Genomic DNA, 144,179 nt, shown 5'->3' with positions numbered 1-144,179 from the left:
CGTTTGGGGCCGTAAATATTTTAAGAATAATTTTGATAGATTAGTTTCTGTCAAGACAAAGATTGATCCAGAACATTTCTTCAAGCATGAACAAAGCATTCCTCCTCATTTTCATTGATAGAAGAAGAAACTTTAATCTCGTTCAATATTATGATGTATACTTAGTAATACATTTTATCTTAAAAGTTTTTGTTTAGAATAAACTTGTTCTTCATATTATGATGAATAATAAATTCTGTGTCTACTCCAACCTTTGCCAAAAGCATCTAAAAAAAATTTGTCTTGCCAAAAGCATCAACATGCCAAAATTGTATTCGAAAAATAAACTTGCGTTTTGAAACAGTTATTGCCAATGGATGTCAATGTCTTGGTACAAATTCCAACATCTTATGACTGTATTAGAATGAATTGTAATAAACTTGCATTTGAAACAAAATTTTAGTTATGGTGATTGGATGCCGACGTATTAGTATGAATGTCAGCCAACGTCTTAGTACTGCATTAGAATCAACACCGTTCATTTGCAAATATGAGTAAAGTTCTGTATCATTTTCGAATGAATACCTCATTTTTTAAAAATATTATTATTTTTCTCATTCATATAATATATTATTATATATAAATAACTTTAAATTGTAAGTCATTTATTATGAATTTCTTTAAGTGAAAAAACTCTAAAGATTAATTAAAGTAGTGAGATTTTTTTTTCTTCATTCAAACTAATCCGTTGTAAATACAACAAGAACATAATTCAAATGAACAATTGTTGGAATTTTTCACAGGATGAAAAACAAAACAAAGTTATCTGGATGAAATATAAAGCTCTTGTTGAAGCTAGAGGAACAAAGCAATAATCCCGGATGAAGTATGTGTTAAGTTTCAATCAAATTATCAATGAAACAAGCAAAGAAATTTTGTGTTTGAAAGCTCAAAAACAGAAGAAAAATCGATGAACAAATTGAGAGAACAAGTTGGAACCTCTCATTACTAGAAAAGTTCAAATTATATGTACATAAGTAGATGGATTACATTGGTAAAAAACAAAGCTTGCTTGTGCAAGTAAATAACATGTTAAATCAGCATAATGACTTCCTAAACAGCTACTAAAACAACTAATAAGTATCTAACTAAACCTTAGCAAATACAAAAGGTTACATTGAAACAACAAAAGTCAACTGTCACATGGACATGCCAATCGAATTACTCCTTGGACAACAACATGCTTCAGCTGTGATGCTCGGTCACTTGTATGCTCGTGCATGATTGCATGGTTGCATGCATGTTGCTGCTGTAGTTGCCACCTTTGAACAACAACTTACAAATACCACAATGAAACATTTCCTATAATTGAAAAACAAATACTCGACATTAAAGCTAAGATTCACCACCAAACTTTAAACATGTCGTGACGATTAATACTTGCTACCGCCAAAGTTGAAACCATTTTAATACCTTTTTGATCTGTCATCAAGAATACTACATTACCCACCTGCTCAATTTTCCTTTCAATATATAAAAATGTTGTTTGTAATAACCACGGTCTCATATCCTTGCTCAGACACCAATTGTACACCATTTTTGAACCAAATTCTACAATAAGATAGCCATTAATCTTCCATCCCATGGATAAGAACAAATCCAATGCTATAAACACCGCCCCTGCCTCTGTTGAAACCGTATCATTAACTGTAATAGGACCCGAAAATAAAGATCTTTCAACACCATTCATATCTCTTAGTACTCCACCACAACCTGCAACTTCCTCATTTGCTATCCCGCATACATTGAACTTCATACAGCCTTATGGAAGAGGGCGTCGTATCAATGAAGAGGATCTAGTTTTAATTATATCAAACATACGATTATTCCACAAATCCACGTCAAGAACTCTCCTGCATTATTAACTCCTAGAAAATTCCACATTTAGAATTATTTTCCAAATTATTTCTTTATTTTAAATCCACCTGGTCCCAACTATCTTCCTATACTTTTGTCACACAAAACCCAATAATATTAAGATAAGTGAACATTCAGAGCACGTATGCAAGTATTGTTCAAAGATTTAATTTTCCATCTGTATGTATAGATTTTTTAATTATAACAGCATTGAAAGTTCAAATAGTCAAACCAAATAACTGGGTTTTTTACTCAAACTTGTACTGCCCACGTTAGCTAAGAAACTTCAGTTCTGTTGTTGTTCACATGGCGGCTCAAAGCATTGCCTCTATAAATAAGTAATCTCTTGTGAAGTCTTCACAATTTCATCAGTTCCATAAAACATGAAGCTCCTTCACCGTTCTTTGCTATTGCTTTTCGTTGTTGTTTTCTTATTGTCATGCTTCAGCTAATAGCAATGATTATTTTCTTGATTGTCTTTCTTCATATCATCCTGTTGAAACCTACGATGAATTCTATTATTTAATTTCTGTTTTACACAATAAATACTTAATTCTTATTCTCAATTATGTGTGCTTATTTTTTATTTTAATATTTTCGGAATATTAACTCATATTTAATGTATTTAATTCAGTGGAAAAAATGTCCCCCTTTAAGAGTAGGTTTAGCATAATTGAGTGAAGTTGCATGCAGTCCTAGAAATAGGACGATATAAATCTACTGGATTAGAGTCAAATCTAATAAGGGATTCCATAGATCGAGTTAATGTGGCGATCGGGGTTTTAATTAGAAAGAGATTTCAATTAATCAACCTAGAATTAGTTGTTCTTACTCTCGAAGGAGATATTAGCATAATTTAAGGATTTCTACTGATCATGACACCAAATGAATAAATCGTTTAATTAGTAGTCATAATAATAGATGAAATCTAGGTGGATTCTTTCCTAGATATTGTCTCTCTCATTGGTTATTATTCAGTTATTTTCTTGATTTATTTTTTGTTGAGTTCTTAGTTAGATTAGTTTAGTAATTTTAGCTTAAAACTCATCACTCCAATTTTTCGGTTAAATAATAAGAAAATAATAATTACTAATACTTTTAATAATCGTGGATACGATATCTCTACTCACCATAGCTATACAAGGTGCAGATGCCTTTGTCGTATTTTTAATTAGTCACATGAGACACATCAGAATGGAAGTAACAAAGAACACCTAAGGAAATAGAGAACAGTTGTAAAGAAGCTGTTGAAGTTGGTCTCCATGCACCACATGCAGCCAAGGAGCAGCACATGCATTCGAGCCATGCATGCAGCAGCTGAAGCTCAATGTTGCTGTCCATTTTGATTTATTTTGTTACTTCAAATGATGTTTTGTAACTTAGTTGAGTTAGAACCAAGTTGCTAATGTACTTGATGTATTTGTTGACATTTGAGCTAATAAATCAGCTTTACTAAGTGTGCAAGTTTAGTCTTTCAAGTTTGAAGGTAATTAGTGGAGTTAGGTAATGTTTAGGTAATGAAAGCCTTACTTTGACCAGCAAAATGTATGGTATTTGTATTGACATTATGCCATTTTTTCAAGTTAATGAAATTCATTAGAATTATCCATTCAATATACTTTCTCAAATTCTTATTTTCATTCTTCTTCATCAAATCAAATTTCTGCTTGTTTGCTTGCCAAGTCTCGAGCCTTGTTGCTGAAGCCATTGTGTTTAAAGGCTGCTCATTGTTCATAACACCGGGGCGTAGCCAAGGGGCTGGCACGGGCCCCGACCCCCCTAAAATGGAAAATTTCATTTTAGGCCCTTGAAATTTTTTAAAAAATTTAAATTAGTAAAGGTAAAATTGCACTTTGGCCCCCCTAAAATTATAAAAATTCAATTTAATCCTTTACAAATTATAAAAAATATAAACTATAAAAAATTAAAATTTCATCCGGCCCTCCTAAAAAAATTTTCTGGCTTTGCCCCTGCATAACACCAACAGAAGCAGCAAAAATGCTTGAAAAATTATAACGCTGCAAAATAGCATGGATGTTGAAGACGAAACTATTCATATAACCCTCCCTAAAATGGTGTGTTCGATAACACAAACACTTCGACATTTCACAGCCAATACCACCTAGACACGTGTCTTTTGAAATGACTCATTCCATCAATTGTCTCGTTTCTCAATGAATAATTTTGATAGGCTTGTTTATTTCAAGACGAAGACTGATCCAAAGAATTTCTTTAAGCATGAACAAAGCATTCCTCCTCGTTTTCATTGATAGAAAAATGAAAACTATATTATGAATAAATTTAGTTCTTAATGATTCGTCATCACTGCTGTTTATGTACAATAAGTACTCTATACAATTTCATTACTTAATAATACATTGATTTTGTTTTCCAGTTTTGCATCAATTTAGACGATTTGATCAAGTAACTTTAATAAAATTGATCAATTCAATCTCCCTGAGATCTACTCTACTTTTTATATTGTAAATTTAATTTATTTTTGATATATTCAACACCCATCAATGGTCTATACATCCTTAAATGCCATCACTAAGAAGATTTGATTCTTTGACAATGGTTGTTCTCGACACATGATAGGTAATAAACATTATTTGAAATACTTACAAAGTTACAATGTAAAAAATGTCACATTGGGTGATGGCAGGAAAAGCAAAATATTTGGGAGAGACATTCTCAATATTTAGGAATCCCTAAGCTAAAAAGGTTCAATTGATGGAGAGACTTAAGGCTATTTTAATTACCATTAATAAATTATGTGACCAAGGATACTGTGTCAACTTCATCAAATATGGTTATGAGGTTATACATTAAAAAAAAGGTCCTTAATGAAAGGGACAAGGTCATTTCACAACTACTGTAGAGTGATCAGCCAAACTACATGCAACAAATATTTCATTAGTGACTTAGAATTGTGGCGTCACAGACTTGGACATATCAACTACAGATGTAACACCTCACATTGAATTTGATCACCGGATTTGAGTACAAGGTGTCACATTATGAATGTGGACCATCTCAATTTTTTCATTGACTTTAAGTGGAAAACATGGCATAATTTCATATTTTCTTACTATGCTAATGTTTCTCATTTAATCATGATCGATTGGGCCCACACGACCTGATGTAGTATGGGGTAAGCGTAGAGTCAAGATGCGAATCCAAACTCGATTTATCAAAATTCAATAGTGTGTCTCGAGACAATGAAGCCATGTCTCAAGACATGCTTATCCTATTTTCAACCTCTACTTTAAAAATTAGTTGTCTCGAGACAATGACCTTTGTGTCTCGAGACATGTCTCAAGATTAGCTCCCCTATTTTGGACCCTCAGCTTCGATGTTTCCTATTTTAAGACAATGGGCCTCATGCCTTAAAACCAGACAGTTTATACCTTGAGACATGTTCAATATATCTTGAGACAATTATCTAGAAAGGCATGAAATAGTCATTTTTGTTCTTGATGTCTCGAGAGATGCTCCTAATGTCTTGAGGCACTAATGCAGTTTCACCATTAATGCATAGACATTCAAATGATAACCAAAACTTGCCTAAATTATGCTAACATAATATCAATCCAATATACATAAATTAAACCATCATAAACACATTTAAAACATGCAAATCCATAGCTTCTAATGCATCATACCAACACATGAACATATAAAAAGTTATACACCTATTAACATATATAAATTCATCATAATCAAGATTCAAAACTCAACTTTAGGACCCTTATAGGTACAAAATATATCCAAGTCTACCAAAGTAGACAAAATAGCATATAAGCCCCATTATGACATTAACAACCTATAGACAAAATAGTACAATACATTAACAACCTATAAACAAAATTGTACAATCATTGTCTGAGCTGGGTTGCAAGGCTTAGGAAGTGTCTGAAGTCCCACAATGTAATAAAGTATCTGTTGATCAACGGTGCATGAAAACAAACGCATCCGCATGTTGAGCATTTCAAGCTTAGTGATACTAATATAATTTGATTCAAAGCATAATAATTTTAAGTAATGAAAACATAACTTAAACATATCATCAATTAAGTACCACACTCCACAATAACCCAATATTAATGGATCATTGTATCATGCCTCCCTCGGGGTATTCCGACTTACAACTTTCTCAAAGTTTACACATCGTGTACACACTAAGGAGAACAGACTTTTAGCGGCTTTTTTTTTGCCTTTAGTGGCGCTTTTAAGGGCCGCTAGAACTATTTGCGGCGTTTTCACAAGCGCCACAAAAAACGCCGCTATAGCCGACGCCGTAAATTTTTGCGGCTTTATTTTAAAAAACGCCGCTAAAGACCATGACTTTTAGCGGCGCTTTTTTCGCAAACACTGCTAAAGACCATGACCTTTAGCGGCGCTTTTCTCTTAAAGGCTGCTAAAGACCATGACCTTTAGCGGCGCTTTTTCCGCAAACGCCGCTAAAGACTATGACTTTTAGTGGGATTTTTTTCACAGACGCCGCTATAAAACAGACCTTTAGCGACGCTTTTCACATAAACGCCGCTAAAAAATATAACCTTTAAAAAATATATTCTAATTAAATAATATTTATTTTCTGTGACTAATATTATATTATGTTTTATTTTTGAAATTTAAACTTTAAACTATATACTTTTAAGGATAAATAAAAAATATTAATTAAATTAAATTTTCTATTAAAATTTTAACTTTATATAAAAATTAATGAATTTGAATATTATGTTTAAATAAATAGGCATTCTACCTCACAGCTCATCTAATCTATATTAACTCGGCCAATTATAAAAGAAGCTACAAAACTCATAATAATTAACCATCATGGTTAAAGAAGCTAGTACACAAACCCTGTTTCCATAACACAAAATTCAAGTTCCGACTAAGATGAATGACCAAGGAATGCAACATTAAATAACGTTCCACTTGAAGAAGTGCTAAGCCTTGGATTTTCCAGCTTGAAGGGATTGGATCCTCTGCCGCACCTTCAATATCTAAAGGATGCAAAGCCAAATGATCAGATTCATTGTCACTTTGGCAGATAAATCTAGTTACAATCTATTATCCACACCGAGGTGCCTGGATTCTAGACTCTAAAGTTTGATATTAAGAGGACACAAACATTTCCCGGTGGTTTTACAATATAATTCAACACAATTTGATTTCATATCTAGAGCACATTAATAGAAACTCATACTGATGGTTGTTATTCCAGTTTAAGAGAAACAAACTTCCATAAAACCCAAAAATCATATGGATTCATGTAAAAAGCATATGATAAATGCTAATAGTATTAGTTAAAATATTGCATGATGTCTGCTAATGAAAAAAAAGATATCTTTAACATCATTTTAAAGATCAGCCAGCATGCAATAGAACACATAATTAAAAAAATTTAACTGGCGGGGCAAATTTAAAGGTAAGCAGGGACTTGACTCTTCAAAAATGAAACCAAATTTGGTGTCTTCAAATTAAAAACTAAACATCGCATTCACGGTTTTGCAGTTTAACAAACATAGACAAAGACAACGAAATTAAAAAATTAACAAGCTGAAGTAAGTACTTAATTATCAACTAGTAATCTTACTTTAGCAATTTCAGCTTGTGTAAGAGCACCTTTTATGTCCTGTTTGTTTGCTAGTATCAACAAGGATGCTCCTGATAACCTCTGCGACACAAAGAAAGCATAAGACACAGTTTACATTGCACGGCATTAGCTTGCAAGGTTTCGTTTTCTAATATTTATTGCAGCAACCTCAAACTGTTATAGTAAGATGGATAGCTTCACCGTAATGAATATAAAACATGCATTTGATGGGGAAAAAACAAGTCAAATTAACATCTTACCTCTTCCTTTAGAAGATTATCCAGTTCCATTTTGCAATCATCTAATCTTCTAAGATCTGAGCTATCAACAACCCAAACCAAACCATCTGTTTGCTCAAAATAGTTCCTCCAATATGATCTTATAGTTCTTTGACCACCTACATCCCATATATTCAGAGTATATCTTCTGAAACCCAAAATCAAATCTAATTCAACATTACAAATCATAAATATAATGAAGAAAACTACAAAAAGAAACAACCCAAAAATTCTAACATCTAGTACTCCACAATATGGTTAATTTTAACGGCAAACCCGTTTGTTTCTATTGGGGTCATAAAGGCAGATATGCAAAAACCTATCCAACATCTAGTACTCCACAATTCTCAATTAGGAGATCAAAAAGTAATTAAGTAGCAAATATATATCTTATACATAAGTAGAGTTTAGAAACTCCACGAGAGTGCACGTGCATTTAAGTATACATGTTCACTGAATAATTTACCATTAACTTGTTTATTTATACTTAAACAAACACGTGATAATCAATTAAACCAACTTAAAAGAGCTTTTTTACTTACACAACAACCAAAAATAGAGAAACCTTAACCTATGTAGGTTGGCACTGTTTAAGGTGAGATAAATATAAAAACACATATATAGATATATGATGCTTAAGTTCTGCTTATGCAATCCCTGACATATTTTACAGATAGCATGCGTTTTCACCAACCAAAACCACATTCCACTGCCAGGAAATGGATCCACAGATCAATACTGGATCATCACCATATTCTAGTAACTATATTTATATTTTTACAAGCAGCATATCATAACTCAATATGATAGAAGATGCAAATAATGAGTGTTCAAGGACAAATGGAAGTACTATAATGGGATGAATGATGAATAAAAACAACTGCAGTCTGCAAGTAAAAAAGGGCTCATGCTCAAAAAGTATCATGCAATGCTTGTTCACAATAATACAAACATGTTATTTTTGGGCCAGTTAAATTCAATAGAGAGGCCAATTATTATTTATGTAGTACTGCTTCAAAGGATTTTAACATCACTTCAAAAACGACCTAGAAGGAAAAAAATTCCAGTCAATGAGGTGAGGAAATGTGAACACGGATATTAAGATAATAGCATCAACAGCTATAGGAATCTAATTACTTGTTCATAGATATGATCGAAAACCATATTTTGATTGCATATTCATTCAGCAAGATAAGCCCTAACCTATATAGTTAGGACTTATGCACATGTGTGTTTTTGTGTGTTTGTATTATAATATTTTAAGTTATCATCTACAACCTTGAGAGTTCATAAGCTAATACTACCCAACTACAGTTTCATCACCTTCAAATAAGTCATATTCATCTAAGTTTGTCAACTTAATAGCAAAATAGATATCACAATTTAAACTCACCTATTTCAGTAGTGAATCTGATAGCCATTTTCTCATAGAGTACACCTTAATTCTAGCACCAAAAGACATCTCAAGATGACATGAGACTAAAGACAGGACTAGCATCATAAGAAATAATCTCTTCCTCTAGATTGAAAGGGGAGATGAATTTCACCCAAGATGAAACAATACAAAAAGGAGGAAAAGGGTTACAGACATCGTTGATTCACAGACCAAAATCATGCAGCTCAGTTACAAACACTCCATAAAAAAAAGGTAATAAGGGATTGGAAAAAGGAAATGACCTTTAAACTGATCTTTACTAACAATGAATTTGTTCCTGGTGAAAAAGAAAGCCTTATCTGCAAAGGAAACACTTCTTGTGATTGACCCTCAGCAACACAATAGTACCTCTCATCTTCCTCTGATGTTTTGGAGTCATTGTGCCTATAAAAGACGAGCACATGAATACTCAAAAAGGATTGTAGAATCAACATCTCCTTAGAAAACAAAAGGTAAGTACTATAAGTTGTCACTAAACCATATTCTCCATTATAACACATTCAATAAAATGCTTTCCATGAAACAAAGGCAGCCATACCAAGACATTCATAGAAAATGGTAAAAACTATTTCAGCTAGATAATTTTAGTTTATTACAGTCTAGCAAATTTCCTAGCAGGAGCATTCCAATAAGTCTTACTAGACTAGATAATGAAACACTAAAAGCATTGTGAAACAAACTTGCCTCATCATTTAAGAGTACGCAGCCACAATGCTTCCTTAACCAAGGCATATTCATGGCTTGAAACCCCTTCGTCCATCTTAACCCTAGTCCCTGAACTCTCTTCCTTCCTCAAGTCCAGTACAATTTCAGAATCAGCATTGTCATAGTTGGATAACACATTGTACAAAATGCCTACTATTTCATCAGCAACGCTTCTTTGAGCCTCCTTGCCCAAAATTGGGCTTGTACAAAAATCACATTAAAAAGAATTAATTCACTTTTTCATATTTCATTTTTAGATTCTATTATTTTTCAATTTTGAAGAACTAGTTCTTGTGACGATGAATAAGCCAAATATCTTCTTATTTTCTTACCCTTCAATCTTATCTGTTGGAGCTAAGTGTAACAAATAGCAAGGTTCAACAAAAAGCTTGCCGAGCAAGAATCGAGACTTGCGGCAGAAACAAAGAAGAAAAATGAAATAAATTTTAAGCAAAGCTAAAATAAAGAGTATATGGATGAAATCTTGATTGAATTCATTCATTTTTTTAAAATGGCATAAAGCCTATTTATACAAGCTTACAACTTGACAACTTAGTTGGAATACAACTAAGTTTCATCATTACATCCACTTAAAATAAATCACCACCTACTACCACTAACAAACTTAGTTGGAATACAACTAAGTTACATCATTACATCCAAATAATAATAATAATAATAATAATAATAATAATAATAATAAAACATGTGATTGCTACATGCTAACCATTGCTTCAATACTCCTCCTTGGTTTGCATGGAGCAAACACCTAGCTTCCTTCTTAGACATTCGAACCTTGTGACATTAAAGGCTTTAGTCAAAATGTCTGCAAGTTGATCCTCAGAATTACAATAGATCGGCTTCACTTCCTGAGCTTGCTCCATTTCTCGAACAACATGCAACTTGATGCTGAAATGCTTTGTTCTTCCATGGAACACTGGATTTTTAGCAATTGCAACTGAAGATTGGTTGTCACAGAAGATCTCAGTAGCTTCCTTTTGATGCACTTTCAAATCAGCTAAGATTTTCCTTAGCCAAATGGCTTGGTTGACAGCACTTGCAGCTGCCACATATTCTGCTTCAGCAGTAGATTGAGCCACCAGACTTTGCTTCTTCGAGCTCCAGCAAAACATGGCTGAACCAAGGTTGAAAGCATACCCTGAGGTGCTTTTCATGTCATCTATCGAGCCAGCCCAGTCACTATCAGTGTAGCCAACCAGCTTCAGATTTCCTTCCTTGTTGTACCTTAAACCATAGCTCAAAGTGCCTTTGACATATCTAAGCACTCTCTTAGCAGCTTGTAAATGCTTTTTATTGCAACAATGCAAGAACCTTGAGAGCAATCCTACAGCATACATTATGTCTGGTCTAGTGGCAGTTAAATATAACAGACAACCAACTAGACTTCTGTAGGTTGTTTCACAAACCTTCTCAAAATCACCTTGGCTCGATAGTTTTTCTCCAACAGCAACAGGTGTTTTAGTTGCTTTACTGTTTTGCATGGAGAACTTGGTCAGAATCTTTGTGGCAAAGTTTCTCTGACTTAGAAATATCCCATTTTGTGCTTGAGTCACCTCCATTCCAAGGAAATAAGACATTTCCCCTAGATCAGACATTTCAAATACTTCTTGCATCTTGGTCTTGAAATCGACCAGCACTGCTCGATCTCCTCCTGTCACCAGCAGGTCATCAACATATAGGGATACAATGAGCTGTGTTTGTGTCCCTTGCTTCTTGACATACAGTGTTGGCTCACTCTTACTTCGATCGAATCCCAAATTAGTCAAGTAGCCATCGATTCTGCTGTATCAGGCCCTTGGAGCCTGTTTTAAGCCATATAGGGCCTTCTTCAGTTTGTAGACCATATGCTCTCTGCCATCTATCTCAAACCCTTGTGGTTGTTCAACATAGATCTCTTCATCTAAGAAACCATTCAGAAAGGCTGATTTCACATCGAGTTGATGGATCTTCCACTCGAGCTGTGCTGCTAAGGCAATCAGTAATCTGATGGTGTCTAGCCTGGCCACTGGTGCAAAGATCTCCAGGTAGTCCAGGCCATACCTCTGACTGAACCCCTTGACAACTAGCCTTGCTTTCAGTTTGTTCAAGGTACCATCAGCATTTTGCTTGGCTTTGTACACCCATTTCACCCTAATTATCTTCCTTTTGACTGGCCTTTCAACTAATTCCCAGGTCTGGTTCTTCTCAATCATGCTAATCTCCTCAGCCATTGCCTGCTTCCACTCTTGCTAAGCTTCAGCCTCTTCAAAATTGCTTGGTTCAGCTATGGCTACATGAGCTCTTTCATAAATCTCAGTCAATGGTCTTGTTCCTCTAACTGGTTCATCATCAATGTCCATTTCAGGAACATTTTGATCTGGCTCAGCTTGATCTGCTGCAAGTCCTTCTGAAACTTCCTCAGGTTCATGTTTTTCCCAGTTCCAACATGACTTTTCATCAAATACCACATCTCTACTGACTGACACTTTCTTTGTTGAAGGATCCAAGATCCTATAGCCCTTCTTAACAGTGCTGTAGCCCACCAAAATACCAGGCCGAGCCCTTTCAGACAATTTGTCCCTTTTGACAGCAGGTACATGAGCATAACAGATGCATCCAAAGACCTTCAGATGAGCCAGTGATGGCTTGAATCCAAACCAGGCTTCGAATGGAGTCTTCTGATCCAAGACCTTGGTTGGAAGCCTATTTTGAATGTAGTTTGCAGTGTTAACTGCCTCTGCCCATAGTGCTTTAGGCAGATTCTTCTGAATCATCAAGCACCTGGCCATATCCATCAAACTCCTATTCTTCCTTTCACTTACACCATTTTGCTGAGGTGTATATGTGTTGATAAGTTGATGTTTGATGCCTGCCTTATCACAGAAGGCTTGGAACTGAGCTGAGGTGTACTCAGTCCCATTATCAGACCTTATGGACTTCAGCTTGCAACCTGTTTCAGTCTCAGCAGCAGTCTTGAACTTCCAAACACTGAGGCCGCCTCTGATTTCTGTTTTAGGAAGTAAAGCCAGCAATATCTTGAAAAATCATCAATGAACAGTATGAAGTACCTGTTTCCACTTAATGACTCAGTCCTCATAGGGCCACACACATCAGTGTGCACCAGTTGCAGTTTTTCAGAGGCTCTCCAGGCTTGATTCGAGGGAAATGGGAGTCTGGCCTGCTTTCCTAGCTGACACACTTCACACACATCATCATGATCCACTGAGTTGATGAAGTTTTCAGCCAAGTCCTCTCTGACCATTCGAGCCATCGATCTAAAGTTGGCATGTCCCAGTCTTTGATGCCAAAGCTTGGATTCATCTGATGTGACTGTGTAGGCAATGTCTGACTCCCTAGTCCAGTCAACTACAAAGCTCTTATTAGCCATAGGAACTGCCATCAGCTTGGATCCACTTGGATCATTGATTTGGCATTGGTTGTCTTTGAACACAACAGAATAACCTTTCTCCAGCAACTGAGCTATGCTGAGCAGGTTTCTGTCAATTTCAGGCACCAAAAGCACATTTGAAATCACTTTGGCACCTGTGGGGGTGCATATCAGCACATCACCCTTGCCTTCAGCTTGAATAAAATGTCCATTTCCTATTTTGACTTTAGTTCTGCAGCTTCTGTCTAAAGACTTGAAGATTGTAGCATCAGGTGTCATGTGGTTGGTGCATCCACTGTCTAGAAGCCAACCAGATGAGAACCTTTCTTGAGCAACTGTGCATAACACAGCAAAGACTTACTCCTCTTGGTCACTGTCCTCCTTAGCTACTCGAGCCTCAGCTTTCTTCTGTTGAAACTGACTCTGCCTTGATTTGGCCTTGCTCTTGCAGACTCTCTCAACATGACCCTTCTTTTTACAATGCTGACATACAGCATCTGGATTGAACCAGCATTTTTCTTTTGGATGACCAGCCCTTTTGCAGTGCTTGCAAGTCTGACCCTCTTTTCTTGCAACATCAGTCCTTGGCTTGTCTCTCTAGGCCTTCTTGCCTTTGTAGGCAGTGTTTGTTCTTGCCTGAAAGGCACCTTCTTGATGCTCCTCCAGTCTGCTTGCTATTCTTTGCTCTTGAGCATATAAAGCATTGATCAACTCTATCAGGGAGATGGTGTACAGGTCCCTTGAGTCCTCGAGAGATGAGATTTTTTCCTCATACCTCTCGGGCAGAGTTGCAATAACCTTCTCCACTATCCTAGCTTCCTTGAGCTGCTCTCCAAGGAGCCTTATGCTGTTAACCACAGCCATAATCCTGTCAGAGTACTGCTTGATAGTTTCTTCTTCCTTCATCTTCAAATTCTCGAAATCTCTCCTTAAGTTCAGCAACTGTTGCTGCCTTGTCCTCTCTGTCCCTTGAAACTCCTCTTGCAACTTGTCCCAGGCTTGTTTTGGTGATTCACAGGCCATAATCCTTGTGAAAATCACATCTGACACTGAGTTCTGGATGCGAGACATGGCTTTGTGCCTCTTGGTCCTCTCATCAGCATGCTGCCTGATTTGAGCCACTGTTGGATTGCCTTTAAGTGGCTCTGGTTCAACATCTGAGTTGACTACCTCCCACAGATCGAAAGCTTGTAGGTAGGTCTTCATTTTAACCACCCATATGTGGTAGCCTTCTCCATCGAAGACTTGAGGTGCAGCTGGTGAAAAGCTTGATGAAGCCATGAATTTGTATAACAGATCCCTTAAGAAATAGGCTCTTGATACCAATTGTTGGAGCTAAGTGCAACAAATAGCAAGGTTCAACAAAAAGCTTGCCGAGCAAGAATCGAGACTTGCGGCAGAAACAAAGAAGAAAAATGAAATAAATTTTAAGCAAAGCTAAAATAGAGAGTATATGGATGAAATCTTGATTGAATTCATTCATTTTTTTAAAATGGCATAAAGCCTATTTATACAAGCTTACAACTTGACAACTTAGTTGGAATACAACTAAGTTTCATCATTACATCCACTTAAAATAAATCACCACCTACTACCACTAACAAACTTAGTTGGAATACAACTAAGTTTCATCATTACATCCACTTAAAATAAATCACCACCTACTACCACTAACAAACTTAGTTGGAATACAACTAAGTTACATCATTACATCCAAATAATAATAATAATAATAATAAAACATGTGATTGCTATATGCTAACCATTGCTTCAATATTATCACTAGTTTTCTTTTTTCGTTTGAATTTTCTATCGAAGTTCACCCATAAGATAACATAACAAAAAAAGAACTTTCAACTCATTTTAAATACACATTGTTCGAAGTTTCTTCCCATATTATCATTACACGAAACCCAATAGGACTACGACAAGTGAACATTCAGAGCACGTATGCTATAATGATTCAAAGATTTAATTTTCCATCAATATGTATAGCTTTTCCAAATATAACAGTCGATAGTTGACTTCAAATACATGCGTTTTCCGTGTCAAACTTACACATGTCACGCAAGCTAAGAAACTTCAGTTTTCTAATTCACATGGCGGCTCAAAGCATTGTCTCTATAAATAAGGAAATATCTAATTGAAATCTTCACAAAGTCATCAGTTTCATAAAACATGAAGTCCCTTTACCGTTCTTTGCCATTACTTTTCGTTGTTTGCTCATTGTCATGGGTGAATGTTTTAGCTAATAGCCATGATGATTTTCTTGATTGCCTTTCTTCATATCATCCCGATGAATCCTTTTCCATTTCTAAAGTTACTTACACTGAAACAAACTCGTCATATTCGGCAGTTTTGGAATCTTCCATCCATAATCACAGGTTCTCAACGCCAAATACCCGAAACCATCGGTTATTGTAACACCATTGAACATTTCCCATGTTCAAGCGACGATACATTGCTCCAAAAAGCATGGCCTCCAAATCAGAACTCGAAGTGGTGGTCATGACTACGAAGGTCTTTCCTATGTCTCCCATGTCCCATTTGTTGTTATCGATTTGGTTCGTTTTAAATCGGTCGAGGTTGATGTTGAAAACGAAGAGGTGTGGGTTCAATCAGGTGCAATCGTGGGTGAAGTATACTACAGAATCAATGAAAGAAGCACGAACCTTACCTTCCCAGGGGCTTTTGGCTATACTGTAGGAATCGGTGGGTTCATTAGCGGTGGAGGCGATGGTTTATTGTCCCGAAAATACGGTCTCGCGGCGGATAATGTAATCGATGTGCAATTTGTCGATGCTAGTGGGAGAGTTCTTGATAGAAGATCGATAGGGGAAGATCTGTTTTGGGCCATTCGAAGAGGCGGAGGGGGAAGCTTCGGGATCGTTCTTTCATAGAAAATAAAGCTGGTTCATGTTCCGTCAATTGTGACTATTTTCTCAGTAGGCAGGACCTTGGAACAAAATGCATCACAGCTTCTTCATCGTTGGCAATACGTTGCACCCAATCTTCCAAATGATGTATACTCACTCCTTACGATATCAAAGTGGAACGCCGGTGAAAATGAGACAAAGACGGTTCTAGTCACCTTTACATCACTATTCCAATGTGGTGCCAATGAGCTGATTCCATTGATGCAAGAACGATTCCCTGAGCTTGGGCTCGTTAAGGAAGATTTCATTGAGATGACTTGGATTGAATCTGTATTGTTCATAAACAGACTTTCAAATGAAACATCGGAGGTTTTGCTCGATAGGTATAGGCCCCTTCTTCCTCCTCCATTCAAATCGAAATCTGATTTCGTGAATGAACCGGTGCTTGAAATAGCATTACAAGGGCTATGGCCCCAACTTCTCGAGGTCGACGAAGCAATCTCAGTAGTTCAAACTTTTATAGCTTACGGTGCAATGATGGACGAAATATCAGAGACAGTATTGGATACCTACAATCTTTGACTTTTCAAAGATGAATAGTGGCAGAAAGTTGGCACCGAAAGGCACCGAAAGTAGAAAGTAAGATTAGTTGGCATGGGACAATTGCAATTTTGGTCCCTAATTGTATAGGGACATTGCAAGTTGATCCTTAAACCTCAACTATAATTAGGCCTAACCATTTCTTACTTTCTTCATCCCACACTTGCCATTCTCTACTTAAGGCAATTGTTCTCTCTCCCTATTTGTAAACTTTCACTTGTATTTTTGGAGTGAAATATATTTGGTAGTGCCCGAGGACGTAGGCAAAATTTGCTGAACCTCGTTAAAATTCTAGTGTTCTTTATTTTTTGTTCTGCATATTTTGCAAGTGTCATTGTAGTGATTTATTGTGCTATTAAATTACGATAGAGGGATATTCTGGCTAGGAAAGATCTGGTATGTAAGCGATCCTCGTGATCCACCTCTCTTTCCTGGGAATTGAACTTAGTGTGATTTTTCAGTACAATAATTTTACTCTTTCACACGCTTCCGCGCAACAATTGGTACCAAAGCCAGGTTCGTACTTGGGGAATACGACCGTTTACGGTACTATTTACGTATACGGCACTATTTACGTATATAGTACTATTCACATATACGGCACTATTCACGTATACGGTACTGTTCACGTATACAGTAGTTGGGATTGAGGAGAAAAATGGCAGCAACATCGTCATCAGCAAGGACTACTGTGACAAATGCAAAATTTGAAGTAGAGAAATTTGACGGTACCAATAATTTTGGTATGTGGCAGTGTGAGATCCTGGATGTCTTATGTCAGCAAGAGCTGGATATAGCCCTTGAAGAAAAACCTGACAAGATGGATCACAAGGAGTGGGCCAAGATCAATAGACAGGTGTGTGGTACAATCCGCCTATGTTTGGCCAAAGAGCAGAAGTACTCCGTCATGAGGGAGACATCAGCGAAGAAGCTGTGGGATACATTGGAAGAAAAGTTTCTAACGAAAAGTCTTGAAAATAGGCTTTATATGAAAAAGAAACTTTTTCGGTTCACGTATGCACCCGGTATGTCGATGAATGACCATGTGAACTCATTCAATAAAATTTTAGCAGACTTGCTAAATTTGGATGAGAAATTTGAAGATGAAGACAAGGCATTATTGTTGTTGAATTCCCTTCCTGATGAATATGATCATCTTACCACCACATTGCTTCATGGGAAAGATTCAATCACATTTGATGCAGTCTGTAGTGCGTTGTATAGATCTGAGACTCGAAAGAAAGATAAAAGAGATCACAGAGATACAACTATAGAAGTCTTAACAGTAAGAGGTCGTTCACACAGCAGCAAACCTGGTAGAAGGGGTAAGTCCAGAGGGAGACCCGCCAAAGATGAATGTGCCTTTTGTCGTGAGAAAGGGCATTGGAAAAAGAATTGTCCTAAGTTACAAAAGGGCAAGTCTATTTCTAATGCATGTGTAGCGGAGCATGATGAGGAGTCAGACTTTAGCTTGGTTGGCATGGCAATGGAATGTCAAACGGATGAGTGGATATTGGATTCGGGATGTACTTACCATATGTGTCCTAATAAGGACTGGTTTTCTAGTCTTGAAGAACTAGAAGGTGGAGTTGTTTTTATGGGCAATGATAGTGCCTGTAAGACAATGGGTGTAGGTACAATCAAATTGAAGAACCATGACGGCTCAATCCAAGTTCTGACAGATGTTCGCTATGTACCCAGCTTGAAGAAAAATCTCATCTCATTAGGGGCCCTAGAATCTAAAGGGCTCACAATCACTTTGAGAGATGAATTACTAAAGGTAGTAGCTGGGGTATTGACGGTGATGAAAGGCACTAGAAGAAATAACTTGTACTATTTAAATGGAAGTACAGTTATTGGATCAACATCAACAGCTTCTGCGAAAGATGCAGATTCAGAGGCTACCAGGTTATGGCATAGGCGATTGGGACATGCTGGTGAAAAAGCTTTGCAGACTTTGGCGAAGCAAGGCTTGTTGAAAGGTGCAAATTCTTGCAAATTGGAATTCTGTGAACATTGTGTTCTGGGCAAGCAGACGAGGGTAAAATTTGGTTCAGCAATTCACAATACGAAAGGAATTCTGGACTATGTTCACAGTGATGTGTGGGGACCTACCAAAGTGGCTTCTTTGGGAGGTATGCACTATTTTGTCACTTTTCTTGAAGATTATTCAAGAAAAGAATGGGTGTATCTAATGAAAAGAAAAAATGAAGTTTTGGATGCATTTCTGAAGTGGAAGAAGATGGTGGAGACTCAGACAGGTCGAAAGGTCAAACGACTTCGATCAGATAATGGTACTGAGTACAAAAATGATCCATTTCTACAAGTATGTCAAGATGAGGGCATTGTGCGACACGTCACTGTTCGAGATACACCACAGCAGAATGGGGTGGCAGAACGCATGAATCGGACTATACTGGAGAAAGTTCGATGTATGTTGTCCAATGCTGGATTGGGCAATGAATTTTGGGCTGAGGCAGTTACATATGCGTGCCATCTAATTAACCGATTGCCATCAGGTGCAATAAATGGAAAAACTCCTATGGAGATGTGGACTGGTAAACCTGCTACTGATTATGATTCTTTACATGTTTTTGGTTCCACTGCATATTATCATGTAAAAGAATCTAAGTTAGACCCAAGAGCAAAGAAAGCATTATTCATGGGTATAACTGGTGGTGTAAAAGGATACCGTCTCTGGTGTCCTGATACAAGGAAGATTGTTTTCAGTAGAGATGTAACTTTTGATGAATCAACCATGATGAAGAACGAGGATTCACAAAAGGATGACAAAACCAGTAGTACTTTGCAGCAGGTGGAGTTTGAAAAGGTTAATGATGATCCAGCTAATATTGAAAGAACAAATGATGAAGAAGTTTCGACCCAAGAACTTCTACAGCAACAAGATTCAATTGCATATAGGAGGCCAAGAAGAGAGATTCGTAAGCCTGCTCACTTTGATGATATGGTGGCCTATGCACTTCCAATTGCAGATGATGATGTTCCTTCCACTTACACAGAAGCAATAAGTAACTCTGATGGTGTAAAGTGGAAGCAAGCTATGAATGAAGAAATGCAGTCTCTTCATAAAAATAGGACTTGGGAGTTAGTGAGACTACCCAAGGGAAAGAAGGCAATTGGATGCCAATGGGTATATGCAAAGAAGGAAAGATTTCCTGGTAAAAATGAAATTCGATACAAGGCTAGATTGGTAGCAAAGGGTTACGCTCAGAAAGAAGGAATAGACTACAATGAAGTGTTTTCTCCAGTTGTGAAGCATTCGTCTATTCGGATTTTGCTAGCCTTGGTTGCGCAATATGATCTTGAACTAGTTTAGCTTGATGTGAAGACCGCGTTTTTACACGGTGATTTGGAAGAGGAAATCTATATGACTCAGCCAGATGGATTCAAGGTTGCTGGAAAAGAAAATTGGGTTTGCAAACTGACAAAGTCGCTTTATGGATTGAAGCAATCTCTGAGGCAGTGGTACAAGCGATTTGATCAGTTCATGAAAGGGCAAAGGTACACAAGAAGTAAATTTGATCATTGCGTGTATTTTCAGAAGCTACAAGAAGGAACTTTCATATACTTGCTCTTATATGTTGATGATATGCTAATAGCATCTAAGAGCAAAGTTAAGATTGAAAGATTGAAGACTCAACTCAATCTCGAGTTTGAGATGAAAGATCTAGGAGAAGCTAAAAAGATTCTCGGCATGGAAATATGTAGAGATAGAGCTCATGGCAGAGTTAGCTTGTCTCAGAAGCAGTATTTGAAGAAAGTACTACAGCAGTTTGGCATGAACGAGTAGACCAAACCTGTAAGTACCCCGTTGGCTTCTCATTTCAAGCTTTCTGCACAACTATCTCCTTCGATGAATACGGAACGAGAATACATGTTGCAAGTTCCGTATTCTAATGCAGTGGGTAGCTTGATGTATGCAATGGTGTGTACAAGACCCGACATTTCACAGGCAGTTAGTATAGTGAGCAGGTATATGCATAATCCTGGAAAAGGACATTGGCAAGCTGTGAAATGGATTCTACGGTATATTCAGAAGACCGTGGATGTTGGATTACTGTTTAAGCAGGATAATACACTTGGTAAAGGTGTTATTGGGTACGTTGATTCTGACTATGCCGGTGATTTGGACAAGCGAAGATCAACCACCGGTTATGTGTTTACACTTGCTGGAGGACCAATAAGTTGGAAGTCTACACTACAGTCTACAGTTGCATTGTCAACCACAGAAGCCGAATACATGGCTGTAACAGAGGCTGTAAAGGAGGCTATTTGGTTACAAGGTATGGCTAAAACCTTGGGGTTGGTTCAGGAGCATATTAACGTGTATTGTGATAGTCAAAGTGCTATTCATTTAGCAAAGAATCAAGTCTATCATGCACGTACAAAACATATCGACGTACGATTCCATTTTGTGCGGGAAATTATTGAAGAGGGGAAAATTTGTCTTTAGAAGATCAAGACTGCAGATAATCCCGCAGATATGATGACCAAGGTGGTAACAACAACCAAGTTCGAACATTGTTTGAACTTGATCAATATCCTGCAAGTTTAACAGTTGAAGAAGGCACTATCAAGTATTGTTGTCAAAGGTAGAAAGAATTGTGTGAAGATAAGATTATCCTAATCAAATCTTCAAGGTGGAGATTATTGGATACCTACAATCTTTGACTTTTCAAAGATGAATAGTGGCAGAAAGTTGGCACCGAAAGGCACCGAAAGTAGAAAGTAAGATTAGTTGGCATGGGACAATTGCAATTTTGGTCCCTAATTGTATAGGGACATTGCAAGTTGATCCTTAAACCTCAACTATAATTAGGCCTAACCATTTCTTACTTTCTTCATCCCACACTTGCCATTCTCTACTTAAGGCAATTGTTCTCTCTCCCTATTTGTAAACTTTCACTTGTATTTTTGGAGTGAAATATATTTGGTAGTGCCCGAGGACGTAGGCAAAATTTGCTGAACCTCGTTAAAATTCTAGTGTTCTTTATTTTTGTTCTGCATATTTTGCAAGTGTCATTGTAGTGATTTATTGTGCTATTAAATTACGATAGAGGGATATTCTGGCTAGGAAAGATCTGGTATGTAAGCGATCCTCGTGATCCACCTCTCTTTCCTGGGAATTGAACTTAGTGTGATTTTTCAGTACAATAGTTTTACTCTTTCACACGCTTCCGCGCAACAGACAGAAACTCCATTCCCCCATCGAAAAGGCACCTTATACAAGATACACTACAACATCGGTTGGCAAGAAGAGGAAAACATTAGATCTCAAAGGTATATAAGCTGGATGAGGAAACTTTATAGCTACATGGATCCTTTTGTTTCAAAATCTCCACGAACAGCGTATGTTAATTACAGAGATCTCTATATTGGAAGAAATAATGATGATGGCAAGGCAAGTTATAAGCAAGCAAGCGTTTGGGGCCGTAAATATTTTAAGAATAATTTTGATAGATTAGTTTCTGTCAAGACAAAGATTGATCCAGAAAATTTCTTCAAGCATGAACAAAGCATTCCTCCTCATTTTCATTGATAGAAGAAGAAACTTTAATCTCGTTCAATATTATGATGTATACTTAGTAATACATTTTATCTTAAAATTTTTTGTTTAGAATAAACTTGTTCTTCATATTATGATGAATAATAAATTCTGTGTCTACTCCAACCTTTGCCAAAAGCATCTAAAAAAAATTAGTCTTGCCAAAAGCATCAACAAAGCACACCTCTTAGTACGGATGCCAAAATTGTATTCGAAAAATAAACTTGCGTTTTGAAACAGTTATTGCCAATGGATGTCAATGTCTTTGTACAAATTCCAACATCTTATTATTGTATTAGAATGAATTGTAATAGACTTGCATTTGAAACAAAATTTTAGTTATGGTGATTGGATGCCGACGTATTAGTATGAATGTCAGCCAACGTCTTAGTACTGCATTAGAATCAATACCATTCATTTGCAAATGTGAGTAAAGTTCTGTATCATTTTCGAATGAATACCTCATTTTTTTAGAATATTATTATTTTTCTCAATTATATAATATATTTATTATGTATAAATAACTTTAAACTGTAAGTCATTTATCATGAATTTCTTTAAATGAAAAAACTCTAAAGACTAATTAAAGACTACAAAGACTTCCAATGCTAAACAAACCGCCCCCACCTCCGCAGCACTTGACTCTCTCGTTGCACACGGACCAGAAAACATTGCCCTAACCACCCCTTCCGAGTTTCTTAACACCCCACCACACCCAACTTTCCCCTCACTTTCCACACCACTCACATTAAATTTACCCTCTCCAAAGCACGGAGGACACCAAAAGCTACCACCTATCCTGGATTCTTACCACCACTCTAACTTCTAATAGGGCAAACTCACTAAATTTTCTCATTCACTTTCAATTCATCATACACCGCTCTAGACACCAAATTTTCCTTGCAAGCTACACCGACCAGCAGGCTGCAAACACCGAAATAAGCCATAAACTCTTGACAACTCCTTTATGCGAGACATTATTAAAAAAGAAAGAAAAAGCCCGAGAAATCAACAAAAGGTCTCCACTTCACCTCCCACCATTGCAAAATATTTCTCCAAAACCCTACAATGAAATTACAATTGAAGAAAAGATGTACCAAAGTCTCCATTTCTCTCTCGCATCACGGGCACCCGTTCCCCAATTGACCAATCTTCACCCCTCTTCTACCAAGAAACTCTTTTGTAGGGATAAGATCAATTGATACCAACCACAAGAAACTTTTCACTTTAGGAGGCACTTTTAAATTCCAAATCCTGTCAAAAGCAAACCTACAATTTGCCATTTCAACACTGATTAGCAACTCTGTTAATTTCCTCACCGAGAACTCCCCTTGCTTATCGTGAAAAACAAATACTTGACATTAAAGCTAATACTCACTACCAAGCTTTAAACATGTCATTACGATTAATACTTGCTACTGCCAAAGATGAAACCATTTCATTACTTTCTGATCTGTCATCGAGAATACTACACTACCCACTTGCTCAATTTTCCTCTCAATATCTGAAAATGTTATTCGTAACGACCACGATCTCATATCCTTACTCAGACATCAATTGTACACCATTTTTGAACCAATTTCTACAATAAGATAGCCATTAATCTTCCATCCCATGGATAAGAACAAATCCAATGCTATAAACACCGCCCCTGCCTCTGTTGAAACTGTATCATGCATTAACTATAATAGGACCCGAAAATAAAGCTCTTGCAACACCCTTCATATCTCTTAGTACTTCACCACAACCTGCAACTTCCTCATTTGCTATCCCGCATACGTTGAACTTCATACAGCCTTATGGAGGAGGGTGTCAAATCAATGAAGATGATCTAGTTTTAATTGTATCAAAACTACGTTTGTTCCACAAATCCACCAAAAACTCTCCTGCACTATTAACTCCTAGAAAATCCCACATTTAGAATTATTTTCCAAATTATTTCTTTATTTTAAACCCACCTGGTCCCAACTATCTTCCTATACTTTTTGTTAACATTAATGGGAGACAACATTAATGGCAAACAATACAAAAGTGGTGCAAGTTTAGCACCCTAAAGTTGACTTTGAAAAAGTGGCATGGGATAATTTTTTTTTGGTCCTTGAGATAATGGGCTATTTATTGTTTGGTCCTTGAACCTCAACTATAAATAGGCCTTCTCATTTCTCATTTCAATCATCCCAACCAATCTTTCTCTCTTAGTTTTCTCTCTTCTCCCATTTGAGAATTCTTAAGGAATTCTATTTGTTTGTAATATTTTGGAGATAGTAAAGTTATCATCTGGTGCTAGTGCCCGAGGACGTAGGTATAATTTACCGAACCTCATTAAAACTCTTGTGTTCTTTCTTGTCCTATTTTTCTTTCAATATTTGAGGGTATAATAGTAGTATTTAATTGTGCTATTAAATTACTATAGAAGGGATATTCTGTCTAAGGAAAGACTTGGTATTTAAGAGATCCATGTGATCCACCTCTCTTCCCTGGGAATTGAACTTTGTGTGATTTTTTAGTACAATAATTTACACGCTTCCGACCCTATTGGAACAACAAGTGGTATCAGAGCCGAAGGTTAATCGTAATATGCTCTGTGGTTGCAGTTTAAACTGATCTTCCACATCAGAAAAGATTTCCTTAGGTATATTGAAAGATTATGGAGAAAACGGTCGGTGTAGGAGCTTCAACATCGTCCATGTGGACAAGACCGACAATTGCAAATGCAAGATTGGCCGTGGAGATCTTTGATGGCACCGGCCATTTTGGTATGTGGCAAAGTGAGGTTCTAGATGCCCTTTTTCAGCAGGGTCTAGACATTGCCATTGATGAAGAGAAACCAGATGATGTACAGGAGAAAGATTGGAAGGCGATCAATCGGTTGGCATGTGGCACAATTCGATCATGCCTTTCTCGAGAGCAGAGGTATGCTTTTTCAAAGGAGACTTCTGCAAATAAGTTGTGGGTGGCACTTGAAGAAAAATTTTTGAAGAAAAACAGTCAAAATAAGCTCCACTTGAAGAAAAGACTGTTTCGCTTCACATACGTCCCAAGTACCACAATGAATGATCACATCACCAAATTTAATCAGTTAGTCACTGATTTGCTGAATATGGATGAGACATTCAAAGATGAAGATTTGGCTTTGATGCTGTTGGGGTCACTTCCTGAGGAGTTTGAGTTCCTAGAAACTACTCTACTTCATGGCAGGAGTGATATATCTCTGAGCGAAGTCTGTGCGGCCTTATACAGTTATGAACAGAGAAAGAAGGACAAACAGAAAAACTCAATCAGAGATACAGAAGCTTTAGTAGTCCGAGGTCGTTCATACACTCGGAAGAAAACTCAAAAGGGGAGATCAAAGTCAAAGTCTAGACTCGGGAAAGATGAATGTGCTTTTTGTCATGAGAAAGGCCACTGGAAAAAAAATTGTCCAAAGCTGAAGAATAAGGGAAAAGCTGCTATAGATGCTTGTGTTGCAAAGCATGATACTAGTGACTCTGAACTATCACTGGTTGCATCATCATCGTCGTTCCATTCAGATGAGTGGATATTGGATTCGGGTTGTACCTATCATATGTCCCCTAACCGGGAGTGGTTCTCTGATTTAGTAGAACTAAATGGAGGAGTTGTTTATATGGGCAATGACAATGCCTGTAAAACTGTTGGGATAGGTTCAATCCAATTAAAGAATCAAGATGGATCAACCAGAGTTCTGACTGATGTTCGGTACGTGCCCAGTTTAAAGAAAATCTCATCTCATTGGGAGCCTTGGAATCCAATGGTTCAGTTGTTACTATGAGAGATGGGATTTTGAAAGTGACATCTGGTGCACTTGTGATATTGAAAGGCATCAGGAAAAATAACTTGTATTACTACCAAGGTAGTACAGTTATTGGAGCAGTCGCTACAGCTTCCGGTAACAAAGAATTGGACTCAATGCAGTTGTGGCATATGAAGTTGGGACATGCCAGCGAAAAATCCTTGCAAATTCTGGCAAAGCAAGGATTGTTGAAAGGTGCAAAGGCTTGCAAATTAAAATTTTGCGAGCATTGTGTTCTGGGAAAGCAAAAGAGAGTGAAATTCGGTACTGCTATCCATAATACAAAAGGTATTTTGGAATATGTTCACTCAGATGTGTGGGGACCTTCCAAGACACCTTCATTGGGAGGAAAACACTACTTTGTTACTTTTGTTGATGACTTTTCCAGAAGAGTTTGGGTGTATACCATGAGAACTAAGGATGAAGTGCTTAGAGTTTTTCTTAAATAGAAAACTATGATCGAAAACCAGACTGGCAAGAAAATCAAGCGGCTTAGGACGGACAATGGAGGGGAATATAAAAGTGATCCGTTCTTCGATGTGTGCCAAGAGTATGGTATTGTTTGACACTTCACAGTTAGGGATACACCACAACAGAATGGATTGGCAGAGCGTATGAATCGAACATTGCTGGAGAAAGTTCGATGTATGTTGTCCAATGCTGGGTTGGGCAAGCAATTTTGGGCTGAGGTTGTGACATACGCTGGCCATCTTGTTAATCGTTTGCCATCATCTGCATTAGAAAGAAAAACTCCTATGGAGGTATGGTCTGGAAAACCGGCTACAGATTATGATTCCTTACATGTGTTTGGAACCACTGCATATTACAATATGAAGGAGTCAAAGTTAGATCCGAGGGCAAAGAAAGCTCTCTTTATGGGAATCACTTCTGGAGTGAAGGGATTTCGTCTTTGGTGCTTAAGCACAAAGAAAATGATCTGTAGCAGAGATGTTACCTTTGATGAATCTGCCACATTGAAAAAGGTAGCAGATAAAGATATTCAGACGAGCAATACTCCACAGCAGGTGGAGTGTACTCCAAAACAGGTGGAGTTTGAGCAGATGGGGATTTGCCCAGTTAATAAGTCTAATTCTCCAGCCACAATGGAGGAATTAGAGGTTGAAGAGGTTCTGACCCAAGAACCACTAAGTACACCAGAACCAGTTGCAGTTGCAAGGCCACGGAGAGAAATTCGTAAACCTGCTCGATTTACTGATATGGTGGCCTACGCCCTTCCCGTTGTTGATGATATTCCTATCACTTATCAAGAAGCAATGCAAAGCTTAGAAAGTGATAAATAGAAAGCACCATGGATGAAGAAATGCAGTCTCTCCGGAAGAACAATACTTGGGAGTTGGCGCAATTACCGAAAGGTAAAAGGGCAATCGGATGCAAGTGGGTATTCGCAAAGAAAGATGGATCTCCTAGCAAGAAGGATATTTGCTACAAGGCAAGATTGGTAGCTAAAGGTTACGCTCAGAAGGAGGGAATTTACTACAATGATGTATCTTCCCCTGTTGTGAAGCATTCCTCCATTAGAATTTTGTTGGCCTTGGTAGCACAGTTGAATTTGGAGCTAGCTCAACTTGATGTTAAGACAACTTTCTTGCATGGTGAGTTAGAAGAGGAGATCTATATGACTCAGCCAGAAGGATACACAGATGTTGGTGGTAGAAATTGGGTTTGTAAGCTGAACAAATCGCTATATGGATTGAAGCAATCCCCGAGGCAGTGGTACAAGCGATTTGATAGCTTTATGAGAAGGCAGAAGTACACAAGAAGCAAATATGACAATTGTGTATATTTGCAGAAGCTGCATGACGGATCTTTCATTTATCTACTCTTGTATGTTGATGATATGTTAATCGCTTCGAAGAGCCAAAATGAGATAGATAAGCTGAAGGCTCAGTTGAATCAAGAGTTCGAGATGAAAGATCTAGGTGAGGCCAAGAAGATTCTCGGCATGGAGATAAGTAGAGATAGACCGAGAGGCAAGCTCTGTTTAAATCAGAAGCAATATCTGAAAAAGGTATTACAATGTTTTGGTGTAAATGAAAACACAAAACATGTAAGTACCCCACTTGCTTCTCATTTGAAACTTAGTGCTCAATTATCTCCGAAGACTGAAGATGAAAGAGAATATATGGCGAAAGTCCCATATGCTAATGCAGTTGGGAGTTTGATGTATGCGATGGTGTGTACGAGGCCTGACATTTCACAAGCTGTTGGAGTTGTGAGCAGGTATATGCATGATCCTGGAAAAGGACATTGGCAAGCTGTGAAATGGATTCTACGGTATCTTCGAAAAACCGTAGATGTTGGTTTAATTTTTGAACAGGATAAAGCACTTGGTCAGTTTGTAGTTGGATATGTTGATTCCGACTTTGCTGGTGATTTAGATAAACGTCGTTCAACTACGGGGTATCTGTTTACTCTTGCGAAAGCCCCAGTGAGTTGAAAGTCTACCTTACAGTCTACAGTAGCTGTGTCTACTACAGAGGCAGAATATATGGCAGTTACAGAAGCTGTTAAGGAGGCTATTTGGCTTAATGGATTGTTGAAAGACTTAGGAGTTGTTCAAAGTCACATAAGTTTATATTGTGACAGTCAGAGCGCTATTCATTTGGCGAAAAATCAAGTCTATCATTCAAGAACCAAACATATCGACGTAAGATATCACTTTGTGCGGGAAGTCTTTGAAAAAGGAAAAATTCTACTTCAGAAGATTCCAACAGTAGATAATCCCGCAGATATGATGACCAAGGTGGTAACAACAATCAAGTTTAATCATTGTTTGAACTTGATTAACATCCTGAGAATTTGAGCACCTTCAGGTGTATGGCGCTCGAGAGTGCATTTGTAGGCACTACAAAAGATAACTTTATCGAATTTGGGGAGTTGAAGGAAGTGTGTGAAGATGTGATTATCCTAATCAAATCTTCAAGGTGGAGATTGTTAACATTAATGGGAGACAACATTAATGGCAAACAATACAAAGTGGTGCAAGTTTAGCACCCTAAAGTTGACTTTGAAAAAGTGGCATGGGATAATTTTTTTTTGGTCCTTGAGATAATGGGCTATTTATTGTTTGGTCCTTGAACCTCAACTATAAATAGGCCTTCTCATTTCTCATTTCAATCATCCCAACCAATCTTTCTCTCTTAGTTTTCTCTCTTCTCCCATTTGAGAATTCTTAAGGAATTCTATTTGTTTGTAATATTTTGGAGATAGTAAAGTTATCATCTGGTGCTAGTGCCCGAGGACGTAGGTATAATTTACCGAACCTCGTTAAAACTCTTGTGTTCTTTCTTGTCCTATTTTTCTTTCAATATTTGAGGGTATAATAGTAGTATTTAATTGTGCTATTAAATTACTATAGAAGGGATATTCTGTCTAAGGAAAGACTTGGTATTTAAGAGATCCATGTGATCCACCTCTCTTCCCTGGGAATTGAACTTTGTGTGATTTTTTAGTACAATAATTTACACGCTTCCGACCCTATTGGAACAACACTTTTGTCACACAAAACCCAATAATATTAAGATAAGTGAACATCCAGAGCACGTATGCAAGTATTGTTGAAAGATTTAATTTTCCATCTGTATGTATAGATTTTTTAATTATAACAGCATTGAAATTTCAAACAGTCAAACCAAATACCTGGGTTTTTTACTCAAACTTGTACCACCCAAGCTAGCTAAGAAACTTCAGCTCTGTTGTTGTTCACATGGCTGCTTAAAGCATTGACTCTATAAATAAGTAATCTCTTGTGAATTCTTCACAAATTCATCAGTTCCATAAAACATGAAGCTCCTTCACCGTTCTTTGCTATTGCTTTTCGTTGTTGTTTTCTCGTTGTCATGCTTCAGCTAATAGCCATGATTATTTTCTTGATTGTCTTTCTTCATATCATCCTGTTGAAACCTACGATGAATTCTATTATTTAATTTCTGTTTTACACAATAAATACTTAATTCTTATTCTCAATTATGTGTGCTTATTTCTTATTTTAATATTTCTGAAATATTAACTCATGTTTAACGTGTTTAATCAGTAGATAAAATGTACCTATTTAAGAGTAATTCTAGCATAATTGAGTGAAGTTGCATGCAATCCTAGAAATAGAACGACATAAATCTACCGGATTAGAGTCAAATCTAATAAGGGATTCCATAGATCAAGGCGATCGGGGTTTTAATTAGAAAGAGATTTCAATTAATCAACCTAGAGTTAGTTGTTCTTACTCTCGAAGAATATATTAGCATAATTTAAGGATTTCTACTGATCACGACACCAAATGAATAAATCGTTTAGTTAATATTCATACTAATAGATGAAATTTAGGTGGATTCTTTCTTGAGTATTGTCTCTCTCATTGGTTATTATCTGGTTATTTTCTTGATTTATTTTCTGTTGAGTTCTTAGTTAGATTAGTTTAGTAATTTTAGCTTAAAACTCATCACTCCAATTTGTCGATTAAATAATAAGAAAACAATAATTACTAATACTTTTAATAATCGTGGATACGATATCTTTACTCATCATAGCTATACTATTTATCGATAGGTGCACATGCCTTTGTCGTAGTTTTAATTAGTCACATGAGACACATCAGAATGGAAGCAACAAAGAACACCTAAGGAAATAGAGAACAGTTGTAAAGAAGCTGTTGAAGTTGGTCTCTATGCAGCACATGCGGCCAAGGAGCAACACATGCACTCGAGCCATGCATGCAGCAGCTGAAGCTCAATGTTGCTGTCCATTTTGATTTATTTTGTTACTTCAAATGATGTTTTGTAACTTAGTTGAGTTAGAACCAAGTTGCTAATGTACTTGATGTATTTTGTTGACAGTTGAGCTGACAAATCAGCTTTACTAACTGTGTAAGTTTAGTCTTTTAAGTTTCAAGGTAATTAGTAGAGTTAGGTAATGTTTAGGTAATGAAAGCCTTACGACCAGTAAAATGTCTAGTATTTGTATTGACATTATGCCATTTTTTCAAGTTAATGAAATTCATTAGAATTATCCATTCAATATACTCTTAAATTCTTATTTTCATTCTTCATCATCAAATCAAATTTCTGCTTGTTTGCTTGCCAAGTCTCGAGCTTTTTTGCTCAAGCCACTGTGTTTAAAGGCTGCTCATTGTTCATAACACCAACAGAAGCAGCAAAAATGCTTGAAAAATTACAACGCTGCAAAATAGCATGGATGTCGAAGACAAAACCTACTTATATAACCCTCCCTAAAATGGTGTGTTCTATAGCACAAACACTTCGACATTTCACAGCCAACACCAACTAGACACGTGTCTTGTGAAATGACTCATTCCATCAATTATCTCGTTTCTCAATGAATAGTTGAAAAATATTTTCATTTAATGCACCTGTTCTAAAAGCTTCAATACACCCCTTCTATCTTAAAACGTCTTCAGCACGCACAATAGTTAACTTTTGGTATTTCGACCGCTCCGTCCCTTTACGTGTTCAACATGCAACCCGTTGGGGAACCACCTAGATGGTCTTTATATAGGACAGTTTATAACTTACATCTCGAACAGGGAGCAATTGTTACACACCTACCCTAGCTTGGAATGTGGTAGCACAAGGAGTGGCTTGGAAAGCACCCATGAGTGGCCCCCAACCCTTGTACCCTTAATGGAGGCTATCAGGTTGGTCATTTATGACTACCCATTCATGTACTTCACACCATCCGTAGGGATTACACCCATTTTTAACCACCCGTTAGGCTCTCCATTAGGCTACTTACTTTTGGCAGCCCACTTTTATCCTCTAAGACTATTGAATCATAATAATCTCGTACTATATTAATAAAGAGAATGTTAGGGAAAATTCACACACAATACCACGATTGACGACAATTGACATGTAAATGAACCTTCCACTTGACTGATCACACAAGCGGGCCACTATCTCTATTGTTGATGACATGGCACTACCAAAAAAGGGGATCTTCCTCTATAAATACCCCAACGCACGATGGATGAGTGATCTCTTCCTTTTTTCTCCCTTAAGCCTTTTACTTGTTTATCTAGCACTCTACAACCTTCTTCTCTCCTTTCTCCCTTCTCCTCCTCTTCCCTCAGCTACTTGAACTCTCTGCCTGTTCTAGGTGAACCAGTTTCTTTGTCATGACCAACATCTCCTCCTTGCAATTGTCTCCTCCTTCTTGAACAGTTACATCAACAATGTGTAATTTGGTGATCATAACTCTGATATATATAACTTTTTTACGTTAATCTTAGTTTCTACTTAGCTCATAATTAGTTAAAAATTTTATACTCATCTTTGTGAAATTTCTAGTGAAGCTTTTTTGCTTTGGTAAAAGATTTTCTAATCTTAAACTTATTCACAAAGTTCTTCATTTCTTGCAAGAGAGTCTTCCATCAAGGTTACAACAATTGAGCAGGTTAAAGACATCACTACTCTTAGAAGTGATGAACTCATTGAACTCATTGGTTGACTTAGAACCTTTGAAATGAACTTGGAAGAATCTGAAAGGTAGAAGGTGAAGATTAAGATAGCATTGCCTTCAATATATTCAAACAACGGTTACAACATTTCATTTAACAACTACCTTTATTGAAGAACTTGGAGACAAACTTTCCTTGCTCGCAAAGTATTTTAAAATGGTTTTGAAAAATGTTTGAAGAAGAGGAATTAACTCAAATACCGAAGAGAATAACAACCAATAAAGTGAAAGTTTCTGTGAAGGAGGAATACTTTTAACCTAAGAAAATGGGCATTTAGTTTCATGAATGCAAAAGGAATGGTTAAATTCAATTTGAGTGTGCCAATACTCGCAAGAAGAAATAGAAGTCCCTTGTTGCGAGTGATGAAGGATCCAAAAGTGAATACAATGATTCAGATAAAGATCAAATGAGAAACTATGTAACATTTACATATGTTGCATCTCATATTGCAACAAGCTCTAAAACATATAAAGAAAGACCCTAACAATGATGATGGCGATGGATTCATTAATGAGCCTTTGAAAATGAGATGCATGACATGAGGCTGAGCATCCTTAAACAAGAAAAGGACGAGATCATTGCTGAAAAATATGCAAAGTTGGAGGCTACAGAGTAATAGTTGAACGTTTCCAAAGTTATCCTTAATAAGCTTGGTAGTCAAAGTAGGAACCTGGACAAGATTTTGACTAAGTTACTCTGGTAAGAATTATTTTCCAACCAACCAACCAAAATTCTACATTTAGAATTATTATCCAAATCATTTCTTAATTTTAAACCCACCTGGTCCCAACTATCTTCCTATATTTTTGTCACACAAAACCCAATAATATTAAGATAAGTGAAGATTCAGAGCACGTATGCAAGTATTATTCAAAGATTTAGTTTTCCATCCGTATGTATTGATTTTCAATTATAACAACACTGAAATTTCAAACAATTAAACCAAATACCAGGGCTTTTTTAATCAAACTTGTACCGTCCACGCTAGCTAAGAAACTTCAGTTTTCTTCACATAGCGGCTCAAAGCATTGCCTTTACAAATAAGGAAATCTCTTGTTGAACTCTTCACAAATTCATAAGTTTCATAAAACATGAAGTCCCTTCACGGTTGTTTGCTATTGCTTTTCGTTGTTGTTTTCTCATTGTCATGGGTGAATGCTTCAGCTAATAGCAATGATTACTTTCTTGATTGCCTTTCTTCATATCATCCCGATGAATCCACTTCCTTTTCTAAAGTTATTTACACTGAAACAAACTCTGCATATTCAGCAGTTTTGGAGTCCTCCATTCGGAATCCGAGGTTTTCTACGCCAAATACCCCAAAACCATTGGTTATGGTAACACCATTGAACATTTCCCATGTTCAAGCAACGATTCATTGCTCCAAAAGGCATGGTATCCAAATTAGAACTCGGAGTGGAGGTCATGATTTCGAAGGCCTTTCCTATGTCTCTCAAGTCCCGTTTGTCGTTATCGATTTGGTACATTTTCGATCCATCGATGTTGATGTCAAAAAAGAAGAAGCATGGATTCAATCAGGTGCGATCACCGGTGAAGTATACTACAGAATCAATGAAAGAACCACCAATCTTACCTTCCCAGGGGCTCTTTGCCACACTGTGGGAATTGGTGGGTTCATTAGTGGTGGAGGTTGCGACTTCTTGTTCAGAAAATATGGTCTTGCAGCGGATAACGTAATCGACGCACAGTTTGTCGATGCTAATGGGAGAGTTCTTGATAGAAGATTGATGGGGGAAGATCTGTTTTGGGCCATTCGAGGTGGTGGAGGAGGAAGCTTCGGGATCGTCCTGTCATGGAAGGTAAAGCTGGTTCATGTTCCGTCAACTGTGACTGTTTTCTCAGTGGGCAGGACCTTGGAACAAAATGCAACACAGCTTCTTCATCATTGGCAATACGTTGCACCCAGGGATTTAAATTGCGGTCGCGGTCGCGTTTTCAGTCGCATTGCGTTTATCACGGTTGCGGACATAACAGATGCTATTGCAGTCATTGCAGGTATCGCGGTCGTGAATTTTACATTACTTATTGTGTATTGCGGGTATAGCGGGTTTCGGCAGTAGCGGTTTCGGACGGTGCCGTTACCGCTATATAACGGCCGCTATTTCGGTAACGGACCGCTATTTAAATCCCTGGTTGCACCCAATCTTCCAAATGATGTATACTCAATCGTTTCGATATCATCGATAAACTCTACTGAAAATGGGGAAAGGACTGTTCTAGCAACCTTTACTTCAGTGTTCCAAGGTGTTGCCGATGAGCTGATTCCATTGATGCAAGAACGATTCCCTGAGCTTGGACTCCTTAAAGAAGATTACATTGAGATGACTTGGATTGAATCTATATTGTTCTGGAACCAACTTTCAAATGAAACATAGGAGATTTTACTCGATAGGAGCAATAGTAATTCCCTTATGCCTCTTTCATACAAATCAAAATCTGATTACGTAAGGAAACCAATGCCAGAAATAGCATTACAAGGGCTATGGTCCCGACTTCTCGAGGTCGACGAAACAAGCACAGCAGTTGTAAACATCATATCTTACGGAGGAAAAATGGACGAAATCCCAGAGACAGAAACTCCATTCCCTCATCGGAAAGGCACCTTATACAAGATAAACTACAACATCGTTTGGCAAGAAGAGGAAAACAGCAACCCTCAAAGGTATATAAGTTGGATGAGGACACTTTATAGCTACATGGGTCCATTTGTTTCAAAATCTCCACGAGCAGCTTACGTTAACTATAGAGATCTTGATATTGGATGGAATAATGATGATGGCAAGACAAGTTATAAACAAGGAAGCGTTTGGGGCTGTAAATATTTCAAGAATAATTTTGATAGATTGGTTTATGTCAAGACAAAAATTGATCCAGAGAATTTCTTCAAGCATGAACAAAGCATTCCTCCTCGTTTTCATTAATAGAAAAAGAAAGATTATGTTATGAGTTAAATTTATTACCTAACAATTCTACATCTCTAAGTAGCTTTTAGGTGTTTTTTAGAATAAACATGTCCTTCAAAATTCAAAGCTCGTCCGATATTACGTTCAGTAATAGATTTTGTCTTGAAGGTTTTGTTTAGAATAAGGGTCTATTTGATTGGCAGTAAAATGTTTTCCGTAAAATGATTTCTGGAAAATGTTTTACATTTCTGTAAAATGACTTACTGGAAAATGTTTTCTGGTGTTTGATTGAATCTGTGTAAAATATTTTCTGCTGTTTGACAGATTTCCCGAAAATATTTTCCGGAAAAGTTATTTTTTAATATATTAATATAAGGGAAATTATAAAAGTTAAATATTATTTCTTAAAATATATTACTTATAAAAGTAATAAGGGAAATTATAAACTCTAGATGGATCCCAATAAGCCCAATTTACTTGAGGTTGAAGATATGATTTTGGATTCAAGACATGGGATATGTGATGCCAAAAGATGATGTTGGATATAAGACATGATATTCTAGGGTGTGTATACAATGATTCGTTCTTGATTTTTTGGAACAAAAGAGAGCAATTGCTTTGACTCTTAACCAATTGTTTTGACTCTCATTCCCACTTCTATTTTCAGACTGCCCTCTTCTATTATCAGAGAACAAAAGAGAGCAATTATCAGACTGCCCTCTTCTATTTTCACCTTCTTCATCTCCTAACCAATTGCTTTGACTCTCATTCCCACTGCTTTCCAATATCTTCTCCTTATTCCCTTCGACTGCAACAGTAAAACTTCCTTCCGATTCACTCAAATTAGCCACACATTCAGCATCCTCTGTTGCTTCCCACTCTAAAATTTGATTGCTTTTATCTGAAGAATCGATAATACCTTGATTTTGGTCAATTACTTCCGCATTATTTTCAATCGCTGCTTTGGGTCAATTTGAAAAGCAAGCTCATCAGATTCTCGTTCACTTTCAATCTCTGCTTTGGGTCATTCCGAATCAATTCCACAGTCTCTGTCTTGGAAACACTACGCTCGATGTCATTCACTTGCTCCCTTCTGGATCTTGATTGCCGAGTCGGATCTGCCCCGCTCCGAACTGACGAAGTGGACGAGGATGGATACCATCTTGGGCTTAAGAGACTGAGGCTGCGACGCCTCGGGCATTACCAGAACCGGGATCCCTCTAAAGCTTCTCCCATAGCGGGGGCGAAACGACGCATCGAATGGATTTTGGGCAAAAGCAAAATGGAATCCAAACAAAGCTTCAAGGAGAGCTTTTTCCATCAGATTGACTGCCGAGGGCTACACTTTTCGAGAATCAGCAACTTCTCTCCGAAGGCCACTGCCATGGCTTGGAGGCGATTGTAGGCTTCGAAACGGGAAAGGGAAGGAGAAGGGGAAAGGGAAGGAGAAGGGGAAAGGGGAGAAGAATGGGTCATTTTTCGGAAAATGTCTTACCGAATTCAAAACGGTAAGACATTTTCCTCAAACAAGAATTCCTTTTCCCGTGTTTTGTAAAATATTTTACAATAGGAAATCATTTTCCTCCAATCAAACACCGGAAAATGGGGAAAACCAATTCCGGAAATAGTTTTCCCCCTATCAAACAGACCCTAAATTAACTTGCTGTTCTTACTATGAACTCCAGCTTTTGCCAAAACATAAAAAATGAATGGCTAAAAAATTATTATTCCTTGAACAAAATAAAAAATAACTTTCTATATTTTATGTCAGCGTAAGTTTAAGTAGACTTGACCATGGGTCGAGTTATCCAACCCGGCTTGAAGGCTTACTCAAAAAATAGGAGAGTTTAAGTAAAAATGTAGGCTCAAAAAATAAATTTTGACAAAAAAATTAGACTCATTTTTTAAATGGGTTGGACCTTATGAAAGAGTTATTGTCTTGGCCCAACCCAAATAAATTAACTATTTTTTAATAAAAAAATCATATTTTTTTTGTTGTCCCTAGTGTTTTGGTGTTGTTATTGATATTATTTTTACGGTTGTTTTTGTTGTTTGAATTTTTTTTGTGTATTTTTGTTATTGTTTTGCTGGTGTTTTTAATATTATTTGAAATTGTAAAACTTATGTTTTATTATTAATTTTGTTACTGTTTTATTTGTAATTTAGTATAAAGAATTTTTAATTTATTTTCAATTTATTTGTTGTTTTAATATTTGTTCTAATATTTTTAAGTATATTTGATATATTATAATTTTTTAAAATTTATTATATATAATAAAACAATCTAAAAAATTAATTCTAACTAACCAAATTCGAATTTAATTTCTATAATTCAAATTGAACTTAAACAAAACTTTAGAATAAGTCAAACCCAATCCAAACCTAAATTTTTATTGAGAATCCACCCTGCCCACAGTTAAGTTCAAAGTATCTTCCCATATTTTTGTTAGACAGAATCCAATAAATTATACGAAAAGTCAACATCCAAATCACAAATGCAGGAATTATTCAGAGATTTAACAGCAAAGAAAATGATTAATAAATGATTTATTCTCCGACGCCGTAATTGACAATTTGACATTTGCTAATAAAATACAAGTTCTTATATTATGTTTCTTCAATGATAATAATAAAAGTTGTTAAATTGTGTTGAAAAAAAAAAGGGAACTGTTTCATGAGTAGACAGGTAACGAGGAACAATGTAGAGAGAAAATTTTGACCAAAACTTTTGGTAAAAGAAAATAGAAACACTCAATTTTAATATTAAATAAATTAATTTATTTGAAAAGAAATTAAACTTTAAAGCGAATATCTAAAGATAATTAATCATAAAGTTAATATGTTTTCGTTAATTTTACATAATTTTTATTGGTATAAAAATAAATTCAACTCTTAAAATTTACATATTCTATTTATATATATATGCATTTGATAATTTTTATTAAATTTTCAGGAAATATTAAAAGTTTAATATGTTATTATATCAATTAAAATCATATACAAAATGGAAAACATGAATTGTCTTGTTCATTTTTAAAATTAAGAAGGGTTAAATTACTCTAAATTTTTTTAAAATAAATTAATTTATTCAATATCAAAATTGAGAGCGAGCCAAAAGATGTTTTTACCAAAACCTAGTAATGAAATCAAACCCTTAATACTTAAGGAAATGAATGACGTAGGAAAACTCTATGAATAAGGAAACCTCTTATTTCAAGTGTTCACAAAATTCATCAGTTTCAGAAAAGATGAAGTCCATTTACTGTTCTTTACCATTCCTTTTCGTTGTTGTTTGCTCATTGTCATGGGTGAATGCTTCGGCTAATAGCCATGAGAATTTTCTTGATTGCCTTTCTTCATATCATCCACAGGAATCCTCTTCCATTTCTAGAGTTATTTGCACTGAAACAAACTCCTCATATTCAGAAATTTTGGAGTCTTCGATTCAGAATTACAGGTTCTTTACGACAAATACCCCCAAACCATTGGTTATTGTAACACCATTAAACATCTCCCATGTTCAAGCAACGATTCATTGCTCCAAGAAACATGGTCTCCAAATTAGAATTCGAAGTGGTGGCCATGATTTCGAAGGTCTTTCCTATGTCTCCCAAGTCCCGTTTGTCGTGTTCGATTTGGTTCATTTTCGATCGATTGATGTTGATGTCGAAAATGAGGAAGCATGGATTCAATCAGGTGCAATCACCGGTGAGGTATACTACAGAATCAATGAAAGAAGCACAAACCTTACCTTTCCAGGCGCTGTTGGCCACACTGTTGGAATTGGTGGATTCATTAGTGGTGGAGGTTATGGTTTGTTGTTCCGAAAATACGGTCTCGCGGCGGATAATGTGATCGATGCGATGTTCGTTGATGCCAATGGGAGAATTCTTGATAGAAAATCAATGGGTGAAGATTTGTTTTGGGCTATTCGAGGTGGTGGAGGGGGAAGCTTTGGGATCGTTCTTTCATGGAAAGTAAAGCTGGTTCATGTTCCATCAACCGTGACAGTTGCCGCTGTACGAAGGACCTTGGAACAAAATGCAACACAGCTTCTTCATCGTTGGCAATACGTTGCACCCAATCTTCCAAATGATGTATACTCAGTGGTGTCGATTTCAACAACGAACTCTTCCGAAAATGGGGAAAGGACTGTTGTAGCAACCTTTGTTTCAGTGTTTCAAGGTGGTGCTAATGAGTTTATTCCATTGATGCAAGAACGATTCCCTGAGCTTGGTCTCGTTAGGGAAGATTACATCGAGATGACTTGGATTGAATCTATATTGCTCTTGACCGGACTTACAAATCAAACATCGGAGGTTTTACTTGACAGGAGCTATAAGAATTTCTTTCTTTCTCCTTCATTCAAAGGAAAATCTGATTACATGAGGAAACCAATGCCTGAAATTGTAATACAAGGACTATGGTCACGGCTTCTTGAGGACGAAGCAAGGATTTCAACTCTAAACATTATAGCTTATGGTGGGAAAATGGACGAAATCCCAGAGACTGAAATACCATTCCCGCATCGAAAGGGCACATTATACAAGATAAGCTACTACGTCGGCTGGCAAGAAGAGGATAACAGTAACCCTCAAAGGTATATAAGTTGGATTCGAAAAGTTTATAAGTATATGGGTCCATTTGTATCAAAATATCCACGAGAAGCATATCTCAATTACAGAGATCTTGATATAGGAAGGAATAATAATGAGGGCAAGGCAAGTTATAAACAAGCAAGCGTCTGGGGTCGTAAATATTTTAAGGAGAATTTTGATCGGTTGACTTATGTTAAGGCTAAGATCGATCCGGAGAATTTCTTCAGGCATGAACAAAGCATTCCTCCACGTTTTCATTGATAAGGAAAAGAAGAGTATATTATGTGTTCAACTTATAACCTAATAAATTTGATATATGTAAGTCGATGTCACTCTTACACAATTTCATTAATAGTAATACATTTTATCTTAACAATTCGTTTTCCTGTTTAGGCTTTCTTTATATTGTTTTTCAAATATATTTTATTTGCCCATCATGGAAATTTTATTACTAATAAAAAAACACAGCTGGGTCAACCTTGCCAGAAGAAGCAATGTCCAATATCCCACAAAAGACAATGAAAAACTCACGACTAAACTTCCTAGAAAATCACCTACAAACCCTGCATTAGAAAGAACTTCTCACCAAGCAAACCAACAGCTTATGTTTGTTCTTATAAACAACTCATACAAGATCTACAATGCATTAAATTCACAAAACACACACCAAAAATAAAAATACCCAAGGCAAAAACCAAAAGTATAGTCCAAAAAACATAAAAGATATTACCCCCAGGCCATAAACATCTGATCTCCATCCGCATTAGTCTGTGCCGAAACATGTGCAAAAGAATCAGTCTCACGGAGGACACGAACAAAACGCACCTCTCCAATCAGGCCAAGGGCAAAAATTGTGAGTTTTGTCGGTTCACCGACCTTGGAGACTTTGGGAGCTGATGGTTTCTTTAAGTTTGATCATATATGGTAAAGATTTTTTTTTATTAAATAAACAAAGAAAATTATAAAGAGGAAGTCATAAACAAGTTAACAGGAGTACTATCATTCTTTAGAATCCCTTTAATCTCTAACAGGGGTTCTTCAATAATGTTCAAAGATTTAGCACTTGACAGAGCCATTTTCGCCAAAGCATCAGCTACCCGATTAGTATCTCTGGGAGCATAATTCAAGGACCACTTCTCTTCAAATGCTAGAATTTGTTGAATTCTCCTTATCAAAGAGTTTTTTGAATCACCCATTCTACTATCATTGATGGATATCACATTCTCAAGACTATCTGATTGTATAATGACCTCATCATAGCCTTGTTTTTGAAGAATAAGTAATCCATCCAGTACGCCCCATAATTCAGCTGTCGCAATTGAGCATTCCCCCAAGAAACGATTATATGGTAAAGATTATTAATATAACTATATTAGAAACTTAAAAATTCGGAATAAGGTAGAAGCCTATAATATTTAAGTTACCTATGATAGAAATTTAACACAATATTTCATATAATGTCAAGTCTTAAACTTAATAAGACAAAGTACATAATTCTACATAATTAGAATGTAATTGTTAATATCATAAAATTATAAATATAATATATCATCTAGGATAAAAAATTTTAAGTGTTGTGATAAGGAGAATGATGGGTCATATACTCTTAACAGATTCATAATATAAATTTGTTAGAGTGCTATAATTACGGGAGAGCACTTAATGGGATCTACATATGTGAATATGAAGTGTGGTCACTTTGAAGAGCTCAAGAGTTTAACTCTAACAAGACTCATGAAAAAGGTTATAGATACATGGTTATAATAGTGTCCCTATTGATGTCCACGAAATCAACTAAAATTTTGACTAAAGCAAGTGCAACTATCAATTAATAGTATAGCTACGGTGAGTAAAGATATCGTTCCCACAAAGATTAAAAGTACTAGTAATTACCTTCTTTCTATTATTTAACCAACAAATTGGGGTGATTGATTAAAACTAAAATTAACTAAATTAATTAACTAAAGAATACAACAAATAGCAAATTAGGAAAATAAACGATTAACAACCAAGAAGCAAGGCAATACCCAAGAAAGAATCCTCCTAAATTTCATCTGTCATTATCAATCTGAATTAAATAATTTCTTCACTTAGTATCTTGATCCGTAGAAATCCCTAAATTATGCTAATATCTCTTTTGAGACTAAGAGCAACTAACTCTATATTAATTAATTGGAATTTTATTCTAATTAAAACCCCTTTATCACATTAATTCGATCTATGGATCCCTTATTAGATTTGACTCTAATCTAGTAGATTTATGTTGTCTTATTTCTAGGACTGCATGCAACTCCACTCAATTATGTGAAATCTACTCTTAAACAAGGTTCATCCCTCCTCTAATTTAAGCACATCAAACATGGATTAATAGTCTGGAAATATTAAACTAAGAATTAAGCATACATAATTGAGAACAAGATCCAAGTATTTATTGCGTAAAATAGAAATAAGAAATAGAATTCATCCTAAGGTTCATCCCCTTAAATATTTAGAAAATTAGCTCATAATCGCAAATAAAAAAATCTCAAAGACAGTATAACCATAAAAAATAAAGAAACTCATAATAAACTTCAAAGAAATAAAAAGGAGATCCTCAATCTTAATGGAAATTTGCTTCAAAGTCAGCTTCAATGGCGTTTTTTGAGTTGTTTTCTTGAGTATTCTCTGACGGCTTTCTCCCATCTTCTTATATTTAGTATATATAGGTCTTAAAATGTTTGAAAAACCTAAAAATTATATGTTTTCGCGTGTTTGGGGTGCGATTCGCACACAACAAATATATACAAAATCTGATATAAAAGAATATACATCCTAATTTTATTTGATTCTAATCAATTTGATTTAACTGCCCTTTAATGCAGATTTTGTCTCATTATACATAGATATTTCCAAAAAATTCTTCCATTTTGAATGCCTATAAAAGGCTAAGATTTCTTCTGAATTTTTTTCTCAATATCACTATATCACACCGAGATTATTTTCTCTCTAAAATCCTTCTCTTTTCCTCTCCATATTTTCCAACGTTTTGTGATAGCAAAATGCATCGTTTGTTCGTTGATTACTGCAGATGTGCTACTGCTTTGATTATTGTGTTGTTATATTCTGGGAGATAGTCGACCAACGTTTCTCCAAATGTTGTAGGAGCGGTCAAATTTATCTTAAGGAAACTATGTTAAACAAGCCTCAACATTTAGTAAATCTCTATTCTTCTTTTCGATTTTTAGTTTTAACTTTATTACGGTATTTATTGATTTTCGTATCTGACAATTTAAATATAAATTATTTAATATATTTTATTATATATATAAATATTTGTTTATTTATAATTATATATTTTTGGTCGCTAAATTGTTTTGTCCAACATGTGTATTTTGTCAATGGTTCACAACACCTCGATCAATAAGCTGGATTCTTAATAAGAAGACTATGATGCATAAGATCAAGTGGATGGTCGCGATGGAAAGGGTCATTAAGCTTCAAAGGTGCATCAGCACATATCTTGTGAAGGTAAAATCCACATTTTTCCGCACAGCTAAAACATGGAGCAGACACATTCTCCCCACACTTGGAGCAGTCAGCTACTCCACTTTGATTATCGATCAGCTGCTCTTCATTCAACAGAAGTAGCAGTGAATGTTGATGCCGATAATTCTCTGGCTCCACCATTTCTCCTTCCTCACAGTCACTTCCCCCAAACAATAGAACCTTAAAAGACCCAATATAAATAAAGGAAAAGTTGATTTTGGGAGCAAAGTTTCAATGAAAAAGTAAGATTACAAGTGCAGAAAGATAATGATTCAAGAACTGGGAGAGGCAGAGGCTCAGAGGTCAACTTAGTTAGCTAGTCAATGTTTTTTCTTATCTTTTTCGTAAAGCTCTGCCTGCTTCACTCATGCTATCATAAGAGAGTAGGTTAGGATATTGACGCCATATCCATAAAATTGATATTTAGAGCTAAACCATCCACAAAAATACATAATCCAACGCTATATAAAATTTAAATGTGAATCTAAGAATGAGAGAAAAATATGTAGGAACAATGGCAGCAGCAAAAATCAAACAAAGTTGCAAAACAGAATTTGCAAAACTGAAGCAAGAGGTATCGAAGCAAAAGAAAACAAAGCAAAGCAAAAGCAGTGAACAAAATTGAATACTCAGCAAATTGTAACTGAACATTATCAATTTTCATTCAAAATTTGAATATATAAAAGAGTTACAAATTTTGATTCATTTGACAGTTACCTAATGACATAACTGCTCCCACTTAAACTAAACTAATACAAGCTTAATTCAAATACAAAATAAGCTGACATATCAGCTTTTACATCATCAATCCAATCACAAACTTAATCCAACTAACTTTGGAAACTAGTTAGAGTTGAACTAAACTAAATTACATCAAAACAAAACAGCAATGTCAGTTGCTTCATTTGGTCCAAAAACCATTCGTGCGCGCCAAGCAAAATGAGCTGAGCTCGATAGCTGCTGGTCTCGACAGTAGCATGCTTCTGGCTCCATGTTGCATTGTAGTCCAGCTTTCAACAAAATAATCTCAGGAAAAGTTGAGTTTTCAAATGAACTTATATAAAGAAACAAAGAGCTATTAAGCATCAAGCAACAACCTTATTATCGTAGTCCTCATATAAGTAAAATCACATTGTCCAATTACAAGAAATTCTAGATTCAACAATCAAACACCAATGCAAACCTCGTAAGTTTTGGCTTTAGATTATTGCATTAAAACTTAAAAGTCGAAAAAATCAATTACTATGACAACAATAACTAGCATTACAAGGCAAAGATCAAAATTTGTTCTTCAATCTTGAGTTTACCTGTAAATAAAGTGGTAGGTTTCAAATATGATTAGGTCTAAATTGCTACATGGACCAATTCCATAAACGTTGTAGAGAAGAACTGAGTGCTACACAATCCCAATGAATAATATATTTGCACTCTGACTTCAAGCATTCAATAGCCAAATCTTCACAAGGCTTACCGCATTTATCACAATCAGGATAGTAATACTTTTTCTTCATAATGGTGAGTGGGTGTGGATGATCTTTTTCTTCATAGATACTCTTGAGTTTGAGGAATGGATATTTTCCAAGAACACAATCAACATGAGCAGAAGTATCGCATGCTGCACAATGAAAAAACCAATGATTTGGATCTCGACTTTCTTCACAGATATCACAATAATGATTTTCTGAATAACTATTATCATCATTATCATCAGGATCAGTGAGTGAAAGAAGATGCTGATCACATTTGTGTTGAGCCATAATTGGAAGTGAAAAACATTCAAGATCTAGCACAAAATTGCAATCCTTACAACAAAATGCCCCCCATGAAAAATGACTACAAGCATTGCACTTTCCTTTGTACCGTCTGTAGAAACGGAGGGGGTGTTTATGTTTCAAACATGTTCGAGCACCAGGAGTAAGAGCAATCACACATCTGAGACATGTCCTACTCGTACATTCACTACATTCATAAGCAAAACCATTAGATCTATTCAAACAAATTTCACAGCTAAAAACCTTATCTGAAATGAGGATGAGAGGTTGTTTGCAATGTTCATGATGCCAAACACGCTTCATCGTAAGTGACTCCGCACAAGCTTTATAAAGAAAAAAATCACATTGCGAACAATAGTAAAATGGATCTGAGATTGGTAACATACACCCATCACAACTGTTTTCATACCCTCCAACGGAATCACTTAGCATTAGGTTGTGCATATGTTTGAAGTGTTTAATTTTTGTAGCTTTTTTGGCATCATTCCACTCCAAAACAGTGATGGAACTTTCATTGGATATCTCATCTTCATCTTCGCGTGAAGGTATAGAATATGAATATTTATCCTCTGTCACACAACGGACATGGAATGTAATATTACAATGTGAACAACAATAACAGCCTAGCTCTGGATTGACCTCATCATGACAAATATCGCAGACTGAATTTCTAAAATCTCGTGGAAGAAAGTATTTGTGATAAATGCGATGATCATGCCACTTGCTAATGATGATACATGGCAATGAAATGCACTTTTTATGGACTATAATGTTGCATGTACAACATATGTAGGCAGCATAATTTCCTTCGGCACCGCATGCATCACAAATGAACGGTAGTCGTCTTGGAAACAGAGTGAATGGATGCGGATGGCTTTTATCTTCAATAATGGGTGATGGGAATACACATTCAATGTGGACAGCAAACTTACAAGGAGAACAACCATAAACAAATCCTATAAGCCCTTCTTCTAGGCATGTCTTGCAGGAGAGCTGTTCGCTATTAAATTGTAGAACAAGAGGATGCTCGCGATGCAACATATGATTCAATTTGAAAGGAAGCTTAGCGCATTTCTCATGTAAATTAAATCCCCAGTCAGGAGAAAAGTGTGTATACTTTGCTAACGGTTCCCGGCATCCAAAGCACTTGCTAACATCTTCAAGTTCGTCATCACCATTTTCAGTGGAAATCTGATGAAGTTGGTTCAGCATGCAGCAAACTCGACAGCATGCAGGCCATGAAGACCAAGTCATGCAGGAGCTGCTGGAACGAGCTGAACTATTCCTATTTTGTTCATCTTGTAATCTTAAGTTAATGTAATGTACTTTAGTTCATTTAGAACTATGTTAGGTTTATGATTGATGTAATTTTGATGACAATTGAGCTGTTAAGTCAGCTTTGTTTAAGTGTGCAAGCTTAGTTTTTCAAGTTTCAATGTATTAGTGGTAGTAGGTGATGATTAGGTATCATTATGCAGATTTTGACAAGCAAATTGCTTGGTTTATGCATTGGCATTATGCCATTATTCAACCCATGAATGAAGTTCAGTTTGTTCATCAACTTTTCTCTTCATTTTTTCTTAGCTTTTCTTCCTCTTGCTCGAATTCTCTTGTTTGCTCAGCAAGTCACGAGACTTGCTTAACAAGTCTGCACTGAATCTGTTAGTTTCAGTTACAGCACCAACAATTGGTATCTAGAGCCTATTTCTTAAGGGATCTGTTACACAAATCCATGGCTTCATCAAGCTTTTCACCAGCTGCACCTCAAGTCTTCAATGGAGAAGGCTATCACATATGGGTGGTCAAAATGAAGACCTACTTGCAGGCTTTCGATCTGTGGGAGGTGGTCAACTCTGATGTTGAACCAGAGCCACTTAGAGCTAATCCAACAGTGGCTCAGATCAGGCAGCATGCTGATGAAAGGACCAAGAGGCACAAGGCTATGTCTTGCATCCAAAACTCAGTGTCTGATGTGATTTTCACAAGGATTATGGCCTGTGAATCACCAAAACAGGCCTGGGACAAGTTGTAGGAAGAGTTTCAAGGGACAGAGAGGACAAGGCAGCAACAGTTGTTAAACTTGAGGAGAGATTTCGAGAATTTGAAGATGAAGGAAGAAGAAACTGTCAAGCAATATTCTGACAGGATTATGGCTGTGGTTAACAGCATCAGGCTCCTTGGAGAGCAGTTCAATGAAGCTAGGATAGTGGAGAAGGTTATAGCAACTCTGCCTGAGAGGTATGAGGCAAAAATCTCATCTCTCGAGGACTCAAGAGACCTGTCCACCATCTCCCTGACAGAGTTGATCAATGCTCTATATGCTCAAGAGCAGAGGAGAGCAAGCAGACTAGAGGAGCACCAAGAAGGTGCCTTTCAGGCAAGAACAAATACTGCCTACAAAGGCAAGAAGGCCTGGAGAGACAAGCCAAAGGATGATGCTGCAATGAGAGAAGGTCAGACTTGCAAGCACTGCAGAAAGGCTGGTCATTCAGAAGAAAAATGCTGGTTTAATCCAGATTCAAAGGAAAACTAAAGCAACTAGGAAATCGAAAATCACCTTTAAAAAATGCTTTTGAATTTTTCTTTTCAATATGCTTTTCTCCGTGTGCCTCCATTCCATCCCCTTTTACATTATTTTCCTTCGGTTTTTATAGCCGAAAAATAAATAAAATAAAAGGAAAAAGAAATAGATTTCTTTGCTGTAATTTGCTGTAATCTGCTGTCAACTTGCTACTTTCTGTTTTTGCTTATTAATCTATTACAGGTGTGAAGTCATGGTGAGACTGTTCGTAGGCGTGGAGCGTGGCACGCGTATGTTGGGCTGCTGATGGCGTTTGCAGCACTGACTGTTGGCTAGAGTTCGCCAAAAATTTAGCTGTATTTTAGTTTTGGGCCATTGGATGTTGGGCTATTGAGTTAATATTTAGTGTTTGGGTTTAATGTAATGGGCTAAGGGGTTAAGTTTATTGAGTCATGGACTATCTTGGACTAATGGACTTTTAAATTATTTTGGTTTTATTATTTTTATATTTTTTTTGTTTTATTTTTTGGTTTTGGTTTTGGTGTAAGCTCGGGCACAAATTGGGTCTTACAGACCAAGTACTGTTGAGATGTGCTGACGCTGTGGAAGCTAAGTTAATCTTGGAAGAAGTTCACCAGGGTGTTATTGGTTCATGATGGCTAGACAAATCATGAGGTTTGGATATTATTGGTCTACTTTAGAAGGGGATTGTATCAACTATGCCAAAAAATGCCATAAATGTCAGATTTATGGAGACAAGATTCATGTACCACCTTCACCTCTACACGTTATGACTTCTCCATAGCCTTTCTCTATGTAGGGCATGGATGTCATTGGGCCAATATCACCTTTATTTTTGTGGTCATTGATTACTTCACGAAATGGGTAGAGGCTGCTTCTTATGCGAATGTTACTAAGTCGGCTGTAAGTCGTTTCTTGAAGAAAGAGATTATTTGTCAGTATGAGATGCCTAAAAGGATCATATCAGACAATGCACTGAACTTGAACAACAAAACGATAGTAGAAGTTTGCAATCAGTTCAGGATTAAGCATCATAACTCTTTGCCGTATCGCCCAAAGATGAATGGGGCAGTGGAAGCTGCTAACAAAAACATCAAGAAGATAGTAGGGAAAATGACTAAAACCTACAGAGACTGGCATGAGAAGTTACCATTTGCACTATTAGCTTACCTAATGTCTGTCAGAACTTCTACCGGGGCAACTCCTTTCTCGTTGGTTTATGGGATGGAAGCAGTGTTACCCATTGAAGTGGAAATCCCGTCTCTTCGAGTCTTGTCAGAGAAAAATTTGAATGAAGCTGAATGAATACAATCGCGATATGATCAGTTGAACTTGATTGAGGAAAAGAGGCTAAAGGCCATTCGTCATGGTCAGATGTATCAGAAGCGAATGATACGAGCTTACGACAAGAAAGTGCGACCAAGAGAATTCTACGAGGGGGATCTTGTACTGAAAAAGATCCTCCCTATTCAGAAGGACTTTAGAGGAAAATGGATGCCAAATTGGAAAGGGTCGTATGTCGTGAAGAAGGCCTTCTCTGAGGGTGCATTGATCTTAACGGAAATGGATGGGAAGAGTTTGCCCAATCCAGGGAATTCAGACTCAGTTAAAAAGTACTTTGTCTAAAGGAGAGAAGAATTCAGGGTGAAAACCCGCAAAGGGCGACTTGAGTTTTCAAAAAAAATAGAGAGGCCAAGGTGAAAACCCGAAAAGGGCGCCTTGTGACCAAAGGGGTTTTGAGTTGAAAACCCGAAAGGGCAGCTCAAATTTTGAAAAGCACATGGTAATCTTGCTATATCTGATTCAACGAAGAGTAAAGCGCGTTGCATATCGGGGCATCAACAAAGTACTTTGGATCTTTTAAACACATGTTGAATTCAAGAAAGTCTTCATGGAGCTGGCATATAAACGCTCAAGCGGCGATATCTAGGGCATCTAACTTTTGTCTTGTTTGCTATCTTTAGATTCTTTTTCTTCTCAAAGATAGGCTTTCAGATTAATTTCCTTTGTATTTTTGACAAATTTATTCAAATCTAATTATTCTTAAGATTAAATTCATCTTTCATTATTCTTAAAGTATGTTGCATTAAAATAATGATAGATGAACTAAATAATTTTCACAAATGAAGTTTTGCTCATTACTCTGGAAATTTCTAGATAATACAAGAAACTAAAACAGAACAATTGTTCGAAGAATTCACGTAAGTGAGGTTTGAAAGAACTTGAGGAAATTCTTTCTTTAGTCCAAAATGATGATTGGACAAATCAAATGATTCGATCCTAAGAGGGGATCATCTTACAGACATTTTTGGTGGGTCATAGCATTTGAAGAATGGTACAAACCCACAGGCTGAGTAGGAATGATACTTCGAGAGAAATAAGGATAAACTTCGACGAAAGAATGAGTGGTGACGTCAGGAATAGGGGTCATATTCATAAACATTTTACATTATAGCAGGTTTAATTAGGAACATTTGACTTACTTCGATCATAGCATCCTAATCGTTAGGCATGAACTCATACACATTATACAGGTTATGTCCTTCAAGGGACAATGAAGATTGATGCGCCTTAACCCCCCAAGCAGTAGGGTAATAGGCTAAAGCATAGCAGATTTGACCTTCAGGTGTTTACGCTGAAGCGGATCCAAGATGATTTAACATCTCTGTGTTGTCACAGAACAAATCGAAGAAACAGATTTGGCATCTCCATATTTGACGGAGAGCAGATCAAAGACATAGCAGATCTAACCTTCGGATGTTTTCACATCGAAGTAAATCCAAGATGATTTGGCATCCTTGCGTTGACAAGGAGCAGATCGAAGACATAGTAGATTTGGCTTTCACGTGTTTACACTAAAACAGATCTAAGATGATTTGGCATTTCTGTACTGTCAAAGAACAAATCGAAGAAACAGATTTGGCATCTCCATATTCGACGGAGAGCAGATCGAAGACATAGCAGATCTGACCTTCATTGAAGCAGATCCAATATGATTTGGCATCTCTGTATTAGACGGGAAGCAGATCGAAGACACAGCAGATCTGACCTTCATTGAAGCAGATCCAAGATGATTTGGCATCTCTGTATTAGACGGGGAGCAGATCGAAGACACAGCAGATCTGACCTTCATTGAAGCAGATCCAAGGTAATTTGGCATCTCTGTATTAGACGGGGAGCAGATCGAAGACATAACAGATTGGACCTTCATTGAAGCAGATCCAAGATGATTTGGCATCTCTGTATTAGACGGGGAGCAGATCGAAGACATAGCAGATCTGACCTTCATGTGTTTACATCGAAGCAGATCCAAGATGACAGATTTGGCATCTCTGTATTAGACAGGGAACAAATCGAAGATAACAGATTTAGCATCTCTTTATTAGAAGGGGAGAAGATTGAAGAAGCAAATTTGGCGTCTCTGTATTAGACGGGGAGCAGATCAAAGATAACAGATTTGGCGTCTCTGTATTAGACGGGAAGCAGATCAAAGATAGTAGATATCGCCTTCCTAAGTTGCAGTGAAGCAGATTAAAGCCGTCAAGAGGCCATTTAAAGAAGATCAAGGATCAAGAAATCAAGACTCGGCGAGCCCAGGCAAAATTGGTCCTTTTATAGTCTTTGCTGTAACACCCCTACCTGTATTCATTGCCGGAATAGGGTACGAGGCATTACCGGAGTTTACTGAACATTTTCAGATAATTTTGAGTCATTTATTATTCATATTTTGAAATAATCATAACATCTCTCTATTGGGCCCTCGAAGCCCAAAACATACATTAGAAATCAACTAGAATAAAATTGAGATCATAAAAAAAATTTCACAAAATCGTAAATTATATTTTCATCTAAGTACTTACCATTTCAATGCTCCTTATAATTAAACATGTTACCATTCAATCAATAACTTGGCACTTGTCTAAGCGTCAAACAACAACATTGTTAGTATACTTGCACATATTTCATATAAATTCAACATTCATATACCTATTTTCTCAACATATCACACTTGAGTTTAATAATAGTCTCAACTTACATAATTTCCTTGTATCAACATATCAAAGATAATTATATATGTACATGTCACAAAATTTATTATTCTCTTACTGTTTCTTCATAAGCATATATCATTCATTTCGTTATATCAATATTTCATGCACCATCATTTCCTAATATCTTGTATATATTTATTTCGATAATAGTTCGTATTAAACTTAACATAAATTAAATTCCATGTACCTATACTTATTTCATTTATCTATCTTCTTAATTATTTCATACAACTATTTTGTACATATATTTCCATATGACCAATTCCTATAAACATTTCACACAACCATTTCATATAACCATTCCATCTGATACATATTACCTGAATATCGATTGTTCAATAGATATCTTGGCGTTTCTCTTCCTCGATCTTATTTATCTTCGACATGATGTCATAGTATCTTTCAACTATGGTTTTACTCGTTTTCTGTCATGTTGCCATCGTATCTTTCAACCATGGTCTTATTCATTTTCCCGTCATGTTGCCAAGGTATCTTTCAACCATGGTCTTACTCATTTCATGTCAGGTTGCCATGGTATCTTTCAACCATGGTCTTATTCATTTCATATCACGTTGCCATGGTATCTTTCAACCATGGTCTTACACATTTCATATCAGGTTGCCATGGTATCTTTCAACCATGGTCTTACACATTCCATATCAGAGAGCACACTCCCGCGAACCTCATCCTTACAGTGGGATTACCAGTCCAGGCTAAATCCCCTATAATATAAACTCATAGAGTATTGTCGGGATTACCAGTCTAGGCTAAATCCCCTGCAACGACAATTACTCTAATGAGCTTGGATCTGAATTACCAGTCCAAGCTAAATTCAGACCCTAATTCGGATTACCCGTCCGGGCTAAATCCATTTTCCAAATATTCTTCGGGAGGGCTATATCAGGATAGGATCACCCGTCCGGGCTAGATCCTTTTTACCGCCAATTCCTTTTCAGAGATCCATCGAAATTTCCTTTCATTCAACCGGGATTTCTTCCCATTTTATCAAATATATCAATGTTTCATCAATTTTCATACAATGAACATTCAAATCATGTTCACATCAATAACATATATTTCAAGCATTAAAGAATATAATTCAAGTTACATAAACTTACCTAGCAAAATTGTAGAAATATCAAGATTTAGAGACATTTTGGTAATTTACCATTTTCCCAATTTTCACCCGATATTAAATTGACAATTTCATTCAATTTATTAATTTAGATAATAAAAACAATTCATTCCCTTCAATTTGGTCATTTTGACATTTTTACAAAATTACCCTTGAAGTTTTACTTTTATTCAATTTAGTCCTTAAGCCTAAAACAAGCAAATTAGCCATGTTTAATGTATATAACACACTTGCAAGTAACATCATCTATAATTTTTATTATTTACTTTTATGAATATTCAAGTTGTCCATCTGTGTCATAGTCACTAAATTATTTATATCTAGAGCTATATAATTCCAAATTAAGATCCGATAATTTTTCCTGAAACTAGACTCATATATCTTCTTACCATAAAATTTTCAGAATTTTTGGTTTAGCCAATAAGTACAGTTTATTCTTTAAAGTTACCCCTGTTCTGTTGTCTAACAGTTCCGACTCTTTTTCACTAAAAATTAATTATATCCTCGTACAAGATTCAAATGATGTTGTCGTTTGTTTCTATGGAAAATAGGCTCATTAAGGATTCTAAACATATAAATTTAAGCCCCTAATTATTTTTATCCAATTTTTTATGATTTTCCAAAGTCAAAATAGGGGAACCCGAAATCCTTCTGACCTTGTATCATAAAATTTATTATATCCCATGATTCACAATTCCATTACTTACATCGTTTCTTTTATAAGAAACTAGACTCAATAAGATTTAATTTCATATTTTATTCATCCTCTAATTCAATTTCTATAATTTTTGGTGATTTTTCAAAGTTACAATACTGCTGCTGTCCAAAACAGTTTTAGTGAAAAATGTTGATTTCCATTTTGCCCCAAATTTCACAGTTTATACAATTCAGTCCTTGCTCAGTTAACCCCTCAATTGAGCTAATTTTTCTCAATTAATACTTTAGTCTATCATTTTAAACTTCTTCATAACCCCTAAAAATCAGAACTTTAGCATTAGACATTAATTCCAAACTCTTTCTTAATTAGGTCCTAAAATGAATTTCCATTAATTTTACTTGATAAAATCATCATATACCAAAATTAAAGCTTCAATTCTATGATTATTCATCATATTATTTCAGCACTCATCCATAAAAACTTTAAAAATTAGCCATGGAATCAAAAACTAATGAAATAGTAAGTTGGACCCAATTGTAAAATTCCAAAAAAATAGAAATTTCAAGGAGAAAGCAAGAATTAAACTTACATGAAGGTAGAGCATGAAAACCAGCTTGAACCCCCTTCCATGGCTGTTTTTCAGCTGATGAATATGAAGAGAAATGAAGAGAATTCTAGATATTCCAGTTTAGTCCCACTTTTATTTAGCTAATTTTGACAATTTTCCAATTTTGCCCTTATTTCACCCATTTCCTGATTTTTCTCAGCTATTGCCCAAAATATCTCCTTTTGGCTTATTTTCACTTTAGGTCCTTCCTCATTTGACAATTGAGCTATTTAATCATTTTAGCAACTTTTACACATTTTCCAATTTAATTCTTTTTTATTTAATTGACCACCCAAATGTCAAAATTTTCTAACGAAATTTTAATGCTACCTTATTGACATTCCGTAAATATTTATAAAAATATTTATGGCTCGGTTTATAACATCGAGATCTCGATACCTCTTTTTATCAATTTCTTGACCAAATAAATCTTTATAAAACACAATTTACTATTCCAAAAATCTTTTAAAAACTACATTTGGCTCGTAAATATTAAATAATATAATCTACGAGTTCATTTGTCGGATTTGATGGTCTCGAACCACTATTTTCGACATCATTGAAATTCAGGCTATTACATTTGCTCTATTCCTGTTACACAGCAATGAGCAAAGAGGGGCAGCTGTAGACACTCAATTTTGTCTGGGCCCAGAAATAAGTTCAAAAAAAATGAAGTCCAAGTTCAGTCCAGAATTACAAATATAATTTGGCCCGATCGGAATGGCCCATTGCTTGAAAAGATTTAAGGTCCATCTACAAGCTTGACTCATATGGAAATATAATCTTCAATGATATGCAATCTTAGATATGATATGCAATCTTAGAAGATATGATTTTGTAATCTTAGAGATTTAATTTGTAGATACCTTTTAATCTTAACCGTTGATGTAATTAATCTGTACCGTTGGATTTGAGGAGGTTCAACTATAAATAGAGGCCTCTCCCTTCATTGTAAACACACTGGAGTTTTGGGAAACAATAAAAATTTTTTAGAGCTTTCACTCAAATTTCTTTCCCTCTTACGTTCTTATTTTCTACGGTTTGTTCTTATTTTATTCTTTGTTCATCTTCGTTTTTCAACCCTTTTTATTTTGATTTAATCCATGTTTCCCTGATTTTTTTTATATATTTTAATTTTTTTAAAATAATTTTAGTATCATATCAAACTCTTTCATTTTTTAATATTTTTTTTAGTATTACTCTTAGTAAATTATTTTTTAAAATTTATTCAAATCATTATTTTTTTAAAAATATATTTCATTTAATTGTCATATTTTATCCAAAAGTTTTTCTAAAATGAGGCAATGTTTTTCGTATTTAGGAATTCGGGAAATAGTGCCCTAACATGCTCGGTTGCGATTTTCCGTTTGTCTAAATGCCTAAAGTATCCTTCTAAATAGATTTTGTAAATCACGAGATGATTTCAGTTACGAGAGTTTAAGAATATCGTGTCCTAATCACGAGATGATTTCAGTTACGAGAGTTTAAGAATATCGTGTCCTATCATGCTAGATGTGATGTTTGTATTCTTTCGGAGCTAAGGAATCTCGATTTTTCAACTTAAATAATTCTGGTCTTAAAAAAGGGATCCTATTTTTAAATCCTTTCAAATTTTTGACATTAAGACAAAAAACTATTCAATTTGGTACCAATTTTAGGCGTTGCGAGGGTGTTAATCCTTCCTCGTACGTAACCAACTCCCGAACCTGTTTTCTTAATTTTTGTAACCAAAACGTTTTATAAGGTGATCCAATCACACCTAAAAAGGTTGGTGGCGACTCCCGTTTTCATTTTTCAAAAGTCAGATCCCTATTTTTCAAACATCCCTTTAAAAAATGGTTTCAACAATAATAGTGATCACAGATTCGTATTTAAGGGCAGCCTATTTAGGATAGCCGTGACATGCTGTTCACTAATAGACTCTCCACAACTGGCAAGACTAGCACAATATCCTTTAATCATTACTAAAAAATCACACATAGACAACTCACCTTTTTTCTGAGAGTGTAAAGCACGCCTATAGAACATCAGACGAGACGTGGTTTTGCTTCAATGAAGAACAACAATGGAATTCCAAATGTGAGCGCTGGTGTCCAAACCAATAAGGTGAGGAAGAACCCTCGGGCTTACAGAAGACAGAAGCCAAGACGCAAGAGCACTAGCTTATTGCTCAAACCCAATAAAGTCAACATTTTCTTAAAGTACTCCATCAGCATCGGAAAGAAACTGCGGGGAAGCAACAGTTCGGAAATCTAAAAAATGCTAAAGCTTGAAAGTTTTGATCACCAAAAAAATCTGTTGACTCCATAACAGATAATTAGTGTCATCAAGAAGGACATTAATCTTTTTAGTAGAGAGAAATCTGCTATCAACCATACCATCGGGCAGGCTGGAAGCTATCGGAAATGTGCCGGACTGAACTGCAGATGGACTGGAGGGCCAAGACATGAAGGCCACAGAAAACCAATTCGCCAAGGATCAATGGCAGTCTGATACCATGTTAAACATTCAGTACAACTTCTATATTGAATCAAGAAGTGAATTATGAGATGTAAAACTGTTGTAAAAAACCTTACTTCCATGTATGCACGTTATATAGAGATAACTGCCAACTGCTTAACAGACTCTTAACTGCTAACTGCTATTAACTAACTTATTAGTTTTATTAGTTACTCTAACAGAATGCACACCAAAGGAAGAGCAAGACCGTGACAACTATGAGAAAGGGCAAACAGGGATCCTTCAGTTGTTTCTTATGTGATGGGTTGTATCGGGTCAGGGAGTGCCAAAGGCGAACAAGGTTGTCAATCATAGTGAAGTTCTACGAGGAATCAAAAGCTAAAGGTAAGCACCATGAGAAGCCGAGATTAAGTGTTATTCGAGTATATAGAGAGGTTCAAAACGATACTTTGTTCTAATTCTAGTTTATGCTATTCTCTCCAACGAAATGAAGATTTATTGATTAGATTACAAGGATTTTTAAGGAAAATGGCTGATGGAATTTCTGATGCCTATAGTGGAACACTTCTTGCGTCTGATGCTAACGTGGAGTTGAATCTCTGGATTTAATATTTATGAATTTGTTTTTGATAGGTTTAGGGTTCCAATTCAGTTGTTTTTCTTAATTAAGTTTTGTTTTGCAGATTCTCAAACATTGTTATCCCATGCTTTGTCTCAATGCTTGTAAGGTAATTAAAAACATATTGTTCTACAATTGTAGCTTTTACTTGCAACTTGCTTATTTTTAGGGGTTATTTCTAGTATATACCTGCTTATTAGGGGTTTTAGCCTTTGCAAATAAGAGAGAACAGTAACTGTAAAAATCTTTGCTTTGATGATGGCAGTAAGCTGATTGCCTTATTTTGTTTCTAAAGTCTTTCACTTAGCTTGTTGAATCTTTATTCAATTCTTTAGTTAATTTCAACGAAGGATTTAATTACGAGCTAGCTAGAGAGAGTCGAAACCATTCGGTGCAAGCCATATGACTCTCTATAAGAGCATTTAGTTGAATCCATTTTTAAAATGGATTAAATATTTATCCCTAGCTTTTGGATTGATGGAATCTGGTCAAACTCATTGAGGTGTGTATAAACAATGAGTTGTTATAAGTTCCAATTTGCATTTTGCTCTTCTTTTCATTGTTCATTATTTAAGTTCAATGGTAGTTTTTGTGAATAAATTCACCTGTGAGTTCTTGAAAGATAGAATTATGTGCCAACAAGTAGCATCCCTAGTAAATTTCCAATAGCTTTATTGTTGCTTTTTACTTGCTTTATTACAAAGTTGTTGTTCTTTGTAGAATTGCAATGCAGTTGCCCTATCATCTTTACTAAAAGAAATTCTTTCATTGTTCATTACATTTTGTTTTTGCCTAAGTTTCTAAGTAGTTATTCTAATATCCAATCTCATTTACTAATGATTAGTCCAGTTTTTTATATTTGTCTTCAAAACTTTTCAAAAATACAGTGGATTTAAATTTTCTTGTTTGGGATCAATCTTTATAAACAATTAATAAGAAAAGTAGAGAAGAACGAATACAAATATTTTATGTGAAAAACTCTCAAAGAGGGAAAAAACACAGGCAAAGGATGTATCGACTCCTCACTAAATGAGTAAACAAACGAGAGTACAATATGAAGAAAATAAACCTGAAAGTACTAAACGTACAATCTCAAACTCCGAAAACAAAATCCTAACTTAGGAACAAAATTCTTTTTATAATTACCACGAAACTCTTACAAAAAAATTCGCATGCGCCTACATCTTATCGCCCTCAAAGAGAAAAACCTTAGTTGATTGGCATGTCAAAACAGGGATACAATGATCCTTTAAATAGGCTTAGATTAGAGTTCTAATCAGACTAACATATCTTTGAAATAATCAAAGTCCAACTGGGGAAAACAGTCCCACTTGAAGTCTAATACGCAACTGCATAACTTGAAAAAATCTCGTGACATTGTGACATCCCATGCATGCTCGTCACGACGACACTGTCACGTTTGTTTGGGGTTTCATTGCGTCGTTGCAACGACGCCTCTATTTTACCTTTTCTTTAATAAATTATCAAACATATTTCTAAATACCTACAAAACATGATCTAATAAATACAAGTCACACCCCATACATCCTCAAATCTTGTAGCCACTAAATTTTGTAGTGTATACCATAGCCTATTCTTTTAAATACAAAGTTTGTCATTAATGTATGCCAAAAATATTAATGAATGCCAACTATAATTAAAGATTATTTCATTATCAGCTTGAAAAGTTTAATGAATTCATTACTTCTCGAAAATAATATTAATTACAATTTTACAATACATAGCATGTCACTTAATGTTATCTAAAAGAAAACACAATATGGTCCATCAATTAAAAGAAATATGGTATCCACATTGACACAATTCCAATAGTTTCCAGCAAATAAGGATAAATATAAAAATGTTATTAAATGATTAGTGGTGGAGTGAGAAAAAAAAATAGATATTGGAATTAAATTATATATTTTTATTATAATAAAAATGTAATTTTATCAATTTAATAGATTATATCTTTATAATTTTAAAAAAAATTAAATTAAATTATTATTGTTTTTAGGGATTCAAAATATAATTTTACCATTACTAATTTAAAATTTTATAAATTATAAAGAATATAAATGAAAAATTTTCCATTCTCCCTTTTGGCTACTTGACCGTAAATGATTAATAATGGTCCACTAATAAGTTTAGATGTTTAGAAATTTGTATTTGATCTATCGGTAACCTATTGATTCAACATTAAAGTTTATTTAATAAAATCCAAAACCAATTATGTTTTGGTCAAGTGTTATATCCTAAAACACATAAAAACATCATATATTATTTCTGCCTGTGAGAAATATAATGCCACAGAGCTATGCAGGTAGTACATATTGTAAGAAAACAACATGCATGCTTCCATGATGGAAACATGATTTTGTTTTATGCAACACACATTGACACACCAAACGACATATAGATATAGTAAGAAGCGACATGCATGCTTCCATGAAGGAAACACGAATTTATTTTATGCGCGCACACACACAATCTTTCACTGTAAATCTCAGCATATGAGCCAATGGAATTTTGCATATATGGCTCTGCCTAACTCCAGTGCCTCTTCTTTGGTATCAAAGTTGGTGCTGTAGTAATTAGAACCGGTGTAAGTGCCACCTTCAATTTCATTTGTGACACTGGTCCCATCATAAAGAGTGTCCCTCTGCATGTATGTGAAGGGAACATCACATATACCTTTTGTCGCGATTACGCAAACGATCACCTTAGTCATTGGAGGCACAGTAACTTTGTACACAACTTCCACAACAGTGGTCGTTGTAGTGGTCTCTCCCCACTCGATTCCTGTTTGAACTTCACCCGATACTTCAACCTTCCCCTCAAAAATGAGTGGAATTTTGAAATCCATTGTGGCTGTCGTACCTAGTTTCAGTGAAAATGAGTTCTGCCAATTTGTAGTTTTGATATCAGTATATGAAAGCTTCACATCGAAAGTGGCGGGTTCGTTGGAAAAGTTAGAAGCTGAATTCTTGGCTACAATGAGGACTATTTCATCGTAAACCCTGGAGTTACCAAGATGATATTTGACACCATAAATTTCCCTTGTCAAAACAGGCTCTTCCACTATTAGTCGAGCTTCTTTTGTAAGAGAATAGGTCGCTGCATTAAGGCAATCATATTTTCCTTCAGTTGTAAGGCTCTTGCAAAAAGCATTGTTGCCTAAGTTGATAAGACCTATGGTCTTATTGTTGTTGGTGCTGTAACTGAAACTAACAGATTCAGTACAGACTTGTCGAGCAAGTCTCGAGACTTGCTGAGCAAACAAGAGAATTCGAGCAAGAGAAAGGAAGAAAAGCTAAGAAAAATGAAGAGAGAAAATGATGAACAAACTGAACTTCATTCATAAATTGCATAATGGCACAATGCCAATACATAAACTAGGTACTAAGCTTGTCAAAAACAGTAAGTAATTACCTAAACATCACCTACCTCCACTAATGACATGGAAACTTGAAATTTTGGCTTGTAAACTTATACAAAGTTGTGTTTACAGCTCATACATAAGCTAATTACATCAGTCAACAACCTAACTTAGTTAGAAATGAACTAAGATTACATTTCATTGACTAGGAATTACAAAATAAACAAAATAAGCTTGCATCAGCAGCTCCTGCATGACTTGGTCTTCATGGCCTGCATGCTGTCGAGTTTGCTGCATGCTGAACCAACTTCATCACTCCTCCTTGGTTTGCATGGAGCAAACACCTAGCTTCTTTCTTAGACATTCGAACCTTGTGACACTAAGGGCTTTGGTTAAAATGTCTGCAAGTTGATCCTCTGAATTACAGTGGATCAGCTTTACTTCCTGAGCTTGCTCCATTTCTCGAACAACATGCAACTTGATGCTGAAATGTTTTGTTCTTCCATGGAACACTGGATTTTTAGCAATTGCTACTGCAGATTGGTTGTCACAGAATATCTCAGTAGCTTCCTCTTGATGCACATTCAAGTCAGCCAATATTTTCCTTAGCCATATGGCTTGGTTGACAGCACTTGCTGTTGCCACATACTCTGCTTCAGCAGTAGATTGAGCCACTAGACTTTGCTTCTTCGAGCTCCAGCAAAACATGGCTGAACCAAGGTTAAAAGCATACCCTGAGGTGCTTTTCATGTCATCTATCGAGCCAGCCCAGTCACTATCAGTGTAGCCAACCAGCTTCAGATTTCCTTCTTTGCTGTACTTCAAACCATAGTTTAAAGTGCCTTTGACATATCTCAGCACTCTCTTTGCAGCTTGGAAATACTTCTCATTGCAACAATGCAAGAACCTTGAGAGCAAACCTACAGCATACATGATGTCTGGTCTAGTGGCAGTCAAGTATAGCAAGCAACCAACTAGACTCCTGTAGGTTGTTTCACATACTTTCTCAAAATCACCTTGGCTCGATAGTTTTTCTCCAACAGCAACAGGTGTTTTAGTTGCCTTGCTGTTTTGCATGGAGAACTTGGTCAGAATCTTTGTGGCAAAGCTTCTCTGGCTTAGAAATATCTCATTCTGTACTTGAGACACCTCCATTCTAAGAAAATAGGACATCTCCCCAAGATCAGACATTTCAAACACTTCCTGCATCTTGGTCTTGAAATCAACCAGCACTACTCGATCTCCTCCTGTCACCAGAAGATCATCAACATACAGGGACACAATGAGTTGTATTTGTGTCCCTTGTTTCTTGACATACAGTGTTGGCTCACTCTTGCTTCGATCGAATCCCAGATCAGTCAAGTAGCCATCGAATCTGATATACCAAGCCCTTGGAGCCTGTTTTAATCCATATAGAGCCTTCTTCAGTTTGTAGACCATATGCTCTCTGCCAGCTATTTCAAACCCTTGTGGTTGTTCAACATAGATGTCTTCATCTAAGAAACCATTCAGAAAGGCTGATTTCACATCAAGTTGATGGACCTTCCATTCGAGCTGTGTTGCTAAGGCGATCAGCAGTCTGATGGTGTCGAGCCTGGCCACTGGTGCAAAGGTCTCCAGGTAGTCCAAGCCATACCTCTGACTGAACCCCTTTACAACTAGCCTTGCTTTCAGCTTGTTCAAGGTACCATCAGCATTCTGCTTGGCTTTGTACACCCATTTCACCCCAATCACCTTCCCTTTGACTGGCCTTTCAACCAATTCCCAGGTCTGGTTCTTCTCAATCATGCTGATCTCCTCAGCCATTGCCTGCTTCCACCCTTGCTGAGCTTCAGCCTCTTCAAAGTTGCTTGGTTCAGCTAAGGCTACATGAGCCCTTTCATAAATCTCAGCCAATGACCTTGTTCCTCTGACTGGTTCATCATCAATATCCATTTCAGGGACATTTTGGTCTGGCTCAGCTTGGTCTGCTGCAAGTTCTTCAGAAACTTCTTCAGGTTCATGTCTTTCCCATTTCCAACATGACCTCTCATCAAATACCACATCCCTGCTTACTGACACTTTGTTTGTTGAAGGATCTAAAATCCTATAGCCCTTCTTAACAGTGCTATACCCCACCAAAACACCAGGTCGAGCCCTTTCAGACAATTTGTCCCTTTTAACAGCAGGTACATGTGCATAACAGATGCATCCAAAGACCTTCAGATGAGCCAGTGATGGCTTGAAGCTAAACCAGGCCTCGAATGGGGTCTTTTGATCCAAAGCCTTGGTTGGAAGTCTATTTTGAATGTATGTTGCAGTGTTAACTGCTTCTGCCCATAGTGCTTTAGGCAGATTCTTCTGAATCATCAAGCACCTGGCCATATCCATCAAACTCCTATTCTTCCTTTCACTTACCCCATTCTGCTGAGGTGTATATGTGTTGGTAAGTTGATGTTTGATGCCTGCCTTATCACAGAAGGCTTGGAACTGAGCTGAGGTGTACTCAGTCCCATTATCAGACCTTATGGTCTTCACCTTGCAGCCTGTTTCAGTCTTAGCAGCAGTTTTGAACTTCCAAAACACAGTGGCCACCTCTGATTTCTGTTTTAAGAAGTAAATCCAGCAATATCTCGAGAAATCATCAATGAACAGTATGAAATACCTGTTTCCACTTAATGACTCAGTCTTCATAGGGCCACACACATCAGTATGCACCAGTTGGAGTTTTTCAAAGGCTCTCCAGGCTTGATTCGAGGGAAATGAAAGTCTGGCCTGCTTTCCTAGCTGACATACTTCACATATATCATCATGGTCCACTGAGTTGATGAAGTTTTCAGCCAGGTCTTCTCTGATCATTCGGGCCATCGATATGAAATTGGCATGTCCTAGTCTTTGATGCCACAACTTGGATTCATCTGAAGTGGCTGTGTAGGCAATGTCTGACTTCTTTGTCTAGTCAACCACAAAGCTCTTATCAGCCATGGGGACTGCCATCAGTTTGGATCCACTTGGATCACTGATTTGGCACTGGTGGTCTTTAAACACAACTGTATAGCCTTTTTCCAGCAACTGAGCTATGCTGAGCAGGTTTCTGTCAATTTCAGGCACCAACAGCACATTTGAAATCACTTTGGTACCTGTAGGGGTGCATATCAGCACATCACCCTTGCCTTCAGCTTGAATAAAATGACCATTTCCTATCTTGACTTTAGTTCTGCAGCTTCTATCTAAACACAACTGTAAAGCCTTTTTCCAGCAACTGAGCTATGCTGAGCAGGTTTCTGTCAATTTCAGGCACCAACAGCACATTTGAAATCACTTTGGTACCTGTAGGGGTGCATATCAGCACATCACCCTTGCCTTCAGCTTGAATAAAATGACCATTTCCTATCTTGACTTTAGTTCTGCAGCTTCTGTCTAAAGACTTGAAGATTGCAGCATCAGGTGTCATGTGATTGGTGCATCCACTGTCTAGGAGCCAACCAGATGAGGACCTTTCCTGAGCAGCTGAGCATGACACAGCAAAGACTTGCTCCTCTTGGTCACTGTCCTCCTTAGCTACTCGAGCCTCAGCTTTCATCTGTTGAGACTGATAGTGCCTTGATTTGGCCTTGCTCTTACAGACTCTCTCAATATGACCCTTTTTCTTACAATGCTGACACACAACCTCTGGATTAAACCAGCATTTTTCTTCTGAATGACCAGCCTTTCTGCAGTGCTTGCAAGTCTGACTTTCTCTCCTTGCAGCATCATTCTTTGGCTTGTCTCTCCAGGCCTTCTTGCCTTTATAGGCAGTATTTGTTCTTGCCTGAAAGGCACCTTCTTGGTGCTCCTCCAGTCTGCTTGCTCTCCTCTGCTCTTGAGCATATAGAGCATTGATCAACTCTATCAGGGAGATAGTGGATAGGTCCCTTGAGTCCTCGAGAGATGAGATTTTTGCCTCATACCTCTCAGGCAGAGTTACTATGACCTTCTCCACTATCCTAGCTTCATTGAACTGCTCTCCGAGGAGCCTGATGCTATTAACCACAGCCATAATCCTGTCAGAATATTGCTTGACAGTTTCTTCTTCCTTCATCTTCAAATTCTCGAAATCTCTCCTCAAGTTTAACAACTGTTGCTGCCTTGTCCTCTCTGTCCCTTGAAACTCTTCCTGCAACTTGTCCCAGGCCTGTTTTGGTGATTCACAGGCCATAATCCTTGTGAAAATCACATCAGACACTGAGTTTTAGATGCAAGACATAGCCTTGTGCCTCTTGGTCCTTTCATCAGCATGCTGCCTGATCTGAGCCACTGTTGGATTAGCTCTAAGTGGCTCTGGTTCAACATCAGAGTTGACCACCTCCCACAGATCGAAAGCCTGCAGGTAGGTCTTCATTTTGACCACCCATATGTGATAGCCTTCTCCATTGAAGACTTGAGGTGCAGCTGGTGAAAAGCTTGATGAAGCCATGGATTTGTGTAACAGATCCCTTAAGAAATAGGCTCTAGATACCAATTGTTGGTGTTGTAACTGAAACTAACAGATTCAGTACAGACTTGTCGAGCAAGTCTCGAGACTTGCTGAGCAAACAAGAGAATTCGAGCAAGAGAAAGGAAGAAAAGCTAAGAAAAATGAAGAGAGAAAATGATGAACAAACTGAACTTCATTCATAAATTGCATAATGGCACAATGCCAATACATAAACTAGGTACTAAGCTTGTCAAAAATAGTAAGTAATTACCTAAACATCACCTACCTCCACTAATGACATGGAAACTTGAAATTTTGGCTTGTAAACTTATACAAAGTTGTGTTTACAGCTCATACATAAGCTAATTACATCAGTCAACAACCTAACTTAGTTAGAAATGAACTAAGATTACATTTCATTGACTAGGAATTACAAAATAAACAAAATAAGCTTGCATCAGCAGCTCCTGCATGACTTGGTCTTCATGGCCTGCATGCTGTCGAGTTTGCTGCATGCTGAACCAACTTCATCAATTGTCAACTCTGACGGGGCGAAACACGGTGTCCATGTTCTTGCTACTACTGTCGTTAGAATCCGCCCAGATCTAATTTGGACTACGCCTCCAGAACTTGTCAGTGCAGACAGGTTTGATGCGGACGTAACCATCATCAGTAAGAAAAACCTCCAATTCCACAGTTGAATCACCAATGTCATCACTTGAGAATTGCATATATGGGAGGTCCCATTCAACACGACGAAGACACAGATAATTATTATTATATCCTTTGAAGGCCATGAACCTAGGTAGAATCAATAACGAGTTCCAATCGATAAATTTGAAGATATCAAAGCCATTTTGATCATGCGTCTTGTAGAATGAATACATGCCGCGAGTATATTTTTCACTATCCCATCGCCAACAACATAAATAGCAGCCTGATTGGACATGCATGATTCGGACCGTATTCATGGCATGGTCTACAGAGGTAACTTTGAACAATGTGCATGACTCCTTGGATTGATCGTCCTCCTTCTTGTCGGCGGTTGCTGTAACCCAATAGCCCCCAGAGATAGAAAGAATTTGCTTTCGTTCCCAATATTTGTTGTTTTGACAACTTCTTATATGCACAAAGTCATTTGAGCCAGAAAACTCAACTTCGAACTTCGCATATGGGCTCGCAACTTGAGGTTCCATGAACCTGAGATACCCATCATTGTCTCCACCTTCATGAATATAGCCCAAGTAATCAATCTTATCGATGGGTTGGAGGACGACAAAGCCGGGCAATGCCAACCTCATTTTTGCTATCATTTCGGAATAAGGCATCTCTATCAAGCTAGTAATTTGCTCTTTGGATGTGTTTCAATGTTGTGGTTGCTTACCACAACCCACTTGGCTAGCTATTTATATCCATTGCCCAGTCGGCTGTAACCTGGGTTTAGGGGAAACCTGATATAGTGTTAAGTTAAAATGAACAACATTATTTTATCTAAATTATTTTTAAAAAAATGGAAATAGAAAATATTTTCAAACTAGATGGAGCCTAATATAGTGGTATTGCGTTATTTTAATATTTTAAATATTTTAAAAATTAAAATTTTATATATTTTAGAATCATCTTAATATAATTTATTCCTATATTTTTTAATTTATTAAACACATTCTTATTTTACTCTATTTACTATCTTTGAAGTTCACAATATATATAGATATATAGATATATAGATGAGCCTAACTTTAGTTGTACTAAGTTGGTGTCACCCTCAACCTTGTTACCAACTCAATTAGAGAAATTACGAAAATATCTTTCTATAATTAAAATAAATTATATTATTTGACGAATATTTTAGTATTTTATTTTAACAAAGACCAATAAATATATATATGGTGAGATTTGAACCCGCGATAATTAAATCAATAAACTTTTAAATTTACTACTCAATCAAAATTTCATTTTGATATATTTTATATATTTTTATTTTAATATGCACAATTTATTACCTCTATCAGTTGTATGTATACTTCTATACTATTTATTAAGTGTTTTACTAAGTTAGTGTCACTCTCGGTCACCAACTCAGTTAGGGAAATTATAAAAATACGCTTTTGTAATTAAAATAAATTATATTATTTGAAGGTATTTTAGTCTTTTTATTTTAAAACAAATCAATAAAAAAATACATACAGTGAAATTTGAATCCACGCGAATTAAATTAATACACCCTTAAATTTACCATTTAACCAAAGTTTCATTTTGATGTACTATATACATTTTTATTTTAATATGTGCAATTTATTATCTCCATCAATTGTATATAATAATGTTGTTAATTGAGTTTGTGTCACAGGTCAACTTGACACTAACTCACAATTGATGACAACGCAATGGTAAATAATTGTAGTGATTTAGTTTTGTTAATCTAATGTATTTATGGTATTACTTTCATGTGTTATTATGATTAATTAATTTTCAAACCATATATTTCGTTATTTATTATATATTATATTGAAAATATGAAACTACCCTTTAAGTGCCAAGAAAGTGCGCTTCCCTAACACTGGAGCTATTGGGTGGCAATTTTCATATTTGAGTATTGACAATTTACTGAACCATTTGAATGGGATGTGTTGATTGTTTAGAGAATATTTAGTCCAATGATGAAGGTTAGATCGAATTAAATCACCCAAGACAATTCTTTGCAACATAGATATTTGGGTTGGATTGAAACTCTATATGATTAGATTCCAAGATTCCACTTTGTTTTATTCTCTATTATTATATTGTAAACAGTATTGTTGTTTTAATGAGATTGTTATAGATCTTGTATGTTAGAAAGTCTCGAACGAAAATCTATTTAAGGGAGAGACTTGTATAGATTTTTGTATTGAGAGTTTTTAACACTCATCTTGTTCAATTTAAGCAACTTTTCTTAGAGTGCAAATTGCTAGTAAAACCGATTGTATTGTGATTTTACTTGATAAGTTCATAGGGATAAATTTAGTGGTGAAAATATTGTTTTTTAAGGTTTGAAAGTGAGGAGAATCATGACGGGGTGTGTGATAGGTTAGGATCACTTGATGTATCTGTTAAAGAGAGTAAATATTTCTCATTGAACTAAGCTTAACAAACGTAGAGAAACCGAAGTGTATAAACAATTCTTGTGTATTCTTTATATTTTCAATTCCAAATTTAATCTCTCACTAATCTTAAACTCCCTTGATTAATTTTCCAAACAGTTATGTTGAAAACTGTGTTACAATATTTATCTTGATGGAAAACTCCAACAAAGGCAAACCATATCCTTTTTTAAGATCTAATCTAAAAATTGTGTGCTTTTTTTTTTAAGTTTAATCTAAACTACAATCAACCACTCAATTAATTCACATTAAGGTTAAAAGATAGACTATAATAATAATTTCTACAGCTAATGCTGGACTCATCTATATATCTATAATCTCCAACTTTAGTTGTAGAAATTATGATTAGCCTAACCTAATAACTTTAATGTGATTTTAATTTTGGGTGGTTGGTTGTAATTTAGATTGAACTTAAAAAAATTAATTAGGACAGGTGTCTACAACAAGAAGCCGCCTATGGCATTCCTTTTATATTTAGTTAGTGGCGAATCTAGAAATTCTTTTAAAAATCAAAATTAAATTATAAAATTTTAAGATGTCGAAATATAATTTTATTATTTATTAATTTATGATTTCATTATTTTTAAATGGATTAAATAGATTTTTTTTTATTTTTAGAAGGACAAAAGCATAATTTTATCAGTATGATTTCATTATTTTGAGAGTGACTAAATATATATATATATTAGAGGCTTCAAAGCATAATTTAAAATTTAATTATCTTTAAGGAACTAAAACTACAATTTTATATATTTTTTGAAGGGAGGAAGGATCTGTCTCCTTATATTCACCTCTGTATGTAGTTACTAGAATTTATTACCTGACTATGCTCAAGGTCCAAAAAATCAATTATAAATAAAAATAATTTTAATTATATTAAATAAATATTTTTAAAAATTAATATTTATATTTTATGTAAATATTTTTAAATACTTTCTAGTAATTATGATAAAATCACACCAAATATGAAAACATGATATGGGAAAATTAAAACACAATACAAAAATAATAGTAAAAGTACAAAACAAATATATGATTCATTCAACCTCAATTGAATGTATGGACTAATTTATTTAAATATACCATCTAAAAAATACAACTTAAGAAAATAATTTATATACAAATATTAATGAAGAAAATAATTTGAGAAAATGTTTAAAATTAAATTCAAAATATAAATATATAAAAATAATAATGAACTAAAAAAATATGACTCAATGTAAAATGTAGTAATATAATAAACAATAAAATACTAATGGAAATAAAAAATATAATCATTTCACAATAAATTTTTTAATTAATTTGATATAATAGTTTTTAAAAAATATGTAATTTTTAATATAAATAAATTTGGTTGGGAATGTTGGAAATTTTGCGATGTTACTCTGCAATTAAAATTTAGATGATCCCTCCAATTAAGGCGGGACTAGAGGGCTGGTATAGGGGTCTCAACTCTCTTAAAATAATTTTTTTATTTAAGTCTTTTTATAATTTATAAAATTTTAAATTGATAATGGTAAAATTACATTTTGACTTTCTGAAAATGATAAAAATTTAATGCAATTTTTTAAAAGTTATAAAGATATAAACTATTAAAATAGTGAAATTACATTTTTACTATCGTAAAAATATACAATTTAATTTTGATTCCTCTAAAAAAAATGTCGGACTTCACCGCTACTCTAACCTTGAATATAAGTGTTTTAAGTCGGAATCATATCTCCTTTGCAGTGGAGCAGTCATAATAATCATTTTGGAATGTTAGACGCATATCAATTGGACGATTGAAATTAGCACAAACCCCATGAATATTCACTTGTGCTTTCGCTACAACCATTTATCACTCAAGAGTATTTAGTTCATAAAGTCGATTTTTTTGAGAAAAAACAATTACTTCATTCACTCCTTTGGAATGTCTTGTTTGAATCGAATTATTACTAATTAACAACCATGATCAAAATCAACTTTCTAGCTTCAAGAGGAGCTTTGTTCATTACGGAACTTCCATTAACGACATTCATCATCTTTCTTTCCATTTGGAGGAGTCCTTCGTAAAAATGTTAGAAGAGTAACCTCAAACCCGGCCTAGAGATTATAGCCGAATCTAGCGATGTCACATGGAATGAAATTTTAAAAACAAATGTTTCAAGTTGAAGTTGTTTCCGTTTATTAGCTTTTATTTATCTCTCGTTAATTTCAAAACTTGTTTCATCACTAGCTTGATTTGTTTAAAAACATGTCTCGTAGCGAAAGCTTGCAAATCGTGATATTTGATGAAAACCGTTCACGTTTAGCAAAACGTTGATTTAAATAAAACCGAGTTCTGCAGTTTAAAAACCCATAGATCAATTTAAAACCCAACAAAAAGTCAAACAGTCAAAATAAGGAATTTAAACCATAAATGAAAATAAAATCGTTTAATAGTCAAGTGGTCTTCGTAAAGTCCTCCACCGCACCGATCTGTCTAGGTCTGAGAATTACCTATGCACATTAAACAGAGAGAGGTGAGTTTATGTAAACTCAGTGTATAATCCCACAGAAAACAAATAACAGTAAACACAGTGTACAGTCAAAAACAATCTTGGGCCTAAGCCCCTTTCAATATCAGTAACGGTTTGGCCTTAGCCCAACTCAGTATCAGTATCAGTATGCACAAGGGCCTTAGCCCATCACAGTATCAGCAATAGATATACAACATTCAGTAACAAAATCCTACCCAACCAGCCTTTACAGACTATCTCCGTCCAAGCCTACACTCCATGTGGGGATTAAATCAACCCACCCATCCCAACACTCCAAGTAGTACCAAATACGGCACAAAGCAATAGATTACAGCTGAGCTGCCAGTATATTAGGCTTTAGAGCCTTTCAGTACACTTCCTCCAAATAAAATCAACTCAACCCCATGCAATGCAACATACAATACATGACATGTTATCTCATGATATCAGTACATATAATCAGTAAATGTATACATGCATACTATCATCATACTCAATATAAAAACATCAATCAGTCAGTTCACACAATTAGGGGTCTAAATAATACTTACTGATCCTACAGTAGGTTCACAGTCAACTTGGGCTACCCGTGTAACCTTAGCTATCAATTCAGTGAAAATGGGCTCACACATAATTTAATATAAGCCCGCTGAATAAGAATAAGGCTTAAGTCAAAAAAATACCAAAATTTGCCAAAGATAAAGCTTGAACTTGGGACCTCTCACATACACCCAAAACATTTAACTACTAAAGCAAATACACATTTGTGTCAAATTTATCCAAAAACGGAAATATGAATTTTTGGGCATTACACAATACTTGTGAGTAGACCTGTCCATGATCATCCGACTCAAAGACTCGTTTGAAAAATTGATTTAGACTAAAAAATATGACCTGTTTAAAAAATAGATCGAGCCTTGGGTAAGGATTTTTTAGTTCGAACTCGACTTGAATGTATTGATACTGTCTTAAGATTCGATGTTTTGAAAATTAAAGAAAATTTGTTTGAGTATCGATACCCTCCCCGAGGTATTGATACCTCATAGCAAGTATCAATACATTTCCTATTGTATCGATACTATATTTTTAATACAAATTGAGTTTAACATCAATAATCTGAGTAGAATTTTGACAAAATTTTAGGCTCATTTTTTGAGTCAAATTGGACCTATCAAATAGACCCAAATTTTTATTAGAATTTGACTCAACCCATTAACACTTCTACTTATAAAGAGTATCCTAATCTTTTTGTTTAATGCTGCAAATGTCTTTCCTAATACAAATAGCACGTGAAGCAAAAAAGAAAAAGAAAAGATTTAAAAATAATTTTACAATATCACTGCTTAATTTGATCTTCAGATCCTCCTTAAAGTCTCTTAGGTCAAATAATCCACATGGAATTCCTTCCGATGCTTATGTGAATCTTCATTCTCTAAGCCACTAAAAGGACATAAATAAATTAGAGTTTTTATGGATGATTATTTATTTTTAGTACTGATGTATTTAAATTTTTTATCTTATATTATAATATTTAATCTTATCATTACTATTATTTTAATTCAAAAGTTACTTTCCCCAATGTAAAGCAATTGTTGATTCAGATCTAATATGCCTAACCCTCTTATAGTTATTTCTCAAGCATTGATTCTAAGTTGGGGATGAAGATCTCTGGTTGGATTGCGATTTAGCTTCCTTCCATAGTCTTCGAGTAGTCTTATCAAACTCAAATTCATACTAGAGCTCACTTGCACAAGAAGATAAAAGGCATTAAATAAATAAAATTATAGATATCAATTCTCGATAATGACACCAAAATTTAATGGATGTCAATTCCTATAAAAGTAAAATCCTACTGAAAAATATAAAATTGTGTAGTTAGGAGTGAGTAAGGTCATATTTGTAGAGATGGAATGAAACTAAAATTAAAATATTCAAAGCAAAATTCACAAATAAAATAAAAAGAAAATTAATATGATTAGAATCTAATCAAAGGTGAAAACTCAATTTTGATTTTTAAATTTGATCGTTAATGTAAAGATAAATTATAATACGCTGACAAATCAATTTTAATTACTGATAAAGTACCTAACAATTAATCTCTCATTATCTTCTCGATAATGAAGGTGAAGCTTGTTAGTTATTTTCTTAATTGACATACAACTCTATAATTAAGCACCTAGAACTTAATCTATCAATAATATTAAAAACTAGAGAAATGTAATTGTAACCCATAAACACAAAGAGGTAAGGTTTATTTAAATTAGATATACTTAGCTTTTACACAATCATGTTATTCGTCACATGTATTATAATTATTAAACAAATACAAATTTAGTAATTCTATTTTTTTTTTGCTTCATTCAAACTAATTTGTTGTAAATACAACAAGAACAACATTCAAAGGAACAACTTACAAATGCCACACTGAAACATTTCCTATAATTGAAAAACAAATACTCGACATCAAAGCTAATACTCACCACCAAGCTTTAAACATATCGCCACTATTAATATTTGCTACCGCCAACGTAGAAGCCATTTCATTACCTTTCTGATCTGCCATCAAGAATACTATTCTACCCACCAGCTCAATTTTCCTCTCAATATCTGAAAATGCCGTTTGTAAAGACCACGGTCTCATATCCTTGTTCAGACACCAATTGTACACCATTTTTGAACCAGTTTCTACAATAAGATAGCTGTTAATCTTCGATCCCATGGATAAGAACAAATCCAATGCTACAAACACCGTCCCTGCCTTTGCTGAATCTGCATCATTAGTTGAAATAGGACCCGAAAATAAAGCTCTTGCAACACCCTTCATATCTCTTAGAACTCCTGCACCTTCCTCATTTGCTATCCCGCATACATTGAACTTCGTACAGCCTTGCGGAAGAGGGCGCCATATCAATGACGAGGATTTGGTTTTAATTGTATCAAACCTACACTTGTTCGAACAAATCCACCAAAAGCTCTCCTGCTCTATTAACTCATCATAATGTAATTATCAAATAATTCTGATTGAGATGAAAATTATATTCAACAAATCTAAATATTTGTAACTAAAATAGAATATATATATATATACCAAAAAAACAAATAGAATAAAAGTCAATTAAATTTCAAGAATTAAAACCTCAAATTTACTTTGATTAAAAGTAACAGTCTAGCAACACATGTTGAGAGAAGCACAAAATAAAAATAAAATCACTCGTGATTCAGGGTAGGAATAGAACTAACTACAACCACTCAAACTTTTCATATAGATTCTTTTTGACGCAATACCTAAAACTACTTATAACTCTTCTCTAATTCATAAATAAGAGGATAATGCGCTTCAATGCACTTAAACTTACGTCTTTCTACATTGACAACAATACATATATCAGTCGAATTAAAACTCAATTTACTACAACCACACAAACTTCAAAATCACTTTAAACTTAGCAAATGGTTAGGCTAATAATAATTGCTACAATCATAACCCCTAACTATTACATTTATCAATAGATTAGGCTAGGCTCCGATATATCAATAGTAGGAATACACGACCGCGATGCACTGATCAATATTAAAATAATTTGTATAAATTTATTTTTATATTTAATTTAATGTTTTAGTATTATATTTATATTTTTGGTATTTAAATTAAGAATATGTTGATTAAAGTTTATTATTAGTGCTAATACCTTTTCATAAGATAAAATACATTACTATTCCTAATATCTATTATAATTTAAATGTACAAAATAAAATTAATAATATTACAGTAAAATATATAAACACTAAAATTTATCACCCATATTAATGATATACTCATAATTATTATTTCAGTATATATTTTATCATTCTAAATTGAAATATATGAATCTATTTTCCCCCAAAAAAAATTATGTAGTTGTTATGATACTTATTGTATTATGCTCATATATATATATATTAATTTTGTGGGCTATATTTATTATATCTATTTTTACTCACAAATATATAAAACATAGATATAATGAGGCAAAATAAAAAAAATTAGGAGGTCGGAATTAAATTGTATATTTTTACTATCGTAAAAATATAATTTCACTATTTAATGATTTATAACTTTATCATTTTTAAATAATTAAATTAATTTTTTATTATTTTAAAAAAACAAATTATAAATTTTCCATTACTAATTTAAAATTTTATAAATAATAAAGGGACCGGTGACTCCATCGCTGGATATAAGTATTCGATATTAAAAGAATTAAAATTATGATGTAAATTTTTCATAAAAACACTTTTGTAACACAAAAAATTAACTATTTTAGTATGACATGTTGGAATGTATATTTTCTGTCCATGGCACCTATCCAACTCCATCCTTTTCTCTTTTTTAAGCCATTATAAGATAATGGTTAAATTTCCACTTTAATCCTTTTACTGTGCTCATGTTTTGTATTTAGTCTTTTAATTTGGCATAATTTGATTCTATATTTTAAAAATGACATAGCTTAGTTCAAATAGTTTAAAATCCACTAAAATGATTATATGAATATTTCTTAAAAACACGCTGAAAATCTATTTCGACATGATAAATTAGAATGAATATTTTTAGAAAAAAATTTACCCTCAACATTTTAACAATAATAATTAAGGATGCCAACTATTTGAACTAAATAATGATATTCTACAAGTATAAAAACTAAATTATTTCAAATTAAAGTATAAATACCAAATCCTAAATTTAAACATACTACAACAACCATAACCGCAGTTTGACAAAAAAAAACAATTTATCCTAACGTAATGTTTTGTTATCTCATTTAATAAAAAAAGTTTCGGATATTTTTTAAAAGTATTTTTTTAATCCGTAAATAATAAATTATACATTCAATGACTATATATATAAAGAATGATCGTGTTAGATATATGTTGCTTTTGGTCATATTATGACATTAAATTTATTATTTAGTAAAGAAATTACATACAAGGTTGTGATATAAAAGAGTAAAAAAGAGATGAGAGATAAATCTACATAGAGTTTGAAGCATCCACAACAAATACATAACCAAATGCTAAACCTAATTTGAATGTGTAGCAAAAGAGAGAAAAATAATTTCAGAAAAAGTTGTATTTTCAAGTAAACTTATATAAAGAAAAAAAGAGAAGCATCCAACAACACTTTTATTATTATAAGTACAATCACACTCCCAAATTACAATAAATTCTAAAATTAACAATCAAACACCAATGCAAACCTCACAAGTTTCAGCTTCAGATTATTACATTATATTTATTTATAACTTAAAAAGTTAGAAAAACCAAATTACAATAACAACAACTAACACCACAAGTAACAATGCAAAGATCAAATCATGTTTTCCACTCTTTAGTTTACCTGCAAATGAAGTGGCAAGTTTCAAATATAATTACATCTGAATTGCTACATGAGCAACTTCCACCAACACTGTAGAGAAATGGGTGCTACACAATCCCAGTGGACAATATATTTGCACTCTAACTTTGAGCACTCAAGAACCACATCTTCACAGGGCTTACCGCATTTATCACAATCAGGATAGTAATACTTCTTCTTCACAACGGTGAGTGGGTGTGGATGATCTATTTCTTCATAGATGCTCCCAAGTTTGAGGAATAGATATTTTCCAAGAACACATCCAGTATGAGCAGAAGTATCGCATGTTGCACAATGATAAAACCAACGATTTGGATCTCGACTATTTTCACAGATATCACAATGATGCCTTTTTGAATAATTATCATCATGATCAGTGAGTGAAAGAAGATGCTCATCGCATTTGTGACGAGCTTTAATTGGAAGTGAGAAACATCGAAGATCTAGCACAAAATTGCAATCCTTACAAGAAAATGCCCCCCGCGTAGCCGTACCACAAGCATTGCATTTCCTATCAAGGCATTTGTAGTAAACGAGGGGTAGCTGATTGAAATCATGCCTGTAGTAAATGGGGGAGTGCTCATCTTCCAAATCATCCCATCTGTAGTAAAAGAGGGGGTGCTTATGTTTCAAACTTGTTCGAGCACCAGGAGTAAGAGCAATCACACATAGGAGACATATTTCTCTTACATCCACAACATTCATAAGCAAAGGCATTAGATATTTCCAGACATTGTTCACAACGAAAAGGTTTGTCAGAAATAAGGGCTAGAGGCTCTTGGCAATAATGATACCAAACATTCATCATCTTAGGTAACTCGGCACACGTTTTATGAAGAAAAAAAACACATTCTGAACAGTAGTAACATGGATCCGTGATTGGCAGCATACACCCGTTGCAACTATTTTCATATCGTCCATCAAAGGGACCTAACATTAGATTATGCATATGCTTGAAATGCTTTATTTTTGTAGCTTCTCCAGCATCTTTCCTCTCAATAACAATGATGGAACTTTCATTGGGCATCTCGTCTTCATTTTCTAGTGAAACTATTGAATATGAGCCTTTATCCTGTGTCACACACCGCACATGGAATGTAATATTGCAATGTGAACAAAAATAACTACCATGCTCTGGATAGACTTCATCATGACAAATGGTGCAGTCTTAACTTCTAAATTCATCCGGAAGGAAATATTTGTAAAAAAGGCGATGATCATGCCACTTGCTTTTGATGATACGTGGCAATGTAGTGCACCTTTTATGGACCATAATGCTGCATGTAGAACATGTATAGGCAACGTAAATTCCTTCAATACCACACGCATCACAAATGTACGGCACTCTTCTCAAAAGTCGAGTGAATGTGTGTTGATGGCTTTTGTCTTCAACAGCAAGATCAAGTGGTGGTGATAAACATTCTATGTGAAATACAAGCTCACAATATGTACAACCATAAGCAAATCCTCTTCGGATAGTTGCTTTGCATATCTTGCAACGAAGTCTCGCATTGTTAAATTGTAAAACAAGAGGATGTTGAGGATGGTACATAAAATTCAATTTGAGAGGAAGCTTAGCACATTTCTCATGTAAATTAAATCCACAATCAGGAGAAAAATGTGTATAATTTGCTAATGGTTCCCAACACCCAAAGCACATAGCAACATAATCACCATTTTCAGTGGAAGTCAAAGGATGTTGAAGGGCAACATGCTCAAGCTCTTTCAAATTATTCTCAGCACTATTAAATGTAAACAAAGCACATTTAATATGAAAGTTAAAATGGCAAGAGCAGTGATAAAAAAACTCATTAACCGCTTCATAGCAAAAATTACAGAGGTAGATTCCCAATGAATAAGGTGCCTTTTGCATAAGAAGAAGAGGATGATGAGGATGAAAAGGATGATTAAGCTCCAAAGGTGCCTCGGCACATACCTTGTGAAGATAAAACCCACAATCCTGGGCACAGCTAAAACATGGAGTTGACACCTTCTCTCCACACCAAGAGCAGTTAGCTACAATCGGCTGATCTTCATTCAAAAGAAGAAGCAAGGGATGTTGGTGACCATAATTCTGTGACTCCTCCATTTCTCCTTCCTCTTTGGTTTTTTCCGTCGACGTAGGAAGAAAAAAACAGAAGGTGAATGTTGGAAGTAAAGTAGAAATTTGAAAGAGAGAGACTCCAAAACTATCTTAGTATATTGCTTTTAATCTGTCTTTGCTTTCATACTTCATTTTAGTGGGTTTCTTTTATTTGTTTGTATTTCTTAACTCTTTTTTTTTTTAATTATTTTCTTAATAATAAAGTTAAAAAGTTTAGTAAACTAGAAGACAAACCATTATTGTAAAATTATGAGGGTATTTTAAATAATATTTCAAAATATTATATATTTTTTATTACATGGCTTTTGTTATTTGGCTTCCACTTTTTCTCTTTTTATAATTCAATCTTAATTTATAAAAGCCAAGAATGGGATGTAATGGAATTGGGTGGTTTCTACTTTAATTCTTAAATTTGACAACAATGGATAAAATTAAAAGAAGAATACCAAATTTTCACTTTATTCCTTGCTTTGCTTTGTGGATTACACAATGAATATTGATTTCCAATCTTTTTGGTATTGTTCTGCATCAAGAACTTACATGCACAAATATTATGAGTTTCACAAAAAGAAAAGTTATGTATGAAACAAATTTTAAAAAAATCATTTAATTCTTTTTATATATTATTGAAATTTTCATAAATATTTTATGAATTTTTAAATATATTTTAAAATTTTCTGGTAATTCCCATGATAATCAAAGTAAAGCGAATATTTGAAAAAGAAAGACTCTAAATCTATTTTCATATATTTCTTTTAGCGAGTTCCTTTAGACTACATTGATACTTTGCTTGAGTGGACGAGATTCTTATAAATGTTACTTCAATGAGGTTTGATACTTTGTTTGAAAGAGTTCATCTACCAAAGACTTTTTTTTTTTTTAATATCAATACAATATTAGAGGATTGAGAAGGAGATTACAGAGTTTAAATCACATCAGATATCAGACTAGAATTTTAATCACTACTCTAAATATATCCAACTCTACCAAAAATAAGTTAAAAAACAATAAACTATTCCAGAATATAAATATACTATTAACAAAAACAATATAGAACATCCTTTTTATATTTTTAGTGGGATGAGATAAAGTAACTTAGATTCCTTAACAGTGTTAACCAAATTTGCCCATCAACTCACCACTGGAGAAGGAAGCTAGAGACAGGTTGGTTTTGACATATGCAACAATGAGTTAACCTCTTAAACAACTGTTTCAAATCCAAACTTGTCTTTTAAATTTTGGGCCAAGGAGAAGGAAAGGTTTGGGGTTGCAAGGTTTGTACCGTACATCTATGTCCTCAAGTTAGAATGGATATGCATAACATGACTTAATCAATCAAACTCTGTAATGCACAAAGCACAATCTTTCTGTACTTCTGTCCCCACCAAGCAAACCTTATATGGTATACCAATTGTACCTGAACAACCTTCTGACAACGTTTATAAAGGCAATTGTATTAGAAATTATATCCTATATCAATTTAGACTAATACTTCACACTTTAAACACATGATATGAACATTATCACCAATATTTAACAATCAATATGAACCTAAACACACAAGCAAGCAATTCAGCAAACATTATAGGATATTTTAGAATTTAGAGAACACATATTGATAATCCGTATCAGACCCGTTCTTGACATTTTTAGGCCTAAGCAAAACAATAAATTGAGCCTTTTAAAAAAATTATAAAATATAATACAATCAAAGTTGAATTTTTTTTTTTGGATCTTAGGAGAAAATTTAAAACCTTAGACATTTAATTAATTTATTTTAATCTGAAAATTTTTTCACTACATTAAAACTGAAAAAATATTTTTTTTGAGCTCCTTTCAATTTTAGTCCCTGAGCAACAGCACTTTCAAACAATCTCAGAGTTAGGCCTGACCGGAACTATAATGACTTCAACTCTGATGAATCCTCAACCACCTTCAATTTTGCTTTAGCTTTGGAACTTTTTGGCAACTTATTTCCTCTCTAAGACACATTCAAAATAATGAAACTAATAAGATTAATGTCAACTAAACGTCTTAAAACCTTAAAACAAACGCTACCTAAAAGGATTCCCATTTGAGTATAGAAATAATATTAAATCACTACATTTATTTTTAAAAGGTTCTAATAATTTGTCATAATATAATTTTATTGTCTTGCTGGAGAAAGGGAAAATAATACGATTCCATTATGTTTGAATAATTGTAGTTTAACCAAATTTATTTAACTAATACCTGAACCAAATTCAATAAAAATTGGACCAAAAAAGAATTTAACACTATAATTCGAATTGATTTTCGATTAATTTTTCCTCAACCTTACTACTCTCAGGACTCATCCTTACACTATTACATAGAATTTATTCATCTTACCCTCATTTTGTTAGTGTTTCAACATGTTGTCCAATTCATTGGCAAACCTTTCAATGGCTGGAGCTGGTAAACAAATTGGTACCAAAGTTCCAACTTCTCCTTTCTCCTTTCTTAGTCTTAGTTGGTATGAAAAAAGTTGATCATTCCAATGGCTTTTGTTAGCCCTCCAAAAACTGCCTTACCCCATCCGAAATCGACATCTTCGAATCTGATGTTTGTTATCGGATATCACATACAACTCGACATCATCCGGAAAATGGAGTCGTTTACCCCTAATCACAATTAAAGCTGCCAATGATTTCACATATTCCAGTGTCACACTTGCTTTTGCTTGCTTTATTTATTCTACTATATACCCTAATGGATTGTGGCAGAGGTTTTTACTGCTGCTGGGGAGACAACCATTCCATAACATCGCAATGAAGGATAAAATTTTGAACGTACCTCTTTGTTAGGGTCAAGATTTAAAGCAATGGTTTCGACAGCGCCAAAAGCAAGCTGTTAAAGAGTTCGAACTTGGTGCAATTCGAAGGTGGAGAGGGAGGGGCCTACGAAGAAGTGAAACTTTGTTGGAGTTTCAACACACTTTAATCGGGTAAAGTAAGAATTTCAAACAGAGCACCAGCAGCAACGTATTATACCCGGGTAAAATATGAAGGAAAAATGCCTGAAGTTCAAGCTTTTAGCTACTGTCAAGAATGGAGAACAGAACTTAGAATTTTTAGAAGGCAAAGGAAGAATGGAGCATATGGAAGAAAATCTGATGATTTCATTCGTTTTAAACATTGGTTTAAAGCCATTATATATACCAGTCATTTGGCTGGTCAGAAGATCAACAAATCCTTTACCTAAACACTACCTAACTCCACTTATTACATTGAAACTTACAAAACTAAACTTGTACACTTAAGTAAAGTTGATCATCAGCTCCTACATCATCAAACTACATCAAATGTAGGCTTAAACTAAGTTCAAAACGAACTAGAACACATTTCATAGACTTGGTTACAAAAGAACCAAAACAAACAGATTCAGTTACACGTACTTTACCCGAGTAACTTATGTGTATGAATTCTTGTACATACTTTACCCGGATAACTTATGTGCTTGAATTTGTATGGGCTGCATGTTGACACTTTGGCTTCTTCACATGCTGCATGTAGGCCAATTTCCAACACTCCTCCTTGGCTTGCATGCTACAAACTCTTGTTCTTTAAGCATTCTCTGATGATTTGGTTCACTAAATCATTTTTCTCATCTCCTTTTGCTTCCAAATTTCTTTGAAGGTCCTCGACCATTTGCTTCAACTCTGATTTTTGATTCTCCATTTCATTCAGTTTTTCGGATGACTTTTGTTTCTTTCTCTCAAACTGCAATTCCAGTTTTGCTTTCTGGATATGAAGAGATTCCAGCTGTTGCTGCAATGTGTTTGCCTCATCTATTAACCTCTGTACTTGATTTGATGCTTCATCACCTTCAAATGCAAAATTTTCTTTCAACAGAGCCTTCTCAGCTTGCAACGTCTCCTTCTCTGATAGCAGATTATTTTCCTGAGCAGTCAAGTTCTTCACACTAAACAATGATTCACTGTTATGATCCTCAAGTTTCTTCGTGAGAATAAAAATTTCTTTTTCTCTCTTTTCTAACATTATTTTGAGTTCTGAAATACGGGATTGGAGTCTTATATTTTGTTCTCCCAGTTTTTCTGCTTCACTTGCTTTGTTCTCTAACTACTCCGCCATATCTCTGTTAATTGCTTGCAATGATTTCAACTCAAGTTCCAAGCTAGTTACAGGTGCTTCTAATTCTTTTATCTGAGCAGATGTTTGGTTCCCATGCATATCATGCACCTCTTTGAGTGTCAAAAATTTCCTTTCTTTCTCAACTGAATTAGTGAAATTTTCAACCGAATCTTCTTTGGTTAGCTGAGCCATTGACATGTAGTTGGCATGGCTAAGCCTCTTGTGACACAACTTGGATTCATCTGCAGCAGCTGTGTAGGCACTATCTGGACTCTTATTCCAGTCCACAATAAAACTTTTTTCTGTCATAGCTACTGTCATGAGCTTGGATCCACTAGGATCACTAATCAGGCATTCTTTACCTTTGAATACAACTGAATAGCCCTTCTCAAGCAGTTGAGCAATGCTAAGCAAATTTCTATCAATTTCAGGCACTAACAAGACATTTTTAACAAGTTTGGTACCTGTAAGAGTGCTTATCAGCACATCTCCTTTGCCTTCAACTTTGATGAAGTGTCCATTTCCGACCTTCACATTTGTTTTGAAGCTTCTGTCAATTGACTTAAAAATGCTAGCATCAGGGGTTATGTGGTTTGTGCAACCACTGTCTATCAACCATCCATCTGTAGCTTTTCCTTTAACAGCTGAACAAGAAACTGCAAAAACTTGTTCTTCTTGGTCATTGTCTTCTTCTACTACTTGAGCTTCAGCTCTTGGCTGCTAGGGTTGGTTGTATCTTGGCCTGCCTTTGTTTTTGCAAACCCTTTCTATATGACCCATCTTTTTGCAAAATCTGCACTCCACATCAGGCCTGAACCAACATACTTTACCCGGGTGACTTGCCCTTCTGCAGTGTGGACAGGGTGGATATCTTCCTGCACCATCTGCTTTAGGCTCGTTTGACCAGGTATTCTTGCCTTCGTAAGAAAAGGTGCTCGAGGCAGACTTGGCTTCGACTTGAAAGGCACCTTCTTAGTGCTCCTCCTGTCTGCTGGCCCTCCTTTGCTCTTGTACATACAGAGCATTGATCAGCTCTGTTAAAGTGATGCTGGTTAAAGTGATGCTGGTTAAGTCTCTTGAGTCCTCTAAAGAGGATATTTTTGCCTCATACCTTTCTGGTAAGGTAGAGAGCACTTTCTCCACAATCCTTGCTTCACTAAAATGCTCACCAAGGAGCCTTATGCTGTTTACTACAGCCATAATTCTGTCTGAATACTTCTTGACAGTTTCCTCTTCCTTCATCTTTAAGTTCTCGAACTCCCTTCTCAGGTTCAACAACTGCTGCTGTCTTGTCCTCTCAGTACGTTGGAACTCCTCCTTAAGCTTGTCCCAGGCCTGCTTTGGAGTCTCACAAGCCATGATCCTGGTGAAAATAACATCAGAAACACAGTTCTGAATGCATGACATAGCCTTGTGCTTTTTACTTTTTTCTTTAGAGTACTGCTTCATTTAAGCCACTGTTGGATTTGCTCCCAATGGTTCTGGTTCAACATCTGAGTTAACTACCTCACATAGATCAAATGTCTGGAGGTAGGTTCTCATCTTGACTACCCAAATGTGATATCCTTCTCCATTGAAAACTGGAGGTGCAGCTGGTGAGAAGCCTGATAAAGCCATCGTTTTTTTTAAAGTTTGCTAGAACAGGTCCCTTAAGAATGCAGCTCTAGATACCAATTGTTGGAGTTTCAACACACTTTAACCGGGTAAAGTAAGAATCTCAAACAGAGCACCAGCAGCAACGTATTATACCCGAGTAAAATATGAAGGAAAAATGCTTGAAGTTCAAGCTTTTAGCTACTGTCAAGAATGGAGAACAGAACTTAGAATTTTTAGAAGGCAAAGGAAGAATGGAGCATATGGAAGAAAATCTGATGATTTCATTCGTTTTAAACATTGGTTTAAAGCCATTACATATACCAGTCATTTGGCTGGTCAGAAGATCAACAAATCCTTTACCTAAACACTACCTAACTCCACTTATTACATTGAAACTTGCAAAACTAAACTTGTACACTTAAGTAAAGTTGATCATCAGCTCCTCCATCATCAAACTACATCAAATGTAGGCTTAAACTAAGTTCAAAACGAACTAGAACACATTTCATAGACTTGGTTACAAAAGAACCAAAACAAACAGATTCAGTTACACGTACTTTACCCGGGTAACTTATGTGTATAAATTCTTGTACATACTTTACCCGGATAACTCATGTGCTTGAATTTGTATGGGCTGCATGTTGACACTTTGGCTTCTTCACATGCTGCATGCAGGCCAATTTCCAACAAACTTCAACAGGGCCAAAGAAAAAGGAATGTTCAACCATGTTGTTCGATGGTGAGGCGCTGGTGGTGGCAACTTCCACTTCGTCATATTCGGGGTAGGTGAATGTGACTCGTGGTGGGTCTCGAGCATTTAAAAGATGTCTTTCCCATACAAGAGGGATAGAGGGGATGTCTGCACCACGTGCCATTTCGCCAACAGCGGACATGAATTGCTTTAGGCCGGTGGCATCGCTCATGACAGGGGACAGCGAATATGAAACCATCACATTTCAATTGTGTTACCTATTAACACATAAACTAATACCAATTAATAAAAAAACACAAAAGAAAACAAAATTTCAAAAAAAGGCTGAATTACTAAATGTTAAGGGTTAAATTTTTAAAATCAAGACTAAATTGATAAAAAGTATAAATATTTAATGTTAAATTATTATTATGTCAATTTTAAAAGTTGTTTAGTTATTCAACTAAAGACAAAAAAAAAGACAAAAATTGAATGATTAGGTAACTATATCTACATATTTCCCTGTTAGACAATTGATGATTGGTGTCATCCATGAGCCAGGGGTTTTGATGTAATTTATGTCTCATGATAGCTCGTAATCAATTTCCCCCATTGTCCAACCTCCAAGGTGTAAGCCATTTTGGAAAGCGTGTCTACCTGCTATTTCTTAGCATGTGGTATTTGTTTGATGGTGATTTACTGTATATCTTGCATTCGTTTTTGCAGGGCCTTGTGATAATCCATCAATGTGTTGCCTTTGACCTCGTATTCTCTTTTTGAGTTGTTTAAATACCAGTTGGGAATCGACAAAAACTTGCAAATACTGTACATCGAGGGAATGAGCCAAGACAAGTGCGGCCAGCAAAGCTCCATAATCCACTGTGTCATTGGTTGCAGAAAGGCTAATGAGAGGCAGTAGTGATATCCATGCCCTATGGGATCAGTCAGGATTATTTATGCTCTTGATCCTTTTTTCACAGATGATCCGGTCTGTGCATAAAGTTAACAATTGTTCAGTGTTTGCAAATTCAGCTATAGCATTAGTTTCTTGATCCGTAGTGGTCCGTGGATCCTTGCGAAGTTTCACTCTGCTACAAAATCCGTAGTGATCTTGGATCAATACTGCGCATGCACTCGGTTGTCCATACGAACACATTGGTGTTATTACAGAAAAGGCTACCAGCTGATTCCTTCCTTTGGCAATGAGGTGAGTGTTAAGAAATGGCTTAAAATTGGTAGTGGATTGTTGTTGTTGGTAGTGGGTTGTTGGTGGTAGTGGATTAGTGGATGGTTGTTGGTGTCCATTTTCAACCACAAATCTTTGCCAAAGTTTTGGACAATTATGTCCTTGAACTCTCTTATAAATAGAGAGGTTCATTAGCCATATTCATCATCCCAAACCAAGAGAGAGCAAAGCTTGTTCTTTGAAAGCTAGGATTTTAGCTTTCGGGTTTTCTATAGGGGTTGAGAGTTGTGAGGTTCTCGGGTTGTGTCTTGAGTGTAAAACACTTGTAATCTTCATCTTGTTATAGTGAAATTTCTTTTTCGCCTCTGCCCGTGGACGTAGGCATTAAAGCCGAACCACGTAAATCCTTGTGTTCACTTTATTTTTCGTTCCGGTCAATTTACTTGTAGTCATATCGGAGTTCTCGAATCGATCCTTTCCGCAACAAATTGGTATCAGAGCGTAGTTGAAGGAGTGATAATATTTTCTGAATTGCCCTGTGACTGCAGCTTTGTCTGATCTTTCACATCAGGAAGAAAATATTATCATTCATTCAAAGGTTCCAAATTATGGCTACAAGTGTTTCATCGACTAAGTATGATGTCGAGAAATTTACCGGGAAAAATAGTTTCAGTTTATGGCGCATCAAGATGCGGGCAGTGCTGGTTCAACAAGGATTGCTAAAAGCATTGTCTGGTAAAGATAAATTACCAAGCACGCTTTCGGAAGAGCAAAAGGATGACATGCTAGAAAGAGCACATAGTGCTATTCTGCTATGTCTAGGAGATGAAGTGCTACGAGAAGTAGCGGATGAGAAAACCGCGTCCGGTTTGTGGCTCCGGTTAGAGAGCAAGTACATGACGAAGTCATTGACGAACCGGCTCTACCTCAAGCAAAGACTCTATGCCCTGAAGATGGAGGAAGGTACACCTGTTTCCCAGCACCTGGATAAATTCAATTCCATTATCATGGATTTGAATAATATCGATAACAAAATCGATGATGAGGACCAAGCAATAATTGTTTTGTGTTCTTTGCCTCCCTCGTATGAGAATTTTGTTGATACAATGATGTACGGTCGTGATGACCTGACTCTAGAGGAGGTGAAAAATGCCTTAAGTTCCAGTGAGTTGAGGAAGAAAATCACTGGTAAGGTGGTCGAAAACAATGAAGGCGAAGGCTTGGTTGCTCGAGGAAGATCCAAGGCAAAGGGTGGAAGTTCAAGTAAAAGCCATCCTAGATCGCAGTCCAAGAAGAGAATACAGTGCTACTACTGTAAGAAGTACGGGCACATGAAGGTAGATTGTCCGAAAAGGAAGGAGAAATCAGAATCACAGGAGCAACAAAATGATCGTGCGAATGTAGCTGATGCAGATTCTTCAAGTGATGCCGAGATCGTTCTTGCAGTATCCGACTCTTACGCTGGTGGGAGATGGATTCTTGATACGGGAGCTACATTTCATATAAGTACTTCGAAAGATGCATTCTCAACATACGAGAAGCATTCTGGTTCAGTACTAATGGGAAATGACCACGCATGTCAAGTCATGGGGATTGGCACAGTTCGTATAAAGATGTTTGACGGTATTGTTAGAACTCTAACTGATGTTCGGCACATTCCAGAAATGAAGAAAAATTTGATCTCTTTGAGTACGTTGGACAAGAAAGGCTTTCGGTACTCTGCTGAAGGTGGAGTTCTCAAGGTATTCTCGGGTGCTTTGACTGTGATACGTGGTAATTTGGAGCGGGGCCTTTACTTCCTCGATGGTTCCTCGGTTACAGGTGTTGCGGGAGTGTCATCATCAGATGATCTAGATTCTGACACCACGAAGTTATGGCATATGCGGCTCGGGCATATGAGCGAGAGAGGCTTATCGGTGCTAAGCAAACGAGGATTATTGTCTGGGCAGTGTACAGGAAAGTTGAATTTCTGTGAGCACTGCGTCTTCGGTAAGCAGACTCGGGTAAAGTTCAGCACTGGGATTCACAAGACAAAAGGCACAGTGGATTACTTCCATTCTGACCTTTGGGGGCCTTCTCCGACAATTTCTAAAGGTGGTTACAGATATCTGCTTACCTTTATCGATGATTACTCGAGAAAGGTTTGGGTGTATTTTCTGAAGAGCAAGTATGAGGTTCTCATCAACTTCAAGCAATTTAAAGCTTTGATCGAAAATCAAACAGGAAAGAAGATCAAGCGATTCCGGACGGATAATGGCTTGGAGTTTTGCTCAGGTGAATTCAATGAGTTCTGCAAAAATGAAGGAATAGTGAGACACCGCACTGTTCGTCGAACACCACAACAAAATGGAGTTGCAGAACGCATGAATAGAACTCTCTTGGAGCGAGCTCGTTGCATGCGATCAAATGCTGGGCTCGGTGAAGAATTTTGGGCTGAAGCTGTTAATACTGCTTGTTATTTGGTTAACAGATCTCCGTCAACAGCTATTGAGCTGAAGACTCCTGAGGAAGTATGGTCTGGTTCTCCTGCTGATTACTCTGGTTTAAGAGTGTTTGGCTGCCCTGCGTATGCTCATGTAAATGAGGGAAAACTCAAACCGAGGGCGAAGAAATGCATATTTCTTGGATACGGCCAAGGGGTGAAAGGATACAGGTTGTGGTGTCCTGATCCGGTTTCGTCCAAGTTCATCATCAGCAGAGATGTGACTTTTGATGAGTCATCCATGCTTCGATCCACCACAAATTCCCGGGAAAAGGAGGAGTCAGATAGAATGGGAGATCACGGTGTTGAGAAGCAGGTGGAGTGTCAGGTGGACGCTCCAATTCCTACGGAAGGTACTTCAGTCCAGGATGATCAAGTTGAGGTGCAAGATTCCGATGAAGATGAGTCACCTCAAGAAAAACCATATAGCATTGCCACTGGAAGAACGAAGAGACAAATCAAACCAAATCCGCGTTACGCTAATCTGGTGTCTTTCGCGCTCAGTGTGGCGGAGTCCATTGGTATAGAACCTTCCAGTTATAATGAGGCTGTCACGTGTGATGAGTCGGCACAGTGGGCAATTGCTATGAGTGAGGAGATAGAATCTCTTCACAAGAACCATACTTGGGAGTTGGTTAAGCCGCCAAGTAACCAGAAGATAGTTGGTTGCAAATGGGTCTTCAAGAAAAAGGAAGGCATCCTAGGGGTTGAAGCAACTAGATTCAAGGCACGATTGGTTGCTAAAGGCTTCACTCAGAAAGAGGGGATTGACTACAATGAAGTTTTCTCCCCAGTCGTAAAGCATTCTTCCATTCGTGTATTACTTGCCATGGTGGCCAAGTCTGATCTAGAACTTGAGCAGCTTGACGTAAAAACGGCGTTCTTGCATGGTGAGCTCGAGGAAACAATCTACATGCGTCAACCAGAGGGTTTTACAGTTCCTGGTAAAGAAGACCATGTCTGTCTATTAAAGAAGTCTTTATATGGATTGAAACAATCCCCAAGGCAGTGGTACAAGCGGTTTGATAGCTTCATGATTCAGCATGGTTACACAAGATGTGACTATGATGCTTGTGTCTATCATCGGAAGCTCTCAAATGGTTCGCACATTTATTTGTTGCTGTATGTTGATGACATGTTAATTGCTTCCAAAAACATGTCGGAAATCAACAAGTTAAAGTCGCAGTTGAGTGGTGAGTTCGAGATGAAGGATCTGGGTGCTGCCAAGAAAATTTTGGGCATGGATATTCACAGAGATCGCAAGGCGGGCAAGCTTCGTGTGTCGCAGAAGAACTACATTGAAAAGGTTCTTCAACGCTTCGGCATGGATAAAGCGAAAACTGTGAGTACTCCGTTGGCACCACATTTCAAACTCTCTGCAGAGTTGTCACCACAATCTGATGAAGAAAAGCAGCAAATGTCTCACATTCCATACTCGAGTGCAGTTGGAAGCGTGATGTATGCAATGGTTTGCACTCGTCCAGACATTTCACATGCAGTTAGTGTGGTCAGCAGATACATGAGTTGTCCTGGCAAGGAACACTGGCAGGCCGTGAAATGGATTCTCAGGTACTTGAGAGGTTCTGCAGATTTATGCTTGGTATATGATCAGAGTGACTGCACCAGCAGTGTCACGGGCTATGTGGACTCTGATTATGCTGGAGATCTGGACAAAAGAAGATCTCTGACGGGTTATGTTTTCACTTATTCTGGAGGAGCCATTAGTTGGAAAGCTGTGTTACAGTCTACCGTAGCCTTATCTACGACTGAGGCGGAATATATGGCGTTAGCAGAAGCAGTGAAAGAAGCATTGTGGATGAAAGGTCTAGTAAGCAGTTTGGGTTTACAACAGGATTTCACTGTTGTATTTTGCGATAGCCAGAGTACCATACATCTGACTAAAAATCAGATGTTTCATGAACGGACCAAACACATTGATGTCAGATATCATTTTGTTCGGGAACATGTTACGCAAGGTGACATTGTTATCAGCAAGGTTGCTACCGAGAAGAATCCTGCAGATATGTTAACTAAGGTGATCCCTGCATATAAGTTCAAGCATTGCTTGGACTTGATAGGTATTCGGGATTGATTAGCGCCAGAGAGGCGTTTGGAAGAGGTGATCCAGTTCGAGGAATTCACTATGATGTTCAGCTTGGTAAATTTCAAGCCAAGGTGGAGATTTGTTAAGAAATGGCTTAAAATTGGTAGTGGATTGTTGTTGTTGGTAGTGGGTTGTTGGTGGTAGTGGATTAGTGGATGGTTGTTGGTGTCCATTTTCAACCACAAATCTTTGCCAAAGTTTTGGACAATTATGTCCTTGAACTCTCTTATAAATAGAGAGGTTCATTAGCCATATTCATCATCCCAAACCAAGAGAGAGCAAAGCTTGTTCTTTGAAAGCTAGGATTTTAGCTTTCGGGTTTTCTATAGGGGTTGAGAGTTGTGAGGTTCTCGGGTTGTGTCTTGAGTGTAAAACACTTGTAATCTTCATCTTGTTATAGTGAAATTTCTTTTTCGCCTCTGCCCGTGGACGTAGGCATTAAAGCCGAACCACGTAAATCCTTGTGTTCACTTTATTTTTCGTTCCGGTCAATTTACTTGTAGTCATATCGGAGTTCTCGAATCGATCCTTTCCGCAACAGTGAGCAATAATGTTCATGGCCGAATCTACTTGAGTGGGGTCTAAATAGATGAGTTTTATTTTCTGCTCTGCTTGTTTGTCCTCTTTGTAATTTAAGTCGTCTAGAGTAAGTTGATCTGTGTCCATATAATATTCTTTCCCTTTTAAAGTAGAATCAATTGTTCAATCTGTCATAGTGTTTTATCCAATGCTTGTTGATGGGCTCGGAATGTATTCATGAGGTACTGGAATTGGATCGAACATTAAGCATGAGGTTCAAGCCGATGAGAAGCTGAAGGTATGATATTAACAGTAGACGATTGAGGAAAGGGAGGTGGTAAACTATTCATGTTTGGTATAGTGGTCACAGGAGGAATCGTGCTTTGTACGGGGGTTGTTGACATCTGTGTAGTAGGGGTAATTGGATTGGTGTTGAGTTGCGGCTCGACGGTGGTGAGAGGGTGAAGTGAATGCTCAACAGTGAGAGAATTGTATCCTTGACTTGTAAAGGTGGAGGAGCTAAATTTGTAATTATATCTATTCTTTAAACAAAGTTAATGGAGGAAGTTAACCAAAGGACTGAAAATACCAACTAGAAAAGTTGAAAGATAAATTTTGAGCAAATAAAAGTAGATAAATTAAATTCACACAAACTGATAAAAACAGGGATTATCTTATAATTTAACCTTTCATATATTGATAAATTCAAGTTCTAATTATATCTATTATTTTTGAGACATGTTAATAGGATTTTAGACATTAAATATTAATGTTAAGTAAGTTCTTTATGTTAAGATTGTTGGATTTGAGTTGTCACTATTTATTTGTAATTAATAAAGTTTATGAAGAATTGACTTTTGTAAACAAATAAGAAAATTATAATCTCTATTTACCTTCTTACCTCTCTATTGAATTGTGTAGTAACTTGAAACTACAAGTAGAATATGAGTTTCCCTACATTACCCACACCATAATTCAAGACATAATGCTATGTATTAAGTGTATATGTTTCCTTCTGATATGTCACCTATTTTAGTGCATAGTTTTGAAGCCAAGCACTTAATTCTATGTTAGCTATTAGTACCTCAGACAGGAGATCAAGAAAATCAAAACGAAAAAAAAAATTAAAAGAATATTTTTAACTAGGTTATAGTTGAGCTGTACTACCTTCTTCTGTTAAACTGCGGAAAAACATTTCTATTTCTTGAAACAATCTTTTGTTCCCAGAATTTGTGTCTGAAGAAGATACCATCAAGTGAATGAGATACTCACAAATTTCTCCCACCTCATCTGACCACGTCACACTCTTCTGATCATTCTTATCTGTCGTATGTTCTTTACTGTTGTTGTACATGCGTTTTCTGCATGCCTACAATACGAAAAATAACATAGATATAGGGACCGGTTACGGTCATATATTCGACATTCACCCTTGAGTGTGGATAAAATATCAATCAACATATTTTGTTTCTTCGTGATAGGCAAAAGAAACAATTAATGTTACCTGGAATACATGATTAAGACTGGCTATATGCTCTGCCTTCAAGAATCCAGAGTTTAGTAGAGCTCGAAATAAAAGCACCATCTCAGGGGTAACATCCATGACTTTAAGGTTTTCGATTATACAAGATATGGAAACGTCATCGAACACGGTTCGGATCCACTCGGGAATCTTCTCGAGTTTTAGCAATGCGACAGTAAGATGAACAGCAGGTTTGTGGTAATTGATGAATGATTTTGATGCTAAGCATGGAACTGCCAAAGACATAGCCATTTCCTCCACAATTAGTCTATACCAGCTACTTCTCACAACTCTTGATTCCTGCATTTCTAGTTCTTTTTCCCACCCTAAAATTATTGATAAGCAAAGGCAACAGTTCATTGCTACCCGAATGTTATCGTTAAATACCTGACCTTCTAATACAGTCATTATGGACATTATGTAACCCATGAAGCACTGTGACTCCACATGTTTCCCTTTTTTCTGATATGATATTCCTGAAAGAAACTCCAACAGGCAAGATGAAGCAACAAGCTTGACCATTGGAGACCCAAAATGTATCATCCTGCACAAATCATGGAAGTGAATATTGATTATGGAAACTGGTTGTGCCATATCTGGCGACTTGAGGAAAGTTTCCCAGTCTGGAACCTCTGGTAAAACGGCATGGAAGCTGAAAATAAAGAAGTTAGTTTACACAGCATGGATTTATAGAAGAGTGTTATAAGAAGGTGCTTACCATCTTAAGGTGAAGTAGTATAACAAAAGTAAAAATATTAGGTTTTCGCCAGAGCTTGTTCCCTCATCATGCTCTATTAGAGCAGGTCCCTTTGAAGAGACAACCTGGACTGTGCTGTTGATGGTAGAGATCAAGGAAGCATTGAAAATTATACTTTTCGAAGCCTCAATGAGTGCATGGCTAGAAGAATTATGCAAAATCAAGGAGAGAATTCCCACTAAAAGTAGACCTTCATGATTCCAGCCATACTTTCTAACTGCAGGAATTAAGCAGTCTATCAACTACAAAGAAAGTAAAAGACTCATTAATTTGCTGAAACCGTGAGTACACATTAAAATGAAAACTGACACGGTACCTTTGTAGACAATGCAAGCCAAGATTCGCCATCAGAAAGTGTTTCATGGTGCACTGTACTTAGAATGTTAAATAGCAGAAGTAAGGTGGCCAGAAGTAACTCTGAGGAAGAAGAATGACTTGAATTGTAATAAACTACCATTAATATTGCATTGCCTATTCCATGCAAGCATAGTTGGTCCGAGGCAGTTGGAAAGATGTTAATGACTGTTAATATAAGATTTACTACTGCTATAATGTCTTGATTTTGGGCTCCTTCCTCAGCAAGCTCTACCAATAAACACATCAAAAGCTTTGCAGCATGGTTATCTCTCCTAGCTACCAAGTCTGCAATTACTCTTACATCTATAGTTTGATTATTGTCCCTATGGATGAGTATTCTGTTTCCATCTGAGCAATCTCTTCTGCAGAATTTTAGAAGTTGGCATGATAATGGTTTGCTGATTTTCTCCTGTTGGAACAACCATGTCACTGCAACTGGATGAATCACTGCAGAAGGCAAATCCCATTCACTTTGACACAGCATATGGAACAAGATCCTCTCAGCTTCCAGGCTGTGAGAAACTTGATTGCTTGCCTTAGCAAGACCTCTACATAGGCCGTAAAGATTCAACACTTGCATCATTGTCAAGGAATCAATGCTCCCGGAGAGGAAATCTCCACTGTTAACAAGAATATATTGCTCCAGAGAAGCTAAAACCGATCTCTCATCTGCAAGCCTGCGGAAGGTATCAATAACAGTAAGAAATAAAGGTGAAGAGCAAATGTTAAAAATGCAACATGAATAAGATGAAAGAACCTGGCAGCTCATTTACCAGTCATCATGCAGGCAACTGAAATGCAAAAGCAACAAAACTGCAGCTTGGCAAGAAGACAAATCTAAATCATGGGAGTTCTTCTGCCCAAGCAGAAACAGCAAATCAATAGGATCAGATGGAAGAGAAAAAACAGCATCTCTAATTGGTTGTCCAGCTTGATTTCCCAAAAGAACTTCCACAAGTGAACTGAGCATTAGATATACTCTCCATTTCATCTTTTCAGCAGGAAATAGTCCGAGACATCCAAATGAAAAACAGAACCAAGAGGATGAAAGTAGGACTTTTGCTAGTTCTGTTGCTTGGACATCAGGATTCTGAATCAGTATAAAATGGAATGTTTCGAATACCCCCATGACAGTTTCCTCATCAAGTTCGTTAACAGCCATGGAAAACCAAGGTAATATATGTGAGGTACATATGTCCACAATACAAGTTCGCAGTTCCAAGTTGCTAGATGTGTTTGCACAGCACGCTTCGTGACTGTATGAATATGCTTCTTTAAGAAGGTATAAACAATGTAAGAGTTGACCTGGATCTTTCTCAGAGATAGTCAGACAAGCTAAAACAGCATGTTTCAATGATTCTTGAAGAAATGCTGCAAGATTTGAAGCCCCTTGAGAAGAAGGGAATTTTAAAAGAGCTACAAAGATTGAACAAACCAATAGGAAAGTCTCTGGAATCATGCCAATTTCCCCATCTCTATGCCTTTCAAGCATCCTTGACAAAATAAGAGCTAATTCTTCAATATTAGAGGTTGATGCTATTCCAGGGCAATCAGAAACACAGTTTTGTATAAGCATAAGTGTGAATGTTTGAGCAGGATGGAAAGGAACTTCAGCCACATAACGAAGCACCGGAATCAGAGTTTGGAAACCAATAATAAGCCTTTGTCTGAAAGACTGCTCAGTACAGGGAAAGAGATTAAGAACCCTAACACAAGAGTAGACAAGGGGATCCTTGCATTCTGTTTAACAAGAGTAGAATTTCATTAATGCAAAAGCCTCGTGGCATGATATAATTATCACAAATGGACATACATATGCACGCATACATGTAATGTCCGTGTACAAACATAGGCACCATGCTCGCATAATATACACCTGTATAATTCTATGTCGAGCACACATGAACGGGGTCAACAAATAATGATAGAACTCGAAAATGATACACTGCTTTCGTGACTAATTTGCCTGAATAGAACTAGTTAAGTAGAATACTGATTTTGATTAAAACAGAATGCAACAAAACTTCAAAAACTAAACTACAATCTTATTTTCTTTGGAGCGCTATTGAAAGCAGTATTTTGGGTTATTTGACTCACTGAGGAGACTTGCATGCCATTTAACTGTCGAGATTTAGCTTCACTTACCTGACAATCTTAATATCTCAAACACATAATCCACAATATTTTCTTCTATCAAAATCTGAATCTGTTTGGAGAAAGCATCTCCACACGTCAAGTAGTGGAAAATCAGATCCAATGTGCTGATTTGCACTTGGCTGTCAGATGAAAGAAGTGGGCCTTTGATGGCCTCAGCAAACAATACGCTTAATTGGGATTCATCTAGTCCATCTTCTATCGTTTGCATTAAGTGGTCTGCTTCATCAGAACTCAAGCTGTTTATATCATTTCCATGTCCATTTCCAAACAATCCAATTTGTGCCAAGAGCATTAGAAATGCTACAAATGCAAGATTAGAATTTATTAGTTTAAGAGGATATATTATGATGATCATGATGAAACACAGCTGCACATGTGAAGGTGGCCTTGATGTCCGAGGTGAGTACATTCATAATAAAGACCCTAATAAACATTATGTTATGCAGAGCAGTGAGTTAAAGCAAACTGGAGGCATTCACTTTTAAATGATGTCAACTAGTTGCATAAGACTTTCCCAACATGGAATGTAACAGAACTTAGTAGTTTCCGTAGGCTATGCTTCAAGAAAAATGCTTCAATATATCTTGACACAAAATTTTAAATAAATCAATGTAGAAAGCAATTTGACAAACCTACTCCATTCAATCGTACATCATCTCTTTGGGTTTTCAGAAGTGCCTCCATTGACAAACGCAACAGACTAGGACAAAAGGCCTGAAGAACATTTGCTCCTAAACCATCTCTAGATGCATATCCTTGAATAGATAGTTTATACAGAACAAAAAGAATCTTTCCTCGGATTTCATCGCTGCAGTAGGAAACAACTAATTAACAGCCACAATTAATACAAACGATCTGTATCCAGTAACTTTTATTTGTTACCTTGGCAATTGAAGACCAGCTACCAAATTGGATACTAGAGCTTCTTTCTCTCTGATGTGCATACAAGGATCATTTATTTGGCAGTTCAAAAGAATTCCTAAGCAATGCAGCTGGCATTTAAGATAGCCAAACATAGCAATAGATCAGTTGTCTAAATTTTTCTCAGAATAATAAATAACGGAAAAGTTCACACTTCAACTCAAATATGTTGGACTGACTCCTTTTATTAGAGTACCAATGTCCGGGACATATTCGGACATGCGTACTCCAAGTATCTCCAAATGCATGGAAAACTTAGAAAAAGAAAAAGTAAACTTACCCGGCTTGAACACTCACACAGTGGCACTTTAATCCAAATAAAATAGCATGCTGCATGATCTTTCATTTTCTCAAATTATGCATAAGATTAGGCACGAATACTACCCAAATTCATCCTAAAAGAACCTAATACATTTTCGCACCTAGTTCACTTTTTATTTCCCTTATTTATTCAACATTATCAAAATCTAAGGCTCCATTTGGTTGGTATATCTGTACTAGCATTTAAAAGGGAAATGTGTTATGTTGTTTTATGTAACTTTGTTTTTTTAATTTTCTGGTAGCTGTGAGAATTAAACAGAAAATAATACTGAAAGAGAATGAGTAACAAAAACAAGGATCACATCAAATGTTGGAAAAGCAGCACATAAAATTTATAAACTCTCCTCTTCTTTTTCCTTCAATTTTCTCAGCAACCAAACACAAACTACCACAAATAACAAGTTCAAACTCACTAGTCACTACCATGCAACAAAATAATAATATCACCGTATTAAACCACAGAAAATAATAAGAACAAACTCCAGCTATTCTTTCTTATGATTCATGTTTCTCAGAATCCAAACAGATCCGCAACAGAAACAACAATCAAAAGATTCAAAACACACATACTTACCATATAAAGCTGCCTTCGACTCCACGCTAACGCGCCAGAAGAGAGTTTTTCGGCAACTTGCGCAATGAAATCTGCGGTGACAGAATCACTAGCAGAAGCGCAAAGAGCGGAGATTATATCAATGAGTTGTTGAGCGATGGGATCATCGTCGAAGGAAGAGAGCGCGTGGAGGAGAGGGGAGATGAGGAAGTGAGGGTGGAAGGAAAGGAGGGAGGTGAGGAAAAGGGGTTGAGAAAGGGCGTCGGAGAGTTGGGAGAGAACGTAGGAGACATGGAGAGTGGGAGCGCGTGGGTTGGAGATGAGGTTAGAGAGGCAAAGGAGGCAGATGGAGCCGCCTTGTTGGGTGCGAATGGATAAGGTGGTGCGGTGGCCTTGAGAGCATTGGATATTCTCCTGTTCTTGATCGGGATAATGATCGGCGGCGAAGGAGATATCCGGTTCTTGCGGATCATCAAACATCATCTTTCCGGGAAAGAGAGAGGCAGTTGGTGATTTTTGAATTTTAGCGGGAGTCGGGCTTTTCTAATATTTTTATTTTTCTAATTTTTTTCTCCTATTTTTATTAGAAATAGAATTAGTTATACCACTGACACTGTGCGTGAAACTGAATCCTATTTTTTGTTATAGTTAATTATACCAAACATTCTCAAACTATGATTCTCATTTTAAATTAATCCTTAAACTTCAAATTATTTTAATTACACCTCAAAACTATTGAAGTTATACCAATCAAGTCCTTCCGATAACACTCTATTTTCGTTTTAAATTTAGCTACATAAGATTTGAGGCATTATACAATAGTTTTTGCTTGAGGAATTTTGAGTAAGAAATGCAAAATAATAAAAGGAAATCAAAAGAAAGCAGAGGAAAAAAAAACCAACCATAAAATTCATATTTAACTTTGGATGCTTTAAAGTTTTGAACTGTGAACTCAAGACATATAAAAACAAAACAAAAATAACCCCATCTTCATTTACCTTCCCCATCTATACAAGTCTCTGAACCCCTAGTTTTGAGGTATGTATTCATGACCTGAAAATTCCATATATACAACACATAGGCTGCCACCTCACTTGATCTGATTGTATACAAAACCAATAACAAAATCGAAATTCTGTCAAGTATGTTCCTTATCGGTCCCCGATGACGAAACCGGGTTCCTTCAACTAATATTCTCAAACTCTCTATGACCTCATTGTTGCCTTAACCGCACCTGTCCGATGAACTACTGTGAAGGTACTGGACCTCTCATTTGTAAAATTGGGGGGAACCCACACTGACAGAATTTCACGTACAAAAATTTACGTCGTTCAACTGTTTTATACAATCAAGATTGCACGGCCAACTTCTGGAGATGCTCGAAGAAGATTTGTAGGCTTACATCGTCTGTAAAGATTATATCTGATCCGGCAGTCATGTCAATGGAATTATTGTATGTTGCTGATGGGTTCAATTTTGCTAACAAAAATCTTGCCTGTACAAGGAAAACCAAAATAAGCTCTTGGCATGGAAGAATATAGGGAGAGGTCAATGTAACTAGAGATTGAAGATAAACACGAAGATGGTTCGACGAACCAGAAATGGAGAATAATCAAAGACAAATGGATATAACAATGAAAATACTGACCTGGGATCCATGTTGATCACATACAACCAATCTAGGGACAGGGAAGCGCTCCTGAATAATCATTTGGGCATCAACATGAGGTGCTTGCAAAAGCTGTGAAAATGCCTGTTGAAAGAAATAAGCTTTTAGACATCAAAATCATGCCACCAGATATCGCGTTTGCACATGATGATAGTAATGTTTTGAAAATTAAGCTCTACATTTATGTGGTATGAACACAAAATGAGCACACCTGATGTTCAGGCTGACTCTGGTAACCCATGTTGCGCCACTGTGCTATTGTCATACCATGGAATATAACAATACTGAAATATGCATCTAGCAAGAGAATACGATCAGCTGAAATGGAAGCCACGTCCAATAATGCTGGTTGAGGCAGCGAGTTGAATGAATACGATATTAATGATGGCTGAATCATAACAGCTGCATTTGTAATGTTTTCTCTGTTTAGTAACATTCGAAAGTAGGCAGTTTCATCAGGACTGTTGTTAAAAACCTGTCACAGAAAGGAAAAGAGAGGAGCCATATATGAGTGTAGGTCAATTACATATTACAAAAATAGGCAAGAAAAAGGCCTTTTATTTATTTTTATTTTTTAAACCAGGTACCTGAACAAATTGTGACCGTCGTAGATTAAACATAAATTGAGGGAACAAAGAAAAGCAAGGGTTTAATGTAAAAGATGATGCATCATCCTTCCGATACTCTCCAAATTTGGAACAAACTCGAATGAGATTCCGATCCAACCACCGTGTAGCATCAAACCCATCCTAAATGAAACAAAAGGCAATAATTAAGCAAGGGTGGCAATCAATAAACAATTAATTAGAAGCAACAATTGATAGAAAATATCGCAAGCCAGGAAGGCCTGGGCTAGGATGAAAGCGAGTACAGAGAAAAAGTGTTGTTAACGCTTTGCACCTTCGGCCTTGACCATGAAAAATCCTCAAATGGACAGACACCTGCTGCGCCTAGTAACGCTTTTTTGTTAGGCAATAGGTACAAAAAAAGGACTGCCTAATTAAAGTTCTCCTCGATTTCTTTGATTTTAATTTTTTTCATTATTTGTACATTTTCTAGTAAGAACGGTGATAATACCAAACTATCTATTTCTCAATATTTGAGTATTCAACAATAGACAGGAGACAAGGAAATCATGCAGATTAGCCAACAAGTGAAGAAGAAAATTTGGCATATTTCGTAGGATAAATTGGACCACTCTTTAGAATTTATTACCATAATTATGTCTTAAATTTATTATACAGATAAATGCACACACAGAGAAAACAAAGGCACACATACAAAAACATGCATTTAAACATATTGTGCCTTACTTCACTCAAGCAAGCACTTTTTTTGCACCTGGTACCTCAGGCAACATAGAGCAAATAAATTATATGTTGAAAGTGGATTCTAATAAGAAAATAGAGCAAACAGTAAATAATTGAATAGAAGGCGTTTCAAATTACCTCCATCTCCATTTTCAGAGAAGTTACTCTTGCCATTACAACAGCAGCAGCCTCTTGATCAAAACCATGTACTAATTCCTAGAAAGGAGATATTATTACTGTTAGAACAAATCAACCAAGAAACAAATGGAATTGACAATTATACACGTTAGCTGACCTACCAACATTCAAATTCAAGACTCCCTACCACCCCCAAACACAAAAAGATAGTCCTCTTAATTGTGACCAAGCATGACCTTATTTAAAAAACACAATATGGGATGAAGTGGCAGAAATGAAATAACACCCTTGCCTCTCATTTATTTTAAGACAATTTAAACAACAAAAACTACAAAATTGAGATAATCCAAACTAACCTCTGTACTAACAGCACTGTCTACCCATTGTCTTGTCAAAGTAGTAACTCGAAGCATTCTTTTACCTTCAGGGTCTTGATAACTGTAATTAAGATAAACAAGATCACAATCATATTACTAAACAAACAAATAAAACCCAAATCAAACATATTTAATTTTAAAGAAAATAAACTCGACACTGCTGAGTAGTCCATGCAGCAAACCTTGTAAGAAACTGCAAATAAAGCTGTGAATTTGCCGTTCCTGGGGCATTTGATCGCTCAGTTGATGAAATATCAAATAAAACCGTCAAGCATGTACTCTTGTCAAGGCCACACATTTTCCATGCTGAAGTGCTCCCCTCACCAATGACTGTGTCAGAGACGTTAGGTCCTTTCTGCAACACTCGTAGTAATCAGCTTAAATACAAGTAAATTCAGTGTGTTGTTTAGAGAGAGTGAGATACATTATTAAATTATTAAGTAGGTCCAACCTTCTCCAAAGAAGTGCAAGGTCCAATGACCCCTTGAATTTTGATGTCTTTTGAACAGTTGATCTCAAGCAGGCCACTAGAAATGGGTAAAAGGAGAATATAAGGAAAATCAGGTGGTTGGAAAGTCTAGAACTCAAATAAATAAGACAAGGTCAACAAGAACTGGAATATAAACGGAAGTTGACTAATTAATAAAGCATCCACATAGTTGTTTATAAATAATCATTTTTAAGAGAAATGAAGTTAAAATGTTGAACAAGAACTAACTTAAAACATAGGCCAAGAGATTGTTCTCCGTCCTTGAACATACGCCTGAAAGAACCTTTAAATACAGAATGACCAAAACTTTCAGCTAGAACAACAAGGCCACCAGTTCTTTCAACTGCAACTTTCATTTCAGCAACCCCAACCTGAGAACACATCAGACCCATTCATCATGAAGATTACCACTGGCTGAAGTTATTAGACTTCATTTAGACTAAATGGTTTGCACTTTGCACCTTTTAGGAACATAAAAATGATTAAACAACCTAAAAGGTGGCCAAAACAGACCTGATCAAGTGCAGATGCAAAAAGGTCTAGTACATGACCCTGGCTGACTAACTGTTTTGCAAGGCTATCATAAAATCTGACTGCTTTCTTAAAATATGGTGCAGCATCCTTATCAAGATCTTTATGTGAACGTACAGGTTCTGACAAGTCCTTCGAAACAATCTGCAAAATCATACAATCAGTATTATCTTGATGACAACCAAGTACGTTAACACAAATAAAAAAAGGCCATATTAATTACACAAACTATGTTCATATTAACAATGACGTATTATTGATGCCGTGTACATCCATAATATCAAACAATTCATTAGAAATAAACGATAACTGCATTATATCAGCTATATAAATTCGGTACATAATTTAATGGTATTACCGTCCCCGGCCCTTCAGTACATGGACCACCAACCAAAGCAATAATCCTAGCACCAGTTCCAGGCATGCAGGCTCCAAGCAATCCTGTTGCAACACTTAAGGCCACTCCGGTGCACCTCGACGCCCTATTTCCCGGTTGTACAGGCCACTGATCCGTTTGCAACTCATCCAACAACTACATTAAAATCAACCAAGCACTTCGATAAACAAAAACAAAAAATCAAATATTTTAAAAACCAATGAATTTCCCACCACATAAATAATAACGCACCGAATTGAGGGTGTACTCGCAATCGGAAGCAGGCAAAAGAAACCGGTTAACGCCGGTATTGGAGTGCCCATTTTGCAGGCCTTTCGGATATCCAGCGGTCGGCCGCCGCCCAGCAGAACCAAGGCCCAACTGCTCCAACACTTGTTCCTTAGAAATCTCCTTATTACCCCTGAAAACATAGACCTTTGATATATCCGAGAACCCCAATTCATGAACATGCGCTTGAGTCCCAAACGAAACGAACCCAACAAGCGCGTGTTCCGGCAACAACCCAAGAGCCTGTTTCATCGCCGATTTAACGAAACCAAGCTCTTCCTCGATCATACACATGTCCAACACGAACACAAACACCGGCGGCAATTGAGGTACATTGGAAGGGTTGTTTGGATCGGGATTCGCTTGAAGCGAGTATTGCACCGTGGTATATTGCGGGTAGAGTTCACAAGGCAGGTTCGTCTCGGAGATCATCGCATAATGCGGCGGGAAATGATTGCGCTGGTAACAGAACGGACAGATCCAAATCTTGGCGGTGAAATCAACGCGCGCGAAAGCATTGAGCGCGGAAGAACAGGACTTGCAGCGTAAAGGCGCGTAAGGGAGCGTCGGGATGTCCGGGTGTGACCGGATCGGAGCAATGGAAACGGCTAACGGAATAACACAGGCGCTCGCTTCCACTTTAGTACGTGGCCAAACATTCCACGTCATCCGTACGGCGTCAATCCCTTCGGGATCAGTGTTCGCCATCTCCGACATGGTTGAAAAAGTTATTTGAACAAAAAAAAACAAAAAGAAACTTAAATTTTTTTTTGGTTTTTTCGGATTAAATTTGATTAGTAATTTAGAAATTGAATGAAAAAGTTGAAATTTTTAAGAAATTTTTTACTTTTTTTATGATTTTGGGCGACCCCAAGAGAAATTTGAGAGAAAGGGGTCACCGAGAGAACCAAAGCGAAAAGAAAATTGGGTTTTATTGAAAGAGAAATGATAAGTGGAATTGAGCTTTAAATTTGAGTATTTAAAGGGAAGGTTTGTAATAACGGAAGGTTATGCGCTTTCCATTCTTCTAACGACACATCAGCATTTTTCTTTTGGATTATATTTTTCTACCAAAAATAAATATCTAATCTCTCTCTACATGGAAGGATAGATTTTGAACAAATTAACCTAATTTTATTTTTTATTTAAATATTTATATTTAATTTACTTTTAAAAAATATTATTTTTAAATTTTCCAGCTCAATTAGAGACTTTATAAATAGTGTACGGTAATGGTGGACGTCGAATGTCGATTCACCCTCTAAGACAGAGAGTCACACAATGAAAGTGACGAAGTGGTAGTTTGTTGAGAGAATATGGGAAAAGAGATCGGAAGAGAGAGAGAGATGAGGGAATTGAAATGTATGAATTGTCTCCTTCTCTTGGATGACGATGAGGAGGGTTCTATTTTTTTATTATTTTATTACACTCTTGTTGATATTTTTGTTGCTCAGTTGTATGATCTCTAGTGTGTGATAATTTATTCTTTTCAATCATCACCTTTTCACCTTCATTATTTGACTCTCTACCTTGGAGAATAAACCATAGAGAATAAACCAGTTTCGACTTTCAACACCACCTCCTTCACATAGATTTCTTATATCTACAATATATATATCTTATGCCTAACTAAACTAAACAATGCATATAGATTTAATAATACAAATTTATATTTATTAGGCACACCATTATAGGGTTAATTGGATGAAGATGGGTGGAAAGAACACTACCTTTTTTCATAGGTGAAGAAATAATGTGATTACTATTTTTGAAGGTAGGATAAAATCTCAATTTTGAATCAAATTGAGTAGCAAGTTGTTCTATCTATTGTAATATGTCAAACCACAAATTTATTATACATTAGCTATTTTTGACTTTGTATTATCATTATAAGTAACAAAAAAATATGAGATATACAGGGATATCTATAAGTTGATGCAACACACTTAAAAAAGACTTCGATTAAAAGAGTTAGATTCAAAATATGATTCTTGAAAAGTCTTTATTCTTGATTATCCTTATATCTTGACAGCATGCTTCGGAGAGTCCTAATCCAAACATAAGACTTGCAATTGACAATAATTTTGAGAATATTTGAAACCTACATATACATGATTGGTTCGTGGATGTAAGGATAACGAATTTAAAGAAAGCATATATGATTATTGTAAGGAACTTTTACGTGAGAGTATTTTGTTCATCTTTGAGTGATTTGTTAATAGTCTTTTGTAAGAAAGGTTTGTGGAGAGTCCGTACTAAATGTATTAGAGTGAGACTGCAATTATACGAGGTTTATGAGAGATTGGGTTTTAAATCATTACTTGTAGAGTGAATTTAGTAATGGATTTCTTTTTTAAGTAAGGTCTTGTAGAGTTAGTTGTTGCACCAAACTAAGTAACCAATTTGTTTGTGTTCATTTTAGCATTTTCTGCTTTGTTCATATTGTTGCGCCAATATGTGTACTAAACTTGTGGCCACATGACATATCACAACTTAGCCGGACATTTTTTCACTCTGTATTTTAGTTTGATCATTTTTAGTCCTTATAATTTCAATTTTGAAAATTTTAATCTCAACTAAATGATAATTATTAAATTCATTAAGTTTTGTCATTTCCAAAATCTTATGCATAAAACATGTTATGACATCATAAAATCCAAGTTTTGCCATGCAACTTTTTATTTCCATATAATACTCGTTAAATTCAAGTTAATAGATTTAATGTCTGTCATTTTACATCAAATTTGAAATTCTAAAATTTAAAAAAAATAAAGACCGAGAATAATTAAATTGGAGAATATAAACTAAATTTACTAACTTTATGTATATACAAGACTAAAATAAAAAAATTATCAATAGGCTTTAACCACTACCATTTAGGTAAGGACTAAAATTGTAAAATTAAAATTAAAATTTATCAAATTAAAATATAAAAACTAAATTCACAATTTATATATAGTATAAGGAGTAATAGTAGAATTTAACCAAAAATAAACGACTACCGGATTGTAAGGCCAAATATGAAAGACACTGTCAACTGCTCGCAAAAAGGAGGGAAAACTCAAGAACTAGGATTCAGTCCGTTAGCGGGAACAACTCTAATACAAACTCTCTCTGTTGTCGTTTATCTGTTTCATCTCAATGCCACCTTTATATTCTCATAGACTCGGATCTCTCTACATCGCTCAGGAAACCCAGAAAACCAATCTTCAAGCTTTTTGCCAAAGAAATACGACTTGGATTACCCAAAAGCAACCAACATGGAAGAAACCGCAAAAAAGGATGACTCGATTAACCCCATCCTCAAAGCGGGTGAGGAGAAAGATATTGGGAACGATGGCTTGAAGAAGAAGCTGGTTAAGGAAGGTGAAGGGTGGGAAACTCCCGAAAATGGGGATGAAGTTGAAGGTAATGGTGGGGTGGGGGGATCGTCTTCTTTGTTCATTGTTCTATTGATTTCTTTAGATATTTTTGAGTTGATGGGTTTATTTTGATTTCATTTGCAGTGCATTATACTGGAGTTTTGATTGATGGAACCAAGTTTGATTCCAGTCTTGATAGGGGAACTCCTTTTAAATTCAAACTTGGCCTTGGTAAATAAACCTTTTTTATCTCATTTTCAGTTCATCTTCTATTAACTTAAATTGTATTTAGTGCAGATGGTTTTCCTTGATGCATTGAACAGAAAGGTTATAGCTCATGTTATATGGACTTGAGCTTGAAAGTCAGGGGGATACGCGTTATGTGCCTAACACGAATATGGTTAATATTTTTTAAGTTTTTCCAATATTTAGAGGATCAAACCTCAAATCCGATTTCAATACAATTTTATGACATTGAAGAATCACAGGTTATAACTACCTAGTTGAACAAAACCATGGATATGCTCTCCATGGTTTTCAGGACAAGTAATCAAGGGATGGGACGAAGGTATCAAAACAATGAAGAAAGGTGAAAATGCCACTTTCACAACACCACCCGAGTTGGCATATGGTGAATCCCGATCACCTCCAACTATTCCTCCTAATGCAACACTTCAATTTGATGTGGAGCTGATTTCTTGGACTAGTGCCAAGGATATATGCCAAGATGGAGGAGTCTTCAAGAAAATACTTGTTGAAGGGGAGAAACGGCAGAACCCCAAAGATTTGGATGAAGTATTTGGTATATTAGGATTTATTTCCTCTTTCTGTTTAAATCATTCAAAACTTGTGTGCTTACTATTGGAAATTGGCCAACCATGCTGCTGTTACATTTTGTGGTTGAAGTGCATGCAGCTTGATGACATGCTGCAGCACATATGCTTGCTGTAACAGCAAGGTTTCTCTTTAGTTTCATTCTAATTAATCTAGTTTAAAATGGACAAGTTGATGACAACTTGATGCATTAGGTGTTGAATGACTAGTTTAGGTGGCTTGTTTATGTGGACAAGCAATGTTTTAATAGTCCCAATGCTGATTAGTGGGGTTAGTTGACTATTTGGTGATGTATTTGACTATAAATGTATGTTTTTTCTAGTTGAATGAATGAGCTGAATGAGCTATCAGCCATTAGCTCCCTTGCTGCACATTTGTGAGCAAGTAAAAATGCTTCTTGCACCTTGCTTCATGTTCTGTGCTCTTGTTCTCTCTTTTGTTGCTGCCTCTTGCACCAACAATTGGTATCAGAGCCTATGTCTTACGGGACCATTGATTTTGCTTCCCCTGCTTGTTGAAAAGAAAGAAGCTGTCAAAGCACAAGCAAGTCATTAAGGACTGCTTGTAGAGAAGATAATATCGGCTCAAACTTATAAGATCCCCAAACTAGCTTGAATAAGCTGAAGGAGGAGTTTAAAGGAAAGGTGTGAGCTTTCCAAATGTGCAAGCTTAGCAAGATGTCAAAGCTGCAAACTTAGCAAAGTGCGAGCCTAATGAAGACACCTGTTGAAGACAATATGCAAAGATGTGAGTCTGTCAAAGGTGTGAGCTTAGCAACATGTGGAAGCTCAATGCGTGCTGTATAGTTGCAAGCCTCTTGAAGACAGTAAGCAAAGTGTGAGCCTGTCGAATTGCAAGCCAAAATGGCAGAATGAAGGCAAGCTACTATACTCACGAACTGTTTGTGCAAGAAGAAAATGAATTGGTCAGCTTGAATCAAAGCATCTAAGAGCTGCCAAGTTCAAAAAACTTGATGAATGACTGGTATTTGCAGCATGGAGTCCAAGGAGGAGTATTGGAAATTGGCCAACCATGCTGCTGTTACATTTTGTGGTTGAAGTGCATGCAGCTTGATGACATGCTGCAGCACATATGCTTGTTGTAACAGCAAGGTTTCTCTTTAGTTTCATTCTAATTAATCTAGTTTAAAATGGACAAGTTGATGACAACTTGATGCATTAGGTGTTGAATGACTAGTTTAGGTGGCTTGTTTATGTGTACAAGCAATGTTTTAATAGTCCCAATGCTGATTAGTGGGGTTAGTTGACTATTTGGTGATGTATTTGACTATAAATGTATGTTTTTTCTAGTTGAATGAATGAGCTGAATGAGCTATCAGCCATTAGCTCCCTTGCTGCACATTTGTGAGCAAGTAAAAATGCTTCTTGCACCTTGCTTCATGTTCTGTGCTCTTGTTCTCTCTTTTGTTGCTGCCTCTTGCACCAACACTTACAGTGGTTGTCTTGTGTTTATGACAATCAAGTATGAAGTTTGTTTAGAAGATGGTACACTGGTTTCAAAATCTCATGGGGTGGAGTTCACAGTTGGAGATGGTAAGTGTGATTCCTCTTTACTATATGTTCTTACTTATCGTGAACGAATTCCGCAAGCTTAAATAAGAAGTCGAAATCTGTACCATGCAGGCTATTTTTGCCCTGCATTTGCAGAGGCTGTAAAAACAATGAAGAAAGGGGAGCAAGTTCTGCTGACCGTGAAACCACAATGTAAGATGAATTCCGTTATATGCTTTTATTGGCTTATGTGGAACACTATGAAAACTCAGTTGAGGGGTGACTCCTTTTTTCGAATATAGATGCATTTGGTGAGGATGGTAGGTCAGCAGTTGACAGTGAAGGTGCTGTTCCTCCGAACGCTACCCTCCATATCGCTCTTGAACTGGTTTCATGGAAGAGTGTTGCCCATATCACAAAGGACAAGAAGATATTGAAGAAGATCTTGAAGGAAGGAGAAGGTTATCTTCGTCCATATAATGGAACAATGGTTCAAGGTAACATGGCTTTGGAATTTATTATCTCATTACATTCTGTAGTTGTTTAAATGGTTTTCCATAACTCTTCTTTATACTCTTTGCTAGTGAAATTAATTGGGAAGCTGGAGGATGGGATGATCTTTGTGAAAAAGGGTCATGATGAGGGGTCATTTGAGTTCAAAGTTGATGAAGGTAATAATAGTTTTCATCCTTATTTGGTTCTTTATAAGATCTCATCACATAGGCACATTTGTTTCATACTTAGTCTTTGTATGAAGTTGTTTTGAATTGGATGACATTTGTGGCAGGACAAGTAATTGATGGTCTTGAAAAAACTGTGAAGACCATGAAGAAAGGAGAACATGCACTTATCACTATCCAGCCCGAATACGCTTTCGGTTCATCCTAATCACAGCAGGAGTTGGCTGTTATTCCTGCAAACTCAACTGTGTATTATGAGGTTGAGTTGGTCTCATTTGTGAAGGTTAGTGTATATATTCAACCTCTGATGCACATTTTCCATGTCAAGTGTGTATGTGCCCAACATGAGTATGCTTAGTTATTTCTTTGTTTTTTTTTTTCATGTATTTGTAGGATCTTTTGATATAAAATGTTATAGAAGTCCTTGTACTAGGAGTTGAATTGCATTTCGTACCCTCTACTCAAAAAATGAGAAGATTAGTCTTTGCACGTTAGATCAAAGAGTAAACTGGTCCTTCTGTTAAAAATTCTATCAATTTTTAATGTTAAAAACTAGTCCCTATACGTCATCATGAGGTACACGTGACATGCCATATATAATTGTCTAGTTATTTCATCAATCATACCAGTTTTTAACAAGTAAAACTGGATGAAACTTTTAATCTAAGATACAAATGCTAATTTGCTCATTTTTTAGTAAAGAATGTACAATGCAATCTAACTCCTATTACATGGACTTTCATGATACTTTCACTAATCTCTGGATGTAATAGCCTCATAACCATATGTCAGACAGGAGTACTTTAAAATAAGAAGTTGAGCAACATAGGCGCTGACACTGTCTAAAATGTTGATAATGAATGGTTGCAGGAGAAAGAATCATGGGAAATGAATGCACCAGAAAAGATTGAAGCTTCTGGGAAGAAGAAAGAAGAAGGGAATGTATTATTCAGGGCTGGTAACATTGAGAGAGCATCAAAAAGATATGAGAAGGTAAAGTTATGCACCATGAACTTTGCCATTTATACAAATTGTTTTAGACTGTTTTTACTTTTGATTCGACCATTTGACAACAATTCCTTTTGTTTCAGGCTGTTAGGTACATAGAACATGACTATTCTTTCAATCATGAGGAGCAGCAACAAAGTAAGTTGCTAAAAGTAACTTGCAATCTCAACAATGCAGCTTGCCAATTGAAACTCAAAGATTACAGGCAAGCTGAGGAGCTCTGTACTAAGGTAATATAGCTTTAATGGGGGCATCTAGAGCTTGTCTTGTTGGGAGATGTAAACTGCTGATTCACTTATGCTGATAGTTAAGGCTCGTGTGATTTTTTAGGGTTTTTTACCCTAATATTATAAAAAAAATTATACACCAAAATAAGTTGTCAGCCAGATTAATTACGAAAATGGTATACTTTTTGGGTCGTGCCTACCTGACAGGCACAACCCATTATTTTATTATTAAATTTCTTTTTTTGTTTTAAAAAATTATTATTATATTATTTTTAATATTTATATTAATATATAGATAAAAATACGAGTTTTACACGGATAAAAAATACCCGAAACGGGTCGAGCCTGTCAGGTAGTCGTGTCTGACAGGTAGGCACAACACCCTGCACATTTCCCTTTTCTTTCTTTGCATTTTACAAAAAATTGGTCTTATATCACTTTTGGTCCCTCTACTAGGCCTAAAATTAAAATTCAATCTTTATACTTGAATTTCTACAATAATATTTGGTTCTATTTTTTATAATTTTTTCCAAATAATTAATATTGTTAATTACTCTGATAAAATTTTTGACGTGTTTTTTTTAACAAAAAATTAGTTTAACAAAACAATGATATGTTAAGTTAGAATAAGTTTTAAATAATAAAATTTCTAACAAAATTGTATTAAAATTTTTGTTAATTACTCTATAAAATTTTTGATTAGTTTAACAAAACAATGATATGTTAAGTTGGAATAAGTTTTAAATAATAAAATTTCTAACAAAATTGTATTAAAATTTTTGTTAATTACTCTATAAAATTTTTGACGTGTTTTTTTAAACAAAATATTAGTTTAACAAAACAATGATATGTTAAGTTGAAATACATTTTTGTTAGAAATTTTATTATTTAAAACTTATTACAGCTTAACATATCATTGTTTTGTTAAACTAATATTTTGTTTAAAAAAACACGTTAAAAACTTTAACAGAGTAATTAACAATATTAATTATTTGGAAAAAAATTATAAAAAATAGGACCAAATATTACTGTAGAAATTCAAGTATAAAGATTGAATTTTAATTTTAGGCCTAGTAGAGGGACCAAAAGTGATATAAGACCAATTTTTGTAAAATGCAAAGAAAAGGGAAATGTGGGTGTTGTGCCTGACTATTAGGCATGACTAGTCGTGCCTACCTGACAGGCTCGACCCGTTTCGGGTATTTTTTTATCCGTATAAAACTCGTATTTTTATCTATATATTAATATAAATATTAAAAATAATATAATAATAATTTTTTAAAACAAAAAAAAATTAATAATAAAATAATAGGTTGTGCCTATCAGGTAGGCACGATCCCAAAAAATATACTATTTTCGTAATTAATCTGACTGACAATCTATTTTGGTGTATAAATTTTTTTTTTATAATATTGGGTAAAAAACCCGATTTTTTAGGTATTGGAACTTGAAAGTAGGAATGTGAAAGCACTATACAGGAGAGCTCAAGCTTATATTCAACTTGTTGATTTGGATTTGGCAGAGGCTGTTATAAAAAAGGCCCTGGAGATTGACCCTGGTAACAGGTATCTTTTTAATGCAAACTGTTGGATGTACATGAACATGACTGTTATACACATATTCTAGGTAAAATGTGTGCTTTGCTGCAGTAGGGAAATAGGGGCATTTTTGTAATATATACAGGTAGTTGTTTTATGAGTTAAATTACTATTTGGGATCTGAATCCAAGTTAAGTTTTGAATTAAGTAATTGAATTTTTTATTTAAATTAGACTGTTCTCACATTTGTTTCAAAAGAAGTGATTTAACCATTGTTTTTACAATTGTTGTCATTGCAGTGGAGTTAAATTATGTTTGTTTTGTTGACACCAGGGAATTTAAAATGGGGTACCGAGTCCTGAAAGAGAAAATGAGGGAATATAACAAGAAGGATGCACAATTTTATGGCAACATATTTGCAAAGATGAACTTACAGCAAGCAAATGAAGCAAAACAGGAACAGAGGACACCTATGATCATTGACAGCAAGGCATGATCAGATTGTTCTAAGATAAAAGGCTCAGATAATGCTACTCACTTGGTCTAAGAAGCCATGCATGTTGATGATATGCTTCTAATTCATTTAATAAACAAAGCATCTTTACATGATGTTAAATTTTTTGTGCTTTGAATCAATCATCTTCACCATAACCCCAGTCCCCAGAATTTCTGACATACAAGCAGTTAATTACCATACTTTCTTATTCAAACGCTTTATTAATTAAGATTACAAGGGAAAAAGACTACTCCTTTTAATGAGTAGAAGGGGAAAATTTAAGCAAGTCCTTGGATTGAACCCAAGGCTTAACCAAAACCACTGACTCAAAGGTCTTGGTTACCCCACCTTGCATGGCTTTAATCTCGAGATAATACTTGATCCCAGCAACCACCTGTTTCTCAGCTCCCACCACTTGAGAGAAAACCAACGCCGTCGACGGCCCACCATTGGCCAAACTGAAACGCAACCGCCCTTGGCTCCGCCTGTTATACTCCTCCACCGAGAACCTCCCAAGCTCTTGCACCTCTTTGTTTTTCTTCACATCGTTTATCCTCATCCTCCCTCCCAACCCATCAACCACTGTTGTCACCAACAACAAAGACAGAACAATTACAACCTCAGCTTTCGCCATATCTCTAATTTGCTGCTACACCTTATTTTTTGATGATAATATGATATATGGGTTGTTCTTTATATAATATAATATAAACAAGCAGAAAAACAAAAAACTGAAAGAAAGACAAGTGTCAACTGGAGTGATGGGGTCATGTAATGAGTGAGTGTGTACTGTTTCGTGTTCTCGACACGCAAATTAAGGTGGTTGAGTGACAACACAAGCAAACCGGGGAGAACACACGAGTAACAAGCATCAACTGCTTGCCGCATCTGGTACTGATGTAATGTTTTTAGTTGTTTCCAGCTAGCTGCTTTCTTTGCAGTATTGTGATGTTATTAGGTACTTTTTGTTTTTTCTTCTTTTATCGTTAGGGATTGCTTTGGTGCTCTATAATTAATATATAAAACTGTAATTTTATCTTATTTTTATTTCTTCTTAATAAAATAATAATAAATTAATTTTTTTTTAATTTTTAATTTTTTTAATCTGATTTATCATTATCTTATTGAAAGTATATATAAAATAACATAGAATCACATCACACTCCTCTCTCATAATTAGGCATTGGTTTGTTAGGTAAATTTGAAATATATGTCTATTTTAAAAAATATTTAAAATTTTAAGTCAATTTCTTTTATATTTAGGGATATGATAGAATATTTGGAAAATTGTAAATACAACAATCAATAGAAAGGGTTGAATGACAGATGGAAACCGACTTAAATCCAAATCAGGAGTAAGATGAAACCTATAGTGTTATCGCTTAGACGACAATGTTGAGGTCGTTGAAAGTTATAAGCAATGCTTGCAAAAACTCTGCGGCTAAGGTGGCAAAACGAGTGCTCTAGTCCCTACGTGTTTAGACTGTTTAACACCACTAAATACATTGAAAGTACCATGAAAAATATCATATTAAAACTAGGATCATCTTTTGTTTTATCATTTAAAAAATAGATGAATTAGTTTTTTTTTTTTTGACAACAGATGAATTAGTTATTAAACATTAAATTAATGAGTAAATGTTTAAAATTTCATTGATTTTGACAATTAAAAATTGGTCATTATACGTTAGTATGAGATACACATAACACGTTATTTGTAACAGTTTGATTATTTTGCCAGCCACGTCCATCTTTAACAGTATAAATAAATAAAAATTTTAATACAAATAATTAATTTACTTTTTAGTCTAACGCGTAAAAATTAACTTACTTATTTTTTAAATAAAAAATAAAATAAAATCTCACCCTTAATATAAAATTTCTATATTACTTTTACCGGAAAACTTGTATGAGTTATGGTATTTACATCACACAGGAGCGTTATGGACAGTGATATTGAAGTGTTATTTAATGTGGGGTTAATTTAGTGTTGAATAGTAATCTGTTGTGAACATTTTAGACACAGTGATTTGTGGAAAAGAAAAAGACGATGGAAGTGGGGAGAATTCTTATCGTCTCGGGCACTGTTGGAATGCTGATAAGGATTTACATTCTGGCATTGATGATTGGGGGAGATGGACAGCTGCATCAATAAATTGACAAGTGGCTGTTTTTAAATATGATAATATGAATTTCATATCATATAAAGTATATGAATATTTTTATATTTTTAACAACACTCTATCAATATTATTTGAATCAGACTGAACGGATTAAATCAAAAATTAATTAAAATATCAATTTAATTAACATGAATAGATTAATTAATTCACTAATTATTATAAGTTGATTAGAATCATTTTAACCTACTATTAAACTAATTTTTTTTTATTTTTAATAATTTATTTAATTAAATAAAAAAACCAATCAAATTAGTTAAATTCGAAGAGCTTCATTCGTCAAATCCCAACTTTCATGAATAAGGTTAAAAAAAATACAATTATAATACCAAATATAAATTTTAAATATTTTTTCAATAATTAATATAAATTATTTATAAAATTAATGAAAGTAATTTAAAAAATAAAATATAATAATAGATTATATTTAAATAATTTAGTATAATTATATATGATATTTAAATAATTTAATATAATGATACATAAAATATAAATTAGTCTAACTTTTTTATATACTTTTTAAATAAGTAATATAAATAAGAGTATTTTGATAATTTCACTTTCAGGTTATAAAGCTTTTTCTTTTTAACGAATGCAACGGTAGTGTAAACTTATCCATAGGTCAAGCCACTTGGCCTGGCACAAATTTAATTTTTACGATAATAAAAATATAATTTTATCATTTTAATATCCTATTCTTTATAATTTTTAAAGAATTAAATAATTTTTTATTATTTTTAGGGGGTCAAAATATAATTTTATTTTTACTAATTTTAAAAATCTTAAAAGGGTTTAAATGAAAAAAATTTTATTTTAAAAGGAGTCAAATCCTTACTAAACCCCTTGTTACGCCTTGCCAATGATTAAATTAATTTTTTTTATTTTTAACTTTTTATAATTTTTTATAATTTATTAAATTGAATCGAATAATTTAATTAAACGATTTTTAGCTATTAAACTAAAAATTTAGTAATATAATCAATTTTACCGTAAATCGAATTTTTAGAAGGTAAAAATGTCTGCCTTCGGGCATCTACTACCACTTTTATATGTACAATCTGGTATGCATCATGGTGCTGGGAACTTGTGATGTGCAGCATAGATCATGTTTTTCTGGTCTAAACTTGGATCACCAGTTAAAGCATGCATGCATCTGCATTGGGCTCCAGTCATAACCGGTTCAAAAAGTTGAAGCATGTGCATGTGTCCCAGAGTGATACGTATTAATGAAGCTAAAGTTTCGACCACGTCACTAATGCATTTTCTTTCCTGAAAAAGAAAAAGAAAACAGCCGAAAGCCTTGTTCTTGAAAAATGTATTGCACCAAATTATTAAATTATGGATTAGGTCCATTGGGGAAATTTTGCAGAGCCCAAAATAAATCCATGGGCTGCTACAACGATTGAGGTAGGAAATGTGTTTGATGTATCTATATAAAAAAATTATGGCAGGAATTAAATTATATATTTTTACATAGTAAAAATATAATTTTATCATTTTAATATTTTATATATTTATAAATTTTAAAAGGTTAAATTAATTTTTTATTATTTTTAGAGGTTAAAGTTTAATTTTTACTATTACTAATTTAAAATTTTATAAATTATAAAAAAAATAAAATTAAAAATTTATCATTTTAAGGAGGTTAGGGTACTTGCCAGCCTCCTAACTTCATCATTGTATAAAACAATAGACGCGATAAAACATTGATTTAAACACACTTGAATGTGTAATATTTTTCATTTTAAATTTTAAAAAATTATGAATAATATAAATATTTTATAAGAAAATGACAAGTTGGTATCAGTTTTAATAATTTGCAATGTTGAAAAATCCCACATCTTTGTGCTATTTTATAATAATTATTATTATTTTTACCAAAAATAATTGAATGAATAATAATATTAAATACCACATCTTTGTGCTTATTAGGTTGTGCCTATTCGCAAGAATTAGTGGGGCATTGTGATGTTGGTCTCTGGTTCTCTGATTTATCGAGGGGATTATAGTGTCACATTGATATTTAATTTTTGTTTTTTAATATAATGTTTAGAATTATCTATATTCTCTTCCTAATCTTTAAAAATGATGATAATACGCTTCAGCGTACTCGAAACCGCGTCCTTTTTTAGTCGATTGAATCTTAGCTCAATTTGTATTGGTATTGTTCAGTAATAACAATACCAATACCAACTGAGCTAAGATTCAATCGACTAAAATTTAATATTTTTAATCTTCTTTCTTCTACCTTAGATATAATATCAAGGCAGCAACACATAAAAAATAAGAACACCCATAAAATATACAATCTCAACAACAAAAGGATAGCAACCCCATACATGTTCAAAGTGTTGAGGTCGACTAAAGTGTCCCATGAACGAATAAGGTTGTGCTGGTCAAGATAAGGCTCGACTGATAAATTGCAGAAGAAAATAATATTTGAAGTTCTTAGTGCAAGAAACTTAAAAAGATCATATAAATTATTGATAATGATTGGTTATTTAAATAATTTCATATGTAAATTTAAAAAAAAAGTGTATATAATATAGAAAAATTCATCTATTCAATATGGAAACCCTTTTTTAAAGTGTTATTTCACTTTGCAATGTTGATAAACATATAATTACCCCAACAAGCTACTAGACATATTATTTACATAATATGTAATACTCAAATCTATAATAATAATAAAAAAAGTAAATCAAATATCTGCAAAAATCACCATCCATTACCATCGCTAAATTAGCATTTAGGGTTAAAACCTAGAATAAATGCCAGCAACCCATCTTGAATGAGCCAAAATAAAAAAAAAAAAAAAAAACAGTGGCCTTTGTTTATTCTTGAAAATGTCTTAATGCTTTAGAAGAACTTTAGACATTTTTTGAGAGTTTCAAAGTAGATCTTCGGATACGGATTCCGCCCACTAAGGTTGAACTTCTCTCTTATCGAGACCAGTTTCGGGTCAAGCGGGGATTGGTTTTATTTTGAAGACTTCGGTTCTAAGTCGGGATGAGTTTAGTATAATAACAAAAACATCTTTATATATAATATAGTAAAAATATTTGAAATTCTGTCATACACGTATGTGTATGAAAATTACTTATTTAGAATAAAAAAATGTTTTTAAAAATAACATATAATAAATGATAAAACATATAGTTTAAAGTTAATTATTAATAATAACACATGCAAGATCTACTATATTAAAAGAAATTAGGTTAAAGTAAAACAACATTTAAACATGTAAATACATCAAATTAAAAATATTAATTGCACTACAATTCTATATCATGGTGTTGTCATTAATCTTGGGTTAATATAGAGTTAACTTGTGATACCAACATTATCAATATTTGATTATGACACATTCACAATGTGGGTGAAACTAACTATGTGATAAATTTATTAAAAATTGACATTAAAACTAAATATGGGTTTGATTGAAATGCTTAACTTGTGTTCAAATCTCATCATATACGATTTATTCTATATTTTATACGAACATAAAAAAATCGTTGAGTTGAGAGACAATATTGAAGAGTAACACGCAAACTCATAAAACTATATACAACACAGCAAATCAAGAATCGGAAAAAATCTATACATGGCATACATACATATATACATGATGAGATGAAATCTCACTTACCGTAATTCTACATGATAAAAGATTTAAGCTTGAATACTTAAAAACTCAAAACGTTCGCTTTCACAAAAAAACTAATGGTGAGTTTGGATGGGCAGTGCGTTTACCTGCGGTTAGTGTAAAAACAGCGATGGCGGTGAGATTAGATACTGTAGCGGTACTGTAGCGTGAGACAAAAAGTAAGCTAAACGCACCACACCGCACCCAATCGCCCATCCAAACCCACCCTAAGACATTATTAGCTCCAAAAACTAATATTTCCCAAAAAGTAAACGTAGTATTTATTTCCTTTGTATACCATTCTCTTGGCAACAAAAGGGAACACGAAAGCAAGTAATAACGTGTACACATTGAAGTACATAAACAAACATCATGGCCAACATGTTGTTTGCTATCCATGTCGTTCCCACGTTCCAAACTATGGCATTCAACAGACATAGAAACACCACCATTAATAACCTTGTGTCTGAATTTCCACTTCTCTTCTGTTTTTTCTTATCTCATTTGTGGGTGTTCTTATGATAATGGATATGATGGACCACCCAAAGTTTATTACACAAAATTGACATGAATGGAAGATTTATTGAAAAGCCACATAAAGATATGCACTTGTTTTTGAAGCCTTAGATCATTTATTAGTTCGGTTTTGGTGTCAATAGGATAGGGGGACAATCCCTCAAGTTGATCATAGAAGTATGTCTATAATCAAACTCAATATATTCATATATATATATACATACTCGTTTTGTATTTTTGTATTTTTATATCATAATCATGTTAATTAACATGCTAATAATTTAATGTATTCATATATTTCCTTTACGTAAGTTGTAGATTTAGTCCTTTTTAATTTTTGAAATTTCAATTCTAACCTAAATGTTAATAATTAAATTTGTTTGGTTATATTTTACTATTAATCTTGTACTATGCGTAAAGTTGTAGGTTTAATTTCTATTCTTCAATTTGATCATTCATAATATGTATACTTACCAATTTTCGAAATTTCAACCTTGATGTGATCAATCATCATCAAATCCATTAATTGACTTTTCTGGGAGTAATGATAATATGTTAACTACAGAAAAATTTGAAAAATAGCTAACTTTATTGAATTTAATAGCCATTGTTTGGTCATGATTGGAATTCCAAAGTTTGAAAAGCACAGTGAATAAAAATGATCAAATTAAACTACAAGGATTAAATACACAACTTATATATAATACAAGGACTAATGGAATAATTTAACTTTTTTTTGGTATCTTATCCTATTTTTCGGTTAGAGACCATAAAACAAGAAGCTTGTGGTTTTGTCTTCCTTAGGAAACCAAATCATTCTAAACCCAAACTATGGTCCATTTTTCACACTTTTTGAGACCCAATTCTATAAAGATTGGGGACTGCCATTGGATGGTGATAAAATAGGACAAATAGCTTCTAAACCCTGGCCATACATCACCAATAATTTTCTTATAAAATTAGAAATGAGTAAAAGCCATCAAATTGGAAAGAAATAAATAAATAGGCTTGAAAATGATATCCATATGTATTTCCTACACCTTCTCTTTGAAGAGGAAGACCAAAATCAAACACATTACTAGAACCCTCCCTTTGAATTTCGTATTATCATTTGAATCGGTTTGAATCGAGTGAAATTTTTTTTGAGTTAATCGAGTTGACGAGTCATATTTTATCATTTTAACTCGATTTGAAATTTTTAGAATCAAGTTGAGTGGAATGAAATTCGAATCGAGTTGAATTAAGTGAAATTGTTTGAGTTAAAATAAAAACTTAAACATGTCAAATTAAGATCTTATTACAGTATAGCTAATTTCATGTTAGAGAACATAAATTTGAAACTATATTGTGAAAATAGAATGTTGATAATGACAGTGAATCGCAAACAAAGAGAGAAAAGAATACCTAGAATTTTATCTGGAAAAATTCACTATGTCGAATTCGAATGATACAAAAGGAGTATAGACTACGTTTATTTATAAGTTTGTAAAATCATATTCTAATCAAAGTCAAACATAATAATGCAGTAAAGTTAAAACACCTTATTCTAATCAACATCAAATAGATGAAATAAACTTCCATACGAATTTCACTTGTGCAACCCTCGGCCTTCGCTCTCGTAGATCACCTTATCTTATCACTTGTATTTTATTTTAATAGGAATTTGGTCACACAACTTCTAACACATATTTTTTAAAACTTTAAAAAAAATCCTTATAGCATTATAAACTTGAATATTAATTAACTTATTTATGTCCCAATATTATTGTTTTAGAATTTATTTAAAAAATTATAATTATTTAAAAAATATAAATTTTAGAATTTTTATAAATATTTTATTTTTTAATTTTTAATATTATTTGAATATTTTTTGTAATTTTTGTTAAGAGAGAGATCAGTTTGCTTATTTTCAAAATTGACAGGGGTTAAAAGGGTATTTACACCAATCTATTATTCAAGTTATTCAAATTGTAAAATTCAACTCGACTGAAACTCGAATAATTCAAATACTAGATTCAATTAACTCGGAATTTAAACTTTTTTCGATTTTTTTTGAATCGGATCTAGTTTTGCTTACCCCTATTTGTATCTATATATACAAGGACATCACCAAAAAGACAAGTAGGGTTTTTGGTTCCAAAATGATAAAATTGTACTTTGACCCCTCTCAAAATTATAAAAAAAATTGTAGTCCCTTTACCCCCTAAAATTTATAATTTAATCTTGACCCCTCTAAAATGAATTTTTAACTTTCAAATAATTACACATATTCCTTTATAAAAGATATTGCTTAAAAATTAATATTAATTGTATGAAAAATACATCATGCATGGTGTAATTTTCTTCATTCTGTCTTTTTCAGTTTGTGGATTATGCTTTTCCAAAGTTATGTTTTCTGCATATAATAATTGCTTAATTTTTGGAGATGAAGCAAAATGTTAGGTTAAAGAAATTATAAGATATGGTTGAAATATTAATAAAATATCCCAATCAAAGTTTGATATGTACCAAACCAAAGTTAAAAAAACAGTGTAACAGTTGTCGAGGTTAAAGAAAAAGGCATAAATGAAAACGAGAAAAGGTGTAGAATAATATTTAACAGATGATATAATGGAAGAATTTAATTGACAGCTAGTTTGTAAGTAAATTGTCACCCCCCCCCTTCTAATTCATCATTATTTTATAAACCCCACAATAAACATTACATATTCTATCAATCTCTCTAAATCATTCCACATATGTTACTCGAATTTAACTTAAAAATGTTCGATTGATATGGGTTTGAGTGCGTTGAATTGCATTATCCTCTTATTTATGGGTTCGAGACGAGTTATGGGTAGTTCTAAGTACTGTATCAAGTAGAACAGATCTGATCAGAACATGAGATTCTTAAAAAAAAAAGGTTAGAAAATTTCTAAAAAATTGATAATAACTTATATATTTTAAATTAAATTGAAATTTTAGTATTTTTAAAAGTTGAATTATAATTTTATTATATATTAATTTAAAATTTTATAAATTTAGGATATTAAAATAAAATTTTCCTTTTAGGGCCCTCCTTCGTGCTTTTATCTAATAAAAACTTTCTAGATTAATTGGTAACATCTATGCCAAAATTTGATTTATTAATTGATTCATAATCAATAGATTTTTATCACATAATAATATATTTAAAAAAATTTAACTTCTTAATTGATTAGAAAAATTCATACAAAAGTCGATTGAGTCTTAGCTCGATTGATATAGACATTGTTACTAATGTAGGAGGACATGGGTTCGAGTACGCTAAAACATATTATCTTCTTATTTATGAGTTGGGGATGGACTATGAGTAGTTTCAAGCCTGACCCTGAAGATTATTTAAGAGTCCAGCTGCTCAAGGCCCAGGGTTAGAAGGGGCCTAACAAATTATTTTTTCAACTTTGAATATGGGAAAAAAAATTTAGACTAAAATACTTAATCTCCTAAGGCCCCAAAATTTTTTTCAGTTTTTATTATATTATATTTTATAATTTTTTTTAAAAGAGATCCAATTTATTATTTCGCCTAGGACCCTAAAATCATCAAGAACGAGCCTGTGTAATTCTAAACATTATTAAAACCTATAATAAAATTATTAAAAAACATTATTGTTGGTGGATGGTATTACCATAAACCAAATTAGTAGTTTCTAATTAATATGCGGTCTGTAAATTAAAGCAATTGCAGTAGTAACAGTGGGACAATAAGCATAAAACACTAAGAGGAAAGTAAAAACAAAAACAAAAAAGAATCCAATGCTGCAACTAATTTTACCTAATTAGTTGAAGTTAGATAATAAGCATCCACATTAATGTTTTGGGTAAACTGTATTACTAGTCACTCAATTATTAGTATATTTCTTTTTTAATCATTTAACTATTAGTAATTTTTTTAGTCACTTAACTATGAAAAGTCATAAAATGGTCACCTAATTATTCAATTCTGTCTTTTTTATCATCAGTTAGCTAACGGTAACCGTTTTTAAATTGACATAATAGCAACTTTAACCCTCGACATTTATATATTTTGTCAATTTAATCTTGATTTTAAAAAATCGACCCTAAACATTTATATATTGTGTAATTTAGTTTTTTTTTTGCAGTTTTGTTTTTCTTTGTGATCCTTTCACCTAAAAAGTTAAAAAAATAAATTTATCAACTAAATTTGGTTGAAAATATACAGAAAAATGAAAACACCTAAAAATCCAAGATAATGATTTTTATTTTTTCTCCTTTTAAAATTAACCCAAAAATGCAAAAAAAAAGACCAAATTACACAATGTATAAATGTTGATGGTTACATTTTTAGAATTAAGACTAGGTTGACATAATTTATAAATGTTAAATGTTAAAGATGCTATTATGTCAATTTTAAGAACAGCCACTGTTAGCATGTTGGTGATAAAAAAACAAAGTTGAATAGTTAGATAATTATTTTATAACTTTTCATAATTGAGTAATCACGAAAGTAATTTATTAATAATTAATGGTCATTTTATAATTTTTCATAATTGAATAACTAAAATTTTTTTGTAAATAATTGAATGACTATTAATATAATTTATCTTAATATTTATTGAGTTTAAATTCCAATATTGAAAAATTAGTTATAACTTTAAAAAAATCTTTATAATAATGATCTAAAACATTTATGATAAACAACTCGAATAATTTCTCATTCAAGGACTTAAATCGCTTTCAAAGGGCAATGTTCAATCACAATCATGGATTGATTTGCTTGTATCCTGCTAGATTTAGTCGCATAATTTTGCTTTGGCATCATTGTCAAAATGTGACATTGATGATGGAGAAAGGTATCAACTACCTTTAAATTGATTCAACCATTCAAAATTCTCATTGGTTGTTCCATAAACAATATCTAATAATAAAAAGCTTTTCTTTTCTTTTTTATTCTTTTTTCTGATTATAGATATTAAGATTCGAATTTTATTAATATCAGATTCTTTATATATTTTTTAAAAATTCAGTTATGTAATAAAAAAAAAGTATTTTCAGAGATTAAGTGTGCGGATTCTGATTTTATGAGTTTATATATGTTTGTTGAACCGTTAATATCTATTCAATAGAGAAAGGATGGTATGAAACTGTAATTCCATGTCATCCTTTTCCCTTTCCAATAGGAGAATGATAAATCAGATTCTTCTTTATCATTTTTAGCATTTTTAGACGAAAATTCTGATTTGTCATTTTTTTATTGGAAAAAGATAAAGATGACGTGGAATCGCAATTTTATACAATCTCTTCTCTTATTGAGAGATTGTTGTTAGCCGATTGTAATAACTTCCATGGAGAAAAAGAAGCAAAAGAATCCCTTTGAATAAGGGCAATTATCTTAACTAATTTGTACTTAATTAGCCATAACTATCAACCATATCCATTAATTACCTAAAGGTACAAGAAATAAATGAAAACTGATACACCAAAATTGCATTAGAAAAAATGTTCAGATCTTATTGTTTAAAGCTGATCATGCAATAAATTTGAAATTGTTCTGTGATAGAATAATTCTACAATTGACAGTATATGTCAGATTCATTCAATCAAATAAAGTTGAAAAAAATATAATATATTACTGTCATTGCAAGTAATGAAATAAACAGTTTGCTTAAATAACCAAAAAAGATTTGGAGAATTATTAGGTAGGTATGAAAAAAGAGAGTAAATAGAACATACCTACATTAAGAAAACAAGGGTCAAATTTTGTCACTGGTACCTATATTTGAACAAAGTTAAAAATCAAATCTCTTGTTTTTTTTATTTAAGATAAATTATACTGGTAATCATCTAATTATTAGTAATTTTTTGGTTACCCAAAGATGAAAAGTTGTAAAATAGTCACCTAACTGTTCAATCTTTTTCTTGTCACCAGTTAAATTACTAACGAACTTGGCAATTTTTAAAAATTGGCATAATAGTAACTTTAACCCTTAACATTTATATGTTTTGTCAATTTAGTCTTGACTCAAAAAAAAAAAACCTCAACATTTACACATTCTGTAATTTGATCTTTGTTTTGTTGTTTTATTGCTCAACTATAAAAAAATTGCAAAATGATCACATAATTTTTTGACGTTTTCTTTTTTGGTCAACAACGGTTAAATTACTAATTAAATTGGCAATTTTTATAATTGACATAATAGCAACTTTAACCCTTAACATTTATACATTGTGTCAATTCAGTCTTGACTCCAAAAAAAAATCTCAACATTTACACATTGTGTAATTTAGTCTTTATTTTGTTGTTTTATTTTATTTGTGACATTGAGGGTTAATTTTAAAACAATGAGAAAAAAAATTAAAATTATTATTTTAGATTTTTGGGTGTTCCCATTTTTGGTATATTTTCGATCAAATATATTTGTGATACAATGTATAAACGTTGAGGGTTAAATTTTTTAGAATCAAGACTAAATTAACACAAAGTTATAAATATTGAGAGTTAAAATTGCTATTATGCTAATTTTAAAAGATGTTTCGTCTCTTTCCATCAGCCATTTAACGATTAGTGACCAAAAAAAGAAAAAAAACCGAATAGTTAAATGACTATTTTGTAATTTTTTATAGTTAAATGACCAAAAATAAAACTCACCATTAATTGAGTGACTACAAATATAATTTATCCTTCGATTTAATACTCATAATTCAGTTCTTGATACCGTTAGTATTTTACATTACAATTACCATCATCATTACAACCATGCAATCATTTCAACTTCAAAATCAAAATCGACTTATAAATTTTTAAAAAACCAAAATATAATTTTATTGAAGTAAAATTTAAAATATTTTAACAATGTTATTAGTTGAATTATTATTTTTTAATCGAAAAAATAAAAGAATTTAACTTTTAATTTAAAAAAAAAAAAGAGATTAAATCTTAAACTTTACCAAAAAAACATGATAATATATTTTAATTAATAAGAGATAAATTACAAAATTCAGGTAATATGACTAATACAATTAACTTTTTTTTGGTAAATTACAATAACATGGTAAAGCTCGAACAAGAAACACGATTAATACAACTCGAATCTAGATCACACCTGAGACAGTGAATACCTTAACTATCACGCATCACATGGGGTTCAAAAGTACTTAGCTTTTAATTCTCCTGTCCAGGTTTTCATTACAAGTTACAATTCAGACCAGATTAATAAATAAAACAACAATTGTATATATATTGCACTTTGGGGTTGTTTTCTTTTATTATCCATAATAATTTGCATTAAAAAACTATTCAATATTTGTGCACATAAATGCATTGCTCAATTCACCCAAAAGGTTGGTTTGTAAAAAGTAAAAACTTGAGAATTTCCAATACAAACTTTGATGGCAAAAAAGAAAAATTGACTTCAAAAAAGCACCCCTTTATCTAATTTACATATGAATTCCACTACTTTAATTTATGTATTTTTCCATAATATCCAATTTTAATAGATTTTCCTTTTTGTCAGAATTTTCTAAAGCTGATTGGATTGTAAAAGACTTATTCTTTAAGCCAACTCATAAGTTCACTAATGCCCTTTTCTAAATCCAATATTATATAATTTCTTTTTACTATATAAATTATTTAGGATTATTTCCACAAAACATCCCTAAACTATCACTCGGAATTTAAATTACGTTTTAATTGACTCCTTATAGTATTAGCATTCTGACTGATAGAAGGACCTAATGGTTAAAATCTATGTTCTTTTGAATGTAAATTAAATTAGGTTGGGACAAAATTTAAGGATACCTGTAAACTGGAAAAAAGAGAAAGATCCTGTTTGAAGAAATGACAATGGATTACAGCTAAAACCACACAAATCATTGTTAATCATCAGTTGGACTTTGAGATATCAATTGTCCCCACTTTAACAGCTGTTTACAAGTAAATAAAAAAGAATCTTAATTTTTATTTTTTTCCCACTAGTTTACTCCATTTTTATTAATGTTACATAATTGTCAATCTAATCCAATGCCTATAGGGTCCCCCTCCTTCAACCCCACTTCTGATTTCCAGCTAAATTTGAAAGCAATGGCAAATTTGCTGTCTTTTTCTTTTCAACTGTAGTTTTTGTTTGGTTGCCAAGAAAAATTATAAAGAAAATGGATAAATTCATGGGACACAACTGTTTTGCCTTTTTATCATATTATTCTTCTAATAAAACCCAAATCTGCGGATGGATATTAGCCTAAATTATAGGCACTAATCAAAGACATTAAGTTATACATAGAAGCAGAATTTTCTAATGGTTTAATATACTATTTGATACTTGAGTTTGGTTTTAATGTTCAATTTAGTCCCTGAGTTCCTTAAATTTGATAATTGAATTTTTCCTTATTCGATTTGATACCTAGACTTTATTTTTTACTAAAATACATGTGTCAATGAATTTGTTTAATTTAATAATAAATTAAACAATAAAGCCAAATTCAAAGACCAAATTGAATATTGAAGTAAAATTCAGATACCAAATAGTATATTAATCCATTTTCTAAATGAACTGAAAAGAGTTTTCATTAATTTCTCAAATTTTAAGGCCAAATTACATATTGGTTGAAACAGAAGTATACATAAAAATTCATCTCTTCTCTCAACCCCTCCTCACAAAAGACAAGCTAAAAAGCTTTTAAAAAAACTGTGGAATATGGACCACTTCATTGTAATTAGTCCTAAAATATTACAAATCAGGATTTTGTTGTAAAAATTCTCTAAAGAATTGGGTTTTGAATCCTTCCTATTTACAAAACCATCTCTGAATCAGGTGTTGTTTAATGGTGGTTTTTATAGCTCAATTTTCACTTGGCCTGGAGCTATTGAACCTGCACCGAACAAAAAAGGGATCAATCGATTATGTTATTCCAACTCGAATTCGGGTATAGTTCGGATGTTGTATTATGCTTTACCTTGATAGCATTGTGCTTGATTCTGTCCAAACCCCATTTGAACAATGCTCTGTAAATCATCCTCCCAAATTGATCCAACTTGTGGATTACCATCAATGAAACCATTAACTTGAGGCAACTGAAAGCCTTGTTGAGAAGTAGTATTGGCTATGCCATTGTTGAGAGCTAGTCCTTGCTGTGGTTGATACCCGAAAGAGAACGTCGGTTCCATTGAATAGACGGCGTGCGCCAGCAATCCACGAGATTGGAACATCTGCATAACACAAAGAATGCAAAGATTAAAAAAAATTCAGATGAGTTTGGCATAAATGGAGAGACCAAATTGATTAAAAACTTACATCTTTTGATAAAAGTGTTTCCATGTTAACATCCATCCTTGGATTCACAGTAGCCAACTTCATAGATAGGAACTGCAGGTAATAAAATCGTTTAATCAGAATCAAAATCCGACATTAAAATTCGAGAAAACGCTTAGCTCCGGCGACCAAACTTACCTCGACCTGGCGTTGCAATGACTGCACATAGTTGATGATTTCATCTAACATAACTGCTTTACCAGTCACCTGCAACAAACATCGTTTTATCAGACATGAATGTTTTAAGAGTAACACAAGTCTCAATTATGCTTTTTACCTTATTGCAACCAGGAACAAGATCCTGTAGGAACTTCATCCTTTCACTTATTTTCTCTCTTCTAACCTGGTCAATTACAATATATAATAAAGATCATTAGATGAATATAAACATCAAAAGAACATGCAAAACATTGGTTTCAATTTCTAGAGGTTTTTCATACTCTTTCAGCAAGACTATGACTATCAGTTGCTTGACCCCTTCTTGCCCTAACATGGATATAGTCCTTTGGTGGCTCTGCTGGCTTTGAATCCTCCTTATTTGAAGCTTTAACAGTGCCATTCTGTTTGCTTCTTTTAGCATTGGATTCATCATTATTCTCAGCTGCAACCTTGGCATCAACCGTTGCTGGTGATGGAGTTTCTTTTGCTTTTCCCCTTGGAATTGATTTCCTTTTCTTGGTATTACCACCTGGGAGTTGTTCAGAAACTGAAGATTCTTCCTTAGAAACACCAGATTCTGCATTTTCTGGTGAAGAAGATCTTGAAAGGGTACTGTTGTTAATGGTTTGAGATCCATTAACATGACCTGAAAGCTTAAGTGAATCCCTTAATGGATCATTTAAGCCACCAAAACAAGAAAATCTAGCAGCTCTTTCAGCAAATCCAGGATCAGTTGAAAATGGAGGTGAATTCAATGGCGTACTATAACATGAAACATTAGTACTGTTGGTGATGATATCTTTAGAATTGCATATATTCCCTAATCTTCCAATTAATTCCCGCATCATTACATTTTCACCGGAACCAACATTGGAAGCAGCTGGAGAAGACACCATGGAACTTAATGCTGATTCAAAGGGATCGCTCTGATCCATTGAATTATCCCAATTTGGATTGAAAAAATAGTTCCCAACTTGTTCTGTTCCACAATTCAGCTCATTTGCTGACATTTCTGTCATAAAACCACAAGGGTTCCAAGCTGGTTGTTGTTGTCGTGTTGTTGTTCTGTTCTTCAGCTCTTCAGATATAAAAGCTTTGTCTTTTTCCATGACCAAAAAAAAAACACAAACCCAGATCGATAATCAAAGTGAAAACTGAGAATCAAGAATCAAAAAACAAAACCCAGAATTTTATTAGTAGAATTGAGTGAAAAAGAAAGAGAGTAGTTAAACAATGATAATAATGATGATGCTTTTGTGACTGAATTAAGGGAAAATGAAAGCAAAGCGAAAAGAAGAGATTGTTGGAATTTAGAAAAAGCAAATGCTAAAGCAAAGGCAAAAGAGAAGAAAAAAAGTGAGAGATGAAATGAGAGAAAATGATGAGCAAGCAAGGATAGATAAAGCAAGCAAAGCAAATGCCTGTTTGACCTCTTTTTTTTTTTTTTAAATTTACTTTTTAATTAAATGCTAATATTACGAAAATCTCAGCCTAAAACTGCGTAATAGACGGTGGAAGGAACGGAGGAGGAAAATGACGAGCTTCAAAGTTCAAACTTCAAACCAGCTTTTGAAAGAGGGGCTGCCATTGTGGTTAATTTTTTTATTAATAAAAACATTTACAACAATTGATGTTTATTTTTTAATTGTAGAGTAAATTCTGTATTTTCCTTTAAACAATAAAAACATTATTATCTTAATATATTATCGGTGGAGCAAAATTAGGATGATGTCATTTGTATTGAAGATAGTAAAATAGTAATAAAACTTCTATCCACTTGTTCTGGGTTAAATATTTATTTTTTAGTAAAAAATTTAAAATTTATAATATAATGTAATATTCATATATTTGGAGCTTAGTCTTAGTTGAGTAATATTTTTTCGTGTTGTATTAAGAGAAACACATGATGTATTTATGCACATTCCTACTGTTACTATTACAACTCACAATAGAGCTCACTGTTTTGTCTCGGCCTTTAAGTCGATAGTACTGACATTCCTTGTCCCTAGTGTTGACATTCTTTGAGCCTCCTTCGACTTATCGAACGCTTGCCTAGGGAGCACGTGGTCCTTTCTGACCCTGGGACTAACTTTCCCAACGAATATCATACCCACCAGTCACGAGCTGGGGTCCTCTTTGCAAACATGGCTCTCGACCTCGTCCCTACGATGTTGACGCGAGCTCTCCTCTTGCGACCTCATTCCTGCGAGGCTTACGCCAGCTCCCTCCACGGGCTTCCTGCACGAGCTATCTTTGCTAACATCTTGCATTCCCGTGAGGTCCTCAACTGACTATGTTTGTAGGCGAACACTCTTCTTCCAGGTCGGAGGTTAGATCCTATTGGTCACTTGGACAACCGGTTCCCAAAACCTAACAATCTTCATACTTTTATTTTAAGAAATTTATTTCTTCTACTTTCCAAGTTTAAAAATGTAGTTCTATTTATTAGCATTGTTCAAATTATTTTGTTAAATTCGTTCGTGTAACATTTTGAAATAAAAAAAAAACTTATTTGGTATTCATATAAAAAAATGACATTGTAATGAACATTTATTTAATAGAGAATTTTAATAGTATTAACAATTTTTAAAATTTCGCATCAACATTTTAACTAGAATAAATTATTTAGACTAATTAATAAAATTATAAGATTTGAGGTACTATATTATTTTAAAATTGAAATATAAAGATTAAATCTTAAATTTAAATGAAACATAGCTATCAAAACTGAAATTTAATTATACAATTTTTTTTCAAAAAATATATATTAGTGTAATAGAAGGAAAAAGGAATGGGCAGGTGTCACGTAAGAAAAGCCTTACGCCTTCCTTTTATATATATTAATATAAGTAATTAAGAAACACTTCACATCATCCTAAACTCGTTTGAAAACCTAATTTATTATTTATTATTTTTAAAATTTTAATCTTGTTCAGTACTAGTTAAGGTGATGTTTAAAAATACAATTTATAGATTTTAATATAATAAAATAACGAGTTTAAATATAAATTAAAAATTAAAAAGTTAATTATTATACTTTAATTTATCAGAATTTAATTCGAAAATTTAAAAATTAATTCAGTTTATAGGTAAGCACTTAAACTTGAATTTGTGATTTTTATTAATTTAAATTGGGCTAACTAATTAGTGTTTATAAAGTACAAAAATAAAATTCGATTAAATTAACAAAAATTCTATAAAAGTTTTTTCTCAAAACTTATTGAAAATGAATAAAAATGAATCTCTTTGCGAGAGGGAGTGGTCAATTTTAGTTAGTTTAGTCTCTACTGTATTTTTGTTGTGTTATGACATAAGTATGTTAATTATCAAAGTCATCAGCTAAATTCATTGAGAATTGTCGAACAAAGTAAATTTTGTTAAAATAAGATACTGTTAATATCAAACAAAAGACTAGATTTTGAGATCAAGAGCACGATGATTTAGTCATATAAAACTAATTTTGTGCGACATCAATGCGAAGGAGTCTCTAGAGAGATTTGTCATTAGAGAAGTCTAAAAATGGCAAGGTGGGATGCAATTACTAGTAGTTGATTAAGGTGAATTGCAAGTTTGATTGGAATGGATGCTACCCGAATTTTTTGTAGTAATTTAATCGTAATTTGTAACAGGTGTATTATTTATTTATTTATTAATGAAAATATTTTTAATTTTGATAAATTAAAGTAAAATTTTCAATATTTATAACCTTAAATTCAAGATAAATTTCTTAAAATTATAATTATTAATGAGTACCGTAATGTTTAAACTTACTATAAATATTATTATTAAATAATATTAACAAGTTTTAAAATATCAACAAAACTCATTAAATCATCATTAATCAATATCTGTACATATTAATTAATCAAATATCTTTTTTTTTTGTTGGGCACAAAACACTACAACTGTTTGTGTTAATTATCAATGATTAATGATTAATGCACAAAGGAAAAAAGGTGGGTCAGATTTCTTTTAATATTATATTTAATTTTATTTAACTATTATAATTACAATGTCAGAAAGAGAGAGAGAAAAAATTATTATCTTTTATTTTTCAATTTTTTTTGCTTTAAATAAACTGATGAAGAAGAAGATGTTAAGGACCTCACAATGTGAATTATTTGTGAAAGAGGTGTGCTGTGGAGTGGACTATGGAGGATCCAGGAATTTTCTTTTCCTTTTTGGTTTTAATTAATTAAAAAAAATTTTGAGCCGTAGAAATCCTTGATCCATTCTTATTTTTTAAATATTAATTATATTTTTGGATTTTTATTTAAAATTTTAAGGTGATGAAGTCGACCAAACAAGGCTACAAAAGTTCAATAACTTCATATTTAATTTATTATTATTAATTGCTTTTTGGTCCCCAAATCTTGAGGATTCAACTAACATCATGTACTAAAGTTGCCTAAAGACAAATTAACCCATTGTTTCCCATTCTATTGATTCAGGACCCAGATTTGGGGATAGACCTGCTTGATGACATAAGTTGTGTAAAGTTTAAGAAAAAAAATCAATATAATTGAAGTGCCTTAACACTTCAACTGTGCCATTATTTATGAAAAGAAGAAGATTTTCATTGATGCCTTTTATGATAAGGAAATTGGGTTAAAAAAATTGCATAACAAAAATTATATGAAAATGTAAAAGTATTATGAAGGTTTTTATATTGTAGTTAGATTGTATTTATATAATTTTTGTATATTAGATTAAAGAGCAATCCGGTCCTTTTTATTAAAAATTTCACTCATTTATACTGTTAAAAATTGGCGTGATTGATAAAATAATCAAATAATTACACGTGGTATGCTATTTGTACCTTATGTTGACGTACATGGACAAATTTTTTACAGTAAAATGGATGGAATTTTTAACATAATAATCAATTTACTTCTTGATCTAATGTACTATGATTAATTTGCCTATTTTTTTAGTAGAGGGGAAAAATGCAATCTTAGTATAAGGGCCTCCATGATCTTAGTATAAAGTTTAGATTTTTATTTTTTTAAGCATAGGGTAAGGGAATTTAGAATGTCTTAAAAAATTATTTTTGATAAGGAATTAATAAGAATTAATTTGTTAGTTCAGTACTAAAGCCTTACATTTCCCTTAAGTAGCAGGTTTAAAACCTTTTGTGCACCTTTCTACTAAAATATTTTATTTTCTTATTTTTACCCTATAAAAGTGTTGAATTTTCAAACTAGCCCAGCCTAATATTTTTAAAATTTAATCCTTAATTTAAATTCTAAATCAATTCCTAATCCTATTTCAATTAGGGAAAAATAGTTAAAATTTTCAAATCTAAAATTTTTATCTAGAGAATTTTTTAAGAAGAACTCTCAAAGTTCTTTCTTTTTTCCTCCATTGCCGAACCAATTTTCAATTAATTTCAACCAAAAATTTCAAGGTTTTCAAATTTGTCGCTCTCCTCTTAGTAGATAGTTGATCTCATCATCCAAATTAAGGTTTTTGTGTCTTCAATCAGGTGTGGGATCTAAACTTGAATCATTGTGTATGATTAATCAATTGAAGTATTAGAAAATAAGGTAATCTATAAGTGAACCCCCATAAGTGCGAACCCTTATATAAACTGTTATACCTGCGAACTTTGTTAGGCGAACTGTAGTTGATATGTGAGAGCCCTAGGTGCGAATGCTTACATAAATTGTTATATATGCGAACTCCATTAGGCAAACTATAGCAGATATGTGCGATCCTTCTAGAAGTGTTGTTAGCTATTGACTTGCAAGTATCAAGACTTAGTTAATGGTGAGCGTTCCACTGAATCGAGTGAATTTTTTTAGAGTTAATTGAGTTGACGAGCCCTATTTTATCATCCTAACTCAATTTGAATTTTTTTCGAATTGAGTCGAGTGAAATGAAATTCAAGTCGAGTCGAATCGAATCGAATCAAAGTGAATGAAATTTTTGGAATTAAATTTAAAAATTAAACATGTCAAATCAAAATATTGTTACAATATAACTAATTCCATGTTAGAGCACATAAATTTGAAAACATATATATTTGAAAACTTTTCCAAAGCAAAATAATAATAATAATAATACTTTAGTATGATAAACATAAATCATTAAATAACTTATTTAAGTCCCAAAATTATTATTCTTGAAAATTTTTAATTTTTTAAATTTTTATATAATTTCTAGAATTTTTTTTAGAATTTTATATTTTTTTAAAAAATAAAATTTTGGAATTTTTTTAAATATTTTGATTTTTTTTTGTATTTTTTGTTGAGAGAGACCAATTTGCTCATTTTCAAACTTGACAGAGACCAAAAAAGTATTTACATCAATCTGTTATTCGAATTATTCAAGTTATTCGAATTGTGAAATTCAACGTAATTTGAACTAGAAACTCGAATTACTTATTTGATCCTATTCGAATAATTTGAATAACTCGAAATTCAAAAAAAAATTCGAATCTAATCGAATTTTGTTCACCCCTATACTTAGTTACCAAAACGCTTTGAAAAATATTTTGAACTCCTTACACTTTCGTATTGACTAAAAAACATTCAGAACATTATGAAACATATATAAAACTTGTTTCTAAGTTTTTGCGAGTCTTGAAAATATTTGATGAAGTTTTTAACTATATTTTCACTAAATGACTTAAGAAATATAATACAGAAAATTCATCTTAATTGTTATTATATCAAAAGTTTAGAATATAAAATCTAACAATTTATTGTATCGAGAAAAGTTTCGAAACTTTGGTGATAAACATCTCTGCTTTAGATGATGAAAATTCAACCAGATCACTGTAGCTAAAAGTTCACTACCCATATAATCTTTAAGTAGAATGAGAATGTACTTCAACACATTTTAACCTATATTTTTTTTATTGATAACAATATTAATACGAATTAAATTAAAACTCAATTAATAATTTTATCTTGAAATTAATTTTTCTCGAAATTCATAAGTTTTTAGGTCATAGAAGAAATTATCTAATAATTTTTTTTGATATAATTCTTAAATTTATTTATCATCTCTAATCAAAAAATTAAACATTATCATCTCACCCTTGAAAACATAAAAATCTATTCTTCATTATCCCGAATGTCATTGACACCGTCCTTGAGAATGATTATGTCGATAACCCCAAATAATGCATTACCTTCAAATGATAAGCATCATGCGCAAATCCAAATATATTTGATTCATTGCTTAAGTTTGAAGTAGGGAGGACAATAAATAGGGAAAATATTACTTATTGCTTTTCATTTAGTCTATTTTACATATATAATTATTGTAAATTAATCAAAATAATTCATGCAGTCAGATACCAAATTTTACATTTAAAATTATTTTTTAAATTAAATAATGGGAATAAAGGATTTTCTATAAATAGATCTTCATCTCTTTGAAATGAACTCGTGGCTGAAAGATTACTCACTATTCAGCGAGATTTACATAACAAATATAAATATATGTTCATCTAACTATAATGTAAAATTAAGCTAGTACATAGCATAACGAACCAATAATTTGATTAAATTGGAAAATCACAAAATCCAAACATGACGAAAAGTTATTTTATACCCTTCTCACCATATTATTTATGGTCCATTTCTAATTATTTAATGACATTTCAATAATTTTTCTCATATCTTTGATACACAATTTTAATAAATTTTTTATATTAAATCTTGAGCCTTAAAACATGAATTTTGAATTCTGAACCTCAAATCCTATTTAAGATTTTAAGTTCAGGTTTAAGATTCAATGTTTGGGATTTAGGATTTGAGGTTTAAGATAAATAAGATTATCAAAATTATATATTAATAGCATGAAAAAATTTACTAAAATATCATTAAATAATTAAAAATAAGTCATGAATAATACGATAGAAAAGTTCACAAAATAATTTTTACAAATACAACTTCCACACATCACAATTTCACATAATAAAATTCAGACGTGAATATTAAATCTAACTAACAAACCAAGACTTCATTTACAATAAAATAAATATTTGTATGTATTTAAATATTATAAATTATTGGTAACATTTTAAATTAACAATGGAGGTCGGCAAATTACAAAGGATAGGTTAATATTGAGCCAACGTGAGGTTCAATCATTGATGCACACATTCACATGCAAACCTTCCACTATTTGACCAAATTTTATTTTAACTTCGAGACACCTATTATTTCTCTAAATAATTCAACAGGAACGAGAACCGAGGTAAATTCTTTGTTTATTGCCACCTAAAAATATTATATCATTTCCACCAAAAAAATTTTAAATAATTATAATTTAATAATAGTAATTAAAATATAGCAGTGTAACTACATTGCAAATATTTTATTGTTTACTTTATTTTTATATTTAAAAGTCTCATCCAGCCAAAGCTTGGAAAGAATCATTTATATGGCAGGGTTTATGATTAGGCTTTGCCCAACTTTTTAGTTTTTTGTATTAAAAATTATAGTTTAATACTGGAAAAGATTAATAGGTGTTTAATATTCAATGATATTTATCAAATGATTTTCTTCATTTTATTAATCCACTGTTATTTAAATAATATTTTTTTGAATAAAATTTATAATAAAAAATTTAAAATGAAACATAATAATATTATTAAATTTATACAACAACTTAATAATGTTTAGACAAAAATCATAAATAATAATTTTCAAAGAAAATCATAATTATTTTTTAATAATTGAAAAATAATGTTTTGGATAAATTGTAATAATTAATTAAAATATAATATTTCAAATTAAATCATAATCATATATTAAGTTTTTAATTTATCTCTTATAGAACTTAATTAATAGCGATTAATATAATAATTAAAAAATAATAACATTAAGAGTATAAATTTCTTCCGAAGTTTTAATAATTAGTTATGTGTTAGATCTCTTTAGGAGTACTGTCTCCACTATATGACCATCTAGATTTTGGAACCAATCGATTTACTATGCTTCAAGCATGCATTATTTTCATTTATTCTAACAAATTTTCCTACCGAAACTTCAAAACATCAGTTGATATATAATAATTGGTTATTCTTATTAGGTCAGTAAATGCATCTGACAATTAATTTTTAATACAGTGAATTATCTTTTGAACTTCTAGTTCAAATTACTTTATATGAGGATCTAGATAATGATAACTTATCACAAGTAATTATTTCATACAGTTGTTATTTCTCCCTTTAATGTTGTGAAAGCCGTCAAATCAAAATACAAATCATGTCATAATTAATGTATATTTCTAACTTTCTTTCAATATTCATTTTGTGCATTGTAGTGAAACAACTTAAACATATTACTGCACATTCAGAAATTCAAAAATGGGTTGTATTTAGCTCCTGACCAAAAGTCAATTGCAATGGAGAGTACTTATTATAACTTATTGGCATGATGCGTATAAGTTTCAATTCATATAAAATTATAACTTATTGGCATGATGCGTATAAGTTTCAATTCATATAAAATATTGTATTCTTATACATATATACAAAAACTTTTGTTCTAAAAAAATATGATTTAGCTACTAACTGAAGCCATTTAATTATTAATAATGCTAAACTATTTTATACACATAAACAACATGTTTTTTGCAGTTTACTCACACTGAGAATTTAACATACAATGATCATTAAAAACCTTAAAAATAAACTCAGCAATATTAGGAAGAATTGTCTCGATTGCATGATTTGAAAGTTTTGTTCAACAAATCATTAAACAAGTAGTCTCGCAAACTACGGGTTGTGGTTGATAACTCACATGTGATATCAAAATATCCATTTGCGGGATAAAATGAGTCAATATTTCTTCTAGAAATGCAAGAGATCAAATCTCAACTTTTGCTAGTGAAGTTTAATAAATCTTCTTTAAGAACAGCAACACTTGATAAATGAAGAATCGTCAGGTTCTTTAATAAATATTTATATAAATTCTTATCTTGTCACATCATTATTGATCAGGATGGTCTAATCTACTATATCAACTAATTAGTATATCTGAACTAGTATATTTTTTATTTACTATGCACATTGCTCAATGATACTAATGTAAAATTTTAATTTACCATCTAAAATAATTTAACCATACTAATATATATGCAGTAACAATAAATTATTAAAAACAATAAAAATACACACATAAATTCAATTGCAATATTAGAAATGATAAAGTAGGAAACATTTTCTTAAATTAATTTTTAATTAATTTTTAATTAATGGTCATACTAATTATATATTATATTTGATTGGTTTGCTTCTTTCCCAAGTTGATTAAATTATTTACTCATTAAATCATATGCTATAAACAGAAAATTTGAAGACAATTTTATTTTATTTTAATTTTAAAAGAAACATGTCTCAATATAATATCTTATGCGTGAAACTTCAATTCTCAAATTAGAGAACTCCATTTAGTTTTGAATGTGTAGAGTTGGCATTTTTTTTAAAGGAGTTTATTAATAATACTCACGGTAGGAATGATCGCAAAATAATAAGAAATAAAAATAAGTATATGTAGATTTTACGTGAAAATATTTTATTAGAGAAAAACCACATGTAGAGAAGAAAAAATTTATTATTGTTGAAAAACATAAATACAAAAGAGTTTGGGGCTATGCACAGTTTTTAAGGGTTAAACAACTTGTTTAATAGAAGAATTATGAATCTATACGGATTCAACTTGAGCAACAAGGTCCTCACAGATCCCTAATTTTGCCTCTTTATTTTATTTCTTTAACAAGTGAGTTGTACTTCAAACTTTTCAAGTTGGATCAGACATGATTTTAGTCATACAAATCTAACAAATACAAAATAAAACTGAACTAAAAACTATGATATATCAAGACTTGAATCAAAACAAATTTAGACCCACTCATGATATTTATTTATTGTAGATTTTTTTGTAATGTACAATTAAAGGGTTAGAATTCATGCACCCACATTAAGGACAATTAAAGGGTTAGAATTCATGCATCCACATTAAAGACATATTCACACTACACGCACACGCTACGTTCAAAGAAACTATTCAAATAAAAATCTAACGCTTACTTCTTCAAAAATTCAAACCCGAATCAATTTTTTTTATATGAACAACTCTCAACCTCGGACTAACCATATTACAAGTCAAAAATAAGAACTAACTTAACCTTTCACTTAGGAAAGACGTGCTTTACAAATAGTTGTAAAAGCCTATATCCAACCCCTCAAATAGCTAAGCCCACACTTTTAGAAATTTCTTGTTTGCTTTTTTGTTCATTTGTGGCTCAAAATACTCCAATTTGTTTATTTTAATAGATTAATAAATTAATTATAGGTCAAAGCTAGAGAGTTTAGTCAAAAATGGGAAATCTTCCTATGGTTCCCTAATGTTCATGAATTTTTAAATAGTTTTCTTATTATTAATTTAGCTTGAACTCTAATCGAATCACACAATATATGGCGATTTGATTGCATAAAAAATCTAAGATAATGAACAACATTTGGCAAGTGGTTAATTTAGTTAATTTCTATTAACAAATTGATAAAAGATTAGGGTTCTCCTCTAATCAATAAATCTTATACATTTAATCATTGAATTTGATTTTCTTTAAAGATTGAACATATCAATAATTTTTAATGTTTTTATAATGAAAGACCAAGTGGATAACTGGGTTTCCAAGGAAAATACTTTCTCACATTCATTCACATATATATGATTAAAAACTAGAAACATTCTAGGAACCTTAACACTTAAGTTCCAATCATGGAAAAAGAAAAACCCCATACCTTAATTATAGGATACGATAATCATATTTTCTTTATATGGTTCATGCTCATTAATTCCTTTAAAATAAATTATTATTTGTATGCATGAATTCCTTTAAATTGTAATGCAAATTGGTGGAATAGTCTCCTCCTACAACTTCACTATTTAATCATGCGTGACTCTAGTTTTTTAAAGAGAAAAAAACACATACAAAGAATCTACCTCTTCCCTATCACCGTCGTTAACTAAACATAAACAATCATTATCTATCTACTCTATTTTCTCCAAAACATGTTGAGGTATAATTTAAATATAAAAAAATGAAAAGTTGTAACGTATCCCTTAGTTAGGCATCAAGACCAAAAAAATAATTATTATAATAATAACTAGCTAGAGAAAAGTTTTAACTTATTTGTATGGTAATTGATCCATATTCCTCGTTCAGTGTTCACCGACTTTTGATCTTTGCTTTTGCGGCTCTCAGTAATCCATACAAATTAGTTTCGATAATCGATGTATATGTACGTGTTTGTATTTTTGTTATTATTAGCTTTTATTACATTCATTTTATATAAATGTTGTTATTATTAGAAGACGTAAATTTGAGTGTATTAAAATGTATTATTATTTATGTATAGTTCTAGTTAAGGGCAAAGTCAGAACAATTTTTTAGAGGGGCCGAATGGAATTTTAATTTTTTATAATCTATATTTTTATAATTTTTAAAGAATTAAATTAAATTTTTATAATTTTAGGGTGTCAAAATATAATTTTACTTTTACTAATTTAAATTTTTAAAAAATTTTGAGGGCTTAAATAGTAATTTTTTATTTTAAGGGGTCGGGCACTGCTAGCCCCCTTAGATTCGCCTCTGATTCTAGTCATTTTATAAAAAAATAACAAATATGATCAGAACCAATAATGAGATAATTAAAAAAAATTTATTTTTATAGTTTTTTAATATTATTTGACAAAAATTTAAAATCATAAATATTTCTAAAAAATAATAATTTATCTAAAATTTTTAAATTATTTTCACTATTTTAAATATAAAAGATTTATTTTCATATCATAAATAAATAATTTTAATTATATATTAAATAAAAATAGAATTTGGTTCGATTTCAAGTAAACGTGATTTTTAAACTTGCTTTTTATAAACAGTCCAAACACTTCAATTTGGGTTGGTTTCCAATTTTTTTTTGCTTAGCCCTATGTGATTGCCATTTGTGAATTTTAGTCTAGATTCATGACTCACCATACCTAATTATATGTGTGGGTCTTCAAGTCCTATCATGAGCAGTTACTATGTGCGGGTTTTAGTCCAATTAATCCAATTCATCAACTTTAGTCTGGATTGTTAGTTCTTAATTCTTTAACATTGGAATAGTTTGATTCTACTCATGTGTGGATTTTAGTTCAATTCATCGGCTTTAGTTTGAATTGTATTGGTTCTTAGTCCGTTTGTGTTATAATAGTTTGATTTTACTTTATAGTTACTCGAACAATTTATTTGTGTTGTAATAATTTAATACTTATACTTATTCGGACATATATTATATTATATTTTGATTATTTTATACTCGTAACACTTCAAAAAATAATATTACAACAATAGAACTTATTCTAAAAAAAAAGTATTTTTTAATTTAAAACTTTTAATCTATTATTATTCGATTTAATTATTTAATCGATAATATCATCGTTAAATTGAAATATATAAAAAGATTAAATAAAAATATGCTGACATCATTAATTTAAAATTGTGTGAAAATCATGTAAGCAAATATAAAATTTCACTATATTCCTATAAAATAGTGCTAAAGTATTTTAAATTACAAATTCAAATTTTTTTATTTTATATGAACATTTTTTTATAATTTAAAAATCTCACATAATTTAGTTTGACAGAAGCCCTTTGATTGTATTTCAATTATTGATTGAAAAGAAAAAATGGACCAAATTTTAAATGTTTGAATTAATACATGGACCGAGAGCATATTTAGACATGATTATAATTATATAAAAATTTAATATGTTATGCTATATAAATTTTGATGTGTTTATATCCTTTTTTTATATTATATTGATTTAAATTTATTTTCATTTTTTTTTGAGTTTATGAGTAAAATTTACAAGTAATAAATATTTGATCAATTAAAACTAGAATCAACTTAATATAAAATGCACAATTGATTGAAAATTAGATTATATCCAAATTTAGACCAAAATAAATCTAGACAGAATTTCCACATGGTAAAATTTAAACACAAAATAATTTGAGTGGTAAGATCTCACAATCTCATCCTTTACCAATACTACCAAGATCTCGTTGATACACACATGCACACATATTGTCTCATATAAGTACTTAAGTTTGATTTTAATATTCAATTTGGTATTTGATTTTTTTATCTCAATTAAGTACCTATGTCTTTTTTACTAGAGCGCACGCATCAAATATTTATTAGGCCACATGATGTTGTTTAGTTAAGGTACCAAATTGAATATGGAAGCCAAATTTAAGTGCCAAATTAGGAAAAAAAGAACAAAAGTACCAAATTGAATTTGAAGTTAAATATAGGTACCAAATAGTATATTAATCTTAAATGTTTATAATTATCTTGTGTTTAAAGCTACCATGATAATATAAACAATGGGAGATCTTAATTAATTAGGGATTTTGACTTTAATCACGTAATTAGTTGATTTGGCCTTGGAATGCTACAACCCTTAGACAACTTTTCTTTTGTCCAATATTAAAAGGAAGCTTTATTCATTAAATTTAAAATTTAAAAAAAGACGTGGATTAAGTAGCTGTTTAATTTGTAGTAATCCAAGCCTAATGATGATGATTAAAGTGAAAAAGAGGTTGGTTTGCACTTTCCATCAGAATATTCGTTTGGGACCACTAGACCAGACAGAACAGATTATTACCACATTGGTCTGAATTTTAATATGATTTCAAATTTAATTTAATTTAAGTAGCTTAAAATTGAATTCGACTTAATCCTTAAGATATACCCAATTCTACAGATTTCTTCTTTTGAAAAATAAGAATAAAAATTCAAGCTTTAAAAAATTTGAATCCAAAATAGCAGCCCATTTACTTTAATTAATTATTGATTAGTATAATCCCAAAACTGAACTCAAAAGTGAGAAAAAAAGAATCTTATTGGGTCAAGCTGGAATTTATTGAGTTTGGGTTTTTTAATCTCTCATTACAATTCACTGTATTCATAGTTTTAATCAAAATTAACTATTATAAGCATTGAATTGAATAATAGAATTAAATTTAATTAATTAATTAATTAATTCATATATAATTTTTAGAGAGTGAGATTCAAACTTATGTCTTTAAAGTCTCAATACATCAGCCCTGAAGAAAGGTTGGATTCTTATTTGGAAAAAGTTTTTAAAGTGTCTTCTACTTGGGAGCTGACAGATCCCTGAACAGAAGGTATTGTCCCTGTGTCAAGGTTTTGTTTCCCAACTTTGTAGAGAAAATTGTGGATTCATGAAGTAAGAGTACCTCAATTAATGGAGATAATTTCTTGCAAGCTTACGAAAAAGTGGTAATATTTAAAATGTGAATAATTAAAGAGAATGTGTGCTACCAAGATATATCTAACCCTTACCTTACAACCATGGTAGCATTGGACACTTTTCTCATTGTTGCTTATGGTCATGGTAGTCTTATAAAAGTTAACTCAAATTACTACTTGATTAATAATTTTTAAAATTTAATTATAAAAACATATATGATCTTGTAAAGAGCTAACCTCATTAACAAAAAGACACAAATGTGTTAAGCCTAGATTAACATTTGAGAATCTAGAAACAACAAAAATAAATTCAGTCTCAATAATAATATTAATGAAGTCCATCTCTTAAGCAAAGTCAAGCCCATTCGAACAGCATAGGCCTCTGCCCATGTAGCATCTCAACACTCAAAACAAGTGCAAACCACCTGAGAGAGCCACACAACATAATTTGTCGACTTTTTTCTTTAATAATTTTATTATAAATTTTG

General features: G+C 34.0%; 9 protein-coding genes, 1 long non-coding RNA gene and 4 pseudogenes across 10 annotated transcripts; 5 read left to right on the top strand and 9 right to left on the bottom strand.

The window, feature by feature from the left end:
• Positions 1-244, top strand: part of LOC107927360 (cannabidiolic acid synthase-like 2) — a 1,867-nt pseudogene extending 1,623 nt beyond the window's left edge.
• Positions 245-6,654: 6,410 nt separating this feature from the next.
• On the bottom strand, positions 6,655-7,926 carry LOC107927375 (uncharacterized). The gene is made up of 3 exons (XR_005910144.1): positions 7,762-7,926; positions 7,502-7,582; positions 6,655-6,908 (listed from the first exon to the last, which is right to left on the bottom strand). It is a non-coding gene; the product is annotated as an uncharacterized lncRNA (long non-coding RNA).
• A 7,559-nt stretch (positions 7,927-15,485) lies between these two features.
• LOC107927376 (berberine bridge enzyme-like 8) lies at positions 15,486-16,765 on the top strand. The gene is made up of 3 exons (XM_016858430.1): positions 15,486-15,626; positions 15,692-16,152; positions 16,261-16,765. The coding sequence occupies exons 1-3, from the start codon at positions 15,486-15,488 to the stop codon at positions 16,763-16,765; spliced, it is 1,107 nt and encodes a 368-aa protein (XP_016713919.1).
• A 16,979-nt stretch (positions 16,766-33,744) lies between these two features.
• LOC107927377 (berberine bridge enzyme-like 8) lies at positions 33,745-35,595 on the top strand (annotated as a pseudogene).
• Positions 35,596-38,764: 3,169 nt separating this feature from the next.
• On the top strand, positions 38,765-40,553 carry LOC107927359 (berberine bridge enzyme-like 8). Its single transcript, XM_016858421.2, has one exon. It carries the CDS (start codon positions 38,769-38,771, stop codon positions 40,434-40,436), a length of 1,668 nt encoding a protein of 555 aa, XP_016713910.1. The 5' UTR covers positions 38,765-38,768; the 3' UTR covers positions 40,437-40,553.
• Positions 40,554-45,052: 4,499 nt separating this feature from the next.
• Positions 45,053-46,726, bottom strand: LOC107927369 (uncharacterized). The gene has a single exon (XM_016858425.2). It carries the CDS (start codon positions 46,724-46,726, stop codon positions 45,053-45,055), a length of 1,674 nt encoding a protein of 557 aa, XP_016713914.1.
• A 19,238-nt stretch (positions 46,727-65,964) lies between these two features.
• Positions 65,965-66,660, bottom strand: LOC107927379 (uncharacterized). Its single transcript, XM_016858432.1, has one exon. The coding sequence runs from the start codon at positions 66,658-66,660 to the stop codon at positions 65,965-65,967; it is 696 nt and encodes a 231-aa protein (XP_016713921.1).
• Positions 66,661-76,159: 9,499 nt separating this feature from the next.
• Positions 76,160-78,604, bottom strand: LOC107927432 (uncharacterized; annotated as a pseudogene).
• A 3,992-nt stretch (positions 78,605-82,596) lies between these two features.
• LOC107927380 (uncharacterized) lies at positions 82,597-84,225 on the bottom strand. The gene is made up of 4 exons (XM_016858433.2): positions 84,115-84,225; positions 83,713-84,000; positions 83,439-83,615; positions 82,597-83,325 (listed from the first exon to the last, which is right to left on the bottom strand). Exons 1-4 carry the CDS (start codon positions 84,223-84,225, stop codon positions 82,597-82,599), a joined length of 1,305 nt encoding a protein of 434 aa, XP_016713922.2.
• Positions 84,226-92,088: 7,863 nt separating this feature from the next.
• On the bottom strand, positions 92,089-98,508 carry LOC107927381 (protein PUTATIVE RECOMBINATION INITIATION DEFECT 1). The gene is made up of 9 exons (XM_041088287.1): positions 97,796-98,508; positions 96,862-96,971; positions 96,612-96,787; positions 95,968-96,279; positions 94,596-95,562; positions 93,782-94,499; positions 93,427-93,707; positions 92,691-93,360; positions 92,089-92,555 (listed from the first exon to the last, which is right to left on the bottom strand). Exons 1-9 carry the CDS (start codon positions 98,255-98,257, stop codon positions 92,334-92,336), a joined length of 3,918 nt encoding a protein of 1,305 aa, XP_040944221.1. The 5' UTR covers positions 98,258-98,508; the 3' UTR covers positions 92,089-92,333.
• A 155-nt stretch (positions 98,509-98,663) lies between these two features.
• Positions 98,664-103,902, bottom strand: LOC107927474 (protein transport protein SEC23). The gene is made up of 12 exons (XM_016858540.2): positions 102,918-103,902; positions 102,648-102,821; positions 102,272-102,433; positions 101,987-102,129; positions 101,720-101,795; positions 101,451-101,623; positions 101,248-101,329; positions 100,892-100,969; positions 100,031-100,192; positions 99,655-99,918; positions 99,423-99,527; positions 98,664-99,269 (listed from the first exon to the last, which is right to left on the bottom strand). The coding sequence occupies exons 1-12, from the start codon at positions 103,668-103,670 to the stop codon at positions 99,123-99,125; spliced, it is 2,319 nt and encodes a 772-aa protein (XP_016714029.2). The 5' UTR covers positions 103,671-103,902; the 3' UTR covers positions 98,664-99,122.
• A 2,176-nt stretch (positions 103,903-106,078) lies between these two features.
• On the top strand, positions 106,079-112,609 carry LOC107927382 (peptidyl-prolyl cis-trans isomerase FKBP65-like; annotated as a pseudogene).
• A 64-nt stretch (positions 112,610-112,673) lies between these two features.
• On the bottom strand, positions 112,674-113,485 carry LOC107927502 (cysteine proteinase inhibitor B). The gene has a single exon (XM_016858582.2). It carries the CDS (start codon positions 113,241-113,243, stop codon positions 112,866-112,868), a length of 378 nt encoding a protein of 125 aa, XP_016714071.2. The 5' UTR covers positions 113,244-113,485; the 3' UTR covers positions 112,674-112,865.
• A 13,992-nt stretch (positions 113,486-127,477) lies between these two features.
• LOC107927495 (transcription factor bHLH62) lies at positions 127,478-129,974 on the bottom strand. The gene is made up of 6 exons (XM_016858575.2): positions 128,681-129,974; positions 128,518-128,583; positions 128,379-128,447; positions 128,223-128,294; positions 127,885-128,137; positions 127,478-127,800 (listed from the first exon to the last, which is right to left on the bottom strand). Exons 1-6 carry the CDS (start codon positions 129,506-129,508, stop codon positions 127,763-127,765), a joined length of 1,326 nt encoding a protein of 441 aa, XP_016714064.1. The 5' UTR covers positions 129,509-129,974; the 3' UTR covers positions 127,478-127,762.
• Between the last annotated feature and the right edge of the window lie 14,205 nt (positions 129,975-144,179).

This window comes from Gossypium hirsutum, chromosome A02 (assembly GCF_007990345.1).
Source record: "Gossypium hirsutum isolate 1008001.06 chromosome A02, Gossypium_hirsutum_v2.1, whole genome shotgun sequence".
Classification (NCBI taxonomy): domain Eukaryota; kingdom Viridiplantae; phylum Streptophyta; class Magnoliopsida; order Malvales; family Malvaceae; genus Gossypium; species Gossypium hirsutum.
Note: the sequence above shows the minus strand (reverse complement) of the source record. Positions and strands in the feature narration are given on the sequence as shown.

Excerpts from the sequence above, each read along its gene's own strand:
- LOC107927495 (XM_016858575.2), bottom strand. The coding sequence starts at position 129,508 with ATGGAAAAAGACAAAGCTTTTATATCTGAAGAGCTGAAGAACAGAACA. Across the intron at positions 128,584-128,680 it reads GTCATAGTCTTGCTGAAAGA|GTTAGAAGAGAGAAAATAAG; the intron begins GTATGAAAAACC and ends GTAATTGACCAG. Across the intron at positions 128,138-128,222 it reads AAACACTTTTATCAAAAGAT|ATGTTCCAATCTCGTGGATT; the intron begins GTAAGTTTTTAA and ends TGTGTTATGCAG.
- LOC107927376 (XM_016858430.1), top strand. The coding sequence starts at position 15,486 with ATGAAGTCCCTTTACCGTTCTTTGCCATTACTTTTCGTTGTTTGCTCA. Across the intron at positions 15,627-15,691 it reads AATCCTTTTCCATTTCTAAA|GTTCTCAACGCCAAATACCC; the intron begins GTTACTTACACT and ends CCATAATCACAG. Across the intron at positions 16,153-16,260 it reads AGATCGATAGGGGAAGATCT|GACCTTGGAACAAAATGCAT; the intron begins GTTTTGGGCCAT and ends CTCAGTAGGCAG.
- LOC107927359 (XM_016858421.2), top strand. The coding sequence starts at position 38,769 with ATGAATAAGGAAACCTCTTATTTCAAGTGTTCACAAAATTCATCAGTT.
- LOC107927369 (XM_016858425.2), bottom strand. The coding sequence starts at position 46,726 with ATGACTTGGTCTTCATGGCCTGCATGCTGTCGAGTTTGCTGCATGCTG.
- LOC107927379 (XM_016858432.1), bottom strand. The coding sequence starts at position 66,660 with ATGAGGTTGGCATTGCCCGGCTTTGTCGTCCTCCAACCCATCGATAAG.
- LOC107927380 (XM_016858433.2), bottom strand. The coding sequence starts at position 84,225 with ATGGCTTTATCAGGCTTCTCACCAGCTGCACCTCCAGTTTTCAATGGA. Across the intron at positions 84,001-84,114 it reads AGACATTTGATCTATGTGAG|AACTGTGTTTCTGATGTTAT; the intron begins GTAGTTAACTCA and ends TCATGCATTCAG. Across the intron at positions 83,326-83,438 it reads CAGAAGGGCAAGTCACCCGG|CCAAGAGCTGAAGCTCAAGT; the intron begins GTAAAGTATGTT and ends CAACCCTAGCAG.
- LOC107927381 (XM_041088287.1), bottom strand. The coding sequence starts at position 98,257 with ATGATGTTTGATGATCCGCAAGAACCGGATATCTCCTTCGCCGCCGAT. Across the intron at positions 96,788-96,861 it reads GCTGGTCTTCAATTGCCAAG|CGATGAAATCCGAGGAAAGA; the intron begins GTAACAAATAAA and ends TTCCTACTGCAG. Across the intron at positions 94,500-94,595 it reads AGTTGCCTGCATGATGACTG|GCTTGCAGATGAGAGATCGG; the intron begins GTAAATGAGCTG and ends TACCTTCCGCAG.
- LOC107927502 (XM_016858582.2), bottom strand. The coding sequence starts at position 113,243 with ATGGCGAAAGCTGAGGTTGTAATTGTTCTGTCTTTGTTGTTGGTGACA.
- LOC107927474 (XM_016858540.2), bottom strand. The coding sequence starts at position 103,670 with ATGTCGGAGATGGCGAACACTGATCCCGAAGGGATTGACGCCGTACGG. Across the intron at positions 100,193-100,891 it reads CTCTGAAAATGGAGATGGAG|GATGGGTTTGATGCTACACG; the intron begins GTAATTTGAAAC and ends TGTTTCATTTAG. Across the intron at positions 99,528-99,654 it reads AGAGTCAGCCTGAACATCAG|GCATTTTCACAGCTTTTGCA; the intron begins GTGTGCTCATTT and ends TTCTTTCAACAG.